The 132,319-nt window shown below is 48.9% G+C and overlaps 2 protein-coding genes across 3 annotated transcripts; one reads left to right on the forward strand and one right to left on the reverse strand.

The window, feature by feature from the left end:
* Positions 1 to 459: 459 nt before the first annotated feature.
* On the reverse strand, positions 460 to 26,268 carry SFXN2 (sideroflexin 2). Of its 2 annotated transcripts, XM_043518743.1 has the most exons (13): positions 25,819 to 26,268; positions 16,864 to 17,036; positions 16,075 to 16,245; positions 11,162 to 11,260; positions 9,923 to 9,998; positions 8,675 to 8,760; positions 6,832 to 6,892; positions 6,289 to 6,355; positions 5,450 to 5,499; positions 4,522 to 4,571; positions 3,789 to 3,941; positions 2,631 to 2,678; positions 460 to 2,064 (listed from the first exon to the last, which is right to left on the reverse strand). In XM_043518743.1, the coding sequence occupies exons 1-13, from the start codon at positions 25,927 to 25,929 to the stop codon at positions 1,965 to 1,967; spliced, it is 1,245 nt and encodes a 414-aa protein (XP_043374678.1). In that variant the 5' UTR covers positions 25,930 to 26,268; the 3' UTR covers positions 460 to 1,964. The 2 variants fall into 2 exon arrangements, with proteins under 2 accessions (XP_043374678.1, XP_043374680.1); XM_043518745.1 differs by lacking the exon at positions 3,789 to 3,941 and having other exon boundaries at positions 25,819 to 26,256.
* Positions 26,269 to 31,042: 4,774 nt separating this feature from the next.
* On the forward strand, positions 31,043 to 69,322 carry ARL3 (ADP ribosylation factor like GTPase 3). Its single transcript, XM_038411278.2, has 6 exons — positions 31,043 to 31,203; positions 46,712 to 46,855; positions 48,075 to 48,191; positions 54,286 to 54,336; positions 55,461 to 55,646; positions 65,476 to 69,322. Exons 1-6 carry the CDS (start codon positions 31,201 to 31,203, stop codon positions 65,521 to 65,523), a joined length of 549 nt encoding a protein of 182 aa, XP_038267206.1. The 5' UTR covers positions 31,043 to 31,200; the 3' UTR covers positions 65,524 to 69,322.
* The last annotated feature ends 62,997 nt before the right edge of the window (positions 69,323 to 132,319 follow it).

Here is a 132,319-nt window from a genome sequence, read left to right on the forward strand (position 1 = left end):
GCGTCTCTCCCCAAATTGCCCCTGCTGATGCATTTTGATATGGCATTATTTTTCAGTTCCTGTCCTAAAACAGAAGGCTGCTATTTGCTACAAAACAGCTGTCAAGTTCCACCTCAGAGGTGGTTGCATTTCAGTGCTGGGTGAAGTGAAACCTAAGGATAGGTTTTGTATATCCATTAGTAAAGTGCTTTGGGTGGGAAGCACCATCAAAATGTCACCCATTCAGTAATTCTATCGGCTTAGCAGGGATCAAATTGGAACCTGAGAATCATGCAGGGAGTAGTCTTGTATGCTCATGCGAGGGCAGAATTTGGACTTCCAACATTCAGGTTCTCAAAATGCTCCAAATCAAAAGGCACTTCAGGCTGAAAATGTCAGCAGCCATCACAAATACACAGAGACATCCCTTGGAGGCTCTTTAAAGCAAGTGTCCACATAAAACACAACAGCAGAGTCAGCGAGTTTTAAAAATCCTCAGATTTTATTTCTCCCCCTCTCCATTGTTTGTAACAACTTCTCCCTGTCGAAAGCTTACAATTAACATTTCCTTACCCAACAGGTTTCTTGTGAATCCTGAATTTTTCCTCCCTCACGTTAGAGGAGGTTGAAATTGACAGAGATCCCACCTTGTCCCCACTCTGTGCCCCAGTTGCACTGATGCCAGCACAGCTCCAAGAGTAGCTTGTGTTGAGTAGGACCACACAAACAGTGATGATCATTGGTTCTTCCAATTACAGGCAATGGTATGGTGGATTTAAGGAAAAGAGAGGATAAAAGCATCAGGCCATTTCACACTCCATTGTATGGACTGCAAAACAAGACAAATCTGGGACCTAAACACTTGAAGGTAAGGGACACGTTTTCAAAACATTCTGGTCCTTGTGCGTGCAAGTGCTCAATCTGCATGTGCAGTCTGTTTGCACTGCTCAAATGCCGAGAATCCAGCCCTACATGTTTACGGAAAGGCCATGGCTGTTTAAGACATCAAATGTGGTTGCATATTAATTAGTTATTTAGTCAGAAGAGGCTGGTGCCTTCTGAAGGCAGGTGAACAAAGACCAGGGCCAAATTTTGACCTTTCTTAATCTGGGGTGTAGCTGGAATAATGGCCCCTGTTTAACTGAGAGCAGAATTCAGTTCACAGCTGCAGGACATAAGTTGGCATCAATTGTACTGTATATGACCTGCAACATGGATGGCAGAGCCCATCCTGCCTCCCTGAACAGAAGAGAGATAGCACCATGTGTATAGTACCCAGCTACCCCCATCCTGCTAAGCAGGAGGAGCAAGGGCAGGGGAGGGAGCCGTCTAAACAGGGGAACAGAGCAGTAATCTGTCACAGAGAAAGGGGCACAGGACTGCAAGAGCCTTCAGCCATGTGCTTGGACCAGGGCACCTGGCTGGGATACCTACAGCAATCAGACCAGTTCTCAGGCACTTTGCAACAGGTGGCATCAGTCCAACAACTAAGCGAACAGGATCCTGGCACGCCAAGGTCGTTCCAGCCTCCCGCGGGTCAGACCCAATGGGAGGAGTTAAGGCAGCAGGAGGTGCTCTTTCCTGGATTAGCCAGCGACAAGGAGGAACTGCTGCTAAGGCCCAGGGGTCTGTTGACCTATGGTGCCCAGTGACGGCTTTGCTGAAGAGGGCACATTTCCGACTCTTTCCACTAGCGGGCCAACACCAGTGCAACAGATGTAATGCCCCCCACAGGTGTCAGTCACTCAGAGACAGGCCCCAAATCTGGTTGGGGGAGCAGAAGATACAGGGTTAAACCAAAGAGGAGCCAGAAGTCACCTCTAGATCTGCCTCTCCCCCGCCAACTCCTTTGGCAGCCAGGGTGGGGGAATCCAGGTCCGATTGGTATGTCCCGAGCCCATCTCCAGATTACAGCTCTGCAGCTGCAGGCGGCCCTACGGAGCGCGGTGCAGGCCCGTGGACGGCTCCTGAGGGAGATGCTCGATTTACAATCCCTTGTTAAAATAGACGTAAGGCACGCAGTCCCCGTGCGTGGCCTGGATGCAGGCTCGGAGCTCCGGCTCCAGGCTAGACAGCGCCAGAGAGCTGCAGGGAAAGGAGATGGACAGTCAGGCTTTGATTTGCTCTGCACTTCTCCCGGACCCTGTTGGAAGTGTCCTTGGTCTGGGAGTGGCCTTCTCTCAAGCTGGCTGGGGGGGGGGGGTGGGCTGGGCAGGAGGCAGACCTTCCTCAGCCAGATCTTAACAGTGGCCATGGAAGCAAGTCACCAGCTAATATGAGCTGCCCTCAGGGCAGGCAGCAGAGTGCACAGACCAGGGGAATCCAGCCCCATCCTACACCCTGATCCCAGCATAGGGTGCAGAGCGCAAAGACCTGGGGAATCCAGCCCCATCCTGTGCCCTGACTTCAGCACAAGAGGCAGAAATGGGGACTCATCTCCCCCCTTCCCCACTCGGGACAGAGTGCTCAGTGTGGGGATTAGCATCTGTGCACAGGTCAAACGCTTTGGAAGGGCAGCACTGGCTGCAAGCCCTCAAGATGACCAAGTTCCCTTTCCAGCAAAGCCTTTCCAGAAGATGCCTGCGCCCCCCGGGGTATGCAGAGGATAGGTCAGGAGAGGGGTTCTCAGGGAGAAGCAGCGCGGCTGGTACCATTTCTGTGGGAACAGCGAGCAGGCAACGGGCACCATGAATAGGAGGCTGCAGGGCAGAGAAAACCAAGCGTTACCAGTGACAACTCAACATCTACTCTCGGAGCAAGAGCCAACCCTCAGCGACACCGACAGCCCCCGCAAGAGTCACCTCTCCTGGAGGGTGCAAAGCCGAGAGCTGGACCAATTGCGGTCATTCAAGCTCCCACGAGGTGGGGCATTAGCCCTGGGGAATCCTTGTTCCGCTCCCCACTTCCTCTCTTCAAAGGCCCCAGCATGGCTTGTGGCACACCAGCTAAGTGGCCAGGTCACAGTGGCTGCCTAATTTCGGTGCTGGGTGGAGTGATCTAGCTACGCACCCTCATAGAGCACCGTGAGCATTGCTCTGGTGAATGTCACTTTGGTGCTGGGGCCAAGGTTCAGTTCCCAGCCAGGCTGATGAAGTCCAAGGCAGCTGATTGACACCAAGGTGTAGGTGAGCACGTTGCCCCGGACTCTCATACAAACACCAGCAAACTGGCTACCCACACTCAGCCCAGCAGAGCAGCTTCTCGCTCTGGAGCTTCTTTCCGTGCAGCTCTCTCCAGCAAGGTGGCTGAACGGTGAGTCCAGAGATCGGGGTTAAATTCCCAGCTCACACCCAGATGCCCAGCCTATGTGACCTTGGGCAAATCTGTCTCATGCCTCAGTCTCCCGCAGCTGTAAAATGGGGATAATGCTTCTCTTTTTCCAGGAGACCCAGGGCTGATTTCACAAGACACTCCCATGCTGCAGCGGTGGGGGTTGGAGAAGCCGAGGGATGGATGTGCTCAGTAGGATGAAGCCTGGGCCCCCAACCCCCGGTGCAGGGCAGGACCTCCCTTGTTGGGCCCCCTGTCCCAATGCCAGACTGCTCCCACTCCTGACTGTCACAACTGCTCCAGGCCTGATTCTCCAGAGTACTGGCAACCCCTGGATTCGCCTGAAGCTGGGGCAGCTCGGAGGATCAGAGAGCAAGCGCCTATGGGAATCTGGGGGATGGTCCCTGACAGGGCTCAGGAGAGCCCACAGCAGTTAGCATTGCTTGGATCCAGGGGATTTAGACACAGAGGAGAGGGAATACCACTGGGGAGGGGACGGTCCTTTGCAGTGTAGCAGGGACCCTGGGTTCAACCTTTACCAAGGGGGACCTTCTCCTTGGGTCCTTTCCCCTTCCTCTGATCCACAGCATGGCAGCAGGGCCCAGTATATTGCAGATCCTTGGTCTGCTCCTGATGCTTCTTTCTCCTCCACTTCTGGAGACCAGTCACCCAAGGATTCAGCAGGAGCCTGTCTACATTAGACATCATCACGTGCTGTGCTGGAGTGAAGTGGGGCACAGCCCCCCCATGTGTCTCAGCCAGGTTTCACTGCTGCCATTAAGGATGGGACAAGCACCCTACACCAGAGGAGCGAGCAGCTTCTCCTCCCCAGATGTAGGGGCTTGCGATACAGAGGAAAGTGGTTAGAGCAGGGAATGGCATCAGGATTCCTGGGTTCCATCGTCTAGTTCTGCCTCACTTTGTGGTGCTAGGCAAGTCGCAAACCCTGCCCCCACTACCTTTGTGTCCGTTTCACCAGCTCTGAAATGGGGATGTAATAATTATTACCTGCCTCAAAGGAGCACTGGGAGAATCCACGAATGATTTATTATTATTACTGAGGTTCTTATCTGTGGCAGGGAAGTCCTGGACTCTGAGCTTGACAGAAGGTGGGAAAAGAAAGATTTTCAGAGTCCCTGCCTGGAAAGAGCCAGCTGTCTGCTCCTGTTAAGGCCGCACACTGACTGGGTTCTTTTGACAACTCTTTTCTGAACCCGAAGCTGCAAGACTGGAGCTGAGGAAAGGTGGTGATTCGGGAAGGAAGATACTTACAAGCCCCCGGCCAGCATCACTTGTAAAGGTGCGTGGAGGACCTGAATTCTCTGCAAAGAAATCAGCCCAGGAGAAGGTGAGCCCAGAAGGTCATCCCTGAAGTTATCACAGCCAATGTCCAACCCAGCCTGGGGAGAAGGAAGCCTTCCCCCAAAGAGCTCAACGTGCTTGGTGGATCTGTGGCCAGATCTAGTCTGGCAAATCCTTTGTTCATATCCCGTATACCCACATACTTTCTGGGGCTCCCTTAGGGTCATCTGGAGCTCCAGTAGGCCCCCATTACTCAAAATGATAAGAGGGCTGCAGCACATGATTTACGAGGAGAGGCAGAGGGAACTGGGATTATTTAGTCTGCAGAAGTGAAGATGAGGGGGGATTTGATAGCGGCTTTCAACTACCTGAAAGGGGGTCCAAAGGGGATGGATCTAGACTGTTTGCAGTGGTAGCAGATGACAGAATGAGGAGTAATGGTCTCAAGTTGCAGTGGGGGAGGTTTAGGTTGGATGTTAGGAAAAAACTTTCATTAGGAGGGTGGTGAAGCACTGGAATGCATTACCTAGGGAGGTGGTGGAACTTCCTTCCTTTGAGGTTTTCAAGGTCAGGTTTGACAAAGCCCTGGCTGGGATGATTTAGTTGGGGATTCGTCCTGGGGGTTGGACTAGATGACCTCCTGAGGTCCCTTCCAACCTGGATATTCTAGGATTCTATGACAAGGGCCAGCAGGGGTGCGGGGGAAAACTGAGGAAAGAGCACAAGCGAGAGAACCCAACCCCTACAGATGGTCCAGGGGGAAAAGGGAGAAAAGAGGGGGCAACAGGGCCATGGGGAGGTCTGACCACCAGGAAGGGGGAGCTGGATATGGATGTGGACAGGATGCCACTGGATGGGGATGATGGAGGAGGAATTCAGAGCCTCCTGAACCACCCACCTTCATGAAGGGGAGCTTCTCCAGCCGCTCCATGAGAATCGGCAAAAGAACTAGCCAGAAAGAGAGAGATTTTATCAGCCCAGCCACTCCATTCTCTGCCAACAAAGCTCACTGAAGAGCCAGGGGCCAAGCAAGGTGAGATCCAACCACAAGGAAAAAGCCGTCAAGGGAGGTTCTCCCACTCCCAGTCACTTACACCCAGGAAGGCCAACATCCCTGCCCCAGCCTGCCTTCTGACTGGGGAACGGAGCAAGCACCCCTGCTCTGAGCCCAGGGCAGGGAAAGGAAGGGGGCATCTCCTACTGCTCTGCAGAGCCCCCTGGTAGTAGGTACCAGAAGGGCACCGAGACCAGGGGAAGATTTCCATCCAGCGGCTGAGTCATGGGGCCCGTCAAGGTGCGTGGGGGGGGGGGAGGATAAAGAACTAGGGTGGGGGAAATCCCCAGGGGTTGGAGTGGAAGGGAACTGTCCTTTAGACTAAACAGGCAATATTTGGACTGTCTATACATTGCCTTCCATCAGAGGGTCTCGGCACACTCTGCAGACACAAAATAAACCACCCCTAGAGGCAGGTACGCTGGCCATTGTACAGATTGGGAAACTGAGTCAGAAAGCGTGTCTGGGTGTTGGAGCCAGGACTAGGCCCCAGACATCAACAGTTCCCAACCTTCTGTTCTACTCATTGGCATATCCTAGGTACCAGCCTTTCTGCGCCCAAATGGCTCCCAGCCCTAGTCTTATCCCTCCCCTGCCTCCTGCCAGCCCCTGCACTGGTGGGCTTGCTGGCTGCCTCCTACGTCTCCTCCGCAGATTGCAGGGGAGCTGTCGCTGGTGCTCACCCATGCCAGGTGCTGCCATGACGATCCTGGAGACCACCACCTGGGTAATCCCCTTGGCCGCAGCGACCTGAAAGCAAGTACAACAGTCAGCCAAGTCCCTCCAAGGGCTACATCTGATAGGGCAGTAATGCAGCCAGCTGGGCCGGTCTGCGCTCGCTGTTCGAACGCCTCCGTGGGTCGCTGGGGGTGAGGGGGTGTCCAGGTCTGAAGCATCTGTGTCACCTACTCCAGTCCCATCCCCAGCCTGCCCCCCTCTCCCCCCCACCCAGGGAACGTGAGCGAACATGGCTAGATTGGTCTTACGATGGCAGAGTTAGGACCAGAAAGTCGGCAAGGCTGGGAGCTCAGACCTTTCTGCAGTTTGTCTCACGGGCCCTGCACACCACCCCCTTTCCCGCGCCAGCTGCAGCATCAGCTCCTGTGGAGACGTGATCCTGAAAAAGGATTCAACGTGTTTTCAGGCGTCTCGGCGCCGCACGAGCAAAGCAGCTAGGCCATCAGAATCCATCGGTAACAGCCGCCCCGCCCTGCTCCGCGACGTACCCTGGAATGGCCCAGCTCACAGTCCTTCTCATCTGTCACCATGATCCCGTTAATGAGTTCCCTAAACACAGACAGGGAACCATGAGTGCCTCAAACCCAGCCTCCTGGGTCACCCCTGTCCATACCCCCCATGAAAACAGGGTGGGCCCTCCTCTCCTTCCACCAACAGTGCCAAACGGTCCACACCTCCCCTCCCCCCTGGCTTAGCACAACAGCCTCCCCTCCCCCCAACTCTAGGCCATGCAGGCACCTCCAAAATTGGCTCCCCAGAGGTGTATAGGCTTTGGCCCTTGACCCTGGTGTCATCATGCAGCCTAGTGCATCGTGGCTGTAAAATGCTATCCAGCTGGAAGGGCAGTCATCTGATCTGAGTGGGGATAAGGCGGGGTGGCGATGGAGAATTGGGCCCTTTTCAAACCTTCTGCCACGTGGGTGAGAACCATGCGAAAAAGGGCCGATAAGGAGGGCGGAAGGATTGCAGTGTGTTTTTATTCTGTGTTGGTACAGCACGTACCACAGTGGGGTCCCGGCCCATGCCTGGGGTCCCTGGGTGCTACAATGTGCCCTCCCCTAAATCACCTGTGGCTCCCTCATTTATCATCTGTTTCCCTGGACTGGAGCAGCACTCCAGGCAGGCATTATCTGCAACAACCCCAGCTAAACAGAGCACGGCATGGACAGCTCCCACCCGGCTTGTCTGGCACAACTGGTGCCCCTTCCCTGCACCCTACTGAAAGGTGCTACCGTAATTCAAACAGGAATTATTTCGGGGAGGGTCCCTGGCCTGCATTACCCAGGAGGTCACACTTGTGGATCACAGGGGTCCCTCCTGGCCTTGGAATCTATGATCATTCAGAGGAAGTAGAGTTTTGCCATGGTGACTAAGACTCCCGGCCCATCAACTCCGGGCTTCTTCCTCAGACAGCGGCCGCCTGGTGCTTCCGTGTGACTCTTCCCCTATAGGGCGCCGGCCTGTTTCTACCCATATAGACCACTTTGTGTTGGTCTATATCCACTCCTGGCCCACCACTCTGCTGCCAAATTAATCAAAATAAAGCATTTGCCACCTCTGCTAGCAGGACTCGCCCGTCAGTGTTTTAATACACGATTCAGAAAATGTGTCCCACTAAATCTCTGGCAGGGAGATCAGGTAACCGGCTCTCCATCATCCCGATGCAGGATTTAATCGTTTTAATCGCTAAACACCAGGGCTGCCCTTCTCCGGCCGTGAAACAGGCGGGGGGGGGGGGGGGGAATGAACGGTTTGTGCAATGCTGCCACCTCTGGGAGGCTGCTGGAAATAGCACCTACCCATCTCACAGGAACACTGCGGGAGGGTGATGACCGCTCTGCTATACCCCGCGCCCACCAGCCACTCCAAATGCTGGAGGGCAACTGAAAAACCCTCCAGAGGAAAAGAGGGTTTTGCCACTGAAATTTTGTTGGTCCTGCTGAGAGTTTAGAACGTGGGGGCAGCTCTCTCAGGCACGTAGGCAGGTGCTGGCTTTTGGGAAGAATATCAAGCGTGTACATCAAGCTTTGTACAGTGTCAAGAGCTGTCCAAATATTAACAACCTAGCTCAGTACCATCACCCCCATCACACCGGCGGGGAAACAGGCTGAGAGAGGGGAAGCCACCTGCCCTCACAGCAAGCCAGTGACAGACAAGAACAGAGCGCAGGAGTCCTGGCTCTCAGATCTAGGCTCCAACCACTGGTTAACATGGCCTCTCTCCTCATTACAAGTCACCTCTGCCTGTGGTTCCAGATCCCCCATCCTTGTCTGGTTGTTGACAAGGTGCCACAGGCCGGAGCACATCCCTGGAGAACAGAGACAGACTTACTGTTGCCTCATCATGGGGATGTTCACACAGTTGGCGGCAGCTACGGCTGCGAATGGGACCCAGCGTGCCATGAGGGGCGGGGCTCTCTAGGAAGGAAAGAGACTGGAGGGGAGCACGGCCATCACAACAGTCCTGGAGCAGCTCTCAGCATCCCCTAGATGAGAGGAGTTGCTGGGCCAGCAGCCCAACATGCAGTGCGAGAACTGGCGCCCTCAGCAGGGAGGAGCAAATGACTCTTGGGGACTGAGCCCCGAGGGCAGGACGGACTCTCAGAAGCAGATGTGTAGGGAAAGCTTGCTCACTGCCGCATGGGCCAGGCCTTCAAATCAAACCCTCCAACCTGCACCTTTCACCCAAATCAGCCACTAAATAAGGCGGAAAAAAATCCTGAGACCCAGTTCCCTTATTCAACCCACTGCCCTGTGCGACAACAGCCTGGCCAGCTGGTATCTGTGTCCGGCTGCACCTGGGGCTCATGCTGGAGTACTGCCGAACACATTAGCAGGGCTGGGAAGATCAGCACCAAAAGCCTCGCAGGGAGCATGGGAGCCAGATCCTAATGATATGGGTTTAGGCACAAGGACCTAACCAGAAACCTGCTGGTATCTTCACAGGGAGGCAGAGATGGTCCCAGCGTGGCTGTATGCTAGGGCATAGTTGCAAGGGTGCTTCGGACAAGGAACTGGGGCGTGTGCATCACAACTAGGCATCAGGGTCGTGACCGCCGTGTTATTAAATGGGAGGGAGGAAGGGCCTAGTATGGGAAAGGAGTGGACAGGAAAAGTCCAGGTCCCCTGCTGTGTAGGTTGAATGCCAAATCTCTGGACCTTTAAAGGGTCTGTTGAGTCAGCAGCTTGTCCATGGAACGGACGCTCCTGCAGAAAGCCTTTGGGGAGAATGTGGAGCAGCTGCAGGTTTGCTTCTGTATTCAACCTGGGGCTGGCTTATGCTCAATTGCAACAGTCTTCAGTTGCCTGACACACCGGTGGTGTCCCCGTACACAGGAAAGCTACTCCGCTAAAGGATGGGGGGGAGCCACGGCTGAGCGGGCACTGGCGGGGACTTGTGTCTTAGTGGCACCATCGGAGAAGCGGATCTGACAAGCAATGGAGCCAGCAGCGCCCTTGAAGGCAAGTCCCCCTGTTTGCAAGCAGAGAGCCTCCCCCACTGCACCCATGCCCTCCTCAGATACCCCCACTCCACGGTGTTTTCCCCGCACATATGCACAGCAGAGCCCCCCCATGGTACCTTGGTGTACAGGTTGAGTCCCACTGCAGTCGCCAGGGCTGTGCTGGTGGCAGACACGTAAGCCACTCCGATTTGCCTAGACAGTAATTTACGGGGGGGTGGGGGGGGGAGATAACACGTAACTCAGCAATTCCCAGAGGTTGCCTGAACAAGCGCCTGGCCCCTGGGAGAAGCTGGGGGGCAAGAGGGGAACATCCTGAGCACTCCCCCAGACAGGTTCAGGACTGGATCCTGGAAGTCCCACATGGAGCTCCCAAAGGGCTGCAGTTCACACCCTTGGAATGTTTCCACTTGGGGGGAAGAGAACGCAGGAAGCGCGGCATTATGGGTAAGGCACAGGACTGTGAGGTGAGGAAACAGCGTTCTGTTCCCAGCTCAGATAATCTCCCCGTGCCTCAGTTTCCCAATCTGTGAAATGGGTTGATATTATGTCTCGATGTTGATAACGTGCTTTCTGACCCTCTATGGGAGGTCAGAATATTCTTCTTAAGGAGCTGAATCCGGTGGCTCATTACATGCTCTTGCTGGGATCTAACTCCCAAACTCTCCTCCTTTCCACATGCAGATTTAGGCAGCTCCTGCAGTTAGTAACTTTCCAAAGACATGCAGCCACCTCTGGGGTAGAGGGCAGCAGCCATCTGGCGCACATGATGCTGCTCTGTGATGCAAAGAGAGGACATGTTGGCCAAGGACACCGGGGTAGATTGCTGTCCACGCAGAGCGGAACGGACCTTGGTGACTGCAATTCCCGGTCCTCTCCTGCAACACAGCATAGCTACCCAGGTGGGATGAAGGCCCCAGGGCCTAGCGTTCCCCAGCTGGTCACCTCTGACAAACTTCTGCTAACACAGAGCCTGGGGAGGGGGACCTCTGCGTCCGTCTAGGGGCCCACGGGAGCGACAGCTCTTCAGTAAGGTCAAAAGACTCAGGTCCAGAAATCTAAGCCAGGCAGCCTCCAGCCTCATGTGCCTTTAGACTCTGCCCCGGGGTTGATCCTGGGCATGGCAGCAGCAGCGCTATGCCAAGTCACCAGTGCCACAGCCCCTCAGCCGCCGCCTATTCAGAGATAGCTTAGAGATGCCACGGACCAGTCAGGAGCCCATCTCACCCAGTGCCCGGGGAGGAATGGCAGGATTGCTCTCAACAGGGCATTTCCTCTCCTGGCGACAGGGCGGATACCTGGTTGCAAAGCACAGCAGGCCCTGGGATGGCAGCAGGAGGCACGGGGCAGATACTCACGTGAGCGAGATTGGGCAGGCCGCGTTCCTGTTGGTGTAGTTCACCAAGGCGTTGAACGATTGGTTCACCCATTGCCAGAAAACCACCGCCGGGACCGTCCTGTCGGGGAGAGACACCAGAGCTCAACCCATGTGTTCTGCCCTCCCACCGCCTGCCAAAGCACCGGAGTCGCAAGGCTGAGCTAGCCCCTTCCCAGGGCTGGGGAACTGCTGCAGGCTGCAGTCGGTGTCCACCTCTCGCAACAGCAATGTAGCCCCATCCCCCCAGCCGCCCTGCTGTCAGGGATTGGCAGGGATGCTCAGGAAGGATAAAAACTGGGGGCAATACATACAAGACACCCAGACCCACTGCAGCTGCAGGCACTGCCAGTCTGGAGTCAGATGGGGACAGTCTTTGGGGGACACAAGACAACACACACCCAACCCCTCCCCACCTGCCCCGAGAGGGCTTGAGAAAGAAAGAGTGAGAGAGAGAGAGCGTGTGTGTGCGCGTGCAAACATCATCCCTATTTTGCCAAGAAGGAAACCGAGGCACAGCTACCTGTCTGCGGTCCCACTGGAAAATGAACCCAGGAGTCCTGGTTACCACTCCACAGTGCCATGTTGCCTCCTACTAGAGCAGCAAGGTGGCCAAGCAGTAGGCCTGGGCTCTCAGCTAGGCAGGGAGGGCTCCTGGGGATTTGTTCATTCCTGCCGAGCTGTGCTGAGCCCAGGGGCGGGGCTGTGGTGGGCTCCTCCCCCGGCCACTCACTCCACCAGGTACCACATCAACCTGGCTGAGTTCTGCTCCACAGCCTGGCATGTCCCTACCCCTCTGAAGGGAAGGACAGTCTGTGGTGACAGCTTGTGGGTGGGACTAAGGATCCTGGCAAAGATCCCCAGCTCCGCCAGCTACTCATGGGCACTCCTCAGGCTTCCCCCTCCCTGCATCTCAATTTACCCATCTGTCAAATGGGGGCAGAGGGGATTCATTCCTTGTCTCACTCAGTTTGCCAGCGTGACTTCACTGTCTGAAAAGCACCTAGGAGATCTGTGGGCAGAGGGGGATAGAGATGAGAGGATCTTTCACAGACCAGTTGGGGACAGGAAGCTCAGCCCTTTAAAGGCCAGGAAGGGGATAAAGATAATGGCTGAGAGTATCCTGAGCCAAACAGTTTATTGCTCAGGCAAAGGGAGACTCCACCTTCATTAATCCGATTGGTCACTTCCTAGGCATTCGCAATCCAGGTAGCCAATGAGTTTAGAAAAGAGGCGGAGCTAAATGCCTTTTTGCTCCTCCCCCTGCTAGTGAGGGGGTCTTGTCAGGCTCCTCTCAGAGGACAGCAAACCAACCCGCCAGCATCTGACTCTACACTAGAGCTGGAAAAAATCCCAGCTTTGGTCCATCATCTGGAGTCAGGCCAGGATCAGTCCTTAGAGAGCATTCTCCTCGAACGGCATAGGAGGGACACAGAGGAAGGTAAACATGGGGGCACCTTTTAATTCCACTCACACACCAGAGCAGGAGAGGTTTTTCCGAGAGTGAGAAAGAAAACATTGTGATACAGATTAGGAACTGTCTCTTCAACAGTGGGACTTGTTGGGAGAGGTGGGATCCGAGATTTCAGAGGATACAAAGGAACCAGGAGAGGCAAGTTAAAAAAAAAAAAAAAAAAAAAAAAAAAAGAGAGCAGAGAGAGCCCAGGACTGGCTTTGGGTTAATAATTATTTGGGTTAATAATTAAAGGGTTTTTAATCAACAGCAGAATCGGTTAATAAGATAAAGAAGAAAAACATGCGAGTGAAGCAAAGGACAGATGAGGTTTCAATTGGGCAAAGGGCTCATTTTTTGCCCAATTACTTGGATGTATTAGAGGCTGATGCAGAGAGGAAGGATTTAAATCTAATGAAACAGAAATGTTAGCAGGCCTTTTTTAAAAAAAGGTGTCTTTGTGCTGGGTTTTAGCATTTCCCTGCCAGGTTGCAGACTCCAACCCAGCCATGTCCTGCTGGAACCTGACAGCAAAACTGATCAGAAGGCAGGACAGTGAAATTGACCAGTTTACCTTTCCCTCCCTTTTGAAACCAACAACCCCCCCCCCCCAATAAAGATGAATTAGCAGAAATGGTGACAAGTAATTTCACTTGCTGTATCCTGAGAGCAAGGACACGTTTCCTCCACGAGCTCAGGGTTTCTATGGTGACCATGTTTAAGCTCCTGTGGCTGGGTGGAAGGGCTGGAATTTCAAGACATGGCGGAGGAGGAAGCTGTGGGGGTTTGGCACAAGCCTGGACTGCATAGCTATCGATGCAGGTATTCAGGCATAGGCCTAAGTTAATGCAGTGAAGTAACAATCTTGCAGGCCTCAGTCCTGTAAGAAAATAGCTTAGCTAAACAAGGCATACAGCCCCAAAGACTTAGCATAATCAGTTAACTAGGAATAGGCCTAGATCATAAGATATATGACACCACAGAGGGCTGTCTGATCCCAAGAATGTCATGATAACTAATTGGCATCTACACTAATAAGCTTGAAATAAATGAACGGGTAACCTATGGGAGAAGCAGTACTTGTGGCACCTTAGAGACTAACAAATTTATTAGAGCATAAGCTTTCGTGAGCTACAGCTCACTTCATCGGATGCATTTGGTGGAAAAAACAGAGGAGAGATTTATATACACACACACACAGAGAACATGAAACAATGGGTTTATCATACACACTGTAAGGAGAGTGATCACTTAAGATAAGCCATCACCAACAGCAGGGGGGGGAAGGAGGAAAACCTTTCATGGTGACAAGCAGGTAGGCTAATTCCAGCAGTTAACAAGAATATCAGAGGAACAGTGGGGGGTGGGGTGGGAGGGAGAAATACCATGGGGAAATAGTTTTACTTTGTGTAATGACTCATCCATTCCCAGTCTCTATTCAAGCCTAAGTTAATTGTATCCAGTTTGCAAATTAATTCCAATTCAGCAGTCTCTCGTTGGAGTCTGTTTTTGAAGCTTTTTTGTTGAAGTATAGCCACTCTTAGGTCTGTGATCGAGTGACCAGAGAGATTGAAGTGTTCTCCAACTGGTTTTTGAATGTTATAATTCTTGACGTCTGATTTGTGTCCATTCATTCTTTTACGTAGAGACTGTCCAGTTTGGCCAATGTACATGGCAGAGGGGCATTGCTGGCACATGATGGCATATATCACATTGGTAGATGCGCAGGTGAACGAGCCTCTGATAGTGTGGCTGATGTGATTAGGCCCTATGATGGTATCCCCTGAATAGATATGTGGACAGAGTTGGCAACGGGCTTTGTTGCAAGGATAGGTTCCTGGGTTAGTGGTTCTGTTGTGTGGTGTGTGGTTGCTGGTGAGTATTTGCTTCAGATTGGGGGGCTGTCTGTAAGCAAGGACTGGTCTGTCTCCCAAGATCTGAGAGAGCGATGGCTCGTCCTTCAGGATAGGTTGTAGATCCTTGATGATGCGTTGGAGGGGTTTTAGTTGGGGGCTGAAGGTGATGGCTAGTGGCGTTCTGTTGTTTTCTTTGTTGGGCCTGTCCTGTAGTAGGTGACTTCTGGGTACTCTTCTGGCTCTGTCAATCTGTCAATCTTTCCCCCCCCCCTGCTGTTGGTGATGGCTTATCTTAAGTGATCACTCTCCTTACAGTGTGTATGATAAACCCATTGTTTCATGTTCTCTGTGTGTGTGTGTGTGTATATAAATCTCTCCTCTGTTTTTTCCACCAAATGCATCCGATGAAGTGAGCTGTAGCTCACGAAAGCTTATGCTCTAATAAATTTGTTAGTCTCTAAGGTGCCACAAGTACTCCTTTTCTTTTTGCGAATACAGACTAACACGGCTGCTACTCTGAAACCTATGGGAGAAGGGCACCCCCACATTAGTAGGGCAAGGAAATACAAAGAAAGCCCTCCTGAAGATGCATTAAGCACAACGGCGTCAGCATAACACATTATAAAAGTTGTGTGCCGGCCTGTACACCTTGGGGAGACATAATGCGTGGGAGATGCCAGGATGGCGACCACTGGTGACGTTGATGGTGAGGAGGACGAACACTAAGTCTTTCTGCAAAGGATGGTGGGAGTAAACAGATGCTCAGACACCCATTCTGTATTAACTCCATCCACTGCACTGGGATGGAGTGTTTGCAACTAGTAGAAATACAGAAGGTATTTCCCAAGAGTGAGTGTTGCAACCGCGCACATTGGGGTTCCCAACTGAATGGTAATTTTAGTACTACTGGGCTTGATCTCGGGAGGGCTGATAAGGAATTCTTAAGTAATCCATATAATTAATACACAGTCTCTAGATCAGGTGACAACTATATGGAGAGGAGAGGAGAGGAGGACTGAGAGGCTAGCCCCAAGGTTGAGGGCAGGCACATAGTGCAAGGAATACAACCTGTAAACAACATTCTAGCAGCCTATGAAGAGTTGGCCCATTCGTTTCCCTGCATGAAGATCACCAGTGTTTCAGGACAGGGGTCAGATCAAACATGGGACGGGACGGGACGGGACTGGACACCCTGAGGAAATTACCTTGCCCACATGGTTTGAAGGTCCCAGTCATGTTAATAGTCCAGGAGGATGCTGCACTGAGTGGTCAGAAAGGCTTAGAGATAGAAGATCAGGTTTCTTTTCACGTTTGTCACATCGCAGGCCCAGCCCTTGCATCTCTCTTCTAGCTAGGTGTTTATGCCATGCCCATTACCATGGCATCCATGCTGGTGGGATTGATATTAGAATCCATGGTGCTGCTGAGTCTGTCCCCCTGCCCTTTGTCACCAGGAGGGAGCTAATCCATCCGGTCTGACATGGCTTCCTGCAACTCACTGCAGTCAATTCCCTGCTTAGCCTAACAAGGACAGCTTTAAAGGGGGACTGGGAAAGGAGCTCTTGCTGCTCCCCTGCAGCCCCTGACCTGTAAAACTGCAGCATGAAGCCAGTGATGGCCATTCCCCCGGGCACCTGAAATGACATCCTCCCAATCAGGTTCATCTTCTCGCCAGAGTCTGGGTGGAATGCAGAGTCGTAGAGCTTCTTGGCGTAGAACAGCTGTTCCTGGCTGGTTCCCGGGGGTACCAGCCCAGCCCTGCAGGTAGCAGAAAGAGCAACATCCTGGGAGTTTGTCAGCTCACCATCCCCACCTAGTATCAGACTCCTGCCAATCGCCAGCCTTCACATACTGCCATACCTACAGAGTGCCTATAGAATGGGCTTAGGTGAGCACGGCTCATCTAAGGGCAAGGATGTTTGGGGTATATGCGCTGAAAAGGGAGCATCCATATTCTCCATAACCGCCTCAGTATCCCTGCACTCCAGCCCCACCACCTTTAGGATGCCCAGATACCATCACCACCTTACCTACCCGGAAGGGCTGCATGAGAACTCCTTATGGGGCCTGTTGGTGCAGATCCTTAAGAAGCCAAAGACTCTGCTGAGCAATGTGAGATGCCCCCCTGATCCCAACCCCTGGGGCTGAGCACATGCAATCTACTGGCTGGTGTGGGGTGGCTAACTGCTCTCTGCTGGACCAAATGTACTGTCCGCTCAAGTACATGCTATGTCATGCCCTTGTGATGAAGATGCCACTGCTGAACAGAGAGGGAAGCTTTCCTCACCACAGAGGTTTACCCCTCACATACAGCAAAGGCAGCCTGCAAACAGCCTTCTACCTTCATTCAGATCCAGTGGCCGCCTGGCCATTTACCTGCAGCTTTCCACCAGCGCCTTAGCCCTGTCCAGCTCATGTTCTGACACCAGCACCGTCCGCGGGTCTGTGATGTTGAAGAAATGTTTTAGGCGCCCCACAAAAGTGTTCTGGTCCCAGCGCGGGGCATCAATGCTAAAATTGGTCAGCCTGATCATCGTTTTAGCAGGGATCTGGAGGGGAAAGAGAAAGGGGAGAACTTTTAAGAGGAAACCTTCCCCTAACCTCCCCAAGGTTCCTGTACCAGAGTATTGCCATGTAATCAGCCTTCACAGTCAGCACTTCTCCCGCAATTGCTCATCAGGCCATTTGATGGAGAAGATCCTTCTTCCCAGGGCCAGGAAGAAAACCCAGTGAGTGAGAGTTAGGAGTAGGCCTCAGGAGTTGCTCAATCCACTAGCTCAAACTGCCTTTCTAAGCAAAGATAGTGGTGCAGGGCCTGACCACCACCTGGTTCTGGCTCAAACATCACTGAAGCCGCTAGCCATTCAGAAGCCAGCTTCATTCTTGGAGAGGTGCATGAGCTCACATGCTCATTGCCGGACATCCCTTATTTAGCCTTGGGCATGCAGAGCGCACGTGATACCACTGGGGGAGAACGGGATGCCAAGAAACATTTCTACCTCTAAACCATCTTCTTAGGGCATCAGCTCCTCAAGGCAGGGATGGTCTCTGTCCCGTGTATCTGCATAGCACCTACTAAGCACAGTGGGCTGGAGGTTTCTGGGTGCCACCACAATACAGATAATTATGCAGTCTAGTTTTCTACACCATAACATCAGCTCAGGTATCCCAGCGGCCTGAAGAGGTCAGAGGGGACAGTGACGCATGACATGGGCATAAGATGGTGGCTTACATCCTCAGGGCAGTCTTAGTCAGTCCCAGACTGGCAGCAACCTGAAGCTTTTATCCAGCCAACAGCTGTTCAGGGGCTCATGTGAAATGAACGAGCCAGGTGTACCTCACCCAAACCACAATCAAAACGGCAGCTTAAGTTAGTTGCCAATTTAGCTACTTTGTCACCAGATTTAGGGACTTTTTTGTTTCCCTAGCTAGAAAATAAGTATCAGTGACCAGTGACAAATTTAGCGACTTTTACTGCCAATTATGGTGACATTCAGAGAAAGAAGTCACCAATATGTATGGTCACAAAATCATTCACAAGCAGCTTGATAGCATTAATAAAATTAATTCCATGCTCTTCTTACTACCTTCTGTTGGACACCATGTCAACGTCATTGTGTCTCAACTGAGCACGTCCTTGGAAGGAATTGCATTCCAGGGCTGCTTGGGCTGAAATCAATATAATCTGCAGGCGAGAAAAAGACGTTCGTGGAGGCTAACTAAATACTTTGCTAAAGCCAGGGGCGCTTTGGAGAGAGCAGCACATTAGCCAGGGCTTGTTTTTACCCAAATGTTCTTTCTCACCGCTCCATAGTAGGCAGCACAGCCTGTGATGCAGGGGAAGACGGCTAATAAAGCAGGCTGTGTTTGGGAGGCAGGTTAGCCAGCTAGGAGAGCCGCACGGATGGAAGGTGGGGTGGGAGGAGACAGGGCTATGTGCCCCAATGGGGCAAGGGGCACCATGCCTCCAGGGAGGAAGCCCTTACTACAGGATCAAAGGTGGAGATAACTCGATTTCAGTTCCCCTTTACTTCTTCCTCTGGCTTGGCCTGGGGTTAGCTGCCCAGCTGTTTTCAGAAATTGAACCCTGGAAGCAGGGGGAAGGGGTCCAGCTAGTGGATTTTTGTTTTTAACCTACTTTCTTGGCTCCCTGCAGGGCCGAGCTCAGGTCAGGCGAATGCCCTCTTTCCCCTGGCTCTGGGCTCCCCCTTTCACTAACCTGTTGGCTCAAATCCAGGCCAGCAAGAAAGTGGGGCTCGGCTGAAATTCACCGACCTGGGCTGCAGCGTACAGAGCACTCTTCCCAATGAGCAGAGGCCCACTGGCTCATGTACAAACCTTAAGCCCTTTGCTGAATAGGCTCAGAGAGGGGGAGAACATTTAATCAGAGCCAGGGGAGGTTCTTCCCTTGCAGCCAGGCCCCCTCAAATGGGTGGAAATTGGACTCTCAATTAGGCAAACAGCAAAGTCTGTACAGTGGGGGTTTGTAAATCTTCCTCTTCCCCTCTGGATCAAATTGCTGCAATTAAAAGCACAACAAAAACAAAACCCCCCATAGTTGTGATAACATGGCATTGTTTTATAAATGAAACACACCAGATTAAGAAGGGAAAATATTCATTAGCCTCAATGCAGAGCATCCTTCCTATCTATCAGACACATTTGGCAATGCTTAATTTGTGCTGGAGCTTGCTGAGACTGAGGGTAGCTGAGCCCTGGCCCCTCTTTCATCACAAATTAAGCACTGGGCATATCTAAACCTGCAAAATATCCTCATCCCACTGCAGCCCAGGGCGGCTGGGATTGGTTAATTTCAGCTGAGCCCCACTTTCTTGCCAGCCTGGATTTGAACAGACAGGTTAGTGAAAGGGGCAGCCCAGAGCCAGGGGGAAGAGGGCATTTGTCCGACCTGAGCTTGGCCCTGCAGGGAGCCAAGAAAGTAGATTTAAAAATAAAAATCCGCTAGCTGGACCCCTTCCCCCTGCTTCCAGGGTTCAATTTCTGAAAACAGCTGGGCAATTAACCCCAGGGGAAGAAGTAAACGGGAACCAAAAATCAAGCTAGCTCCACCTTTGATCCTATAGTAAAGGCTTCCTCCCCGGAGGCCCGGTGCCCCCACTCCATTGGGGCACATGGCCCTCTCTCCTCCCACCCCACCTTCCACCTGTGGCTGGCTAACCTACCTCCCCCCCGCTCTGCCAGCTTCATTAGCCATCTTCCCCTGCATCACAGGGTGTGTTACCTACTGTGGAGCAGCGAGAAAGAACACACGTGGCTAAAAACAAGCTCTGGCTAATATGCTGCTCTCTGCAAAGTGCCCCTGGCTTTAGCAAAGTATTTAATTAGCCTCCACAAACTTCTTTTCCTCCCCTGCAGATTACAGTGATCTCAGCCCAAGAAGCCCTGCAATGTGATACCTTCCAAGGACATGCTCAATGGAGATATAATATTGACTTGGTGTCAACCAGAATGTAGTAAGAAGAGCATGGAATGGATTTTTACAACACTATTGAGCTGCTTGTGAATGATTTTGTGACTATACTCACCTGGGCGTGCACACGCGCGTGCACACACACACACACACACACACACACACACACACACTGTAATTGTGTATATATTTCTCTGTTGAATACTCTGGAAATTTTTAGTGCCATTTTTAACTCCTTTTGAGTGCTTCAACAGCTACATCTAGTGACTTTTCAAGATCTGTCTGGTGACTTTCTGCTATGTGGGGCTGGCAACATTGCCAGGCTCAGTGTCTGGGCTCCTCAATCCCAGCCCTCTCTGCTCTGACCTTCCAACTCTGACGGGCGGGGGGGGGGGGGAGAGGAGTGTTACAACTGACACCTGCTCCCTAGGAACTGTACTAGGATCCCATAGCTCATTGCATGGAGGCTACCACACAGTCATCATGACCTTTGCCTTCCCATCTGGACTGGAACTGAACCAGCAACCTACAATGAGAAGAGGTCCTTGCCCTATAACCGTTCCCCTGTGCCAACCTGGCCCAATGTCAGCCAAGCTCTGATGTTGCAGGATAGTGGAGGTTTCAGATGCTTTGCCCACTAGCACTTTATTTGGGATTTATTTATTTTTTTAAAAAACCCCACTGATAAACTCCTGGAGAAGTCCAAAGCCGCTGGAATTCTGGATTGGATCCCTCTGGAAGTTCACCTGAAAAATACATTCTGCCTTAAAGACAGATTTCTGTCCTGCTGCCAGGAACAGAGCCACCTAGCTACCCAGCAGGAGAGTGAATTCATAGCGCAGCCTTTACCAACACACTATTTCCTTACATCGCGCCATCAGATGCACCACTCTCCCCAACCCTACTTAGCACAGCTGCAATATTAAGGTTGATAACGCTTAGCCTTCATTTAAATAGGTCTGTCCACATTCCACATCCTTCATGGACACTATCTAATTAATCAAAGACTTTCAAACTTCAGGAGAAGTTAATGCTGCTCTTAGGACATTATCTTTGGCACATTGCACATCCTGCTCATTTCGCTAGGGAATTTAACAAGCAAGCAATATACTAAGTTTTATATTTAACAAAGAACACCGGAAGCTAAGACACTGAATTTCAGCAACATTGAGGAAGAAGCCGTAACCTGGCATTCCTAGTCATCTTTTTTCATAGATTCCCAAGGGCAGAAGGGACCATTGTGACCATCTAATCTGACCCCCTGTATAGCACAGGCCTTCTGAGCACTTGATACTGTAAGTTTAGTGTTGGGTCAAGACCACTTTTCCCCCCCCCCCAATGAACTTCCCTGTGTTTTTAAAGGGAAAGGAGATAGCTGAAGGTATTTTGCTTGGGCAATTTGCAGTCTGTGCTAACAGAGCTCGTAACTTCTTTGATCCCAGGCCTATGCCAGAGACTTTTAGCCCAGTGGTGCACTCCATTTATAAACAGCGAGGTGGCAAAGTTCGCAGATGATACTAAACTGCTCGAGATAGTTAAGACCAAAGCAGACAGAAGAACTTCAAGAAAGATCTCACAAAACTAAGTGAGCGGGCAACAAAATGGCAAATGAAATTTAAGGTGGATAAATGTAAAGTAATGCACATTGTATGTATAGTTGGGGTTATTTTTTCCCCCAATATGATGGGGGCTAATTTAGCTACAGCTAATCAGGAGAAAGATCTTGGAGTCATCGTGGATAGTTCTCTGAAGACATCCATGCAGTGTGCAGCGGCAGTCAAAAAAGCAAACTGGATGTTAGGAACCATTTAAAAAGGGATAGAGAATAAGACGGAGAACATCTTATTGCCCTTATATAAATCCATGGTACGCCCACATCTTGAATACTGCATACAGATGTGGTCCCCTCATCTCAGAAGAGATTACTGGCATTAGACAAGGTTCAGGGCAACTAAAATGCTTAGGGGTTTGGAACGGGTCCCATATGAGGAGAGATTCAAGAGGCTAGAACTTTTCAGTTTGGAAAAGAGGAGACTAAGGAGGGATATGATAGAGGACTATAAAATGAGTGGTGCGGAGAAAGTGAATAAGGAAAAGTTATTTACTTCTTCCCATAATATAAGAACTAGGGGCCACCAAATGAAATTAATGGGTAGCAGGTTTAAAACAAATAAAAGGATGTTCTTCTTCACTCAGCACACAGTCAACCTGAGGAACTCCTTGCCTGAGGAGGTTGTGAAGGCTAAGACTATATCAGGGTTTAAAAGAGAACTGGATAAATTCACATGGAGGTTAAGTCCATTAATGGCTATTATCCAGGATGGGTAAGGAATGGTGTCCCTAGCCTCCATTTGTCAGAGGGTGGAGATGGATGGCAAAAGAGATCACTAGATCATTACCTGTTAGGTTCATTCCCTCTGGGGCACCTGGCATTGGCCACTGTCAGTAGACAGGATACTGGGCTGGATGGACCTTTGGTCTGACCCAGCATGGCCATTCTTAAGTTCTTATGTAAATACTGCAAACTTCCTCCATTCCTGATGGACTTTATAACTTCCCTGGATACGGAATTATTTGGCCTGTAGAGCCTACAAGATCCTTCAGCTTGGTTAATGGACTCAGTAGGTTTGTTGTTATCACACCCCGCAAGAAGACAGAAGTTCTAAAGAAAAATCTGCAAGATGGGCAACTTCTGAGCTTGTTGGCTGATAAATGCCAAGTATTCTCATTGTTGTATTATAGAGAGCCAGCAATCTTTGCAATACTGGCCTAGGAGCTAGGAACACCAGAGTTCTAATCATAGTGACATAGGCCTGGAATGAACCTCCTGGATCTGGACCTGTTCAAAAAAAGAGGAATTTAAATTGGAATGTGGGTGAGCAGAATTGGATTGGTTTTTCAGCTGAGGCCTGCCCAGTGCAATGGTATTAATACTTTCCCATTGCTATGGGCATACCTCCTAGGATCGCATTTGCCTTTTTCACAGCCACATCACAATGGTAGCTCGTAGCCATCTTTTGATCAATGAATACACCCAGGTCTTTCTGTCACTTTCAACTGCAGAGCCCTCCGCTGATAGCAGAAGTTATTAGACCTTCAGTGCATGACCTTGCATTTTGTACTAGAAATGGGATAACATTTAATATTACTCCTGTCTTCGAGATCATCCAGTTCTTCCTCTACAATATTCCAATCTTCCTCTGTAGTGACGGTGCCTCCCAATTTTGGGTTTCCAGTAGATTTCACTAGCTCACTACTACTTTCCATACACGGGTCATGAATGAAAATATTAAAGATTAGATCAAAGAACGAACCTTGAGGAACTCCACTAGGAACCTCCCTCCAGCCCAACAGTCCTTCAGCACCGCCTATTGCCATCTCCCCTTCAGTGATTTCTTTACCCATTTTACAATTTTGTACTAATCCTCATCTTGTCCAGTTTAACTAATAATTTCCTGTGGCATTGTATCAAATGGTTCATTGACATCCAAATAGATTAGATCTACTGAATTTCCCCATCTAAAATAATCATTTACCTTATTCAAAGAATCAGGTTCATCAGGCACTATTTTTGGTAAACCTGTGTTGCATTTCATTGCATTTTCCATTGACCTCTATGTTGTTAATTTTTTGTTCCTTCAAAATTTGTTCCAAAGCCTTGCCTACTGCTGAGGTCAGACTAATATAGACACTATGTTTGCTATTCTCCATTCATATTCTACCACACCCAATTTAATAGATGTATTAAAAATCCTTGCTACTGGACTTCCAGTTTCAAGTATCCATTCTTTCAGTGTTCTGGAATGACAATTATCTGGGTCCCCAACCAGAACACGTTAAACTCCTTGAGCTTTGCTTCCTACCTCTGATGTGGTTATTTCCATCTCTAGATGCTCATTCACACTAGTCATCCTGCCTCTGTCACCCCATGTTCTCCATCCCCGGCCTTGTTAAAAACTGAGGCAAAATATTCATTTGTTTTTGGACCATACCTAGTGTACACTTAATTTCTACCCCATCATCACTGCATGGCAACCCCACTTCTTTTCTTGCTCTTTTTATTTATATAGCCAAAGCATCTTTTACTATTTGTTTTAATGTCATTTGCAAGGTCTCACTACTTTGGGCAAGTCCCACTTTCTCCCTACGCTTTCAACACCAACATGGAGCTTTTGTTTGCTGATCACTCTCTTTCTCTTGTTCTCGTAGGCTCTCTGTTTAGTCCTAATATCCTTTCTGAGCTGGTTCTTCAACTAGCTAGAACTGGAGAGCTTCTCCACAAGTTTCTCCCCCATGCTGTGATGCAAAAACAATGTGGAATTTGTATCTTAAGACTTAAAAATTCCAAGCCCATCCCGCACATTGAAATCCCTGAGCTTTTCAGGTCAGTTAACTTCACTTAATTCCTGCAAGATCTGCCCTTTTGAAATAAAAAAACCTTAGTTACCAACTAAAAATCTGCAAGCGATCACATCCAGAAATAACTGTCAGAAGCATTTGCTCTCCAGTCTATACTCAGGAAGTTAAAGTCTCCTACAATGAGAATTTCAGGTAATATTTCTCTTTCTAATATTAAGACTCCAACACAAACTTATGGGCCCTCTTAAACCTTCTGTACCTCACTGTTTCCCATCATCTTAACGAGGATCATTAAACTTACCAGCCTTGCCAGGTTGAATTGATGTTTGTGCAATGCTCTGAAGATGAGAAAAGCCATATGAAATAGCCAAGTATTGATATTCGGGGAAGGGGGTGACCCTGATGGCCCAATTCAGAAGAGGAGCAATACGAGGATCCTTTGGATTGGAAGGATTCTGCTGCCCCCTTATAATCACCAGTTACAAGACAAATTAAGCCCGCGGTACCACCTTCTCTACTGGCAAAGATGAAGTGATAGGAATGGGAGAACTTAAACACAACGGACCCCAAGCTCGTAGGTTTAAGAACGGATTAACCTTGAGCCCAATCCGAGCTGCTAGCTCTTACCTTGAGGATGCCACCTGGGCATATACTCATTTATTTTAGAATTAAGTTATTGCTTGGCTTTAAAGTAGCCAGTAACTGACTGCGACTGGCTGTGAGTTTCATGGCATGTTAAAGGGATCCCTACACATTAGCACTTGAACCTTGAAATGATGGACAAGGCTCACGAAAGGAACAGGTGATCTGCTCTCAGATTTTACAAAACAAATAGCCTGCTAAGACTTGGCACCAACATAGCTTTTCCCACCAGCAGGCCTCCCTGCAGTCGACAATGAGAAGCAAGTTTTGCTCTCCCCATTTTACAGACAAAGGTCACATAGCCAGACAGTGGCAGCGTTGGGGATCATCCATGGAGCAGTGTTATGTTTTAAATGAACATTTCTCCATAACCATTTCTGACACAGGCTGTGTCTAGTCTGAGCCCTCCTTTGAGCTATGCAATGGAACCCACACCTATGGGTGTTTGGCATCTAACAATCTACTACTTCCCAGTAACAGATGTTCCTAACACCACGCCTGGGAGAGCTGTCATACTGCAGGGCCTCAGGGAATCACAGGAATGAGAGAGAGAAAAGGATTCTCGGTTCCTCTTCTCCATCCTTGCTGGGGCAGTATCGGTGTGTGCAGTGCACTGTGCAGTCCAGTTTCGGACATCCCAGGAAGCATGTGTCCTGTTGCTGACTAATTCCAAAATCCTGTGGATAGATCCATTGTCACTGATAGGATTCCCGCTGCCACACTGGAACTAACTTACCATTTATCAGATGATCTCAAAACATGGCAACCTGGCTAACTTCAGTGGTCACTGGGGGTGGGGACGCCCCATGCCAAACCCATACCCGACCAATGCACTTGACAGCACTCATTTTACCACGTGCCGACATGGGTGCATTTTTAAAGGGACCATCAACACCCACTGTGGCTATGGGGGCTGCAGCATAAATTACTTCAGCAGCTGCCCAGCGCAGCTGTCCTGGACACACTGCTGACTGGTCTAGAGGTCTCAATGGAAGGAAGGGGTGTAGCATCAAAAGGGGAGGAGACAGCTGCCATGCTCTACTGGCTGGGGATGATGTTGGGGAGCAGGAAACAGACAAAGTCCTTTTCAGCTACCAGCCACATTCTCTTTGCTCCACTCCTGCAGTGGCTGCCATTCAGCCAGCCAGCTACAGAGCACCTCACCTATAGGTTGTCTCCCACCTCGTCTTCACAGCTCCTGTAAAGCCACCCCTGTACAGCCACCTCTGAGTGGCAGAGAGTGGTGAGCAGGAACTGGCCAAAGCAACGGCAGGAGAGAGACGCAATCAAGGGAGAGGGATGAAAGGCTGGGCAGTGTGCAAATCCAAAAGCAGTCCAGTCCAGTGACTAGAGCAGGGAGGCAGGAGCTGAGCAACTGGCCCTGCCAATATCATGTAGCTTCCTTGGGCGTTGTTGGGGAGGGATGGGAAGTCACCTGAAACACAGGTGCAGCTTCCGAGCTGGTTCTGGTGGTGAAAATATCGGGGGAGGGAAGGAAAAATTAAACAGACTGGAAAATTAAATAATCCCTTTGCTTGTCAGTTTGTCCCAAGTTAAAGCCCACAAAGGATACTAATTATTACTCAATACTTCATAGAAAGTCCAAGGACCCCATATTGTGCAGGGGAATGTGACTTGCCCTTGCAATGTTAGAAAACAGTCCATCAAGCTGACTCAAGCTTACAGGTCTTGGTGCGGTGCTTGACCTCTGAATAAATATTAAGCTTCTTTTATGAATGTGCATCATGCTCTCAACATGCACAGGGTATTCCATTCACCAGGGGCCTGATCCAAAGCCCACTGAAGTCAATGAGACCCATGCATTCATTTCAATGGGGTTTAATCAGGGGAAGAAGGAGGTGTTTGACACAGTACCATATGACACTCTCATAAGCAAGCCACAGAAATATGGTCTAGATGAAATTAATGTAAGATGAGTGCACATCTGGTTGGAAGACTGTACTCAGAGCAGTCAATGGTTTGCTGTCAAACCGGTAGGCCATAGCTTGTGGGATCCCACAGTGGTCAGTCCTGAGTCCAGTACTATTCAATATTTTCACTGATGACTTGGATAATGGAGTGGAGTGTATGCTTACAAAATGTGCAGATGACACTTGTGAGAAGGGCTGCCAGCAGTTTGGAGGACAGGATTCGAATTAAAAATGATCTTGTCAAATTGAAGAATTGGTCTGAATTCTACAACATGAAATTCAATAAAAGACAAGTGCAAAGTACTTCACTTAGGAAGGAAGGAAAAAAAAAAAATCAAATACACAACTACAAATGGGAAATAATTGGCTAAGTGGTACTACTGCTGAGAAGTATCTGGGGTTATAGTGGATTACAAATTGAATAAGAGTCACCAATATGATGCAGCTGCAAAAAAGGCTAATATTCTGGGCCACATTAAAAGAAGTGTTGAATGTGAAACATAGAAGGTAATTGTTTTGTCCCACTCTACTCAGCACTGGTGAGGCCCCAGCTGGAGTACTGTGTCCAGTTCTGGGTACCACACTGTAGGAAAGAAGGGGACAAACTGGACAGAGAGTCCATAGAAGAGCAACAACAAATGATAAAAGGTCTAAAAAACCTCACCTATGAGAAAAGGTTAAAAATATTGGGAAAAGAATACCAAGGAAAGACCTGGTAACAGTCTTCAAATACATTAAGGACGGTTATAAAGAGGATTGTGATCAATTGTTCTCCAAGTCCACTGAAGGCAGGGCAAGAAGTAATGGGCTTGATCTGCAACAAGGGAGATTTAGGGTTAGATTTTAGGAATAACTTTCTAACCATAGTAGTTAAGCTCTGGAATAGGCTTCCAAGGAGGGGATTCCACAACCTACCACTGGAGGTTTTAAAGACCAGATTGGGCAAACTCGTGTCTCAAGGGTGGTCTAGGTTAGCTTGGGCCCAGCTCAGCACAAGGGACTGGACTCTATGACTTTTTGAGTTCCTTCCACCCCTATAGTTCTAGGATTCTAAAAACTCTAAAGTCCATGGGGAAGGAGAAGCAGCTATGGAAGAGATTCTTTCCTCACTGCTAGGTGTAAGACAGAAAACACTGATGGTAAAAGCAGACCAGGGAGAAAAGCCAAATCAGAAAAGACAAAACATCTCGAAGAAAGAAGGGACTGACTGATGGTTTTGCAGTGAATGTGCAAAGCTTGCTGTCAGGCCTCCTGGGTTCTATCCCTAGCTCTGCCCTCTCTGTGCCGCCAGTTTCTTCATCTCTAAAAATGGGAATAACCTACCACATGGGAGAGTCATGAGTTACAAACATGAGTGATTTAAAGGTCTTTGAGATTCTTGGCTGGAGGGAACAACAGCAGGCAAAGAGTTAATTTAAGGAAGAGCTTTGAAAGAGGAGTCTGAGGGGAGGGGAACTATATAGGCTCCGAAAGAGAGAATGAAGGTGTAAACCAGACAGATGGAGATCAGGGCTGAGGGAAACTGATGTACTGAACCTCAACACCTCGCGGATGCAATGCCACTGATGCCATGGCACTAAGGATGTATTTAGCTCAGAACATTTTCATTGTAGAGCGTTTGCTTTGTCCAACATTGTGACCAAGTTTTAATGATGCTTTGGCTGATTTTATGCCTTCCCCCCCTCCTTTGGATGGGGTAGACGCAGTGAACCAGTCCCTCCCCCCCATGGAGGTTAGAGATTACCCCTTATTTTCTTTTCAGTGGGCCATGGAAGACAACATAATCTAATTCAACATCTCTCTTCCTGTGTAGAGAAAGCATCAGTAAGCAAGGAGAGAGGCAGGAGTGAGAGCAACAAGGTGAGGATTTCACTGTCTCTGTGGCTGTTGTCCAAAGCCTGGAAAGGACATTTCCTTTCAGTTCCACCAAAGGAGAACTGGCTCAAATCAACATTCAGCCACTTGGAAAGGTCCAGAAAAGTTACCATGGACACGGCAGAAACATTCCATCAAGCAACTGATGTGATCAAAATGCTGTTAACCTAACAGAGCTTGAAACAGTTACTGGGGCAGGGCGAGGGGGAACAGAGGGGGCTGCGTTTTTCAGAAAACTGGTTTAAATAAACACAGCAAACCGAGCTAGTCAGCGACTCGCTTTGAGAGATTTCAGATGATCCAGGAGGAGCTTGCTTCACACCCCTTCATTATGCCCAGAGTCTGTTTAGAGAGTCACCAGTTGCAATATTCCCAGGGCTGTCAACTCTTCCCGCTGGATTGGGTTTCAGAAGATTCTTTCTCTTGCAACAGAGGGTTTTGCTTGCATGGTTTCAATGAGCCACAGTTTCAAGTCTCAACCCTCCATCCCCTACAACGGTGACATGTGGCAGGTTCTCCCACACCCAGCTGGCTAGCCCAGGCCAACATAAACTCCCTCTTCCCCTATTTCCTCACATGAGGCTGCAGCTGGGCACCCATGGTTAGCCTGACATGACCCAGGTTACAGCAGGTACAAGGTGTCAGAGGAAATCTCTGCTTGCTCCCTGTCAATCACTTAGGCCCCACCCATCAACTCAGGCACTTAAACATTGTGGAAGAAAAAGCTATAGGGTTTGGACAAAGACCCTTGCGTGCGTCCTGATAGCAGAAACTCTGGCCCAGCCGCTGACCAGCTCCCATTGGGATTGCTCACTGCCATGGGTCCATCCAAAATACAGCAACCAAAGTTACCTTCCTAGGTCACAGCCTGTTGTTTTGCCCACACCACACCCAGACCCCTTTGGCTCTCCTCACTGGTCTCTTTCCAGGTTCTACAACTTCACTTCTTCCCACCTGTCTGAGCTTATCTAGTCCCCCCACTCTGCCAAGGCTGCACCTATTGCACAGCACTGCCCTAGCTCTCTCAGCTCCCCTGGGGGTTTTCACTGTAAGTCCACCCCCATGACACTGCACCACCCTCCCCACACCCGCCCTTGGATACCCTAGGCTTTGCACTGTACTCCCCTTCCTAGTCCCTCTCCGATAATATCCCTGTCTCCACACACAGCTTACGCTGCACCTGCCATCTCCTCTCAGATTCTCTGGGCTATATACTGCACCCTCCCCGCCACCAAAACCACTACACTCCTCTCTGACCATATGGTTTGTACCCAGCACTGCACTCCCTTCCCCTCCCCTCTCACATTCACCCCCCAAGAGGGTAAACACTGCACTCTCCTCCCCCAAAGCACTGTGCTTCCCTCTCAGGCCTCCTGGGGTTTACACTGCAATCCCCACAGCACTGCACTCTCCCCCCCCCTCAGGCCCCCGGGGGGCTTGCCCTGCCCCACCCCACCCCACCCCACACTGCCCCCCCTTCAGGCCCCGGGGGGCTTGCCCTGCCCCCCATTACACCACACTACTCCCCCCCTTTCAGGCCCCCACGGGGCTTGCCCTGCCCCCCCATTACACCGCACTACTTCCCCCCCTTTCAGGCCCCCGGGGGGCTTGCCCTGCCCCGCCCCGCACTGCCCCCCCTTCAGGCCCCCAGGGGGCTTGCCCTGCCCCCCCATTACACCGCACTACTCCCCCCCCTTCAGGCCCCCCAGGGGGCTTGCCCTGCCCCCCCATTACACCGCACTACTCCCCCCCCTTCAGGCCCCCGGGGGGCTTGCCCTGCCCCGCCCCGCACTGCCCCCCCTTCAGGCCCCCAGGGGGCTTGCCCTGCCCCCCATTACACCGCACTACTCCCCCCCCTTCAGGCCCCCCAGGGGGCTTGCCCTGCCCCCCCATTACACCGCACTACTCCCCCCCCTTCAGGCCCCCCAGGGGGCTTGCCCTGCCCCCCATTACACCGCACTACTCCCCCCCCTTCAGGCCCCCAGGGGGCTTGCCCGCACTCTGACCTCCTGGGGTTTACCCGCTGCCCCCCATTGCACTGCCATGCACCCCTCTGCCCCCCATCCCATTGCTCCGCACGCCCCAGCTCTCTGGGATTGCGTACCTCACGGCACCCCGAGCCCCCCGGCCCCTACCTGCCGCTGCCCCCAGGCAAGAGCCCCTCTCCCTCGCTCGGCCCCCGGGGTTTTCACCGCCCCGCCCCGCCCCCTCTACGCGTGGCCGACGTCAGCCAGTCCCAGCCGGCCGCCCCCACGTTGCCAGCACCAGCGCGGGACCTGGGACGGGAGCCAAGGAGGTTTAATACGCATGCGCCGAGGAGGGGCACGACGAGGCCGGCAGGGGGCGGGATTTGTGTCTGACCCCGCCCCGCTGCCGCTCGTGCGACGTGCGTGCCGCGGAGAGTGACGCTGTACGTAGGAGGCGGTGTGCATGACGCAGTTGCCCATGGTAACCCCGGAGCCGCGCAGATAGAGGATGGTGAGTGCGAGATATGAGGGGGGGGCCGGGCTGCCGGGGGGGGCAGCTAGGGGAGGGTCCTGCTGTCTGGGGGAGGGGCCGGGGCCAGTGCCAGTCTGGGTGGGGAGAGGGATTGGTGGGTGCTGGGGGGGGCCAGTCTGGATGGGGGGGCAGCCGGGGGGGGAGAGAGATTAGGGGGTGCTGGGGGGGGCCAGTCTGGGTGGGGGGGGCAGCCTGGGGGGGAGAGGGATTGGGAGGGGCCAGTCTGGGTGGGGGGGCAGCCTGGGGGGGAGAGGGATTGGGAGGGGCCAGTCTGGATGGGGGGGGCAGCCTGGGGGGGAGAGGGATTGGGAGGGGCCAGTCTGGATGGGGGGCAGCCTGAGGGGGAGAGGGATTGGGAGGGACCAGTCTGGGTGGGGAGAGGGATTGGTGGGTGCTGGGGGGGGGCCAGTCTGGATGGGGGGGCAGCCTGGGGGGGAGAGAGATTAGGGGGTGCTGGGGGGGGGCCAGTCTGGGTGGGGGGGCAGCCTGGGGGGGGAGAGGGATTGGGAGGGGCCAGTCTGGGTGGGGGGGCAGCCTGGGGGGGAGAGGGATTGGGAGGGGCCAGTCTGGATGGGGGGGCAGCCTGGGGGGGAGAGGGATTGGGAGGGGCCAGTCTGGATGGGGGGGCAGCCTGAGGGGGAGAGGGATTGGGAGGGACCAGTCTGGGTGGGGAGAGGGATTGAGGGGTGCTGGGGGGGCCAGTCTGGATGGGGGGCAGCCTGGGGGGGAGAGGAATTGGGGGGGCCAGTCTAGATGGGGGGCAACTGGGGGGGAGAGAGATTAGGGGCTGCTGGGGGGGGCCAGTCTGGGTGGGGAGAGGGATTGGGGGTGCTGGGGGGGGCCAGTCTGGATGGGGGGCAGCCTGGGGGGGAGAGGGATTGGGAGGGGCCAGTCTGGATGGGGGGGGCAGCCTGGGGGGGAGAGGGATTGGGAGGGGCCAGTCTGGGTGGGGAGAGGGATTGGGGGGCAGCCTGGGGGGGAGAGGGATTGGGAGGGACCAGTCTGGGTGGGGAGAGGGATTGGGGGGTGCTGGGAGGGACCAGTCTGGGTGGGGAGAGGGATTGGGGGGTGCTGGGAGGGGCCAGTCTGGGTGGGGAGAGGGATTGGGGGGCCAGCCTTGGTGGGGAGAGGGATTGGGGGTGCTGGGAGGGGCCAGCATGGGTGGGGAGAGGGATTGGGGGGTGCTGGGGGGGGCCAGCCTGGGTGGGGAGGGAGGGATGGGGCTAGGATGCTATGGAGAGGCAGGGATGGGGGTCCAGCCTGGGGGGAAGGGGTGGGGGCTGGGGACCAAGCTTGGGGGGGAGGGTGTGAAGGGGTGGGATGCCGGGGGGGCCCAGCCTGGCTGGGGAAGGATGGATGGAGCAGGGGCTAAGGTGCCATGGAGAGGGAGGGAGGGATGGGGGTCCAGCCTAAGTGAGGCAGGAGGAATGGACTGGAGGGGCTAGCCTGGGTGGGGAGGAAGAGGTGGGGGGCTGGGGATCTGTGAGCCAAGCCTGGATGGGAAGGGATGGATGGGTGCTGGGGGTACTATGAAGAGGGAGGGATGGGGGGCCAGCCTGGGGGTCTCATTGGAGGAGAAAGGACCAGCAGGTATTCAGAAGTTTCAGGCATGCAGTGCCAGGGTGAGGAGGGGTTTACACAGCTACTGCAGGGGAGCACCCCCATCCCTCCAAGAGGTGGGCTAGCCCAAGGGCAGGATTGTGCGGGGGGGGGTGTGTGTGCAGAAACTAAAGGATCAAGCTTATGACAGTGGGACAGAGGATGGGTGAAAGAGGTGAACAGCCTCCAATAGTCCCATGTATAAGGGCTGCATTCAGTCCTCAAATCCATATACATGGCCTGGTTTGCACACACTGGTTCAAGGCAACCACATTTTCCCTAATTGAGGAGCTACACGGACAGCATGCTAGGAGCATAGCATCTTCACTGTGATGGTTCTGCAAGCTACATTCCCCACCCATCCCAGCCTGCAGCATTCCATACTGCTCCATCATAAAAGGTGTGGAGACAAAGGCCAGGGCCCCTGTTCCCTTTTCGTTCAGTTGATGGTCAGTCATTACATACTAGACACAGCGATCATCGCAGGAATTACATCTGCTTTAAAGATGAGGGCAGTTACATAATGCAATGGAGCACTCCATCAACTACACTTGGGCAGCGGCTGCTGACAGATAAAGTTGCACTTTTGCTTTGTGAAGGTCTCAAACTGGTACAGTCTGGGATTTGCTGAAGTTTAGTCTTGAAATTAGACGAAGGTTTCTAACCATCAGATGAGTGAAGTTCTGGAATAGCCTTCCAAGGGAAGCAGTGGGGGCAAAAGATCTATCTGGCTTTAAGATTCTACTCGATAAGTTTATGGAGGAGATGGTATGATGGGATAATGTGATTTGGGTAATTAATTGATCTTTAAATATTCAGGGTAAATAGGCCTAATCCCCTGAGATGGGATATTAGATGGATGGGATCTCAGTTGCCCAGGAAAGAATTTTCTGTAGTATCTGGCTGGTGAATCTTGCCCACATGCTCAGGGTTTAGCTGATTGCCATATTTGGGGTCGGGAAGGAATTTTCCTCCAGGGCAGATTGGAGAGGCCCTGGAGGTTTTTCGCCTTCCTCTGTAGCATGGGGCACGGGTCACTTGAGAGAGGATTCTCTGCTCCTTGAAGTCTTTAAACCATGATTTGAGGACTTCAATAGCTCAGACATAGGTGAGGTTTTTCGTAGGAGTGGGTGGGTGAGATTCTGTGGCCTGTGATGTGCAGGAGGTCGGACTAGATGATCAGAATGGTCCCTTCTGACCTTAGTATCTATGAATGGATTCTGAGCATTTATTGTGTGTGTGAGATGGGGTGGGCGGGAGGGAAGTAGGTAGTTTCCAGTGCATGTTTTACTTAGCGTTAAACAGAAAGATACACAAATGTATTTCCCATATATGAAATCAGTGTTTCCCAGAGTGTGTGATATGGCCCCTGGGGGTTCATCAGAGACTAGCTGGAGTGGGGAGAGATGGGGGAGCACCCCAGCTAAAGACCCTGACAAATTGTTCTCCAGAATCTCAGGTTTCATTAAAAGAAACAAAACAACAAACTCTAAGTCTCTGGCTGTTATGGCTGTGAAAAAAACCTTGAAAATGTGAAGGGAGTGAAACCACTTCAGAGACCAGAGTTTGTAGAGAGCCTAGAACAACAGCCCTCAGGTGTGAATTGCCCATTCTTTTCAGTGGTTGCTTACTCTGATGCCAATAATGAGTTAACAATGTTGACATTTAAATTATTTCAATGCACATCAAAGCATCTTAGAAATGAGTGGAAGTTTAATATTATGAAGATCCATACCAGCAATTCCCAAAAGTGTGGAGCAGAGGGCATGAAGTACCAGCTGGGGAAAGGAAGTGAAGGCACAGCAGATGTATACATTGAGAGATGGGTAGATTGTTAAACTTCACATGGTGGGACTGCAATGAGAGCCAAGTCAGTTTTGTTGTCCTAAAAGAGGGCTCATCTTTTGAAAGTTTGGAAAATATTGTGTTAAATGGCACCTGTGGCTTACTTAAAAAGAAAAGGAGGACTTGTGGCACCTTAGAGACTAACAAATTTATTAGAGCATAAGCTTTCGTGAGCTACAGCTCACTTCATATATTTACATGTTTATGGCACTTTATTAACAGACATCAGGCAAAGAGTATAATAACTTTGTACTTATAGGGCCTTTTATTCAAGGACATCAGAGTGCTCTATCGTGATGTTCAAGTATTATTCCATTTTGCAGACTGGGAAACTGACTCATGGAGCGATTAGGTGACTTGCTCAAAATTATTATATGGAGACAGGGTAGTTTCTGCATAGTTAAAAGTGGAGTCAGGCACTTAAGGCTGATTGTGATCTATTCTTTCAAACAAAACCACAATCCTTTTATTGTCAGTACTATCCTTGATATCTAGAATTTGTTCCAGAAATTGAGAACTTTCTGAGATAAGACTTGGAAAGTGACTCCTTTTAGAAATGTTTCATATGGTCTAATAATTCGTTGGGGCTTTTATCTGCCCAATAAAATTACATTACATCATCAGGTTTTTTTTTAAAAGAGTACGTCTTAACATTGACTCATATACAGCAGTTAGTTATCAAAGACAGGTATACTGAAATATATACAAACATGTTCCAAAAGCTAGACACGAGTTTCAAACACCAAAACCAATAGAAGGAAGAAAAGCATGCAGGCATTGTCATCATTGACACCCTAGATACAAATTTTGTGCGTGAACCCTTTTCCTATGGAAATCTGCATGTGGCACATTAACAAATTTAAAGGAAGCAAAAGAGTTTGATTTTAATTATGCAAAGGCATGCACAGAAGGACCCATTCAAATATCTCCCAGTGGCCCAAAATAGAAAACTTTGTATGACCTCTTTTGATAGAAAACTGTGTCAGCGGGTTTGAGCAGGGAAAACTTTCTAGGTGATTTGACTCTAGCAAAAGGTAAACTTTAATGCAGAAAAAAAATGTATGCATTGAATGATACCATAGTCTGGAATTTGCACAGCAAGTAATTGATTTCGTTTTGACTGTGTTAGAAGTATTGAATAAGCTGTGCTAAATAGATTAAGGCTCTTTGGTTGTTTTGAAAAAGGCTTTTATGTAGCATCTGTAGTTAGGCAGGCTAGGAGAAAGTTAATCAAACATCATGCTTCAGGGCATCAGCTAATTAGCTGCAGTAAGGAAGGATTCCCCATCCTCACACACTGTGTACAGAATTGCACAATGGACTAGGAATGAAACATCAGCTACTAACCACTGCTGAAGGCATATTAGACTCGATAGACCATTTGTTTGATCCCGCTCTAGCAAATCCTATATAAATACACTGAAACCTTCACTAACCTTCCTCAAATAGGCATCCTCTGTCTTATGCAATGATTTTAGAAAAAAGAAAAGGAGTACTTGTGGCACCTTAGAGACTAACAAATTCATTAGAGCATAAGCTTTCGTGAGCTACAGCTCACTTCATTGTTGTTATTACTCTTTACTGTAGTGTGTAGGAACCCCAGTCTTGGACCAGAACCCCACTGTGCTAGGCACTGTACAAACACAGAACAAAAAGAGAGTTCCTTCCCCAGGAGCTTACAATCTAAGTGTAAAACAAGAGACAACAGGTGCCTACAGACAGACCAGTGGGAGAGTACAGGGAAACAATGAGACAATATTGGTCAGTGTGATAGGCAGTATTTTTGTAGGCATAATGGAAAAGGAGGGTTTTGAAGGAGGTTAATGAGGTAGCTCTGCAGATGTTTACCAGGAACTCTTCCTAAGCCTGACTAGCAGCATGAGAGAAAGCACAAAGGCGCCTGTTTCAGATTTAACAAATGGGTAATGGAGGCTTGTGCCATGGTCCAGTCAGAGGCAGGAGTCAGCATCTTGATAGAGAATAAGAGAGGTTATTAGTGAAGTTTTGGAATAGCCTTCCAAGGGAAGCGGTGGGGGCAAAAGATCTATCTGGCTTTAAGATTCTACTCGATAAGTTTATGGAGGAGATGGTATGATGGGATAATGTGATTTTAGTAATTAATTGATCTTTAAATATTCAGGGTAAATAGCCCTAATCCCCTGAGATGGGATATTAGATGGATGGGATCTCAGTTACCCAGGAAAGAATTTTCTGTAGTATCTGGCTGGTGAATCTTGCCCATATGCTCAGGGTTTAGCTGATTGCCATATTTGGGGTTGGGAAGGAATTTTCCTCCAGGGCAGATTGGAAGAGCCCCTGGAGGTTTTTCGCCTTCCTCTGTAGCATGGGGCATGGGTCACTTGAGGGAGGATTCTCTGCTCCTTGAAGTCTTTAAACCACGATTTGAGGACTTCAATAGCTCAGACATAGGTGAGGTTTTTCGTAGGAGTGGGTGGGTGAGATTCTGTGGCCTGTGATGTGCAGGAGGTCGGACTAGATGATCAGAATGGTCCCTTCTGAGCTTAGTATCTATGAATCTAGGATGGGGTTAGGCCATGAAGGGCCTTATAAGTGAAGACAAGTAGCTTATGTTTGATGTGATAGAGAAGGGGGAGGCAAAGGGTGGGATGACATGGTCAAACAGTGGGCTAGGAGAATGATCTTTATAGCAGCATTGTAGTTCAGTAGAATTTTATTTGATCTTTTGTTAAATGCTACACTTACTAAGTAAACATTTGCTGGTCACTGAGGGCATTGATATTCTAAATTCATCATCTGAGCTTTGTGGCTAATACAACAAAACAGAAGATATTTGCTTCTTCTCCCTAATCGAGACACAACTCCACGCCATAGTTACTGACAGGCCTTACATCGCCTTCTTTCTAGACCATAGCATAAAGTGAAATAGTTCTCTTCATTACATCCTTTATATTGTCAACTCTGATATGATATTTACACAGATAATTTCAATGCTCAGTTCCCCCCAGATCAGCTTCTAATTTGGCCTATAAATGTGACTCTTCCTCTCAAGAGCTTCTATGGCACAGGATGTGGTTGCATGCACCAACTAGTTCTAGAAATCCACACAACTTGGATTTAAAGCTGAATAAACCTGCCAAACCTTAGGACTGTAAATGCCATTGTATTTTTATATACATGTATTAAGAAAAGTTTAGCACACGTCGCTATAACAAAAAAACTTTGGATAGTTCAGTGAGTGTTTTCAACCTAGAAATTATATATTTTCATAAAACTACATATTTGTATTCTCAGAAGGATGCTAATGATATGATAATTTTCTTTCATATCCAATTTCCTTTTTGAATGTTGTATATCTCTGTTTTTGCCAACCAATAGTGTAGAACCCAGTATTAAATTTTATATAATTTCTTGGTAATTATCCAGTGGTTTTGTGTTTTGCTTTTTAGTATCTCCACTCACCTTCCAGAAAATGTAGCTATCTTAGTGGTGCTCTCAGGTGTCAATCTCTTGTTGGAGGAGGTCCTATGCTTCTCTGTATTTTCACTTACAACTTTATGAAGAATTCTTTTGAGTTGAAATTTTCCACTCTTGGTTTCAGACCAAAAAAAAAAAAAATGTTTTGTGGAAAACTCCTTCAGCTGTTGAGTTATCACAGCAGCAAAATTATATCTTTTTTCAATTTAAAAATGTTTTAAAGACTTAACAGTAACTCAACTGTGTCAGTAACAGTAACTCAAAAATGTCTGCCCAATAAAATGTTGCATTCTGTATGTGGCTAGACATGGGATGTTAGATGGGGTGGGATCTGAGTTACTACAGAGAATTCGTCCTGGGTATGTGGCTGGTGAATCTTGCCCATTTGCTCAGGGTTCAGCTGATCGCCATATTTGGGGTCGGGAAGGAATTTTCCTCCAGGGCAGATTGGAAGAGGCCCTGGGGGTTTTTCGCCTTCCTCTGTAGCATGGGGCATGGGTCACTTGCTTGAGGATTCTCTGCACATTGAAGTCTTTAAACCACGATTTGAGGACTTCAATAGCTTAGACATAGGTGAGAGGTTTATTGCAGGAGTGGGTGGGTGAGATGCTGTGGCCTGCATTGTGCAGGAGGTCAGACTAGATGATCATAATGGTCCCTTCTGACCTTAATATCTGTGAAAAATACTTTGGTCTCTCGTTCAAGTCAGTCATAGACTAAAACAGATTATTTGCTTAATACATGCCACCACTTCTGGAGTTGCCCAGTATGGCTACCCTCATCTAAAAGGTGTAGCTTGTTGAGACTGTACATCCTATCATACTGTGCTTCATCATCTAAGTGGCCTCCACAGTTCCCCCCTCCATATTAAAAATGCTGAAATCTGTTCAGTTTTATGCAGATTACATGTAGCCCTCACACTCCCTGACAAATTGCCAGTGCAGCTCTTCAGCTGGACAATGTGCTTAAACCTCAGTTGAAGACTTGTTCTGCTACTGAACCTGGGAACCCCCCACATCACCCATCTCGTCCCTCAAACTGCCAATACACAGCTGCCCTGCCACTAATCCAACCAATAGATTGCTTTTTTAGTATCCTTGTCTTGCCTGCTGGAACATCGATATCACCACTGCAATATCCATAACACTGCTGTTTACTGCCCACATTTATGGTTTTCCCATTCAAAAGTTAATTAAAATGTTTTGTTTGCAAATAAAAACCTGTCCATCAGCATGTGCGTAGTACAGTTTGCACGTGCCACATGCTGGAGTTATGCAGCAAGTAAATTCTTACTTTTTCTAGTCTGCTAAACCATCAAGGAGTACTTAACACCTTTTTAGTTCATGTATTTAGTAGGGCTCTCAAGTGATTGATTAATCGCGGAATCAAAAAATTTTATCACGATTAATTGCACTGTTAATAATAGAATACCATTTCTTTAAATATTTTTGGATGTTTTCTACATTTTCAAATATATCAATTTCAATTACAACACAGATACAAAGTGTACAGTGCTCACTTTATATTTATTTTTGATTACAAGTATTTTCACTGTAAGAAAACAAAAGAAACAGTGTTTTTCAATTCACCTAATACAAATACTATAATGCATTCTCTTTATCATGCATCCGATGAAGTGAGCTGTAGCTCACGAAAGCTTATGCTCAAATAAATTTGTTAGTCTTTAAGGTGCCACAAGTCCTCCTTTTCTTTTTTGCGAATACAGACTAACACGGCTGCTACTCTGAAATTTATCATGAATGTTGAACTTACAAATGTAGAATTATGTACCAAAAAACTGCATTCAAAAATAAAACAATGTAAAATTTTAGTGCCTGCAAGTTCACTCAGTCCTACTTCTTGTTCAGTCAGTCGCTCAGACAAACAAGTTTGTTTACATTTGCAGGAGATGATGCTGCCCATTTTTTGTTTACAATGTCACCTGACAGCGAAAACAGGCATTCTCATGGCACTGTTGTAGCTGGCGTCGCAAGATATTTATGTGCCTGATGCGCTAAAGATTCATATGTCCCTTCATGCATCAACCACCATTCCAGAAGATATGTGTCCATGCTGATGACAGGTTCTACTCGATAACAATCCAGAGCAGTGTGAACCGACGCATGTTCATTTTCATCATCTGAGTCAGATGCCACCAGCAGAAGGTTGATTTTCATTTTTGGTGATTCAGGTTCTGTAGATTCCGCATTGGAGTGTTGCTCTTTTAAGACTTCTGAAAGCATGCTCCACACCTCGTCCCTCTCAGATTTTGGAAGGCAGTATAGATTCTTAAACGTTGGGTCGAGTGCTGTGGCTATCTTTAGAAATCTTACATTGGTACTTTCTTTGCATTTTGTGAAATCTGCAGTGAAAGTGAAAACGAACAACATGTGCTGGGTCATCATCCGAGACTGCTATAACATGAAATATATGGCAGAATGTGGGTAAAACAGAGCAGGGGACATACAATTCTCTCCCCAGGAGTTCAGTCACAAATTTAATTAACGCATTGTTTTTTTAACGTTCGTCATCAGCATGGAAGTATGTCCTCTGGAATGGTGGCCGAAGCATGAAGGGGCATACGAATGTTTAGCATATCTGGCACGCAAGTACCTTGCAGTGCCAGCTACAAAAGTGCCATGCAAATGCTTGTTCTCATTTTCTAGTGATATTGTAAATAAGAAGAGGGCAGCATTATCTCCTGTAAATGTAAACTAGTTTGTTTGTTTTAGCAATTGGATGAACAAGAAGTAGGGCTGAGTGGATTTGTAGGCTCTGAAGTTTTACATAGTTTTGTTTTTGAGTGCAGTTATGTAACAACAACAAAAATCAATATTTGTAAATTGCACTTTCACAACAAAGAGATTGCACTACAGTGCTTGTATGAGGTGAATTGAAAAATGCTATTTCTTTTGTTTATCATTTTACAATGCAAATATTTGTAATAAAAATAATATACTTTGATTTCAATTACAATACAGAATACAATATATATGAAAATGTAGAAAAACATCAAAAATATTTAATAAATTTCAATTGTTATTCTATTGTATAACAGTGCAATTAAAACTGCAATTAATCTCAATTAATTTTTTAAATTGCTATTAATTTTTTTGAGTTAATCGCATGAGTTAACTGCAATTAATTGACAGCCCTAGTATTTAGGTATTTATAAGGCTGAATTTTTAAAAATCCCCACAGATTTTACTGAGTGATGCTTCTCCTGGATATTAAATATCTATTTACTAGAATCAGAATACATAGATGTAACTTTAGAACAGTAACATTTTTGAATGACTGCTAGCCCGAACTAGAGTTTGTGTCTTGATTTAAATTGGACAGCATTTTAACTGCACACATGAGCTATATAATATATATACAAACAGAGCTGCTAAAGCAGAGTCCACATCTATATATTGGTTTGCTTTTCTTCTAGCCTTCTAAATCAGCTTACTTTATACCTCAGAGAATACTTTTATTTCTATAAATAACCCTTTCTCTCTTGGCTAACCTAGATAATCCTGCGATCAACCACACAACAAGAAGTGTCACTTGAATAGAATATGGAACAACGCTGATCTTATTTCTTGTAGGCTGTTGTGTTAGTTTGGAAGTTCATCATTCGGCAATAGGAGAGGATCTATTAACATTTGTTTTTCATTCCTCCCCTGAGAAGTATTTAGTGGTAGATAAGTGATGCTTTGTAGCTTATTCTTTTGCATTTGGTTTCTTGTAGTTGCATTTAAAGTTAAAAAAGTTCCTAATCTTGACCTGCTCTGGGAATGTATTGCTTTACTCTTAGCAAGCAGTACTGTGAACAGGATTAATGTTTCATCAGCCCTTTTAGCTTGAGCAGTAAACTACAATAATAGGGCTTGATTCAAAGCCCCCTGAAATCAGTACTCCCATTGATTTCAATGTGCTTCGGATCAAGCCTATAAAGAATAAGCAAAATGGTGGGAAATTTGGGAGTGTCTCTATTTAGCAGTGTTACCCTTGTAAGGAAGTAGAACTTGTGCATATTAGGGGGTTGCTATTCATTTTTGGTATGTCTTATTAAGTTATGTATTAACACACTGACTTATAGAATTATAGAAATGTAGGACTGGAAGGGACCTTGAGAAGTCATAGAGTTCACTCCCCTATAATCAGGCAGGATCAAGTAAACATAAACCATCCCTGGTTTCAGAGTAGCAGCCGTGTTAGTCTGTATCCGCAAAAAGAACAGCAAAAAGAAAAGGAGTACTTGCGGCACCTTAGAGACTAACACATTTATTTGAGCATAAGTTTTCATGAGCTACAGCTCACTTCATTGGATGAAGTGAGCTGTAGCACACAAAAGCTTATGTTCAAATAAATTTGTTAGTCTCTAAGGTGCCGCAAATACTCCTTTTCTTTTTGCGGATAGAGACCAACACGGCTGCTACTCTGAAAAAGAACAGGAGTACTTGTGGCACCTTAGAGACTAACAGATTTATTAGAGCACAAGCTTTTGTGGTCTACAGCCCACTTCATCGGATGCATAGATTGGAACATATAGTAAGATATATACATACATACAGAGAAGGTGGAAGATGCCATACAAAATGTAAGAGGCTATTTAGTTAAGATGAGCTATTATCAGCAGGAGAAAAAAACTTTTGTAGTGATAATCAAGATGGCCTATTTAGACAGTTGACAAGAAGGTGTGAGGATACTTAACTTAGGGAAATAGATTCAATATGTGTAATGACCCAACCACTCCCAGTCTCTATTCAAACCCAAGTTAATGGTATCTAGTTTGCATATTAATTCAAGCTCAGCAGTTTCTCTTTGGAGTCTGTTTTTGAAACTTTTCTGTTGCAAAATTGCCACCCTTAAATCTTTACTGAGTGGCCAGAGAGGTTGAAGTGTTTTCCTACCGGTTTTTGAATGTTATGATTTCTGATGTCAGATTTGTGTCCATTTATTCTTTTGCATAGAGACTGTCTGGTTTGGCCAATGTACTTGGCATTGCTGGCACATGATGGCATATATCACATTGGTAGATGTGCAGGTGAATGAGCCCCTGATGGCGTGGCTAATGTGATTAGGTCCTATGATGGTGTCACTTGAATAAATATATGGACAGAATTGGCATCGGGCTTTGTTGCAAGGATAGGTTCCTGGGTTAGTGTTTTTTGTTGAGCGGTGTGTGGTTGCTGGTGAATATTTGCTTCAGGTTGGGGGGCTGTCTGTAAGCGAGGACTGGTCTGTCTCCCAAGATCTGTGAGAGTGAGGGATCATTTTTCAGGATAGGTTGTAAACCATCCCTGACAGGTGTTTGTCTAACCTGTTCCTAGAAACCTCCAATGATGGGGATTCCACAACATCCCTTGGAAGCCTACTCCAAAGCTTAACTGCCTTTATAATTTTTCCTAATATCCAACCTAAGTGTCCCTTGCTGCAAATTAAACCCATAACTTCTTATCTTGCCTTCAGTGGATGGGTCAGCTAAGAGCATGTCATGCACTTGTCACTTGGCATCAAGAAGATTCAATATTTCAGGATCATCATCATTGAACCAGTCTACATGATAGCATTTTGTATATCTATCGCAGCCCACAACAGCATTATAGATTGTATCATGCAGGGACAACCTTTCAGCAGATAAGTCATCACTAATTGTTGGAAGAGTTAGCTGTGTTGAGAATTGTTCAGCAGTTGATGGGTCTTTCAGCCAGGCAACATTTAGATACTTAACTGACTAGTTTTTACACATTTTTGGCTGAACAAAAAGGGAAAACTTTGATCAATAAAGACGGTTGTCAGTCCCCCAATCTGCTCCATGTAATACTCGGGTTATGTGCACATCTCATAGGTCTCGCTGTCAGGCCAACACATAGTCAGTGATGTCACCCTACCATTTTTTATTTGTTGGTACACCAGTAACTCTGTCACAGAAGGAAATTAGGTTGATTTGTTCTTGACAAATCCATGCTGGCTATGCCTTATAACCCTATTATCCTCTAGATGCTTTCAAATTAATTGTTTAATAATTTGTTCCAGTATCTTTCCAGGTATTGAAGTTAGTTTGACTGATCTATAATTCCCTGTCCTCTTTGTTGCCTGATAAAAGATGCACCACCACCACTCACAGTGCTGCCTAGTGGTCAGGCGGGAGTTGGCATGTCTCCTGCAAGACTAACCCTTGCTCTCCAGTGTGGGGTTTGTAAACCCCATCACCTGCCCTTTTTAAAGAGAAGTCCTATATTTGCCCCTCTTCAGTCCTTTGGGACCTCACCCATTCTGTGTGAGTACTTGAAGATAATTTCTAACAGATTTCTAACAGATTTCTCCAAGATTGTTTCAGCTAATTCCTTAAGTGCCCTAGGTTGAATTTCATGAGGTCCTGCTAACTTGAGTACATCTAACTTATCTAAATATTCTTTAACCTGTTCTTTCCCTATTTTGGCATCCATTCCTTCCCCTTGTTCTTAATATTAATTGCGTTGAGTATCTGGTCGCCACTAACCTTTTCAGTAAAGACTGATGCAAAACAGACATTAAACACCACAGCCTTCTTGATGTCATCAGTTATTAGCTCTCCCTCTCTGTTAAGTAGAGGACCTACGCTTTCCTCCATCGTTATTTTGCTCCTAATGTATTTAAAGAACATATTCTTATTGCCTTTTATATCCCTTGCTAGGTGTAGCTCATTTTGCGCCTTAGCCTTTGTTACTAGTTGTGTGGTTAAACTTGTATTTTTTAAATTGTCAGCATGTTGATGAATAATTCTGAAAGTCTATGTACTTGATTGACCTCCTAACCCACCGTTTGCCATTAGTCGTCTTAGATTGTAAATTCTTTGGGGTCAGAGTGTGTCTACCTTTATGTTTGTGCAGCACCTAATACAAAGCAGTCCTATCTGGGTGCTACCATCATATATATATTTAACAACATACAGTACCTTGGATAGTATACATTTCCAGTTTTATTAACTGACAACATATGATAGGCACAGACAGTATTAAGGCACAAAAAGGTAGCATTAAGGGTAAGATTTCAGTCTTACCATTGCATTTCCAGACTTGAGAGCTAGATGGCTTAGCCTTTGCATTATGCTATCACTTCTTAAAAGCATCGAGTTGGGATTGACATTTGTTGATTTTCTACTTGCATCCTACAAAAACCTTTTTTTAAATAACTCCTTCTCAGAAACTCCCCCTGTACAAGGGATGGGGTATGTTCATTTATTTATTGTCAGATAGTTTAGTTGATTGATATTCAATTAATGCCCATAGTACAGGCGGTCAGAGGTGGGGTCATATATAACTTTAGTTTTCCAGTGTTATCAAAAGCTTAGTTGGGATGATCTGTGTAGTGAGATCTTCCTTTGGAGCTTATTAATACCACCTTGTGCAGAACAGAGTATTGTAAGTGCTCAGAAGTGGTGTTTTAAAAGAGGTGGAAGCTGAGGCAGCTGGGAGCCAATACCCCTGCACTGGAATAGGAGTGCTATGTTAAAAGGCTGCTTTCTAAAGAAAAGTGCTGATAGTTAATTTCACTGGATCCTGAAGTCTTGCATCCACAGAATAGGATGGTAGTGCAGAGGCAGTAGCAGGACAGTTTCCCATTGCCCTTAGCCAATGTGTCTCAACCTTGATCTAGAGGGAGCCACCTTCAGGAGCAGTCTCCATGGCCCATTATGTCCTTGACCTCCAACAAAAATATTTAGAACTCGGAACTCTTCCCATCTACAGAGCACTTTACAACCTATAACTAATTCATCCTCATACCATCATCGTGAGATTGGAAAATAGCATTATCCCCATTTCCAAAACTAAGGTTCAGTGACGTGCCTGGAAGGCCTCTGGGTCTGAACTGGGATTTGAAGTGTGAGTTCCTGGCTGGGATTTGAAGTGTGAGTTCCTATTGGTCTCAGCACAGAGCACACATGGCTGCCAATCAGTGCCTCTTATGGTAGTTTTTTTATGGGAACACCTGACCAGTAGAGACTGGACTGAAAACCAAATGACCCAAAAGGGATGAAGAAGCTTTTCCTCCATAGATACATCCCAGAGAGGAGGATGATTATAATTAGGAGTGATAGCAAGATTCCCACTGGGGCTCTGTTGTCACAGGTGCACAAACACATGGTAAGAACTAGTCCCTGCCTGGAAGAGCTTACATTCTAAACAGGCAAGACGAAGAAAGGGTGTGTGAGGGGACAGAGAGGCACTGAGTGATTTAAGAGACTTGCCCGAGGTCATCTAGCAAATCAGTGGCAGAGCTCTTGACTCACTGTTTGTTGCCCCGTCTACTTGCCGCACTGTCTCTCTATTTATTAAAAAGAAAAGGAGTACTTGTGGCACCTTGGACACTAACAAATTTATTTGAGCATAAGCTTTTGTGAGCTACAGGTCACTTCATCGAATGCTGTAGCTCACGAAAGCTTATGCTCAAATAAATTTATTAGTCTCTAAGGTGCCACAAGTACTCCTTTTCTTTTTAATAAATAGAGAGACAGTGCGGCAAGTAGACGGGGCAACAAACAGTGAGTTTGTTTGTTTGGGGGAAAAGTTTCAGTATGGGAAATAACATCTCCTGGCTTTCCTGGCTGCTGCAGGGTTTACTGTCAATTCTGCGCAAACTGAAGAGTGCACCAGACCAGGAGGTGAGAATCCTCCTCCTGGGACTGGATAATGCAGGCAAGACCACACTCCTGAAACAGCTGGCATCTGAAGACATCAGCCACATCACACCGACACAGGTAAGGAAGGCTCTTCCTGGGCCTGCAGGCTGCTGTATGTTGTGTTTCCATCCCACAAGCCATGTTAACCATATTTCAGATACAAGCTATGCCTATGAAATGCTAAAGACTGCACACAAAACTAAATTAGAAGGGATATTATCATTATATTGGTGTGTTTTCAACTGCAGAAAGGGAGCCAGCCCCAAATGAGTGTATAGCTGGAGCGCATAAGTTTTGCACCCTTTGAACAAGATTCTGACTTCAGGCATGTTGGTGTGTATCTGGACTAGCTCCATGGAGTTCAATGGAATTACTTGGGATTTACCCGGGTGTAACAGAAATCAGATTTGTTTTAAGAAACAAAGAACAACTTGTACATTTCTCTCTATGCTCCTTACTTCTTTCCCCCTGGGCATTTCCAGAATCCCACAGATCATGTCATCCCTAGCTGTTGGTTTTTACTCCCCCGCTTCAAGGCTCCCCATTGGGGCAATTGTGTCCCTCCAGTCCAAAATGCCATCAACACCACTCCTGACTTAACCAGAGGAGGCTGCTAGAGAGCTACGCAAGGTGCTCTTCTCCCCCCCTCCCCTAGAAGCAGAGTGCCCTGCCTCACAGAATTCCCAGCCCCCAACACCCCAGAGCAAAAGCCCACGCTCAGATTCCAAGCTCTGATCCCCTGGGTCATGTGGCAGCACGTTGCCAGGCCACACCACATCCTGTTTTTCCAGTTGAACACCCTTTCAGTTGGAGCTTTAGTTGATGAAACAGACCCTTCAGATATGCAGCTGTTCTTTTAAGCTGAGCACTAGTGTTGTGTCGAATGAAGCTTAGTCCTCTGGCTTTGGGTTAGACTGTACTGTGTTCTCAGTTTTCACAGGGTCAAGCCTGCTTCTGACAGTGCCCTCTGTTTTTTTTCCTTATTGGCATCTCTCTCTCACCTCTTGCTGTATCCACCCTTCTGAGCACTCCAAAGACATTAACAGCAACATATGTCTCTGTAGCCATGACAGTGTCTGCCCTTGATCCAGGAACATATGGAAGCTGACATGCATGAGGCTGCTGTTCTCTTTCCTCTTCATCTCTCCCGCAGCTGATCCATCTGAACAGCAACGTAGCCCTATCTTGCCATGCTTTTCAGCAATGTGATATATAAGCTGCTAATGGTACGCTCTCATGAATATGATCCTGAGATTCAGGTTAACACAGTGTGTGGTTTTACTTATGCTCATTCCAGGGCTTTAACATTAAAAGTGTACAGTCTCAAGGTTTTAAGCTGAACGTGTGGGACATTGGTGGACAGAGGAAGATCAGGCCGTACTGGAGGAACTACTTTGAAAACACTGATGTTCTTGTAAGTATTGGCCACAGCTGAGTGCTTGTTAATGCATTGGCTTTCCAGGCAGAAAGACAGGCAGTGCTAAACACGCTATTCTGAGTAATGCCATTGCTGGTATAACATTAATCATTCTGAACCCATTGGCAAGACTGGATACATGGTGAAAAATGGTGGAATTGGCAGAAACATTTCACATTTATTTTTGACTTCTCCAGCACATTGTGCTAATCACTCCTATACATGCTCAATTACAAGTCTCTCTGGTATTAATGGCATAATGTTAACATGATACTTTGCACATCTGTAGCAATGTACATTGGAGAATCTTAAGTCATTCTACAGGTACTAATGAATTAAGCCACAAATAGTGAGGTAGGTTCAGTATTATCTTCCTTTTACAGATGGGGAAACTGAGGCACAAAACAGTTAAATGATTTGCCCAAGGCCAGCCAGGAAAGTCTGTGGAAGAGAGGCAGAAAAATAATCCTATCTTTAATTACAAGACTATCCTTCCATACCTATTTGAAAGTGAATGTTTGTAAAACTCTGAACATGAAAACCTTAACTAAATGCTTAATTATAATGTAGGGCCTTTACAGTTACAGGATGCAACACATTGCGTCTTAGAACACTGTACAGAATATATACAAAATGCAGCCACTTCTAAGGGCAGGGTGGCAGCCAGATGGCACCCACAAGCCTGCACAGTGTGGGAAGAGGAGGAATATTGGCCAGGGATATTGGGCAAATCTCCCACTCTTACCAAAAGTTCTACAGATTCTGTAAGAAAAAGAGTACTTGTGGCACCTTAGAGACTAACAAATTTATTAGAGCATAAGCTTTCGTGGGCTACATTCTGAAGAGTCTGTACAGATCAGCAAGGGCCTTTGATCTTGAGGTACATCTGACAGACATGGCTCAGCTGTATGTCACTCAAGTTAACCCCCATGGAAAATTTAAAAGCTGAATTGTCTTGGCCAACAACAGAACCTGTGTTGCCAGTAAGTTTAGGAAATCCAAACCCAGTGCTTAGATCGCTGAGGTTATGTCTACACCACACAATTTTCCAGGTGATTGGCACCCAGGTATGAGCACCTGGGTTAACCTTGCCTGCGTGTGAGCATCCCCATTGCAGAGCTCGAACTGCGTTACTGCATCCTCATTGTTTCTGCATTCATCTGTGTGTGCCTGGGAGCATGTGCCATGGTTTTGTGTTGAGATGCCCTAGGGATTCTTTCCCAGTCGGTTGCATCAATTGTGAGAGAACTTGTCTGCCCTCTGGGCTGGGGATTTGTGGAAAGGCACTGGAGAGCTGTCAGCACTTGAGTGACTTAGCCTGCATCCTCATTTGCAAAGTGGGTGAGTTCCAGCCTTAGTTAAAGCAGAGCCCAAGCTCTAAACCCACACTCCCAACCGGCTAAGCTCATCTGAACAGTAAGTCATTGCTATCACACTGTTTTACAGATGGGGGAAACTGAGGCACAGGTGGACTGTGACCTGACTGTGAACACAAGGAAGTCTTACATTACTTAGTCCCAAAGAGTTTACAGTCAATCTTCTTATATTTCAGAGTAGCAGCCATGTTAGTCTGTATTCGCAAAAAGAAAAGGAGTACTTGTGGCACCTTAGAGACTAACAAATTTATTAGAGCATAAGAAGTGAGCTGTAGCTCACGAAAGCTTATGCTCTAATAAATTTGTTAGTCTCTAAGGTGCCACAAGTACTCCTTTTCTTTTTGCGAATCTTCTTATATGTTTACACAGCAGCTAGCACAGTGAGGTCTTGGTCAATGACTGCGGCTCGTAGGAGTGGTGCTACCTCAGTACAAAATAATAATTAAAAGTCAATATCAGAGTCAAGAATTGGCTCTTAATCTCCTGCAGCGTGCCATGCTCTAATCACTAAACATGTTGCCTTTCACCAAGGCACTGCACAATAAAATACACAACAAATACCAAATAGCCGGGCTACTCAGTATCACTGTAACAGGGGTAGAGTATAGGCCTACAGAGAGGGGGCCAAGGTGAACATAAAAAGACATCTAGCACAAGGGTGAGACCTTACAAGGAGGGAGCTGTGAGAGAGTGACCGGCCAGCACAAGGCTGAAGAGGGGGAGGTCTCTTCTCCATTACGGGCTTTCAAATACAGCAGAGCCAGCTTAGTCAGCGAGCTCCTGTATAGGCAATCAAGGCACAAAACACAGGGCGGGCATAAAATGATCATGACTGCTCCGTCAGGGATTATCTATGGTACTGTGTATGGTGGGCAAGCACTATGCAAGTAGGCAAAAGTCAGCACTGCAAAGCTGCAGCCAGGGAGCCTTTGACTGCTACGGCAGACACTCGAAGTCTGTGCATGGTGAAGATATGTCTCCATGGGTATATTGAAGATATATGAAGATGCGTCTCCATGGGTATATTGCAGGCCACATGACTCCCAGTTCTCCCTTGCCAAGCTTGTAGCAGCAATTAAACCGCAACATTCCCATTACATTTACTGCAAGGGAAGGGAGATGGGAAAATAAAGGATAATTCTAAGCCCATAGGAGCGGAAAGTACCCCTCATCTCTCCCCTGGCCTACTCAATACAACAGGAAAACCCTGTTTTGTAGAAGGAGTAAGGAAATGGGCAGTGAGGAAAAGGACCGGTTTCAGCACTGGTGGATGGGAAGGTAGGAGTTGTACAATGGCTGGTAGCAGTCACTTCCTGACCCATTTCCACCACCGTTTGCATGGAAATTGCAACCCATTTACACCAGATTTGATATTGGCCCTTTTTTTTTTTTTTTAGAAAGCACCTGAAATGCAGATGAGTGTTTTTCTCATGCTCTGTCCATGCTGGCACAGCATTTACAAAGATAATTTAAACTCGAGTTGTGCCACAGAGCCCATGCTACCTCTCCAATAACCAGTTCAGATGGGCTTTGCAGTGCAGGGACTCTGGGGCCAAGATAAGGTACAATCCCAAGACTCCTGCCTCAGCTCCATTCAGATCTGCATTGCACAAAGGGAGAGGACCCTTCAAAAATGTTTGAAAACCATGAAGTGATTGCACATTCAAATCAGTGCAGGTGTGTGTGAATGGGAGCTACTCCAGCTCTACACACCTGTGATATTTGGAAGCTTAACCCAGTCAAATAAGGTGCGTCTGTTTGGATGATTGCATATTCAGACACACACCTGCAGCGATTTTGCATGTGGCTTTCTGCTTTGGAAGAAGGCACTCTACATGTGCTGTGCTGGTTGGCGCTGGGCTGTGCACTGGGGGATTGCCTGCAGCCCTGTCACTGCAAACTGTAATCTAGTTGGATCTCGTAAGTTAAGCGCTGATAGGAGACCCCCAAAGAAAAGCCAGTGGCTGCTGGAGAAAGGATTGGTGAGTGCTAGGGGGCACTCCTTGTGAGCGCTGAACTAATGCCCCCAGCAGTGTGAGCTGGGGACTCTGGTGCTGGAGAGGTCATCTTTCAGGTGAGATGTAAGGCTCAGTACCTGACCAGTCATCCTCACTGCACATCCCATGACACTTTCTTCAAGAGCAGGGGTGTCACCCCCAGTGCCCTGACCAAATTTCAGTTTGGAGAATTATGTTCTGTCCCATAACTACCTCACTTTTGGCTGGATATGGTGGTCCTCACTTCCTGTCCTAAACAGTTATGTAGTGTTCCTGTGTGCAGTAGCTAAACAGCTAGCATTTCACCCTAGAGGAGGCAGCTGTTGATATTCCTTCCTGTGTAATTTTAACAAGTTTTCCAACAGTAGATAAGATATGGCATCCCCACTGAGGAAAGCACTTAATGACATTTTAAATCGCTATTTACTATAGTTTATAATGTTTCATTTAGTGCTTAGGAAAGATGTTGAAATGACACCAGATCCCTCAGCTCATCTACTGAGCATGGACCAGTATAGTATGGGCAGCGGCACTGCAAGCTTCCTATGCATACGCTGTCCTCCACCAATGTGTGTCAGCTCTGACTTGTAAGGATCATGAAACCACAGTAAGTAGAGAAAAAATGCATGAGGTCACCAGTTACCTCTTCCCTGGCAAACATACGAGTTTTCCTCACAGCATATTAAGTCCCTACTAACTCCAGCCTTTCCCAGTCAAAAAAACAAACAGAATGTTGGGAATCATTAAGAAAGGGATAGATAATAAGACAGAAAATATCATATTGCCCTATATAAATCTCTGGTATGCCCACATCTTGAATACTGCATGCCGATGTGGTTGCCCCATCTCAAAAAAGATATATTGAAATTGGAAAAGGTTCAGAAAAGGGAAACAAAAATGATTAGGGGTCTGGAACACCTTTCATATGAGGAGAGATTAATAAGACTGGGGCTGTTCAGCTTGGAAAAGAGATGATTTAGGGAGGATATGATAGAGGTCTGTAAAATCATGACTGGTGTGGAGAAAGTGAACAAGGAAGTGTTATTTACTCCTTTTTGTAACACAAGAACTAGGGGTCACCCAATGAAATTAATAGGCAGTAGGTTTAAAACAACAAAACAACAAAAGGAAGTATTTCTTCACACAACATACCATCAACCTGTGGAACTCTTTGCCAGAGGCGATTGTGAAGGCCAAGACTATAACAGGGTTCAAAAAAGAACTAGATAAGTTCATGGAGGATAGATCCATCTATGGCTATTAGCCAAGATGGGCAGGGATGGTGTCCCTAGCCTCTGTTTGCTAGAAGCTGGGAATGGGCAACAGGGGATGGATCACTTGATGATTCCCTGTTCTGTTCATTCCCTCTTGGGCACCTGGCATTGGCCATGTCCAGAAGACAGCATACTGGGCTAGATAGACCTTTGGTCTGACCTAGTATGGCTGCTCTTATGTTTTTGTGTTCAGAGACTGTTCTACAGTTTAATCAATTTTGCTGTTAGGAATTTTTTTCCCCTGATATTCAGTACACATTGTCCTGGAAGCATGGAGTCTCTGTCTGAGATTTTATTCCTTTTCTTTTTGTCTAAGACTGCAAGCCAGGGTGCCATTTGTGGTGTGATGGGGGGAATTATGGACACTGATCCCCTAAGAACCAGACTGACACTCATTACACTGAACAGCAGTCAGCAGCTTTCAGTCATTCCTGGTCAGGGGTGGATTCATATCAATGACCTGGAAATGAAAGGCCCCATGTTTCGTTGCCGGGCACCTCAGTCAGCTGGGGATCCTGACTCTCATGTCGCACACACATCTATCAGTACCTGAACTATTGTGGAGTTTCTTTTCAACTTTTCTTAGCAAGTTACTGTTTGGGGAAGGTTGATTTTGGTCAGTGTAATCCTTCCTGTGTTACATTATATGCAAACACTAGGGCTCCACATTGATTTAGGCCTGTCTATTGTTTTAAACAATTGAACTGTTTCAATTACATTAGTGATGAACAGGGGCATAGTTCAGAGGGATGGGAACAGCTGGCTTTACTAAATGCATATCTAGCAAGAACTTCAAGGCTCCTGAAAGACTGTGTGGAGCTTAAACCTCTTCCACAGGTTATGCCACTTGCATTTACCCCCAAAGGGTTCAAAAACAAGTTCTTAGTCTGCCAAGGAAGGAAGGAAACTAATTCAGTGCTGGTGAAAGGTGCCGAACTGACCCACCTCTCCATAAAACAAACAGGCAGAGCATAAGCAGTAGAAGTGCAAGCTCCTCTCACGCTGCCCCATGTCCAATGGTCTTAGCCCTGCCATGGAAGGAAATTCAATCTCCGTGACCAATTCAGTCCATTTCTTCGCTGTCAAGACAGTTAGTAGTAGTTTATTTGGACACATTCCCACTGGGAGGCAGCCTGATTTACTGTACTGAGCACAGAGATGGGAGGGAGGAGACTCCTTAGTTCTGATCCCAGCCATGCTGGCAACCCCCTCTCTGACCTTGACCAGTCCACAACCCCTTTCTCCCCATCTGTAAAATAGGGATAGTTGCCTATCTTCTGGGGAGGGATAGTTAACGTTTGCACAGCACTTTACGTAAATGTTTATGCCTGTGTAAATGATAAGGATTGCTATTGGGAATTGGATTCAGTTCAGTTTTACACAGGCTACTACATCCCTCAATGTCTTCCAAATAAAGTAACTCCTTCGCCTGTTTCCTTTGTAGATCTATGTCATTGACAGCGCAGATAGAAAGAGGTTTGAAGAAACGGGTCAGGTAAGTAATTTATGTTCAACTCTCTCTGAAGTAAGGTTCATTAATGCCCTTTCCTTACAGAAGTTAGGAATATACTTGTTGTTTGTGGGTGGAAATTTGCATTTCAAGTGGGGCTTTCCTTTCAGCATCAGCATAAATTATTAGTTGTCTATTAATTTGATGAAGGGGCTACCCTTGGTTCACCTCTACCAGAAAAAATGGAACCAATGTTTAAAGCCTAAACCTTTTCAGGTCCTTCTGAATCTTGCCAAAATAAGACCATAAGGAATCATGTTCTTATGATTTCCACTTAAATTTGTAAATACTGACTTAAACGTTTCTTGGGTCTAATCAGAAACATTTAAAAAGTTTTGTAACTCAATTCTGTTTTATCCTGGTTTTCAAAATGCAAGCAAATTACTTTTTTGGCCTAGAATCTGATCTGTGATGCAACTCATTCTTGCACAGCAGTGCAAGATCTCTTCTCCCCTCCCCCCCCCCCCCCCCCCAAAGCAAGGACAGTCTCTAGCAGTTCTTGAGCCATCCACTCCCCAACAAGCACATGTTTTGCAAAATACCCTGCGACATGTCATGCAAGTGAAACTAAAGTCTGGCCAATAAAACCTATCGTCCAGCCTGGCTTTCAGCATTCCTTCAGTAGTTAACCCAGCTTCCTTGTGGGAGGGAGATTTTTGTTTCTGAAACAAGATTCTCTTTTACGAGTTACAGTTCATAAAACTTGGATCAAAAATCCAAGCTTGTTACTAGCATCATCGCAGAGGTTCAAATATATTGGAGATAGAATCACCTGATTTCAAGGATGAGTCAGGGCAATAACTCAATGTATTTTGTGTTGGTTTCCAGAGAGCAGGGATTGGCAAAATGCAGAGTTGTAGCCTTTAAAACAACTGTTAATTTCAAACTAAGCTAAAGACTCACATAACCTGTAATTGAAAAAACTTGCTTCTGAACCCTGAGCATAGATGATTGTATACTCTCTTGCTTTTTTGTAATAAGATCTAGGTTTCACTGGAACACTCACTTCCAACATTTGCCCTAAATATAACTCTAATTAGAGACATGATCAACCTCTGGTGGTTAAAGGCTTCTCTCCCCCCCCATCACCCGCTTTTTAAATGATATAGGAGCTGGCCGAGCTCTTGGATGAAGAAAAGCTCAGCGGAGTCCCTGTGCTTATATTTGCTAACAAGCAAGATTTACTTACGGCTGCCCCTGCTTCGGAGATTGCTGAGGGACTGAACCTACACACGATCCGTGACAGAATCTGGCAGATCCAGTCTTGTTCCGCCCTCACAGGAGAAGGCGTGCAGGTGAGGCAATAGAGAGGGCTTGTTGTGCCAACATACCTTACTGAATGAGGAGAGGCTGTGTGGTGTTATGAAGGAGGCCAGTATCACAAGGGCTCCTCAGAAAGCAGAATATCTTAATCAAGTGTTAGGAAGGCCTTTATTTATTTTAAAGAGATGATGTCAGGTTAATCATTTCATGAAACAAGTTGTCTTACCTGTGCTGTTAACTCCTTAGATTACTACTGCATAAAACTTACAAAATCAAATTTACTTCCACTGATGCTGGGTTTAGCTTCAGCTCAGACAATGGAGAGAGGCTGGTCAGTTTCACTTTGGTCCAGCCTACAGCACAAAAGAGCTACCCGATGGTGGGACCCACTTATGATGGTAGCACCTGACATGGCTAAAATGCTGTAGACTAGCTGAGCCACGTTCCTGAATCAAGACTGAAATGTGTTTTTAACTTTGTTGGGTGCTACCACATAATAGCATACCAGGTCCTACAATATGGTAATTTTTTGTAATGTAGATGGGACTTGAGTTTAGTCAGTTTCACGCTTTGTGCATTAGTATAATACTTGAATATTTGGGTTGCAAACACTGTGGGAGACTGTTTACATTCCAACCCAACTCTTTTCCTTAGAATTTAAAAAAAAACACCCTGTCTTTACAGAACCCAAAGTGTAGGCCTAAATATACCAAACAGTGGCCTTCTAAGAGCTTTTATTTATTTAGCCAAGATATAAACTTGGCTGCATTTGCAGCCAAGCTTATGAACCATTTCAGCCCTATCTCTATTTTGAAGTGGTGCTGTTACAGGATATTATAATATTATACTATCTCAGTAGGTGACTTGGACTTGCTGTTTCCTAATGAATTTTTGCCCCACAATGGCTATTATTCAAACATAAAATACTCTTGAAGAAATAAAGCAAAAAGGAACACAAGCTTATATTTCAAACGTGTACATGCATCCCCACGTCACCTCCTCCCTCACCTCACTCGCCTGCCTGCCCCAGGCTCTCACCCACTTTGTTGCTCCTACTCATTTCTCCAGGAGAGAGTTGTGTTGGCCCAACAGCTGTAAACATGATTGGGTTTGGAAGAATTAAATGCTGAAAAATGAGGATTATCAGCTTCACCTCTATTAGCTGAAAAATGCTTCTCTCCCCAGCTGATCCAAGTCTTTCTAGACCTACATGGCGGCTTTCCTATTGTCTGCTGCTTCTCGTTGTGCCTTCAGATGTGTGCAGTGCACCTGTGTGTATCTAGTAAAGTCTAATACAACCTAGTACGTGGAAGTAAAATCCACTCCTGTGCTTATGTCCAGATAGCAGAGGGCAGGGGCCAAGTCATTAAGTATCTGCAGACTTAAATATTTTGTTCATTACCCCAGCCTAAGTGAAATGCATTTAGATGTGAGCCAGATAATGTCTCACTTTGTCACCCCCATCTTCTGGTACTGTAAAAGATGGCAGCTTATTACAGCAATGATCATCCAGTGGGAAGGTGGGCAAGTCATAACCTGCCCTAGAGCTTGTAGAGTGAATAGTCAATCCTATTCCCAATGAGCTCAGAGAGGAAGGATGGTCCAATGTTTAGGACACTTGTCTAGGACTTGGGAGACCTAGATTAAAGTTTCTGCTCCACTCCAAATTTCCTGTGTGACATTGGCAAATCCCTATGCCTCAGTTTCCCCTCTGTACAATGGGAATAACAGCCCTGCCCTGCCTCAGAGGGGTGTTGTGAGGAGAAATCCATTAAACATCATGAGGTGCTCAAATGTTGCAATGATGGAGGCCACATAAGTACCTCAGATAGATATCTAGATAGGCAGACAGCACTTCACCTCCATGGCGCAATAAACACCATCAAACCAGACAGCAAGACGCTCTCGCTTTGACCAGGAAACATTTCTGGAAACACAACTAGAGCAAGGATTTTAGATCTCGGTTGGCTCAGACTAGGGAGGAGTCATTTATCCTGCCTTTTGGGTTTGTCCCATTAAACCACAGAGGTGGGCCACCCCCTCAAACTGTGGGGAAGGGAAAGAACAACACATTTAAGGAGTTGGGATTAAGACAAACACATGAGGTTCGTGTTACAACATCTCTGCACCGCGCTGTCATATGAGGAGCTATAGTTTAGATCCCTGTGCCTACTCTGAGAACTTCTCAGAGAATGTTGAGTTTAGTGACAGAAAAATAAATGAAGATACTGGAAGCCAAGAAGCATCAGGTATTTAGAATGAAACCAAGAGAACAAGCCTGCTGTCAGTGGAGCATAGCACCCAGTTAGACCTGAGAGATGGTACCAATGGATTTTGATAAAAGAGGTTTCTCTGGAATGAGTATGTGCAGGAACTGAGTTCATAGGGAAGGTTTGGTGAGGGCCCCAAGGAAGAACAATGAGCAAGGATAAATAATGACAATAGCCGAAGGGGAACCAATTTGAAGGTCATTTAATTAGTTTAGTTGATAGTGCCATAGTGTATAGAATTGGGTAGTTAAGACTGGGGATTTCAAGGTTAATGAGATTAGATTATGGTTAATAGAATGATATAAATTTAGAGAATTTAACTATTATTTGAAATAGGTTCGTTAATAAAAATGTTAATTAAGAAGGGAATCTGCGTTGTCATCTTGTCCTTTAACATTAACCTTTTGGGACTTGAGAAAGGTCACAGCAGCTTCCTTGGAAAGCCGTGAATAAAAGTGACTGGGTTAGAGGGAACCCCCACAGGTTAGCCCCTTGCACCAAACTGTCACCCACTGGGCTGTCAATAGCACCAGCTTGTTTCCGCTTCCAAAGAACAGAGTTTCATTACCTCCTCACTCTCCTTAGTGAAGCTGTGGACACATCATTCATTTTGTTCATGAGACTATGGCATTGTTCAAAGAAGAGAGACTTCGATTACGCTCTGAGTGCATTTGAAGCAGACCCTTACTTTGTCTGTAATTCAGAGTTTACAAAGGCAGAAGGATTGTCCCTCTGCAGTAGTGATTTGGTTTCTGCCTCATGATCTGGCATAAAGACTCACCCGATTTGCAAGTGAAAGCTCATGTTTATATACCATTGACAACGTAGCAGAATAACAGAGGCAGTGTAATAAGAGGGCTGTGTATGGTATATGGTATGAGCTGGTAATTGGTTCTGGTGACAAAACACATGAAGGACAGGGGAAGCAGTGCCTCATAACAGTGATTTGTTGGGATTTAGATGCTCTGGGGCAGGGGTGGCCAACCTGGGGCTCCGGAGCCACATGCGGCTCTTCAGAAGTTAATATGCGGCTCCTTGTACAGGCACCGACTCTGGGGCTGGAGCTACAGGCGCCAACTTTCCAATGTGCCGGGGGGGTGCTCGCTGCTCAACCCCTGGCTCTGCCACAGGCCCTGCTCCCACTCCACCCCTTCCTGTGCCCTCCCCTGAGCCTGCCGTGCTCTCGCTCCTTCCCCCCCCCAGCCTCCTGCACACCATGAAACAGCTGATTGGGAGGTGTGGAGAGACACAGATCGGCAGGGCTGGGTAGAAGGCACGGGGGGGGGGGGGGACGGGAGCTGATGTGGGGGCTGCTGCCGTATTATAGTGGCTCTTTGGCAATATACATTGGTAAATTCTGGCTCCTTCTCAGGCTCAGGCTGGCCACCCCGGCTCTGGGGGATGCACTGTGAGAACAAAGTATCTAACTGTACTCTGTGTGGGAGGGTAATGTACATTGTACCATGATCTTACAACATGGCAGGTAGACAGAGATGGGGTGGGAAGGAGCAGCCACATGTGTTTCATTTTGCTATCTACCCTCCTGTTGGGCATGCTTAATAAGAATCCTGAACGTTTGTTGGACGTGATTCATGCCTTTGGACCAGTCTGCATTGCACAGTTTGCTGCATCATGAGACCATTTTATAATATCACTGAGATGGGACCAGACTGTGCTACTGCCCTGTAAAGGCTAAAAACAAGTTCCTCAGAATGGTGCAGAGGGTCCTTAAAGCTGTCCTAAACGGGTAGAGGGGGGGAATCCTCCGTTGGCATAATGCTGGAACGCATTATGCTCTGCTCAGCCTCACACCAATAATGGCCCCTGTGAGGCCATTACAAGTCTGTGGAAGTTAGAGCAGCCTTTAAACTATTCTAATTTGTCAGGGCCAGTTTGGCCCCAGGATTATGGGAGGTAGAAAGGTGGCCTAGAACCACCTTTGCCTATCCCTCTTCAGCTGAGCCCTAGTATTGTAGTATGTTAATACCACAGTTTGGCCCATCCACCCAGGCAAGGGGTATTATAAAGTGGCCCCTGACAGTATAATGTGCTGCATTAATAGGCCCTGAGTTTGTTTTAAGGCCAGTATGCACAGGGACTTACCATATTTTAACCAAGTTAGACACACTTTTAAATTGCATTAAAAACCCATTTGAATAACAGTAGCTATACCAGGGTGGACAAAGACAGGGGTTGCAGGAGATAAGGAACAGTGGAGCTAGGAGGAGAGAGCTTAGTGATGTTTAATGAGGGAGCAGAGAGGGAATTGTCAGAACTGTGTCAGGAATACAAGATTACGAGAGTCTAAAAAGAAATTTACATCTAGGCAAAAAATGTGTAGCCACTTGTAGCATGATGATAGAAGCAGCAGCCTGGAAATCTTAGGTACCCGGGCAGGATATTAGCAGCGTGGACAGAGAAAAAAGTAACATTTGAAATAAGGAGTATGCTGAAAACATCCAAGATAGCGAATTTTGAACTCCCCTGACCCAAATGAGTGTGGCATACCCAGGTTTACCTGAAGGAATTAAGCCTCGTTGCCCTGAAGGTCATGGTTAGGGGTCAGAAGTTTGTGACTGTGCCTGATCCCTGGATTATCGCATGGGAGCAGACATGAGAAGGTTCATAAGGGGCAGGAGGGACTTGTTGACTTGTATCTGAGGTCTTATTACTTTGCTCTTGTAGCTAAATTGCTGATAGTATGGGGTTTAAAACAAGTCAAGTTATTGGAGCTAGCTATTTCAAGGTACGTCTACATGGGCTGCAGTCCCACCTCTGTATTAGAAATGGGAAAAATTCAGAGAAGGGCAACAGAAATGACGAGGGGGATAGAACAGCTTCCATAGGAGGAGAGATTCGAAGGACTGGGATTGTTCAGCTTGGGAAAGAGACGACTATGAGGGGATATGTCAGAGGTCTAATAATTTGTGAATGGTGTGGAGACCATGAATAAGGGAGTGTGGTTTACTCCTTCATGACAGCTGTCAGAGTAGCAGCCGTGTTAGTCTGTGGCCGCAAAAAGAACAGGAGGACTTGTGGCGTCTTAGAGACTCACAAATTTATTTGAGCATAAGCTTCCGTGAGCTACCTTCATGTAACACAAGAACCAGGGGTCACCCAATGAAATTAATAGGCATCAAGTTTAAAACAAACATAAGGAAGTACTTCCTCATACAATGCACAGTCAATCTGTGGAACGCCTTGCCAGGGGATGTCCTGAGGCCAAAACTATAGCAGGGTTCAAAAAAGAACCAGATAAGTTCCTGGAGGATCAATGGCTATTAGCCAAATTGGGCAGGGATGCAACCCCATGCTCTGGGTATCCCTAGTCTGATTGCCAGAAGCTGGGAGTGGACAACAGGATCACTCAATGATTGCCTGTTCTGTTCATTCCCTCTGAAGCACCTGGCACTGGCCACTGTCAAAAGACAGGATACTGGGTTAGATGGACCATTGGTCTGAGCCAGAATGGCCGTTCTTATGTTCACTGATTGCAGGGTAGACACACTCGCTGTGAGGGGCCATCAGTCTCATTCATTCTTGTGACCAAAATGCAGGATTTGAATCCAGCTCTTCAGAAAAGAAAAGCTAGAAGCATCTACTCACAATAATCCTCCTCATTGACTGCCATGCACAGGATTCATTGCCCATATGTGGAAAGTAGCCTCATCACTATCGTTCCATGAGATGCTTTGCAGTGTAGTTTCTCCAGTGTTTTAGCCGACATGAATTTGTAGCAAGGGCTCTGAGGGTTGAGGGGATTTATTCAATAAGGTGCATGGACTTTTCCCGCAGTTCAATGTTTAGCATCTTTTTTTATTGATGTTTACTGTTTGTAAATGAATAGAGACAGTAAAATCCAAAGAATTCTAACTCTCTCCCCATCTATGCTGTTAGATTTAATATCTGCTTGGGAAGGGAATATTACTACTGTATTCATGTTCATTCTTAGAATAACTGCTAATGCCGAAGCATACTGCTTCAAAAGTGTGCAAAGTTAGTTATTATTTGTACTTTATGTATTTTAGTCACAAGGGTTTAATTGTTATTGTAGGGGATGAGGTACTTTTCATAAAGAGTCAATTTCAAGTACGTACAGGCAAGAAAATATAAGGACAAGGGGGAGAAGAAAAATTGCTCTCATTTTAAATCATCAATGAACTTGGTCCTGTCTTTCATACCCACCATTTTTCTTCCCCCCCGCTCACTCCGTACCTGGTGCGAGAGCCTTCTCCAGTGCACCGCCTCCCATCTGAAACAGCCTCCCTGGGTTTCTCCACCATAGCAACTCTCCTTCCCATTTCAAACCTTCGCTGAAAGTTTGTTGTCCCATATCTATATTTTTCTCTTCCCTTCCATTGTATTTACCTCTCTGGAAAGCATACTGGGATACCCTCTGTAGGAAGGATGCCACACCCAATAAAGTTGCATTAAAAACATTTAAGTTATCTTTAGTGCTTGCAGATAAGATTATTTTATTCATGTCTCTGATATAGCAAACATATTTTCCTACTGGGTCATGTTAATCCCTCAGACCCTCCCCCGTGAACTAATTAGATATTAAAATTAACTCGTTCTATAAAATGTCTTTAAAAGCCATTCCTGCTTTAAAAGGTAGATGACCTAGGTTTGGATTTCAAACCACTTGGAGTTCATCTTTCGTCTCTCAGAGTGCTTTGTCATTCTTTTGCCCTCGTTATATGGTTGATGTAGTTTAGGCTCCCGGCCATGGTAAATCCCAGTATAAACTCGCTTTATGACCTGCGCCTCTCGGATGCTCCAGTGGGCTGATTTCCCCTCCCTGAGCTCCCTAATGGCACCAGGCCGAGTTTTAATCAATGTAAATTCAGGTTCTGGTCAGATTAGCTGGCAGATAGGATGCACGTTTGTTGTTTTGCAGTGATGTATTGTTTATGGGATTACTGTACTGAATAGCAAAGGGTGTCAGCTGATATTTATTACTTTAAGCTGTCTCAGCTGTTCTGGTTCAGCCAGTAAACCTATATTCAAAATGAATAAGGGGCACTGCTTGCCTGGATGCCATGATGTGTGCAAAAGTGATTATTGCTTCAGATGCTAGGGAAGCTGAAATCATTCTGGGAGCATTTTTTACCCTTTGCAAGCAATCATGCAGATTTCTAAAGAACGCAACTGAGAGGAGGGCTTCAACATATCTCTGTCTAGCTCCATTGTAAACCTATGGCCTCGTGTACCTTGAGAATCTCTCTCCAAAGTGATGCGCTTTAAACCACGCTATTGATTGCTTAAAGCATTACATGTTTTACACATAGGTTATACATTGTTACTGAAGAGAAAACACAAAACTCCTGGGCCTTAAAATGAATTTACTCTCAACTTTTCCCATTTGGTCCGAGGATTTCTGACAATTTGTTGTACACACTGATCTCTGCTGCAGTACTAAATAAAAATGAAGAAAGTGACCCTTCCTGAGGTTAGGCTTAGAGTCGTTATTAGAATTAGGCCTGTGTGTGTGTGTGTGTGTGTGTGTGTGTGTGTCTGTCCCATTGTAATTTGATGCACCACTGGGTTTGTTTTATAATTTAAAACTGCAACAAGGGTCAGTTTAGAAAACAACTGGACTTCTTCCGATAAGAACTGCCCAATGGGACAGCTACCAGGGTAAATTTCTATTTTCAAACTGAGATCCCTTGTGTGCTCCTGATTAAGCCCTGAGGATTCAGTGTCCTCTTTAACACCTTCTGTATGGCCACCATCTTTCTGGCTAAGAGCTAGACAGGACTCTATTCAGAACCAATCTATGCATTTCCTTTCTTAGCCAAAAGGGGTTGCTGTTGTGTGACAACAACACCCTTCCATTGTTATATGCAGCATAGTTGTCGCCATGTCAGTCCTAGGCTATTAGAGAGACAAGATGGTGAAGCAGTGAGTCAGTATGACATCGTGCATCAGCTATGGGAAAGGGACTGAGAGACTTTTTCCATTGGATCATATGAACTGGAACCATAAACTCACTGAACATTAAATCTCACCAAATGAGGGTAGATCCATCCTCATCACTGTATCCACTCATTATATTCCACACCTGAACATAGCCATTATATGAACAACCTACCCCCATATCTCAATGTCTGTACTTTGACCTGTTAAACTTTTACCCCCAGTTGGGGAGATTGCAGATTATGTATTTCTTACGCCACCCGTTCCTAAACCAAATTTTGCACCCCTTGATAATCTGTACCTTATTCCCTGATAACCAGAAACTTGTATGCTTAAACTCTGTACCGTTTTCTTTTTACTTCAACATTATCTTAATAAAATTATTAAATCTCTTATTGGATCAACTTCTGTTGGTAAGAGAGACAAGCTTTTGAGCTTATACAGCCCTGAAGAAGAGCTCTGTGTAAACTCAAAAGCTTTTCTCTGTTACCAACAGAAGTTGGTCCAGTAAATTAAAAGATATTCTCTCTCCCACCTGTTCTCTCTTAATGACGCTCTCGAGAGGATCAAGCTCTTAACCTATTTCTCCCACTCTGTGCTGGCCTGAGAAATAAGAGAGCAGGGAACGACATGTAGCCCTGCCACTGGACAATGCTGACAATTACTAGCAGGCTTCTCAAATATTTTTAAGGTCTAATGACTTTAAAGGTGTAGTGATAGTTAGCAAAGTGACTCTACGAATGACCCACTGGGGCTCCCTGTCCTCTCTCTGCTGCCCCCAATCTCATCTGCCCAGTTTACAAATCCAAAGATGGATTTTCAAACCTCGGACGTGAAAATCCAGCTGGCTTCCTCCTGCTTTGAACATCATATTTCATACTAACTAAAGACTCTGCACTTGGACTCTAGGGGGCAGTTTAGAGGGTGCACATACGTGACAAGAATCCAGCTCGTGCGCTCGGCAGGGCTTTAGGTCAGCCACATGAGCAGGTAAAATGATGCTTTCTTTGCTGGAGCATTCCCTTCAAGACAGATCCCAACTTGTTTTATGGACAATAAACTAGGACTCCCAGCAGCCCTGTGTGGTAGAGGAGTGTTATCATCATAGATGCGCCAGTCTATCTATTTAACGTACTTAGATGCATCTGTGATGGGGGCCATATGAGTGCCTTACAGTACTTACTATATTTCTCCTCCCAACACCCCTGTGAGGCAGAGCAGGGCTGTTATCCCCATTGTACTGATGGGATCTGAGGCACAAAGAGACAGGAAGTTTTGGACCTGAATACCAAGTTAGCACCCTAACTCTAGGACCAGCGTCCTCTAAAATTGACATATAGGAAGACTGAGTGACTTGCCATGGGCTGCAGGAGTCCATAGCAGAACCTGGAATTGAGCCTCGATCTTTTTAGAGGCAAGTCAGTCCTAACTCAGAGGCCTCGGACACAGCGGTGGAATGAGAAGACAACCCTTTTTTACTAAGTCCCTTTTCTGACCATAACGGCTCTGCGACAAGAGCCACTGAACAAAGGGGAATTTGCAATTTACATGTCGTATTGTGGGGGATTATGGAGAGAGTGGTACAAATATGTTTTCCAAATGACAGCTTGAGGATTCCTTATCCCCTTCCTTGACTAACCTGCCTTTCTCTGTGTCCACCTTTTGTCCGAAGGACGGCATGAACTGGGTCTGCAAAAATGTCAATGCAAAGAAGAAATAACCCTCCCCCCCCCCCCGAGCTGCATGGAAATGGAGGAGCTGTGGAAGCAGAATTCTATCCTGGAAGCACTAATTTGCTGCTTTCTGACCAAATGTTTTTTCCATTGTGCACAGCTACAGCTGTTTTAAACAAAGGGAACAACAGTTCAACCGGCTGCAATTGGACCTTTACCTGCTCTTTAGTACAGTTATTTTTCCCAATAAAGGAATTGTACTTGCCCCCCCCCCGTATAAATAGTATTAACTGTCTCCACACTCATCTGAGTAGAAAATGTGATTTTAAACAAGAGTAAGCTTGTGATTCAGGTTAGAGAATTCCAGTAAGCTGGGGGCTTGTGTTTTGGCTTCTGCAGAGCCAGTATAGTCACTGAGATGTTCACAGCATGCCCTGCCCCCCACTGGTTCCACAGTCATCCGGGCCATTCTCAGATGTCAGTCAAAGCTTTTCCCCAGTGACAAATCAGGTCTTGTTTCGGTAGCAAGTGTGGGTTGTTAAAAGACGCACATCATTTTGTGTAAGGTGGGTAGAATTCTCATGTCATCCCCTGCCCCCTGTAGCCCTAAAAAGGACCTTCATCTTAACCAGATACAGCAGTGATGCTGCACCCCTCCCTAGAATTGGGAGAGGAGCATATATGTATAACCTAAGCTTTTGAAAGTTTGAAGGTAAGGAAGGGGTAGCTTTTCCTCCAGCTAAAGTAAAACACAGGCCACCTCACAGTGGCAAATATGCGGTTACCCACGTTCAGTGCAAGGGTGGGCAGTTATATTTTTCAAGTTAGTCTTGGTATGCCACAAACCCTGGCCATCGAGGTAACTGTGCAGTGAAGCTCAGTTAATTCCATGTTTCAGTTCCTAGAACAAGGTAAAATTGCTCCCACTTTTCTCCTTTTTGAACACATAATGTATTTTCTGCCTTCTCTAAAATCTTTCACTTCAGGAAGTGCACTGGGACTTGTGGAGTGAAAAATCTACAATTGCTTTGCAGTGGGGATAGCTTTCTGCAGTTGATCCTAGGTATCATGAGGCTGGAGCCATGAAATGGCCATTGTTGGAAAGAATCTCCCAGTTTAGAATTAATCCCATGTATGGGTAAGGATTGGAATAATGGCAGATGGGAAGCAGGAAGGAAAAGCTTGCTCTAAGACGATGAGTCGTTTTCCCTTGGCTGACAAATTCCACAACTTCTTCAGTCCAAATAGATGTGTCAGAGGTGAGACGGAGGTGCTAACTGGTAGGATGGAAAGGGTGCTTGTCCCCTCTAGGTCCCCAGTTCAAATCCGGCCCAAGTTGACAGGGACTAAGAGTCACTGGCACCTGAAAGCAGTTGCATCCAGTGCAAAAAATCCACTGCTAGCTCTCAGTCCAGCTAGTTTCTAGCATATAGATTTACAGATTGTTTTAAAAAAAAAAATCCACCATCCTGATTGGCACTGTTACTTGCAGCCCAAGCATGAAGGCCAAAGAATGACCACAGCCGTGCCCTGCCCTCTCATTGCTAGGAGACAGCTTGGCGGGCAGTGTGGGAAAAGGTTGCCTTGCCTGTACCCTGGTGATCCTGCTTTCTGGAGAGCCAGAGTACATCTGTCTCCAGACCCAGAAGGAGAATGGTGTGGAGATTGAAGTGATCTAGCCCCAGTTTAAAATCCAAAAGACTGGGGAATAAAACAGGCTCAAGTGAATTCCTAAGCGATAGCTAAATATGCAAGGCGACACAGTTATAACTTTGTGCAGAATGAGCAAGGCAGCATGAGACATGCAGGCAGATCTGTTTAAAATCAGCTTGCTCAGTGACTCTCACCTCCAGCTGCAGTACCTTATCCGGAACCCAAGGAATCTCAGCACATGTTTCCAGGGGCTACTCGGAGTAACGCATCGCAGCATGTGTCTGCCTTTGCTTTATTGTTAGTGCATCCTCCTGCTGTAAACAATCGCAGCTCTCTTACAAAGAGCGAGGTTGTGCTGTTTAAGTGGCTAAATGCAAAGCTTCAGAATATGGGTTTCCAGCCTTGAAATACGTCACCTTTGCGGCATTGAAAGTGTAGAGTTTCTGAAATGCTTCCGCACCCCTAAACGTCAACAGTTTTAAAAAACCCCACACTACTGTGACCTTAGCTCCCTGCCACTTTAAAAGAGCCTTGAGTTAGGCTCTTCCCTTCTCTTTGATCACATCTTTAAGAAGCAGAAAACTACACTGGCTCGTTTCTTTTCAGCTAAGAAGAAATTGATAATGGGTGTTGCAATTATCTGTTTGCATTTGAAAAGATTTTCCTTTTTTTCCATAGTCAGACATATATATACTTGGAAATTGTATTTGTTTAATTTTTTCCTAGAGTCTCAATTTTGAGGGGGAAAATTGACTTTGTTGGTATTGAGTCCAGAAATGGCTTGCTGGATCAATAGATATATGCCTGCATGTAGAGAGGCATGCTTGCATCTTTGGTGCAGGCATCTACGCACATAATGCTCCCAGCTAAAATACACCAGACACAAGTAATCAGTCCATTCAGGCAATAATGGAGAGAATGTGATAGTGTGAGGGGCTACCAGAGTTTTATTTCCATGTGTGTAGCAGGACTTAAGTAGACCATCCCATACTGATGACGATAAACTTTCTCTTTGTGGTAAACAAGCCTCCATGCATCCACTGGATGGGAATTAAAAAGTACTTGAGACACAATTCACCTGCCATCTCTTATTTTAATATATTTACAGTCCATTCAACCCTGATCAGCTAAGCAAAGCTTCTCTCCTCCGTCAACACCACCTGTCTAAACACAAAGCATAAGACTGGTTACAACCATCCGGAACACCTGCCATCGTTGAAAAAAAATCTCCATTGCACCCGCCAGGGTCACATTCAATTTATGCCAATTATGGGGTTTAGGTTTTGTCCTTCTGACTCTGTCTGCTTTTTCCCCTTTAAAGGAAGTTTCTATGGAAACAAACTCGCTCATTGGCATGGGTGGAGTTTATTCATAGACTTTATAGCTTGATAGATTTCAAGGCCAGAAGGGACCATTACGATCATCTAGTCTGACCTCCTGTATAACACAGACCATTAAATCCCACCCAGTAATTTCTACATCAAGCTCAATGATTTGTGATTGAAGTAGAATCTCTCTTTTAGGAAGACATCAAGCCTTGATTTAAGGACTCCAGGTGACAGAGAATCCACCACATAGCATAGAAGGCTGTTTCAATGGTTAATTACCCTCACTTTTAAAAACGTACATCCGTATTTCCTGTTTGAATTTGTCCAGCTTCAACTTCCAGCCATTGGATCCTGCTAATGCCTTTGTCTGGTAGATTAGAGAGCCTTCTGCTAGCGCTGTCTGGGTTCTTAGAAGGGGAAAGACGTATGGATGGATGGAACATCAATAGTTCTGGGATAACACTGGGTGAGACATACTAAGTTCTCCTTTTACCCATTTTCCAACTATATTCTGTGCACATTAGGGATTTTTGTATTCTTTCTAATTGCAAGTGATCACTGCTTTCGTTATTAAATATATTTGTATGACAATAGCACCCACTAGCTTCATTCAGGATCACACCCCATTGGGCTAGGGCTCTGTACAAACCATATATGAAGATGCATTTTCTTCCCCTGGACAGCATACAGGCTAGGCTATCTAGTTCTGTCTTATTGCAGGATATAATCTGGCCCATACACGCTCTATAGTTTGTTCCTTTTTTGAATTTGCTCAAAGGGGGTATTCGCAATATTTGGTCATGTTGTAAAATTCAATGTATAATTTAGATGTCTTTGTCAAGAAATAAAAATTGAGTAGAAACAAGAAGCCAGTGTTTTGAGGTTATATTTTGTTTTCAGCCAAAGGTTTGGGGTTGTGTTGGCTCTTTATTTTTCAGACCATCCAAAAGAAAGACTTCACTTTTAAAGGATCCTATTCTCTATAGAATGTCTTCAATGTTTCAGTCCTGCCGCTTCTCATCAAAGAATTAGACATTAGTTATGAGTAGAATGCCTCACAATTTTTGAAACAAGTCGTCTTTTCCACCTGTAAAATGGCTTTTTATCCAAAACCAACATTTTTTGCAAAAAAAAAACCCTGGCATTGGACGTCGCTGGGTTGTTGGTTTTTTGGAAGGTTTTTGTGTGTGTCAAAGATGCACTTTTAAAAAAAAAAAAAAGCTTGATGCTTTTATTGAAAATATCAAAAAGATTAACAAGTTCAGCAACAGTTTGGATAACGTTTGATCAAAATGATTAAAAAGCAAACTTTTTTGTGTGTGGGAAACCAGAAAATGGTTGAGTTTCGAACACTTTGAAATGAAACCACGTTTGACATTTTGGGAAAAACTACTGGATTTTACCCTTCCTGCAACACTACCCCAGGCAAACGAGAGAGATTAGCAATCGGAGCTTTCTGAAAGGTTGAGTGTATGTACCCTCTACACTCAGGACAGCTAGCACACTGGCAAGCCATTGAAAAAAACATTATAGATGGTCACACCATTTTTTAGGCCTTTTTTTTTTTTTTTTGGACTGATCCTTGATATTTTTAAAGCAAACTAGGAAACACTTTCACATTTCATTTGCCTAACGGATTGGATGTGAAAAATATTTCTGTGGCAAGTGAACACGCCAGGAGTTTCGGAGCTGTCACAATGTTATATTCTGTTCCCCTCCCTCCCCAATTCTCTGCATTTCCCCTCTCCTGTTTCTATTTACAGTAGGCCTTGATGTAATTTATGACAGGTCTGCGTGTGACCTTGCATGTGTCTGGTATAGCGAACCACAGATACCCTACATGCAGAAGCCTTGCTGTGACATTTACATGATGAATTTAGTGCTCTAAAAGGAGTTGACTGTATTGGAGGGGAAAAATAAAAAACAACCCAGCAAGCCACAGGTTGAAGGAGAAATAAAAGAACGTTTTCCATTGCTGTTTAGCCAACACATCTCTCTTGTTCACACCATGCCTCTATCCTTGACTAAAACCTTTAGCAGAATGTGGGAGTCTTTTGGGACTGGAGTGCTGGAGATCTCACTCTCCCAGCTACATCCCCAACATCACTAAGCAGACACCCCGCTAGTGCATCTCATCTACAACTTGCGGCAAGCTACCCAGCCAGAATGTTTGTCTGTAACAAGCATCCAAGCTGCTTTCAAATAGGTCCCAGCAGCTTTGCCCACTGAGCTGCCGCGCTGCTACGCCAACCAAGTAATTGCAATTAAGATTTTTTTTTTTTTTGGTACATGGAATTGGGCTCATGTTGAAGGCTTTTGATTGGCTTGCAGCTAAATTGCCGTTTAGGGCTCAGTTGGCTGCATTTAGGGTTGTTGTGGTTTTTTTATTGCAATCTGTTCGCTTATTTCCCTTTCCAGCGCGGGTAGGAAACTAAACTCCGGTAAAATCTGCAGTCAGTGTGCACTGAAGCTGGAGTGTGGCTTTAAAGGGTTTCTGTGCTCAGAACAGTGTAAGTGTGTGTGTGTGCATGCATATTTCACATTTAATGTGGTGGGAGAGATGTCTGTCCCTGATTACCATAATGAAAGGAAATCTGACCCTACAGAGGACTTGCTGGTACTAGATCTTCTCTTTGTAAAGCACCATGACCCACCACATGACAGTCAGACACTACAACCATGCACAGAATATAAAAGGATAGCGAGATATGGCTCTGTATAAATACTCCAAAAAGAAAGGAAAACTGTCAAGTAACTTAGGGCCAAAATCTGATCTACATTAGAAGCTGTCAGGGAACGTTCTACAAATAACTCATTCATGGGAGAGATTTTTAAAGAGATTTTACCCTCGTGGCCTGACCTTACAATATTTTTTGTTGTGCTACTACCAGCCAGCAGACGGAGCACAATCTGAAGCCTCCTACAACTGGGTGGAAACTGACATCTCTCAATGGTGCTCTTGTCAACAAAGAATAGCCATTTTGGCTTGTGCTCCAGAAGAGTGTTCTTAACCAGGGAGCGGGAAAACCGTGCTTTCAGAATCCAGCAGCTGGCCTGCTCCCTAACACAGCCTACAAGGAATACGTCACCCCAATTTCTTTCTCCCTATGCTGGCTCCCCAGTGAACAGAGGCCTGCCCAAGATGGCGGTCCTTTGGTTTTGGTCCCAACTATCTGAGAAATCACCTCCGCAGCGAAGAGATCACATGATGGCTTCGCTGTGCTGGAAAAATCAAGCTGTTGGTAAATAGGGGAGGACTTATGTTGGCGAATACGGGCCAACCATCCTCCTTGTGTTCACAACTACGTGCAAACCCATTTCTTAGACTCATCCCTCTTCAGGTTTTCTACCACTGCTCATCACCACAGCAGCTGGGTGCCTTTCATGTAAAATCAATAGCAAAGTCCCTAGTGGATTTTCATGGGATCTCTGGTATGTCTCCCTTTTTGGGGATCAAAACTCTGCTTGGAGTACAGTTTTTTGGAGGGAGGAGAGTGACAGAGGCTGGGAATAGAAGGGGGCACATGAGCTTTCCTGCAATAACCCCAATGCATCAGCATTCTCAGACTTTAATAACTTTAAGCTTATTCCTTCCAACAAAACTGGAAGACAGAGCTTCGTACATTTTCTTCAGTATCAAGATGATGGGCCACCTTATGAAAACCTAGACAGATTTCAGGCTTCTGATAGTCTCCCAAATAAGAGCATTGTACAAACGATATTGGAAAATATGAATGCTCTTTTAACAGTAGCTGTTTGTAGCCCCAGGCTCCGCCCCATTAGCCTTCCTTCTGTACAAATGCTTGGGGATCCTTTCACACTTAAGTCATGAAACGTTATCAGTGAATATATTTGGGCAGAACAGACTCCACAGGGGGCAAAAGTTCTACTTGTTATTTCCTGGCACAGCCAAGTGCACATGCCAACATTTCAGGAGAAACCACAGATGCCTTTGTCTGCTCCAATGAAATCCTCTGGGCTGCAGGAACAGAGGCTTTAGAAGGAGAGAGATTTTGTTGTAAGATCAGGAGAGTGGTGGCTGAGTGAGCATAGCCATGTCCCCCTCTAGTGGCCAGCTGAGGGCCTGCTACTTCGTTGATGAGTTACTTATTTAGCTCAAGTGGCTAGACCAACTCCCATTGTGGGAAAACTCCCGCTGGCTTTAATGAGAGTTGGCTCACATGGTCAGTGCTGAAGGCCCAGGTCTCTGCTGACAGCCATCATGAGCCACCCCGGACACAAGCAGTGAGAGGAGAAGCAACGTACCCCTCATCACCACCAAGAGGCAGCAGCTCCCCTCTCCTCCCGTGATGGTCCCATACATCACGTATTTGGGATGCAGAGGCGGCACAAGTGGGGGAGATGGCAGCTAAGTAACAGTGCTGCTGTGAAAACCAGTCCCTCCCTTCAACAGGTGCTGCCCCAAGAGGGTTTCAGCTCCATCTCTACAATGGGGCTTCACAAAGCAGGGCTTCTCGTGGCGAATGCACTAGTCCAAGGCAGCTGTCCCGCTCCCAGCTCCCTCCTGACCCCCCAGATTTTATGTTATATTCTCAATCGCCTCCGCCCAGCACCTGTGAGGCCAGAGACAGCTCGGTGATATCCTAGAGGGCTCAGAGACTGAGGGGATTAGGCTGATCTGAGGGCTAGGGGGGGATGTGGATTAGAGGGCCCCTCAGGGCTTCTGCTGTTCATTTCACTCATTTTAAAGTGAATGTACTGCTGATGGGCGAGTGCCAGGCTGGCAGCCCCGAGCTCATGTCTGTGCCTGGGAGCACTAGGCCAAAGGCCCCGAGCCCGCAGCCCAGGGCCAGCGTGAAGACTGTCCTCGTGGCTGACGCATTGGGTTCAATCCCCAGTGTCGGCCAAGAGAGCAGCTATTGCACCTACAGAAGGGGAGACGCTGTCCCCACTTGGCTGAGTCTCTTCCTCCGGCACCATCCCCAGCAGCTGGAGCAGGAAGCCCCAGAAAGGCTGTTGTTTCAGGCTGAGAACTGCAAGCTGAACACTGGTGCTGGCATGTGCTTTGCCCTCCACGTCCCTGACCACTGCCTGCCCCCGCACCCCCCTGTGTGCTCTCCCTGCTGCTGCCCTGCCCTGGCCCTGCCACCCGGCTGGCCATAGGTCGGGTTGTAAGCCGGCCAGTCCTGGGTTTGTCCCCTGACCAGTCCAGATATAAAACTAGTTGTGGGTTCGTACTGAGCATAGGACGGAAGCCGCAGCTATTCCAAAGAGGACGCGGCTCCACGCCTGCCGGCCCAACCTTACACCATGTGGGCGGGGTCATGCCAGCAGGGGGCGGAGTCACACCATTCTCCGCAGTACCGGAATGTCCAGTGTTCTGGGGAGGTGTCTGTCGCCACCCTACCGACCACAGCGCTGGGCCCCACCTTGTGCCCCCTGATCATCTCATCATGCCCCACCCAATGATCTAGGCCACCCACCTGAATAGCAGAGGCCCCCAGCACCACCCAGGCCCTGCACACTAGACCCAACAACTGAACACAGGTTAAGTCAGGGGTGGGCAAACTTTTTGGCCTGAGCACCACATCGGGGTTGTGCAACTGTATGGAGGGCCGGGTAGGAAAGGCTGTGCCTCCCCAAACAGCTTGGTCCCCGCCCCCTCCCACTTTCCACCCCCTTCAGAACCCCTGACCAATCCAACCCCCCCTGCTCCTTGACCCTTGACCGCCCCCTCCCAGGACCCCTGCCCCAAACTGCCCCCTGAGACCCCACCCCCTATCCAACTCCCCCTGCTCCCCAACCTCTGACTGCCCCCTCCAGAACCTTCACTCCATCCAACCGCCCCGGCTCCCAGTCCCCTGATTGTCCCTTGGGACCCCCTGCCCCTTATCCAACCCCCACCCCAGCTCCCCACCCCCTTACCATGCCAGACCCAGCCGTGTCACTGCGCTGCCCAACAGGAGCGGTGGGCCAGAGCGCTGCCCGCACGGCGGTGTGGCTGCAGGGGAAGTGGGACAGCGGGGGAGAGGCCAGGGGTGAGCCTCCCCGGCCAGGAGCTCAGGGGCCAGGCAGGACGGTCCTGCAGGCTGCATGTGGGCCCACCCCTGGACTAAGTACTGCAGCCCACAGCAGCCTAGACTATTACGTACCACAGGCAGAGAACAGGGGGGCCTGAGGGGCACCTGAGCCTGAGATCCCCACAATGGCAGGGAAACAATTACATGCGATACACCTAGATAATCCTGCAATTGATCCATACCCACACGCTGCAGAGGAAGGCAACCCCTACCCTCCTCCGCAGCCCCAAGATCCCTGCCAGTCTGACCTGGGGGGAAATTCCTACCTAACCTCACACATGGAGTTGTGTTCGACCCTGAGTATGTGAACAAGAACCAGCCAGCCCTAAGCACCTGAGAGAGGGAATGCTCGGTGCCACCCCAGGTTCCTGCCCCCTCCCCGCCTTCTTCCATCTCCAGCCATGGCCAGCCCTGATGCTTCAGAGGAAGGAGACCAAAAACCAACCCCAAATACATTGGAGGAGATTTCTTCCTGACCCCTGCAGGCGATCGGCTGAAACCCTGAAGCATAAGCATTAGGAATAAAAGACAAACACCAAAAGTGAGTCCCAGGGCTGCTGAGCCATGCCCCCCAACTCCCCCGCACAAACAACCCTGTCATACAGTCACACTCATTGATTTATCCTGCTCTCTCTCAACACTAAATATGTTGTTTGCCCCCATGACTCCTGTTGGGAGGCTGTGCAAGAACCTCACCCCTCCTGATTTCCCACTTGAATTTGCTCCCGGGCCAGCCTTGTCCTTTAGCTTCATTAGCTTCCCCAATCTCCAGGCAACCCCCTGAAAATTGATGACCCATTGCACAGGTCTCTGTTCCGCATGGAATTTCCACTCTCTCCCTCCCTGGCTTGTGATCTTCCATGACTCATGCAGCCGCCTTCGTATGGGGCACCAGAGCCGGCTTTGCTATGGGAAGCAAAGTAGAGCAGATCCTTAGCTCTGAAACAAGGACCCCCTACCCCCAGGCAAGTGTCCAGGGATCGCTTTGGAGCCTCCCAGGGGGCTGCAGTGAAGCTGAGTTTGCTCGGTGGTTAACCACCACCTCTGCCAGGCACATGATTTTTTTTTTCAGCCCCTGGGTGCTTGGTGCACTGCCCATCACTCTTCCACTGCAGACACCTTCAGCACCTCTGTGAGGCAAGTCTTGGACCAATCCCTGGCCACACTTGTCCCTGCTGTCTGCCACAGGCACACAGACCCTCCCACTCCATAACGCCTTTGAGATAAGGGGGCGTCTCCAGCAGCAGAGGGGCTAGGACACACAGCCAAACAGCTCCAATGGCACCTAGGAGAGGGCCAAGTCATTCAAGGCCCAGGACCTGCCTCCCTTCACTCATCTCAAGCAGCACTTCGCTTGGCAAGGAACCCACTGATAGCACATGCAGCAGAGGCAGGACCAGAACCCATGTCTCCCGCAGCCCAGCCTGGCGCTTTAACCCCTAGGCCACACTCTCTTTCCCACACGCCAGTCCCCTTCCACGCTGGCTTGTCAGGATTAGCTTGGGCTTTGTCTATGGTGCCAGGAGAGAACCACCCCAGCCTGAGCAGCCACTTGCTGGCTCCTAGTTTGCGCCAGCTAACAGACTCTCAGCAGGGGCAGGGCCGGGGTTGATCTCCAGCTTCGGAGCCGGCGCGGAGCTGAAGCCGCCTTGGGGCCCAGCGAAAGCTGCTGACTCAGGAGCAATCAGCGAGGCACAGCTGCCCAGGGGGCGGGGCGGCAGCTCTCCACACTTTTGCCTATGAATGTCAGGATAAACTCCCTTTCCCCAGCAGTCCCCCTCCCGCTCACTCCTAAACAGTTGGCCCTAATGAACATACGGCCCAACAGCTGTACGCGGTTATACATATGCATGGCTCTCTCTATATTTATACCCCTCTCCATCGATACTGGAGATCACAGCTGTCGCTTTTCTTCCTGCCGAGCGCCGCGCCGACACTCGCGCACTTTGGAGTCTGACTTGACCTATTTTGCAGGCAGAAGTTTTTGTGCGATGATGATTTACTCAGTTGGGGCTTTTGATTCCGGCTGAAACATCTTGATTGAAGGCAAACAATGGCAGCTTCTCCAGCGAGCGGTGCCGCGCTTTGCTGACATCGCGCGACTGGGCCGGGCCAGCTGAGCGGGGCAGGTCCCCCGGGCCCGGCTGCTGGAGCAAACGAGGGTGGGCAGTGCCATGGGGAGATGCATCTCACCACCAGCTGCTTAGGGTGTTACGATCCGCTGAGAAATGCAGGCAGCCCGGCAGCTGCCTGATTGCTGCAAGGAGCTAGACTGCAGCCGGAACACACTAGGTGCTTTGCAATTACCCTGGTCTGTAGCCTCACCTGTCCTAATCAGCGTCCTCCATTTTCCTCTTCCAGATAAGGCCCAAGCTCTGCATATTGGTTTGTTATTGGAGGGCAGCCCGGCTAAGGCCCAAGCTGGGCACAGCGCTGGTCCGTTACTGGAGGGCGGCCCGGCTAAGGCCTGGGCTGGGCACAGCACTGGTCCGTTATTGGAGGGAGATCCCGGGCTGGGCACAGCGTTGGTCCATTATTGGAGGGCGGCCCGGCTAAGGCCCAGGCTGGGCACAGCGCTGGTCCGTTACTGGAGGACGGCCCGGCTAAGGCCCATTTTACAGCCTGGGATGGTGAGACACAGAACCAAAGCAACTTGCTCAAGGTCAGACGCGGAACCCGGGTCACCTGACCCCAGTCAGGACATTAACCACAAGCCCTGTCTTTCTCTCCTGGGGAGAAGGGCTTTGGGGCCTCATCCAAAGCCCATGAAAGTCAATGGGCCTCTCTCCAGGGGCTTTGGATCAGACTCTTGGCGGGCTGGCTTTGAACGTGTGACCTAAAGGTCTATGGGCATCCAGAGCCCCTTGCTGGTCCCATCAGCCACTGGAGAAAGCCCTGGCTGGCATTTGTCGGGGCCCAAGGCGCAGGGCTGGGTTGAATGGTTTCCTACTGCCGAGGTCAGCTGTGACCACAGAAGCAGCAAACAGGGGAGGTCCTGATGCTCAGAGCTACCAGCTGCGCTGTCCCTGGCTGGCTTCTCCTCTAACAAACCTTCTTTTTAAATCTAGTCACAGCAAAACAGTTCGAACATTGCCACAGCGTCCGTATCTGCTGAACGAGTTGTGCCATAGCTTCGGGAGCCGTGGATCGAGTCCCCTCCCCACACCCCGGGCTCAGCGAGATGGTCTGTGAGGCTCCCCCACCCCTACTCACTACTTCCAAAGTGAAAGGGAGTGTAAATCTCCTAGTCCCCCCTGGGCCACAGCACTAACCATTGCAGAGCTGGCAGAATCGCAGCTCAGCTGACACCCAAGACTACCCAAGTACACAACGGGGGGGGGTGTACATGGACACTGTGCATGGGTGTGCTTGCACAGACACCATGCAGGGGAGGCTGGGATTGCAGTCCGGATCGGAAGGTATTGGCAGAGGGCATTGGCAGCACACGGTGTTTAGAAGAGGAGGGATGGGGGGGCCTGGGGAACCATCCCCCCATGCTGCAAAGGAGCAAGACGGAGGCCTTCTCCACTGGGTTTCTCCATCTCCCTGGGGGACTCTCCTGGTGTGTTTGTCCCCACCTCCCACATGCCAGGTGCAGCGGGTCCCAGTGTTACTTGGCCCAAGTGGGCTTGGCCAGCCAGGAGACCATAAGAATGGCCATAACGGGTCAGACCAAAGGTCCATCCAGCCCAGTATCCTGTCTGCCGACCGTGGCCGATGCCAGGTGCCCGAGAGGGAATGAACAGAACAGGGAATCATCAAATGATCCATTCTCTGTCGCTCATTCCCAGCTTCTGGCAAACAGAGGCTAGAGACACCATCCCTGCCCATCCTGCCTAATAGCCATTGATGGACCTGTCCTCCATGAACTTATCTAGTTTTTTTTCAAACCCTGTTATAGTCTTGGCCTTCACAACCTCCACTGGCAAGGAGTTCCACAGGTTGACCGTGAGTTGTGTGAAGAAATACTTCCTTTTGTTTGTTTTAAACCTGCTGCGTATTAATTTAATCTCCCCCTCGCCCCCAGTGATCCGCTACCTTATGAAAGGGGCAGGCTGGGAGCCGCACAAAGGGGGAATTAAACCCATTGGCACCTCCATTCCTCTCCTGTAGCCCTGCAGCAAGGCGTTGGCAGCATCCGGAACTGAGCCCAGGTCAAACGGCCCAGGAGCCCCCTTTGCTCTGACCACTAAGCCACGCTGCCTGCCCAACGGAGTGAGGGGGAGGGGACCCAGGAAGTGTGGACAGGGCACCCCATGCCTTGGGCTCCACTCAAAGTACCCCAGCCTCTTAGTCTACTTCCTGGAGGAGCAGGTCACCACAGGCCCAGCCCTTGCTGGCTGTACAGGCCTGGGCCAGGCAGTGCGAGGACCCCCTGGATTTGTTGCTTTGTCCTGCCTTTCCTCGACTGATGTTTTTATGAGCCCCACTGAGTCCCTGGAGCAGCGGTAAAAGCGCCTAAAGCCCCTGGCCAGCATACAGCCACTGGGCAGCTGCTTAGGCGGCGGGGAGCAAACCCCTAAATCCTTGGGTCCCGAAGCAGAAAAGCCTTGAGCCAGAATCAGATAAAGTCGGTTTCTTTTGGTTTTGTTTGAAGTGTGTCCTTCATCTCTGTTTCTACGGCAACCAGGCCATTCACCTCCTGGCCCAGATGTAGCAAAGGAAGTAGCCAGGGGGAGGAGAGATACAAAAAAAGGGAATGAAAAGAAAAAAGGAGGAGGACAGGGGAAAAAAAATCAGTGTCTGGCTTCTCTGTGCGCCTTCCTTGGTCTGGAGCAGCCAGCTCGGGGTCCTGGTGGAGATGATGGTCCCTCGCTAGGGGACCCGTCTCCCTGCAGCTCCAGCGCTAAAGGATTCAACTGAGTTTGTGCCTTGAGATTTATTTTTAAAATCATGTTCACGCTTCAAAATCTTGGCGTGCTCGCAGCTCGCCCACCCCCAGCTTTCCCTGGGCTCAGATCTTCTCGGGAAGTTGACTGGCCTCCTCTCCCACCCCCCAAAATATCCCTCCACATCATGTTCTACGGCAAACAAAGGAAGCTTTTGTTCGACTGAGCTCCATTTGTTCAGGGGATTGCTCTAAAGAAAGGAGGTGCTGGCCCTTTAAATGAGTATCTTTCCCCAGAGCCTTGACAGTCAAGTCATCCCCTCCCCCAACTTGCCCGTGTAGATAATCTGGAAACTGAGGCTGGAATGTGCTGAGCAGGATCTGATCAGACAGAGGGAACTGGATCAAAGGCAGGGGCACGGCAGAAGGGCTCGGGCACAGGAACAATGACCCAGTGAGCAGCACTTTCTGGCACGAGCCACAACAGCAGCAGAGCCTTTGAACATGAGCTCAGAGCTCAAATGTAAATTGCCCTGGCCCAGCAGAGTTCAGCCTCTGGAGAATGACACTTCCAAGTACTGCAACCCAGGGACAAGGGAGCCTGGGGATTGGGTGTGATTGTGCTCCTGGACCATTCCAAATGTGCACCAAACCCAACATCCACAAAGCCAAGGAGTGGAGCTAGGCAAACAAATTATTCAGTCCCACTTCCCCCACCAAGCGTTTCAATGACTCCACTTAACGTTCCTCTCTACACCTGGCCCTCCACAATTTCAGTATTTCAATCAATTTGCAAACATCTAGAAGATAATAAAGTGACAAGTAGCAGTCGGCATGGATTTGTCAAAAATAAATCATGTCAAACCAACCTGATTGCTTTCTTTGACAGGGTAACAAGCCTTGTGGATAGGGAGTAAGCGGTAGATGTGGTATAGCTTGACATTAGTAAAGCTTCTGATATTGTCTCACATAACCTTCTCATAAACAAACCAGGGAAATACAACCTCGATAGAGCTACTATAAGGTGGGTGCAGAACTGGTTGGAAAACCGTTCTCAGAGAGTAGTTATCAGTGGATCACAATCATGCTGGAAGGGCATAATGAGTGGAGTCCCACAGGGATCGGTTCTGGGTCCAGTTCTGTTCAATATCTTCAATTATTTAGATAATGGCGTGCAGAGTACCCATATAAAGTTTGCAAAAAGAAAAGCAGTACTTGTGGCACCTTAGAGACTAACAAATTTATTAGAGCATAAGCTTTTGTGAGCTACAGCTCACTTCATCGGTTGTGGACGATACCAATCTGGGAGGGGTGCAAGTGCTTTGGAGGATAGGATTAAAATTCAAAATGATCTGGACAAACTGGAGAAATGGTCTGAAGTAAATAGGATGAAATTCAATACGGACAAATGCAAAGTACTCCGCTTAGGAAGGAACAATCAGTTGCACACATACAAAATGGGAAATGACTGCCTAGGAAGGAGTGCTGTGGAAAGGGATCTGGGGGTGATAGTGAATCACAAGCTAAATATGAGTCAACAGTGTAACACTTGCAAAAAAAGCAAACATCATTCTGGACTGTACTAGCAGGAGCGTTGTAAGCAAGACACGAGAAGTAATTCTTCTGCTCTACTCCACGCTGATTAGGCCTCAACTGGAGTATTGTGTCCACTTCTGGGCACCACATTTCAGGAAGGATGTGGACAAATTGGTGAAGTCCAGAAAAGAGCAACAAAAATGATTAAAGGTCTAGAACATATGACCTGTGAGGGAAGATTGAAAAAATTGGGTTTGTTTAGAGAAGAGAAGAGACGACTGAGAGGGGACATGATCACAGTTTTCAAGTATGTAAAAGGTTGTTACAAGGAGGAGGAAGAAAAACTTTTTTTTCTTAATCTCTGAGGCTAGGACAAGAAGCAATGGGCTTAAATTGCAGCCAGGGCAGTTCAGGTTGGACATTAGGAAAAACTTCCTAACTGTCATGGGGGTGAAGCACTGGAATAAATTGCCTATGGAGGTTGTGGCATCTCCATCTTTGGGGATTTTTAAGAGCAGGTTGGACAAACACTTGTCAGGGCTGGTCTAGATAATACTGAGTCCTGCCATGAGTGCAGGGGACTGGACTAGATGCGAGGTCCCTTCCAGTCCTATGCTTCTACAATCAGGGCCAGCTCTAGGGTTTTTGCCGCCCCAAGCAAAAGCATTTTTGGCCGCCCCCGCTTTTTTTTGTATCGCTCTCCCCTCCTCCAGGCTCTGCCCCAACTCTGCCCTTTCCAACCGCTGGCCCCGCCTCCTCCCCCAGGCATGCCGCATTCCCCCCCCCCATTGCTTCCTGCGGCTCCTGAACACACCGCCACTCGGCTTCTCCCCCCTCCCTCTCAGGCGAGGGAGAGGCAGCGCGTTCAGGGGAGCAGGCGGAGCGGAGGTGAGCAAGGGTGGGGGGGAGCACAGGAAGTAACGGGGGGGTAGAGGAACCACTCCCCGCCCCAGCTCACCTCCGCTCCACCCCTGCCGCCTCCCCCGAGTACGCCGCTGCTCGGCTTCTCCCCCCTCCCTCTCAGGCTTGCTGCGCGAAACAGCTGTTTTGGGCGTGGCAAGCCTGGGAGGGAGGGGGGTGAAGCCGAGCAGCAGCGGCGCACTCAGGGGAGCAGGCGGAGGTGGAGTGGAGGCCAGCTGGGTCGGTGGGGGCACATTTCCAGGGGCAGCATGGCCGGAATGCCGCCCCTAGAAATGTGCCTCCCCGAGCACCTGCTTGTTTTGCTGGTGCCTAGAGTTGGCCCTGTCTACGATTCACTAATGGCCAGTTGCAATGCTGCAGTGCATGGACAGGTGATGCCAGCTGCTCCTGGAAGAGCAATGGGGTGCTGGTGAAACTGGGGTGCGATGAGTCCAGAACGATCAACACTCTGTGTGTTAGAGTGGGAGACCACAGACCCCATAAGGGCGAGAGCTCCATTTAAAGGGCTATGCACAATTTACCATACACAATCGCAGCTATAGTGGACAGACAGACTTAAGAACAATACAGGATTCCCTAAACTCATTGCCAACAGATCGTGCTCTTTAGAGACACCCATCACCTACATATATACAGATGCCACCTCTATTACGGACAGCGTTGGTAGCACCTTTTGTTAAGGTTGCCTGACATGTTCCATTACAAGTCCCTGTTTCCAGTTGCTTATAACTTTCCCAAAGTTGAACCATTTGGGCTGAAATTTTCCATGCTATTTGTCTTCCCCACACTGAATATATATTTTAAGTTCAGCCAAAATGGTTCCACCATTTCTGAAAACCAAGCTAGGGGAAAATTCAGTGTTTCGCCCATGTTAATATAATTCTTGAGAACTTTTCTTTACAAAGCTCTAGCGCACCATGCTTGGGAGCTGCAGGGACTTGAAATTTGGAAGGGGGTGGCCTTTGGGTCAGGGATGTGCCTTTTGCCATTCCCACAAACATCCACCGAAATGTAGCCAAGTTATAGTAGGCTTGGAAGTATTCGATTTTTATCAGTAAATGTAGGTAAACGTTGATTTCACTGTACATGCACAGACCAACGAAAGGAATATTTCCATTGATAATAATTAAGGATACATTTTAGTCACAGGTATTTTTAGTAAAAGTCATGGACAGGTCACTGGCAGGAAAGAAAAATTCATGGCCTGTGACCTGTCCATGACTTGTAGTATATATATATCTCTGACTAAAACTTGGGGGGACAGCTGGAGGAGGGGTGATCCTGGGGGCACCACAGGTGCTGGGGGGGAACCCAGGGGGGGCACAGGTGCTTGGGGGGAGGCAGAGCCCTGGGGGGGGCGCCATGGGAGTTCGGGGGGAGGGGGTTTGGCAGGGCTGGGGCAGGTTCCCTACCCAGCTCCTGGGAAGTGGCAACCTCCAGCTCCTACTCTATGTGCTGCCTCCACTCTGACCCAAGCCCTGGTTCAGCAGCTCCCATAGGCTGGTAATGCAGCCAATGGGAGCTGCGGGGGCGGTGCCTGTGGGCGGAGGCAGCACATGGAGTTAGGAGCTGAGGAAGTGGAGTTCCTGGATCCCTTCCGGGGAGCCCCACCACAGGTAAGCACCGCCCCATACCCTACTCCCCAGCTCTGAGCTTTCCCACCACCAAACTCCTGCTGCTGGGGTGTGGGGAGGCTGGAGACTGCTCCAGCAGCGGCCAATGCACCTGGCCCAGGGGCAGCCCGAGCTGCTCAGGCGGCTCCTGGGCTAGCCACACGGGCCGCTGCAGAAGTCACGGAGGTCACGGAAAGTCACGGAATCTGTGACTTCCGTGACAAACACGGAGCCTTAATAATAAAAGAAATTCACTGATGGGCAAAGTAAGAAAAATGCTGATTGAGAACTTAGTAGGGCTTGATTTGAGGATATTTACTTTGGATATTTTGCCATGCGATGCTGACAATTAGTGTTTTAATGCTTAGAAAGCTTTCACTCTGTGAATCGCAACGCTTACTGTCGTTAAGTAATTATTGTCCGCCCCTCTGCAACTTTGAAAATGTACATCGATAAATATAAAAATAAAAATGCTTCAAAACCATCACTTTGAGCAACTGTGAACATTTAGATCAATCAAAATGGGGGGAAATGCTTAAAAATATTCATATTATCCACTGAAATGATCAAAACTGAATTCTGCCAAGGCTACTTATCAGCCACCGAAAATACTGCATTTTGCACATGCTCAGTAGACCTGAGATTTTAGCAGCTCGGATCCCTGAAGATTTTGCCCAGCTGGTCACACTCCAGCCTGTGGCTGTATCAGCTTTGCCCTGCAATTGCAGCTCCGGGCTGCTGCAGGCCATGCTTGGGCTGGGCACCTAAACTGAGAGGAGGGAGCCTGCTGCGCCCAGGCTGTAAGGAGGAGGAGGTGGCCTGATTTGAATGCAGATGGGGTAGGGGAGGGACCTGTGGAGGGTAGGTGGGGGGAGTAGATGGGGAGAAGGAGCCTGCAGGGGAGGGCACGAAGGACTGGGAGTGGGGTCTGGGGGAGGGACTGGGGCTGGCTGGGCTAGGAGACTGGGAAGGGGAGCTAGGGAGGAAAATGTCGGGGGACAGACTTGGAGCCAGTAGGTTGGGGGAGACTGAGATTGGCTCGGTGGGGTAGAAGGGGTCAAGTTTAGGGGAAAGGGGCAGAAAAGTCTGTGTCCACTACAGCACACTCCCCTCGAGAGCCTGGAATGGAACTCAACCATGGAGTCTCACCATGTCTCTGCTGTCAGCAAATAGGTATGAATCACTCTAGCAAAGTTCCACACAGAGGATGACAACCTACTACTGCTATTGTTACTCCAATAACTCAAGTGACAGCAGTTTGTACAGTAGATCTAAACCTGTAGTAGTTCCAACCCTGCTGTTAACCTATGTGGGTGTCAATATAGCGATGGAATTCCTAGTTTTTTCACTTTGTTTTTTTTTTTTTTTTAAATCTGGAAAATCACACAGAAAACCCCCTGCCTTGTTCTTATCCCTTATGATCCAGCCTTTAATTACATGATCACATACTGGTTTTCCACAGGATGACTCTGCTCCAGGGATGAGCCAGGGTTGTGAAATGGAGACGGTTGTTAGTAGGGGCCCCGCCATTGCGGACGTTGGAAGGTGTGCAGCGAACGAGGCAGGGGCTTGCAGGCAGAGAGAGAGGATGGTCTCATGGTGAACAGAAGTTGAATGCTGCTCTGGAGATTTGGATCCTGTCCCTGGGTGATTCTGGGCAAGTCACTTAAACCCAACTTTTCACAGGTTGTCGCTGATGGTGTCTCTCTCATTTTTGGGTGCCTGGCTCAAGATCCTGGGGTCTGATTTGCAGAAGTGTGGAGCACTCACAGCTGTGACTGAAGTCAGTGCGTCCCTGGCTTTGAACATAGGAAGCACTTTAAGAGTACTCTGAAAAATCAGCTTCCAGGGCTCAGATTAGGCACCCAAAATGAGTGGGTACCTGGGCCTTAATCTCAGTGCCTCAGTTCCCGCCTGTACAATGGGGATAATAGCACAATGCTCACCTTACAGGGGAGGTTGAAAATAAATCCTTTAATGTCTTTGAAGCACTCGGGTACGTAGTGATATGTCCAGTAGAAAAGCGCACGAGAAAACGAACCTTCAGAGCAAGGGTTGACCAGTGCGCGGTGAGGCTGGGGCCACACACATTGCATGGGGAGAAGCCCAAATATTGAATAGCTGCTCATTAAGGGAGCACTGGCCATCCTGGGCACTGAATGAAGCAGAGGTCCTGTGGAAAACACAGTGTGATTGTGCAATTAACGACTACGTCATAATGCACATGCACAAGGGGGCTGAATTAAGGTTGCCCAGGCGACCTTAATTCGGGCATTTCCAAACTTTCGAGTGCTCAGCTTTGCAACCTGACTAATGTTCTTTTAATGTCGGTTTGGGTGCGTAGCAAGAATTCTAGATAATGCCACCCAGCTCTTCCCTGTATGCTGCTTTGGATCTTACAGAGACTCAAAAGAGGCCTCTTAAATCTCACATGTGAACGTCACTTATTCTCCAGGATTTGACCAAAGTCTGCAGCCATCGCATGTGATCGAAGGGCTTGAGACCCACCCACAGGTGCCATCACTCTCTGGCTGTGGGGGGGGTCTGGCTGGCATTGAGACGGGGTAGATGCTAATCTGTCAGCCTCCGGAGTCTGGGCCAAGTTCAGAGCAGTATGCCGAATGCCGAGTCGATGCAGTAGTGACCTGGGGCCATTCTGTTTCACAGCCACACCTTGGAGATGTGCTTAGCCAGATCTAACTCCCTTGGGACATTTACTCAGACCACAACATCAACGAGTATCTTGGCACAATGGGCAGCATTTGCTCTGGTGAGACTGAAATGCCAGGGGCTACAGGGCAGCACCAAGCTATATTGTCAGAGCTCAGGGGTGCTGGGGTCCCAAGACTGGAACCGCAGGGGAGCTGCAGGGCAAGACTGAGGGGCAGTGGCAGAGCAGTGGGGGAGGCCAGGGCTGGAATTGGGGGAGGAGGGGCTGGGATTGAAGTGCATTGGCATTGCTGGGGGGGCGGGGGAAAGGGGAGCCAGTGCTGTAATAGCAGGGGGGGCTGCAGGTCAGGGCTGAGGGACATTGGCAGAGCTGTGAATGGGGGAGGAGCTGGGATAACAGGGAGGCTGGGATCACAGGGAGGCTGCAGATCAGAATTCATAGATTACAAGGCCAGCAGGGACCACTGTGATCATCTAGTCTGCCTCCCGTATACAACGGGCTATATAAACTCCTAGAGCAGATCTCTTGGAAAAACATCCCAGCTTGATTTAAAAATGGCCAGTGATGGAGAATCCACCACGACCCTTGGTACATTGCTCCAGTGGTTAATTACATTCACTGTTAAATATCCACACCTTATTTCCAGTCTGCATGGATCCAGGTCTTGTCCTGCAGGTTCCCTGTCCCTAAAAGGGGATTGTGTTCTACCTTTCTGTGCTAGCTTGAAGAGCCCGGTATTAAATATTTGTTCCCCATGTAAGCACTTATAGATTGACCAAGTTACCCCTTAACCTGCTCTGTGTTAAACTGCATGGGTATCCACATAGCAGAGACTAACCTCCCGAAGTCCTCTGCCAGCACAAACTGGGATCAGCGGAAAACCCGAGAGGGATTCCTTGCGGGGAGGGGGGCAGGATTTTCTTTGGTTGTTCCAAACTCCTGGTCAGGGATCTGGAGGGTGCATGTCCCTGACATTCCATCTGCAAAGCTGCTGAAAGCCCCAGCACTGCTGCAGTTAACGGCAATTCCCCTTCAGCAGCGATGGGGCAGGGCCTGGGAGCCTGTGATGCCGATGTGATCGCTGCAGTCCCGGCACAGCACGTGGGAGCTAGCGATGCTGGGTAGCCGAGCCCAGCTTCTCCAAGGAGCAGGGCTCAGGAGCTGAGGTTATTGGGCTGAGCGGTGCTGTCATCTGCACAGAGAAGGGAAAGGGGTGGAAATCTGGGGAACATAAGAGCTTGTAGATCCTTGTTGAGCTTGGAGGATGAGGTTAGTCCATGCATCTCAGAGCTGTTGAGCCCCCAAGAGAGGTCAAGGGTTTGAATACTTGCCAAGGGCTTGGAGATGCCTGGATGAAAGGAGATGGAGAAGCCATGGCATCATGGCCCACTCCACTCTGCTCTAGCTGCTGCTTGTGGTCCTGGCTCCCTTAGGAATGCTAAGAATCCCCATCGCTTTCTGCTGCTTCTCCTGGACTTGTCCCACTGACCTCTACACCCCCAAAGGGGGTAGGATGGGGCTCTGCGCTGAGACTCAGGGGACCTGGGTCCCATTCTCAGCTCTGCCATAGACTCCCAATCTGGCCTTGGCCACATCACTTAATCTCTCTCAGCCTCAGTTCTCCAGCTGTAGAATGGGGGACAACAATCCGCTCTCTTGCCTGCACCCCATGTCTGTCTTGTCTATTCAGATGGCATTGGGGCAGGGCCTGTCTCTTCCTCTGTGTCCATGCAGCACCGAGCACGAGGAGGCTCTGATCTCTGTCGGGTCTTCTAGGCACTAGAAATAACTAATAAGGAGGGGACCTAGGACTGACCAGATCAAAACACCAGCCCGCGACATTGCGTCTAACAGCAGACAGTACAAGGAGAGATGGAGGCTTGAGGCAGAAAAAGCAATTGCAATGAGCAATGTATAGACCAATGCTTCCACACAGGAACCCCACTGTGCATCCAGCCAATGCAAGAAGGGATAAAATTCCTCCCCGTGATCCATCCGTCCCTGGGCTCCGTCAGCGGCCTGGCTCAGTTCTATTTGAAAACCAGGCCTTCGAGGTTTGGGCCTTTTTTTTTTTTTTTTTTAACTGTGTTAAAACAACAAACTCGAGTGCTAAGTCCATTATGGGTACATTATGCAAAGCGATGCAAATTGCAACATAAATCAAGCTGACAGTCAAACTAAAAGTTGCCAAGAAAAGCCCTCACATTCCCTCTGGACAGCGCTTCGTGAGCAACTGAGTGTATCTGCTGATGTCAATTGCATAATGGTCTTTGGATCAGCAGCCGGGCTTTTTTCCTCGCTTATTACCGCATTCCCTTCTCCCCAGAACCTCGCTCCGCCTGCCCAGTGCAGAGACGCTCGGCAGAACATAGCTGCCTTTCCTTTCCCCTTGGCTATCAGGGGGTGCAAATGCCACAGGCAGATGGAGCGACTGATACCTAGAGCAGCGGGGGAGTTCCTGCACTGTTATGATGCGGAGCGGTGCAGTGAGACCAGTACCGTTAACCTCGCACGGGGCTTTATTTTCTATGATTTGTTGCAGAGGGGAGTTAAGGACTGGTTATAAGCAAAGCCCTGTGGATTAACTGGGTAGCTTTAGAACTCACCCCACCCAGCAGAACTGTGAACCAGAGTCTAACCCAGGGGTCTCCAACACGCGGCCCGCGGAGCTATTTTCTGCAGCCTGCCAAGTTCCCCATGCCCTCCCCAACCCCCCCAGTTATTTCCTGCAGCCGCCAAGCTCCCCTCCCGCCCCACAGTGCGCCGCGTCCCCACTCCTCTACCTACCTCCAGGCGCTTCCCGCCACCAAACAGCTGTTTGGTGGTATTTAGCGCTTTCCAGGAGGGAGGGGGGAGGAGTGGGGAGCCATGTGCTCAGGGGAGGAGGCGGAGAAGAGGCAGGGCAGGGGTGGGGATTTGGGGAAGGGGTTGGAATAGGGGAAGGGAGGGGGCAGAGTTGGGGTGGGGACTTTGGAGAAGGGGTTGGAAGGGGGGGAAAGGCAGGGCAGGGGCAGGGCCTCATGGAAGGGGTGGAGTGGGGGCGGGGCCAGGCGCAGGGGGGAACGGTGTCAGTGATGCAGCCCTCTGGCCAATGTACTAGTCTTCATGTGGCCCTCCTGGTAATTTGAGTTTGAGATCCCTGGTTTAACCTTTTCTGGGGTGAGGTGAGGGGAAGTAAATGACCGGCCCCAAGAGAGTTTTCCAAGCAGAAAGTCATTCATAGAGTTCAAGGCCAGAAGCGGCCATTAAATCACCTGGCTGACCACCTGTATAGCACACTGGCTCCATTTCCCTCCGTACTGAGCCCACTCACTTGTGTCTGGCTGAAACCCGTCTTTCAGAAAGGCATCCAGGCTGTATCTGAAGTCATCAAGCGACAGGGAACCCACCATTTCACTTCCCGGTTTTCTAACTGGAATTTGCCTGCCTTCAGCTTCCAGCCACTGGGTCTTGTTCTGTCTTTCTCCACTAGATTACAAAACACTTTAGTTCCTGGTATTTCCCCTCTGCAAAGGGACTTATCCACTGTAATCAAGTCACCTCTCCGTCTTCTTGTTGATAAGCTAAACAGATTGAACTCTTTAAGTCTCACTCGGAGGTATATTTTTCCACCCCTTAACATAATTTTTCTGACTCTTTTCTGCATCTTTTTCAATTTTTCAACATCTTTTTGAAAGTGGGGACACCAGAACTGGGTGCCCCTGTCGCAGAGCTAGAGCTCTTGGGCATGTGCCAGACTGAACCCCCCATGCACTGTCCCTAGTTTGAGGGCTCTAGGCACACTCTTGGGGTGCAGATCTCCCTGCTGAGAGCTGAGATCTCCACAGACCAACTGCCTCACCCCAGGACCAGAACTGGTCCCCAAACTCCCCCATAGCTTCAACACACCCACACCCAGAACTCAGCCCTCCATGCATTTTTGAATCCACAGGTTATATCTTCGATGGGCACATGATCGGTGTAGCACATAACAGGTGCACATGCACGCACAGAGACTTTGCACAGGATTCTAAAGCACCATTCTCTCTTTTAAGTAAAGAGCAAAGGGCAGAGAGTACAGATTATTTAGAAAACAACACACACCCATAACACAATGCCCCTCGCTAGCTCACCCTTCCCTGGGAAGTCCCTGGGGGATGGGCTGAGTTCGGGTAGGGTTCCCCCTTGTCTTATCAGGCTCCTGCTGCAGCTCCCCTCTGCTTGGGCTGATGAAAATGGCCAAAGACACCATGCAGAGCAACTCCTTCCTTCTTACAACCTCCCAGTCCCTCTCTCAGGTATATAGTATATATAGGTATATAATATATATAATATATATATATTATAAACTGTTCAGGAAGGACAGGCAGGGCAGAAAAGGTGGGGGAGTAGCACTGTATGTAAGGGAGCAGTATGACTGCTCAGAGCTCCGGTACGAAACTGTGGAAAAACCTGAGTGTCTCTGGATTAAGTTTAGAAGTGTGTGCAACAAGAGTGATGTCATGGTGGGAGTCTGCTATAGACCACCGGACCAGGGGGATGAGGTGGATGAGGCTTTCTTCCGGCAACTCACGGAAGCTACTAGATCGCATGCCCTGATTCTCATGGGTGACTTTAATTTTCCTGATATCTGCTGGGAGAGCAATACAGCGGTGCATAGACAATCCAGGAAGTTTTTGGAAAGCGTAGGGGACAATTTCCTGGTGCAAGTGCTAGGGGAGCCAACTAGGGGGAGCGCTTTTCTTGACCTGCTGCTCACAAACCGGGTAGAATTAGTGGGGGAAGCAAAAGTGGATGGGAATCTGGGAGGCAGTGACCATGAGTTGGTTGAGTTCAGGATCCTGACGCAGGGAAGAAAGGTAAGCAGCAGGATACGGACCCTGGACTTCAGGAAAGCAGACTTTGACTCCCTCAGGGAACAGATGGCCAGGATCCCCTGGGGGACTAACATGAAAGGGAAGGGAGTCCAGGAGAGCTGGCTGTATTTCAAGGAATCCCTGTTGAGGTTACAGGGACAAACCATCCCGATGAGTCGAAAGAATAGTAAATATGGCAGGCGACCAGCTTGGCTTAATGGTGAAATCCTAGCGGATCTTAAACATAAAAAAGAAGCTTACAAGAAGTGGAAGGTTGGACATATGACCAGGGAAGAGTATAAAAATATTGCTCGGGCATGTAGGAAAGATATCAGGAGGGCCAAATCGCACCTGGAGCTGCAGCTAGCAAGAGATGTCAAGAGTAACAAGAAGGGTTTCTTCAGGTATGTTGGCAACAAGAAGAAAGCCAAGGAAAGTGTGGGCCCCTTACTGAATGAGGGAGGCAAGCTAGTGACAGAGGATGTGGAAAAAGCTAATGTACTCAATGCTTTTTTTGCCTCTGTTTTCACTAACAAGGTCAGCTCCCAGACTGCTGTGCTGGGCATCACAAAATGGGGAAGAGATGGCCAGCCCTCTGTAGAGATAGAGGTGGTTAGGGACTATTTAGAAAAGCTGGACGTGCACAAGTCCATGGGGCCAGACGAATTGCATCCGAGAGTGCTGAAGGAATTGGCGGCTGTGATTGCAGAGCCCTTGGCCATTATCTTTGAAAACTCGTGGCGAACGGGGGAAGTCCCGGATGACTGGAAAAAGGCTAATGTAGTGCCCATCTTTAAAAAAGGGAAGAAGGAGGATCCTGGGAACTACAGGCCAGTCAGCCTCACCTCAGTCCCTGGAAAAATCATGGAGCAGGTCCTCAAAGAATCAATCCTGAAGCACTTAGAGGAGAGGAAAGTGATCAGGAACAGTCAGCATGGATTCACCAAGGGAAGGTCATGCCTGACTAATCTAATCGCCTTTTATGATGAGATTACTGGTTCTGTGGATGAAGGGAAAGCAGTGGATGTATTGTTTCTTGACTTTAGCAAAGCTTTTGACACGGTCTCCCACAGCATTCTTGTCAGCAAGTTAAGGAAGTATGGGCTGGATGAATGCACTATAGGGTGGGTAGAAAGCTGGCTAGATTGTCGGGCTCAACGGGTAGTGATCAATGGCTCCATGTCTAGTTGGCAGCCGGTGTCAAGTGGAGTGCCCCAGGGGTCGGTCCTGGGACCCGTTTTGTTCAATATCTTCATAAATGATCTGGAGGATGGTGTGGATTGCACTCTCAGCAAATTTGCGGATGATACTAAACTGGGAGGAGTGGTAGATACGCTGGAGGGGAGGGATAGGATACAGAAGGACCTAGACAAATTGGAGGATTGGGCCAAAAGAAATCTAATGAGGTTCAATAAGGATAAGTGCAGGGTCCTGCACTTAGGATGGAAGAATCCAATGCACCGCTACAGACTAGGGACCGAATGGCTCGGCAGCAGTTCTGCGGAAAAGGACCTAGGGGTGACAGTGGACGAGAAGCTGGATATGAGTCAGCAGTGTGCCCTTGTTGCCATGAAGGCCAATGGCATTTTGGGATGTATAAGTAGGGGCATAGCGAGCAGATCGAGGGACGTGATCGTTCCCCTCTATTCGACACTGGTGAGGCCTCATCTGGAGTACTGTGTCCAGTTTTGGGCCCCACACTACAAGAAGGATGTGGATAAATTGGAAAGAGTACAGCGAAGGGCAACAAAAATGATTAGGGGTCTAGAGCACATGACTTATGAGGAGAGGCTGAGGGAGCTGGGATTGTTTAGTCTGCAGAAGAGAAGAATGAGGGGGGATTTGATAGCTGCTTTCAACTACCTGAAAGGGGGTTTCAAAGAGGATGGCTCTAGACTGTTCTCAATGGTAGCAGATGACAGAACGAGGAGTAATGGTCTCAAGTTGCAATGGGGGAGGTTTAGATTGGATATTAGGAAAACTTTTTCACTAAGAGGGTGGTGAAACACTGGAATGCGTTACCTAGGGAGGTGGTAGAATCTCCTTCCTTAGAGGTTTTTAAGGTCAGGCTTGACAAAGCCCTGGCTAGGATGATTTAACTGGGACTTGGTCCTGCTTTGAGCAGGGGGTTGGACTAGATGACCTTCTGGGGTCCCTTCCAACCCTGATATTCTATGATTCTATGATTCTATGATTCAGGTGACTCCCAGAGCAGCTTCTTAGGTGAACACAGACCCTACTGGGTGACTTCTCCTCAACAACCCTGTTCTGGGTGACACCCAGCCTGTTGTCTAGGATGTTTGTATTTGAATAGCAGACCACCCTGATTTAATGATCCTGTATTATATTACTGCTCCTTGGGACTTCAGTCCACCGTGGGGATGAAAGGACAGAGAAGGCAAAGGGCTGCACATTCAAAATGAAGTTTGCAGTTTGGTCAGGATACACACAGAAAGTTCATAATCCCACACAGAACTCAAACTGTAGAGACATTACAAAATCACCACAACTGCATTCCAGTATCAGGTCTCACCAATGAATTAAAATCACCTCCCTGCGCCTACTCACCACTCCCTTGTTTATGCACCCAAGGATCACATCTTCTTTTGGCCACAGTATCACTCTGGCAGCTCGGGTCAAGTTGCTTGCCCACCACAAGCCTTAAATACTTTTCAGAGTCTTTGCTTTCCAGGACAGAGTCCCGCTGTTCTGTAGGGCTGGCCTGTGTTCCTTGTTCCTAGGTGTATAGGTGGAAGAGGTGTGAACTTCTCCCATTCACTCAATGGGGTATTAACTTGGAAACAATTGTCTGATTGTTTTAGAGTAGCAGCCGTGTTAATCTGTATCCGTAAAAAGAAAAGGAGGACTTGTGGCACCTTAGAGACTAACAAATTTATTTGAGCATAAGTTTTCGTGAGCTACAGCTCACTTCATCAGTTCACTTAAAAGTCAGTTTGTTAACTATTCCAGTGCTGATCCTTTCAGCTCATTGGCATGAAGTGTCCAGTCCTGCTGATGTATGCATGTGGCACATTCAGATTACACAGAATCTCAGTTTGCCTTCTAACAGGTATGTTTCTAGGCATTGTGGTTGGGAAGTAAACCTGGAACATGTGAACGGAGCATAACCAATGCAGTGACGTCTGCCTGAGTCTGCAGACAGCCTGAAAGAATAATTCAGAGAGGTGTGAACAGGCCAACCCCCATTAATCCTATTGGAACATTAACACTGAAGTCTAATGAAGACACATAAAATGTCAGCATTAACTATTTCATTGCTCTTCTTTTTAGCAGATGGAATGGTGAAGGGAAGACGGCCACAGGGAAGGAAATGCAGGAGGAAGAAAGGAGTGACACACACACAGGGAAGTGGAAGAGAAACAAAGGGCAGGAACAGCACTGGCCCTGAAGGGGAGCAGATGTCCCATTAAGTGGTGCTGAATGTGAGAGCAAAGCATTGAACAAACGGGAGATGGAAGTTTAGGGACTTTATGGAGTCCCTAGTCTGCCCTTGATCTTTGTGCAAACCTCCCATTGAGGTCTGGGGCGAAGTCCTAAATTACACTCCAGGCCATGCGACATACCTTGGAGCTCCAGATGCCTCAGTTTCCCCTCTGTACAATGTCCTACCTTGCAGGGGGGTTGTGAGAGTAGATATACTAAAGATTGTGTAATGGGGACCAATAAGTTCCATACACTAAGCCAACTGGTAGTGGCATCATACCATTGTAGCTCCAGCAGGTATGTCTGCCACCAACACCCTCTGAAGAGAGGATGATGGAGCATGGGAAGCGAAGGCTTCCCCTTGAGTTCATATCATTGTCTGGTTAAGTAACAGACTGCCTGGCACCCGCCAAGCCAGGCAGTGGATCAGAGGGAGTGCCACATGGTTGGGAATGCTGCAGTCTCTTTCTCGAATCTAACTCAGCCCACAGACAGGAGACAGAACAGCACGTCCTCAGGATGCTGCTGAAAGCAGCGCTGATGACTCAGTAAGGAGGCAGGCACGCTTCCCTCTTAGCTCGTAACACACAAATGCCCGACAAACCAGGGCAGGGGATGCTGTGCTGTCAAACCAAGGACCTGGGCAACTAAGTTCAGGGAAGATCCCAGGGCTTGCACCCCGCAGCGCAAAGGTGCTCCATGCAGCATCTTAGTCAAATTCGAGCTCGAGCTGTTGCAGCACATTCTGAAATTCCTCAGCCATGTTAGTGAGGGAGAGGGCCACTTCAGGAAGAGGGAGCATGGCCTAGTGGCTCAAGGCACTGGACTAGAAATCGGGAGACCCGAATGTCACAAAGTCACTGGACGATGCTCTGGAACGACTCCATACGAAGCCAGGCAGGAGGACTCTGGGGAACCCTCCTCTCCCAGGGCAAGAAGCTTACACAACTTTGACCTTCCTGGGGCTGACCTTGGTGCATTCAGCATCCCCATCCACACCGGGCAGGACCGCACATGCAGGGCTGCTGGGGAAGCCAGTGGGTCCTGCACCCCCAGTCCACAGTCAGACATGACTCTCAGCCAGCCAGTAAAACAGAAGGTTTATTAGACAACAGGAACATGGTCTAAAACAGAGCTTGTAGGTACAGGGAACAGAACCCCTCAGTCAGGTCCGTCTTGGGGGGCAGGGAGGCCAGAGTCCCATCTAAGCCTCCCCCCATTTCCCCAGCCAGCTCCAAACTGAAACTCTCCAGCCCCTCCTCTCCTTTGTGTCTTTCCCAGGAGGCCACCTGATCTCTTTTTCTCCAACACCTTCAGTTGGCACCTTTGCAGAGGAGGGACCCTGGCCACCAGTTGCCAGGAGACAGGGTGTCAGCCATTCTTTCTGCAGCACCATCACACTGACCCCCTAGGGCTCTGCCACAATCACATACCCTTATCCCACCACCTGGATACTTAAGAACTGCATAGGGGAAACTGAGGCACCCACACATTATTCAGAGAAAACATTAAGAACATACCCATTTCGTCACACCGCATTCTAAACCTGACTCTGCCACTGATCTGCTGTCTGTGACACACCTTGGGCTATTCTCGGTTTCCCATCCAACCCTTTGTACCCCTGTCTATTAAACTAAGCTCTTTGGAGCAGGGACTGATGACCCCAGTTTGTAGTGTAGACATGTCCTGTGTGTTTGTACGCTCCTAGCAAAATGGAGCCCTGATCCCCATTGGGGCCTCTAGCTACTGTCTCAAATCTAAATAACAACATACTGTTGTGTTGTGGAGCTATCAGCTGTTAAGCAGCTGTAGTGCCCACCCCCAGAGACAGCTGCAGTGATCTTTATATTGCTGCAAAGTACTCTGAGCCTTTAAGAAGGTGCTGTATAAAACAATAATCAATCTTGGGAACTTACTCCCCCCATGACAGTGATTTATGTTATACAGCGAGGCTATTGATTTATTCTTTGTGATATACTACCCGGATCCTGGCTAATTAATATTCCTTCATAATTTCCAAGAGCTGATGATGTTATCTTAAACAGCTCCCCAAGACGGGCTTCCATATTGATGAGGTTGATGTATGTGTTTAAGCTGATGACATCTAAATATGCTTCCCATCATATTTAAGCTCTGTGTTTAACTTCTAATGGACTAGGAAGATTTCCTCTGAAATAGAATTTTAAATTAAACGAATTTTAGGAGCCAAGTGAGCAGGGCCTGTTGGGGAACTAGTTAGGAGCTCCCTTCGGTTCCTGGATATTCATAGACCAAGTCCAGAAGGGTCCATCATGAGCCCCAGATCTAATCTCTTGCATAACACAGGCCAGAGAATTTCACCCAGTAATGCCTGCATCCAACCCAATAACTTGTGATAAATTATACTGACAAGCAGAATTGCATCTGGCTTTCCAAAATCATGAGATGGGCCTGCCAAAATTATGAGATTGGCTTAAAAATCATGAGATTTACACAGTAATACCTTGGGGGGGGTCTCTTTCTTTGCCTTCTGCTGTTGCAGCTGTTAGGGATTACATTTCTCTCTGCTAGGCATTTCCTTCTCTTTGTTAACAAAAGCGGAGTCCTCAGCCCATCACCTGACTCCAGCAGTTGAGGCTTTAAGAAAACCACCAACTCTTTTCAGACTCATAGATTCATAGATACTAAGGTCAGAAGGGATCATTCTGATCATCTAGTCCGACCTCCTGCACAACGCAGGCCACAGAATCTCACCCACCCACTCCTACGAAAAACCTCACCTATGTCTGAGCTATTGAAGTCCTCAAATCATGGTTTAAAGACTTCAAGGAGCAGAGAAGCCTCCCTCAAGTCACCCATGCCCCATGCTGCAGAGGAAGGCGAAAAACCTCCAGGGCCTCTCCAATCTGCCCTGGAGGAAAATTCCTTCCCGACCCCAAATATGGCGATCAGCTAAACCCTGAGCATATGGGCAAGATTCACCAGCCAGATACTACGGAAAATTCTTTCCTGGGTAACTCAGATCCCATCCATCTAATATCCCATCTCAGGGGATTAGTCCTATTTACCCTGAATATTTAAAGATCAATTAATTACCAAAATCACATTATCCCATCATACCATCTCCTCCATAAACTTATTGAGTAGAATCTTAAAGCCAGATAGATCTTTTGCCCCCACTGCTTCCCTTGGAAGGCTATTCCAAAACTTCACTCCTCTGATGGTTAGAAACCTTCGTCTAATTTCAAGTCTAAACTTCCTGGTGACCAGTTTATACCCATTTGTTCTTGTGTCCACATTGGTGCTGAGCTGAAATAATTCCTCTCCCTCTCCTGTATTTATCCCTCTGATATATTTATAGAGAGCAATCATATCTCCCCTCAACCTTCTTTTAGTTAGGCTAAACAAGCCAAGCTCCTTAAGTCTCCTTTCATAAGACAAGTTTTCTATTCCTCGGATCATCCTAGTAGCCATTCTCTGTACCTGCTCCAGCTTGAATTCATCCTTTTTAAACATGGGAGACCAGAACTGCACACAGTATTCTAGGTGAGGTCTCACCAGTGCCTTGTATAATGGTACTAAAACCTCCTTATCCCTACTGGAAATGCCTCTCCCGATGCATCCCAAAACCGCATTAGCTTTTTTCACAGCCATATCACATTGGCAGCTCATAATCATCCTATGATCAACCAATACTCCAAGGTCCTTCTCCTCTTCTGTTACTTCTAATTGATGCATCCCCAATTTATAACTAAATTGTTATTAATCCCTAAATGCATAACCTTACACTTCTCACTATTAAATTTCATCCTATTACTATTACTCCAGTTTACAAGGTCATCCAGATCCTCCTGTATAATATCCCGATCCTTCTCTGAATTGGCAATACCTCCCAGCTTTGTATCATCTGCAAACTTTATTAGCACACTCCCACTTTTTGTGCCAAGGTCAGTAATAAAAAGATTAAATAAGATTGGTCCCAAAACCGATCCCTGAGGAACTCCACTGGTAACCTACCTCCAACCTGACAGTTCGCTTTTCAGTAGGACCCGTTGCAGTCTCCCCTTTAACCAATTCCTTATCCACCTTTTGATGTTCATATTGATCCCCATCTTCTCCAATTTAACTAATAATTCCCCATGTGGCACGGTATCAAATGCCTTACTGAAATCTAGGTAAATTAGATCCACTGCATTTCCTTTATCTAAAAAGGACTCAATAAAACGGCAGGGGTTGGCAACATTGGAAAAGGGACAAGAAATTAATTTAAAGATTCCTTAGGTTAACAACATTATCCTCTAGATTCACACTAAAATCAGATTTACAATCAAACTTATTTTTTCCATCCTTACCCTGATTGTTTATTTAGATTTATGCAAATGATACAAAAGGGCTCCTATCCATATGCCCTGGGAGCCCTTGACATAGCTTAAAAGTACAGCTAAGTGCAGCTATACCGTGAATTATAACTTAAATGCCAGTGAGCCAGGCAACTTAAAACCCTGAAAGTCATCTCCCTTTCCAACAATTCCCCCCCCTTCTGATACTTCCCCCCAACCCAACCCCATTTTCAAACACCTGAGAAAAATGAAAAGACCTGGAGGTGATCAGACTTTGGTTGTTTCAGACTAGGAGGAAGGAGTGAATTCTGAAGTCCGGAGATGCTCAGAGAAAATGCCCTTCCTAAGAGTAGCTCCTCTTCTTTATATCAGCTTGGGCTTCGGAACGAGACTGGACTGCCCAGGCCCATGTCAATTGCACCCCCCCCAATCCCACCGCACTTGCGCTGTTTCTCAGGCACTAGCCCAAGGAATTGCATTTGACCTCAATGTTCCAAAGTTTTACACCTAAGCTAAATTTGTGGGGGTGGGAGGCCCTGTATCAAAAGCTACACTTCCATCCCCTCTCACCAGAGAGGTGACTGCTCCTATCCTGCCTGCACACAAATAAATTGCAACCTTTTAATTAAACTCCTGGTGATGAGTTATCGAGGCCACAAAGTAAAACACCGAGAAGTAGCTTCTGGAGCCACTGTAGTTATTAGATTTCGCCCTCACACCAGACCTGGTTCCCCAGATGTTTACAACCAGATCCAGCTGTTCTTCATCAGTCTTTCTCGATCAGTGTCACCAGGCCCTGGTGTCGTGCTTCCACCAGGTCCTGCGTCCTTCACCAGACACCAATTTTGCTCAGCCGGCTGCTCATTTTTCTTTCTGCACTCTGACACGTTTTCACCCAGCTCCTAATCCGTCTCTCTCCATTCACAACTCAAGCCGTTTATTGATGCTCTGTTTCTAACCCGCCCTCCCCCCAACCCCCATCAGGACAAAGTAGCCTATCAATTAAATAACATGCCATGTCCGGTTTCCCATGCACTCTCCCTTCCCCCATCAGCATCCTGGGAAATTTATAGACGAGGCTCAGTGCAAAGCAGACAAGGAGTGCTTACATGTGAAAGGTCTCGCTAACCAGTGTGGTGGAAATGTTCTCCAGCCAGGATGCAAGCCCCATAGAGAATGCCATGCTGCTAAATGCTTATTTTGCCTCCATGTAAAACAGTGAGTCAAATTGATGGGCAGCATGATCTAGGGGCTAGAGCAGTGAGACCTGGCAGCCCAACTCCCCCACTGATTATTTATTATTCGTATCGTGGTAGCTCCTAGGAGCTGCAGTCAGGGACCAGAAACCCATTGCTTAGGCGCGGTGCAAACACAGAATAAAAAGACAGGTTTCAGAGTAGCAGCCGTGTTAGTCTGTATTCGCAAAAATAAAAGGAGTACTTGTGGCACCTTAGAGATTAACAAATTTATTAGAGCATAAGCTTTCGTGAGCTACAGCTCACTTCATCGGATGCATTTTTGCATCCGATGAAGTGAGCTGTAGCTCACGAAAGCTTATGCTCTAATAAATTTGTTAGTCTCTAAGGTGCCACAAGTACTCCTTTTCTTTTTAATAAAAAGACAGTCCCTGTCCCAAGCTGTTTACAATCTAAGTAAACTCAGTGTGTGATCTTAGACAAATGATTCTACCTTTGTTTCAATTTCTCTTTGTAAGGTATGTGTGTGTGTGTGTGTGTGTGTGTGTGTGTGTGACAATTCTCACCTCCAAACAAATTGTGGGACTTAATTGTTTGCTCTTAGCTTTGTGATACTTGGCTCAAAAGGGTGGGACAAATACAAAGTATAATTAGGCTTAGAAGGGATTAGATTTTTATGCATGTGTCAGCAAACATCAATTTCACCATACACACTCAAACCCACAAAAAAAAACATTTTCATTGATAATCTTTGAAATGTACAGCTGGGCAAAGTAAGAAAAATACTGCTTGAGAACCTATTAGAGTTTGCTTTAAGGACATTTACTTTGTAGATGCTGTCATGTGATGTGAACAATTTGTGTTTTAATGGTTATAAAGCTTTCACTTTTTGAATTTCCATATCTACTGTCATTAGATAATTATTGGCTGACCCGCCCATCATTTCCTGTAACGTCGAAATAGATATAAATAACAATAAATGCCTTCAGAGTAGCAGCCGTGTTAGTCTGTATTCGCAAAAAGAAAAGGAGTACTTGTGGCACCTTAGAGACTAATAAATTTATTAGAGCATAAGCTTTCGTGAGCTACAGCTCACGATGAAGTGAGCTGTAGCTCACGAAAGCTTATGCTCAAATAAATTTGTTAGTCTCTAAGGTGCCACAGGTACTCCTTTTCTTTTTAATAAATGCCTTAACACCCAGAATTTTGCACAACTGTGAAAACTGAAATTGATAAAATAGAAAATATGCTTACAAATATAAACATTGATATTATCTGTTGAAATTATCAAAAAATAGAGCTGGAATTCTACCAAGCCAAAGTATAATGATAAAACAACTTCAAGGCACATTTTAATGACTATACCAGAATGGATCTTCCCTCTGCTCTTACAATATCCCCAGACCTTTTAATCCAGTCCTAAGTCATTTCTACTTCCAAATGGCATACTATAATACCATATACTACTGTAAGGCAAACCAAACTAATTAATGTCTGCCACACACATGAACAGACATCCGCTCAGCTGCACTTCCTCCATGTAGCACACAGGAAGAGAAATCTCAACTTTCAACCCCAAATGCATAGGCCTCTATCGCACCAGGTACAGAGAGATCCCCCCACTCGCTGCAGCCCCTAGAGAGAGACATTGTACACCCGATTAGCTCTGAGTGTGAGCCTCTGGGAGGAAGGGAATGGCACACTTATAATACTGTCACATCGTCAAAGCACTGTACTTGCAATGATTGACACATTAATTCTCAACACGCCACCCCCCACCCCTCAGTGAAGTAGGAGTGTCTCACCCCACAGAGGAGGCAGCTGGGTGAAATGACTTGACTTGCCCAAGATCATAGAGGCAGTCGCATGCAAAACTCTTAACCATTGTGTCACGGTATGGATACGGAAAGGAAAAGCCTTAGAGACCTGCTGACTAGAAAATCCTCAAGACTTACCCTTGGCAGAGATGCTCCTTACTCAGCCAACTCACCGGCCTGGAAGATGCAGCTGGTCACGCACAAGGCAGACCTGAAAGAGATTTGTTTAAGAGCTAAATTAAAAGCACTTTTGCTCAGAGTTGGTCATTCACTATTTTCACAGATCCCGAGGCCAGGAAGGACATTGTGACCACCTAGTCTGACCTGCATAACACAAAGGAGTTGGTGTTTTTTCTAGTCAACCAGCAAAGGAGCAGCTCCCAAGTCAGACAAAAGGAGAGGTTGGAAAGTGCTCAGAAATTCCCAGCAGCCACAAAATACTTGAGAATCAGCGTCCCTGTTTTATGTCTCTTTATGGTTAAAAAGCTGTGTTTTCTCCCCTGCTTTGGCCCATCATATCTGAAGCGAGTGAGACTGACGAATACGACAAGCTCAGAATCCTATGCTTGGGTTGTGGCAGGATTTTAAATTCTAGGCGGAAGAAGTGGAGTAGAGACCAAGACATAATGGACTGAATTCCAGGTGGGTTTGGGCTGTGGCAGGGGAGAAGATGGGTGTGTGTCTCTCGCTTACACACTTTATTTTAGGGCACAGAGACTTCCACTTTAAAATGATTGACTTACTTTGAACCCCTGGCCTCTCGAGCTAAGAACTGTCTTGAGGATAGCCATTTTGAAAGGAAAGGACCTACTTGGCCTCAATTTATAGGTTACTTGGGGAGTGTAACGATTGGCTGTTCCCCACCCATCCACCCAATGAGCTAGATCCTAGGGCGCTGCTGGGATACTAGAGAATCTGGAAACCACACGATGCCCTGTAGTGTTTGTGTGCACTTCAGCTCTCTGGAATGGCAACCAGTGTGTGTGGGAGAGTGACAGAGTGATCGTGTTGTCCTAGAGTTTTTTACAGCCCCTGAAGCATGAAAGCCCTACCACTGCGAGAGCAGGCAGAGATTCCCCTTTGGTTCCAGTGGCAGGAGTCTTTGCTTTATAGAACACAAGGTACTGAGTTCTGTTCCTGGGTTTGACTGAAAGTCTCTCTGAGTTAGGCCTGGTCTATGCTTAAAACTTAGGTCTACCTAGCTCTGTCACTCGGGGATGTAAATTTTACACAGAGATATAGTTAAGCTGACTTAAGCCCTCATGTAGACACCACCAGGCCAACAGAGTCTTTCCACTGTATCCTCAGTCTTCCATGTCCTTGCTTGTTTTCCTCTTCATCCCTGGTTTTCTTTGCTGGTTGTTCTTCTCCCATTCTTATCAGATGTCCAGCCCACCTCAAACATGCCTTCTCCAGCCCATCTATCACTGAGGGTCCCAGGTTCATCTTACCCCTCATTTCTGCCATGCACACTCTGCCTACCCTGCACTTGCCTGCATTCTCCTCAGTATATTATTTTCTACTACTTGTATCTTCTTACTTCCATCTTGGTAACATCCACTGTTTCCAAACCCTAGAGCCAGCAGGGACAAACACATGCCTCATACACTGTTCCTCTCAGTTTGTTCCTTATTTGCTAGTCCAATAGCATTCCTTGCACCTTTTTCACTGCCGCCGCCAACGCACAGTGAAAGGGTTCTTCGTTTCAGTTCTCCTCATCTTTCTCCAATGACACTAAGTTTATTTCCCAAAGGCTAGGGTGACCAGACAGCAAATGTGAAAAATCGGGAGAGGGGGTGGAGGGTAATAGGAGCCTATATAAGAAAAAGATCCAAAAATCGGGACTGTCCCTATAAAATCGGGATACTTGATCACCCTACCACGGGCACAAATTCTTTCTTCTGAATCAGCTTCTCTCCTGAAATGTCAATCACCAGCTCTTCTTGCACCTTCCCAATTTGCATAACTCCAGCTTTCTTTGTGTTCTTCAAACCATGATCTTCCAACACAGATGCCCAGTCTGATCCCACATTTAGCAATTCCTCTTTGCTGTCAGCCATAAGGGCCAGGTCATCAGCATACATTGGTTCTCTGAGGCTTGGTTCTTCTACTGATTCACTTCATAACTCAGATGGAGAGAAATGGACTCAGCACTCTGCCTTGTCTCCATTGCACCGTCCCCTCAGAACTCTCGGAAATTCCATGTATTGTTACCTTAGGTTCTGACCCTCGATACTGCTTCTCTATCCTCTCCACTTCTTGAAGTGCCCCTTCCATCCATCTCACTACTCCAAACACTGGTGGAATCAAGCCATACGCTTTCTCAAGCCCAACAAATGCTCCAGGGCAGCAATGCCCTCCGTTGATCATTTTTTCAAACATCTGTCTCACTGCAAATAGCGGGTCTAGAGTTCTCCTTCCCTTCCAAAAGGCATGTTGCTCCTCTCCTATATTTGCCTCCACCTTGCCTCCAAAACTCTCACAAAGACTTTGAGAGGCTGATATAACAGGGCGATCCCCTGATAAGCGTTTGGATCATTTGCATCACCCTGACCCTTCCAAAGAGGCACCATCGATCCTGCTCTCCAGATACCCAAGCTTGATCCCAGCAAACACCTAGTAATGTATGAAGCCGCTTGACTCCAGTCCTCCAACTGCCTTGATCATATCAACAGTTATCGCCACCAGAGGCCTTACCATTCTTCACTTCATCCAGTGCTTCTTCTGCCTTGGCTCCAGAGCTTGACACCTTCTGTGGCTTCCCCATAACTGTCATCAGCTCACTTTTCATTTAATATTTTTTCCATATCGCTACCACCACTCATGGGCTGGTTCCCATGCTTCACACAAAAAGGTTGGGTTTCATTGTTCCTCTTTTTTTGCCAACCCAAACCCCAATTTCCTGCAGCCATCTTCCTCCAGCCTTCTGTACAATTCCTCGTCAGCCTCCAATCTTGCCTTAGCAACGACCTTTCCAGCACTGTGATGTGTGCAGATCTCCCAGGATGGCAATGGCATGGCAGGGCAATGAGTTAGTACAGCTGCTACAGCTGTTGGCCTCCCATTTATATAACAGCAGCTGCCGGCAGCAAAGGGAGGGACACTGCCCATGGGGTCCAGTCTTGCTCAGTGAGAGAAGACACCAGTGAGTTAACCCTTCACGGTGCAGGGTGTGTGAGAGATTCACTGCCCTGTCCCCCCCCTCAGCAGGAGGCAATAGCTGCTTTAATCCTCACTCCCACTCCCACTCCCCATCCCATCCCATCCTTCCGCCTCTGATCCCCAGTGTTGCTACAGACACCTCCGTGGGGGTGACAGCTGCTGCAAAGGCCCTAGTGGGGCGGCTGCCAGCAGTGGCTGTGATGGAACGAGGCAGCTGCGGGAGAGCAGGTGGGTGAGCCTGCCAGCTGGCAGTCTCCAGAGCCGCAGAGTCTCCATGCACTGGCCAGGGGCTGCACTGGGTCCCATCCATCCCCACAGCTGAGACCCAGCCCGAGGGCCGGGGGAGCAATGTTCTCAGGAGAAGCAAGAGGGAACCTGCCCCTGGGGGAGCTAGTGGGAGTAGCCTCCTCGTAGGCTGAGCCAGTTGGAGCTGAGAAGCGCCGGTCTCCACTCAAAGCCATCTCCTCTTCTTTCTGGGAGATCCACCGAGCTGGTCTCAGATGGGGTTCTATGTCCTGGCAGAGCTATTGGGAATCCCAGTGAGCAGCGTAGGGCCTCCGTGGGGTTGGCCCATCCCCAACTGTGCTGGGAGTCTCTTCGCTGGGGCTGGGCCAGGCTGAGCCTGTCTCTCTGGGAGTCACCTCGCTGATCGTTCTTCACCCAGCTCTGTGCTGGCCCGCGAAGTGTGCTGCTAACGCTCTCTTAGCAGGGCAGGTGTTCCTGTGCTAAGGAGCATTGCACCTGGGACCACCACTAGAGGGCATCATGATGCGCCGCATGAAGCCTTAGCCCCGCCCACAGCCTGGCACACCGGGCCGCGGCCGTTCAGCCTCTGCCCTTGGAGCCTCCCCGGTGGCAGGGAAGAACCAGGACTCGGCCAGAATGAAAGCAAAGGGGATTCTTCACTGAGGCCTCTGGGCACAGACTGGGACCCCGGGCACAGGAGCTAAGTCCTGGGCTGGACTTAGCCGCCATAGAAGACCCTGCTGACTCCAGAGCATCCCCCAGGGACAACGCTGCTGCCTCCTAGTGGGACAATACCCCCTGAGTCCCACAGCAGCCCCATCAAAATCAAGCCTGGCCTTTGCACTCTATCCAAGCCGGGGAGCGGAGGGGGCGGAGGGGGTCCTGCCCAGCCCCTGGATGATGGCCTAAAAACGCCCCCTCGGGTCCCTTATTGGGGGACTGTGCCTCCAAGGCCCGTCCCTGGCATCTGAACAAGGGCTGCTGGCTGCCCGCGGAATGGGTTTCCTTGGCTCTCCCTTCCCTGCACTGACCCCACGGCTGTGGGGGGAGGCGAGGTGCCGGGGCAGTGAAAGACCCCTGCCCCTTCTCGCTGGGGGGATATTTTGCTGAGGGGGCAGCATTTGGCAGCTGGGGTCCTGTCCCCTGCAGGGACTGCCCCTCGCCACTTGAAAGGAATCGTTCACAGTCACAGCTCGGAGGCTGATAGGGGATTGCTCCAGCCATGTTCCCATGTTCCCCTCGCACGGGCTCTCTGTCCCTCCACTCAGGTCCAGTTCCAGATGGCAGCCCCTCCTGCTTTTGTCTCACGCTCCCCACCTCGGTGTGCCGGCCAGCCTGCCTCCCTTTCGCTACTCTACAGCCCCTCCTGGCCTGAGCTGCCCGAGCCTCCTCCAGTATAAACAGTGACAGGAGATGAGGGACCGAGTGACGATCCCAACAGCCTGAGCCAGGTTCCTGAGGCCAGACCATACTCCCCATGGCCAGCACATGAAGCAAGGCTGGGCCAGCGCCTCTCAGAGACAGGCCCAGCATGGAATCAGAGGCTAGCTTTGGGGAGACATGCTTTCCCACCCCCCAGGAGGCCGGGAGATCGAAGGTCAAGGAAGGGGAGGCTGGATCAGCAAAAGAGAAATCCCCTTCTCCTAGTGAAGCTTAGTGACAAACTGGTCTCTTTTGCAGAGGCGAAGGCCCCTGTGAGCCAGGGAAGTGGGGTAGTCTATGGAGTTTGTACAGGGCCGGATAATGGCTCCGTGAGATGTTCTGGCTGGAGTGCAAATCACTTAGCTCTTCTGGGACCTTGGTTTGCCTGTCTGTGACATGGGGATAATGATCCCGACTGTCTGCCTGGGCGGTTGGGAGGGTTAACCCATTCAAGGGTGCGAGGCACTTGGCCATGCACAGATGGCAGGGGCTGTAGACAGGCGGGGGCACGCTGGAGCCAGAATGTAATCACACGCTAGCTCTGAGCGAGCGAGCAAGCGCACTAAGAACACTCAGTGGGGCTGGGGCTGCACAGTAGCTGACCGTGTAAGCTCCTGGCCGAGACCCTGGGCACGTACTCAGGGGAGGGAGGGGGCTAGCCCCTCCTGGGCAGCTGCAGCTACATGGCTATTTTTTAGCACTTTCACTTGCTCAGTGCTAGGGCTACGTGTGCTGGAAATTACCTCTCTAGCTCCAGGGTGGCTGTACCCTCAGGGGTGGCAATAGTGACCCCATACACCTTCCCCGAAAAGCCAGACGGCAGCAAAGGGAGGGGCTGCGGTGAGATTTAACGAGGGGAAGACTCATGATCGCGCTGCTCATCGCCTTCAGCCAAATGACACTTTCAGCCATTCAGTATTTAATCAAATATTTCATTAGACCCCCCCTAACTAGACCCCTGGCTGGCTGGACGCACGCAAACCCATCTAGCTAATTTCTAGCTATGCGTAACCCTTTTACCAGGTGGCATCTCCAAAAAGAACCAGCTCAAGCCCCTACCCAGCAATCGGGGCAAACTTACCCCCACCCCTCGGCACCTCTAAGAGGCAACCGCGCACTGAGTCTGTGTATAACAAAAGAAAACTTTTACTAACAGGGAAGGGGATCCGAGCACTAGCCCTGTCTAGCTGATCTATCTATGCCCATGTTAAGCTCGCACCTGGCTGATGCGTCAAACTGAAATACTCTCTGGCGCCATCCCCAAGTAAATCCAAGCTCCATGGCAGGCCATATTCATGTGTATCTGGTGCAGCGTGAATGGTGGAGAAGGCAGCCAGGGGCGTTCTCCGTACATGAGTCTGGTGCCATTCCGTCAGTACACCCCCATCGACAGGGGGCCCGGCTCTGCTGTCGGTGACAACCTTCAAGGGCTAAATCCTACTCCCATGGGGATCAAGAGCAAAACTCCCACTGGGGTCAATGGAGGCAGGACTGGCCCTAGCTCTGCAGTAACTTCCTTGGAGTCAGTGGGAACTCCGGCAGATTTATGCTCAGATTTATACACCAGGCCGCCAGCGTAATAAAACAGGCTGAGCAGAAACAATACTTCTTGCTGCTCTAGCAGCATCCAGCTGGAAACATGCTTTCCAGACACCCCTGAGCTAAGCTGCCCATTGCCCATCTGAGGCGGGTCAGTATCATAGCCCCCATTTTACAGATGGGGAAACAGAGGCACAGAGTGGGGGTGGGGGCGGGACCTGCCTAAGACTAAACAACAGAGTGGGGAATAGGATGCAGTCATCCTGCTCCCCTGTCCTGTGCCTGAGCCAGGAGCCCCTCCATCCCCATTATAAAGCCATTGAGATTGTCAAAGTGATGGGAGCGCACAGCTGGCTGAATGGTCCCACGTTGGAATGGAGGACAATGCTGGCAGGCCCAATGGACGAGGTTGTGGCAGTGGGGGCAGGGGAGGCTGATGTCTGTTTTCTGCTAAAAGTGACTTAGTGAGAGAAGAAACTTGCTCCTAAAATAGGGGCCATTAATCCTGATCCCTTCAGGTGGTGACCCAATGGTCAGTGACACCAGGGGAAGCAGGCTCTGGCCCAGGAGCATGATGAGTGCCCATGATAATGCTGCTGTCACTCCTGGGATCCCACCAAGCTTTGCAAGCACTGCTGAAATGCAGCCACCTCTGGGGCAGCCAAGTGGCCCCCCAGCAGACATTGAAAACAGCATTTTTGACCAGGGGCACCATGCAGCATGTTGGTTTTAAAGATCTCATCTGACACTGTGTTTCATTAGACATGGTTCTCTACCTTGGAAGGAGCAAGGGCTGAACTGACCCTTTGGGGATTTGAACCTGGGATCATAAGGAGTTTAGGTATTTCAGGCCTCCGGCTTAGCTCACTAAAGCCCTCCCCTCCAGCATAACCACTATAGTATCACTACCTTCAACTGGAGAGCTTGCAGCGTACTGAGTAGCTGCTGTACCATGTTTACATGGATCAGATCGGCCCCAGGCCCGAGTATTTTCATCACAAATTTTCAAGTGTAGGGAAAGAAGAGATACAAATGGGGACATGGACCAGTCAGGTTTGGCTCAAATAAACCTTCCCCTGCAGTGCTTACAGTCCCAGCATTGCAGGCCTGTGCTAGTGCATGAGACCAGAGATGAACTAGACAAGGTGAAACTGGCTGGCCTACGTTCATTCATTGGCCAAACTGGGAGAAATGCAGAAAGTGAACAAAGAGCGTAAATAGTGAAAAGCAGCCTGGAGTTTATACATCCTTTCAGCTGTCATAAGCTGCCACGTTATGCGTGATGTGGAGAAGGAACCTGGTATATGATTTTTAAAGCGTCAGCATAGCTAGAAACATACGCTCCCTTACAAGATTAAGCCGCCCTTGGGCATCATTTGTTTTAAAGGTTTAAATAGAACAGGGCGGTGTGGAAGAAGCAGGGAACCAGAGATGTTTGATTTGTTGCCTGGTTCCGCACAAGACTTTTGCCTATTTGGTGGCTTGGGTGCATCAAAATCAAAGATGGAAATGGGGAAGGAAGAGTCCATTTTATTGGCCGGCTGGGGAGCGTTGCAAAAAATCACAGTCGTTAATCAAAACTAGGACTAAACCACTTTGGCAACATGTGGGCTGCAGGAGGCAGAATGACAGAGGCCCTAAATGAATTATCTCTGGTTTAGGCATGGCTGGCTTAGGTCAGATTTTAGGGGCTGCTAGCAGCCCACTCGGTTCTGTCTTCCTGCCTCTGAACGGTCTCCTTTCAGAGAGCTCTTTCCCTTGAATTAGAAACAGAAAGCGTTAGGGTTTTTGTTCCTGTCCTTTCAAGCTACGTCTATTTTGTGGCAGAGTCTGGGAGGTGAGTGTGTGTCAGTGTATTTGGGGAGGTGCAGTGCTAGGTCCAGGCTGTCTATGCAACAGGGCATGCCGCACTGGGACAATACAAGGCTTCAGCTTTCACAGGCAGCTGGCAATTGCACTCTTTGCCCTCAGATGATCAGCCAGCGAGATGGTGCAAAGGATGAGAGGCTATCAAGCTGGGCAGGTGGAGATTCCCTGCAATGGGGCAGAGCGGAAGCGGCTCTGTCTCCAGCCTGCTCATGCAGCTTGGACTGAGCAGAATTCATCGCATAGGAGGCACGTGGTGGTGGGTTTTCAGGATGCTGATGACACGCCCGCTGTAAATTAAAAATTACTTAGACCAGTTAGATGTCCTCAAGTCACCAGGGCCTGATGAAATGGACCCTAGAATACTCAAGGAGCTGACTGAGGAGATCTGAGCCATTAGCAATTATCTTTGAAAAGTCATGGAAGACAGGAAAGATTCCAGAAGACTGGAAAAGGGCAAATCTACTGCCCAGCTATAAAAAGGGAAATAAGGGCAACCCGGGGAATTACTGGCCAGTCAGCTTAACTTCTGTACCAGGAAAGATAATGGAGCAAATAATTAAGCAATCAATTTGCAAATATCTAGAACGGGTTCTCAGCCGTTTTCTTTCTGAGGCCCCCCACCAACATACTATAAAAACTCCACGGCCCACCTGTGCCACAATTACTGGTTTTCTGCATATAAAAGCCAGGGCCAGCGTTAGGGGTTAGCAAGCAGGGCCCCACACCACAGGGGGCACTGTGAAGCTAAGTTGCTCAGGCTTCTGCTTCAGCCCCAGGTTGCTCAGGACCCTGGGCTTCAGCCCCATGCAGTGTGACTTTGGCTTTCTGCCCTGGGCCCCAGCAAGTCTAATGCTGGTCCTGCTTGGTGGCCCCCCTGAAACCTGCTTGCAGGCCCCCAGGAGGCCCCAGACCCCTGGTTGAGAACCACTGATCTAGAAGATAACAAGGTGATCAGTAACAGTCAGCATGGATTTGTGAAGAACAAAAGAGGCTGTTCTCAGTGGTAGCAAATGACAGAACAAGGAGTAATGGTCTCAAGTTGCAGTGGGGAAGGTTTAGGTTGGATATTAGGAAAAACTTTTTCACTAGCAGGGTGGTGAAGCACTGGAATGCGTTATCTAGGGAGGTGGTGGAATCTCCTTGGTTTGAGGTTTTTAAGGTCAGGCTTGACAAAGCCCTGGCTGGGATGATTTAGTGGGGGATTGGTCCTGCTTTGAGCAGGGGGTTGGACTAGATGACCTCCTGAGGTCCCTTCCAACCCTGATAGTCTATGATTCTATGTCAAACCAACCTGATAGCTTTCTTTGACAGGGTAACAAGCATTATGGATAGGGAGGAAATGGTAGATGTGGTATAGCTTGAGTTTAGTAAAGCTTCTGATATTGTCTCCCGTGACCTTCTCATACACAAATTTGGGAAATGCAACCTAGATGGAGTTACTATAAGGTGGGTGCAGAACTGGTTGGAAAGCCCTTCCCAGAGAGTGGTTCACAGTCATGCTGGAAGGGCATAACGAGTGGGGTCCCGCAGGGATCAGTTCTGGGTCCAGTTCTGTTCAATATCTTCATCAATTATTTAGATCAAGGGTCAGCAACCTTTCAGAAGTAGTGTGCTGAGTCTTCATTTCATTCACTCTAATTTAAGGTTTCACGTGCCAGTCATACATTTTAATGCTTTTAGAAGGTATCTTTCTATAAGGCCAAATTATATAACTAAACTATTGCTGAATGTAAAAGTAAAAAAGGTTTTTAAAATGTTTAAGACGCTTCATTTAAAATTAAACTAAAATACAGATCTTATCAGTTTAGTATGATCCTTGCCCTTGCTTTTCCTTGCTGAGTTTTCCAGTGTCTGCCATGTATTTGGATACTTTAAGCTGTGAGCTGTAGCTCACGAAAGCTTATGCTCTAATAAATTTGTTAGTCTCTAAGGTGCCACAAGTACTCCTTTTCTTTTTGCGAATACAGACTAACACGGCTGCTACTCTGAAACCTGTGATTAAGCTGCACAGGGGCTTCTGAGTGATAAGTTATTAACCAGCTCCGAGAGGGACAGAGGACAGATTTCATGTGTGAAAATACCTGCTCACACAGGTATGTAGATCCAAATGCTGAAAGCATTGCAAATGCAATGTTCTTCAAACAGTTAAATTTCACTGGCAGGGACGTCCATCAGGTCAGAATAGAGGGCCCATGATCTCTCTCGGTAGCTTCAAGTGCACTCCGCAGATCTCCAAACTTTGATGCCCACAGTTCTGAGCTTTTTAACTGAATGAGCTGCATTTTGAAATCTTCAACCCCCATCCACCGAAATACTGACAAATCCAAATCGCTTTTGTTGAACTTTTCAGGTTTAATTAGAAAAGAAAGCATGGGGCCAAATCACTGGAAATCTTGAAATCTGTTAGAAAATACTGATTCCAGGTCTTGCATGTACATTCTAATCTCAACGTCCAATGCAGTGCGCTGTTCCACGTGGCGTGATAGTGATGTAAGCAGCAAATCAGGACATAAAAATATCCCAGTACAGTGGCACTGGAACAATTTTTAAGGTGGGGGTGCTGAGCTGTGCCCCTTCTTGCCCGTGTGCACCCCTCACTGCCCCAGGCTGGGGCCAGTGGGCCACAGCCGAGGGTGTCTGCAGAGCTCTGGGCTGGTGGCCAGGACCCCAAGCCAGCAGCAGAGCCCCCCAGACCAGTGGCTGGGACCCGGGGCTGACGGCCAGAACTCTGAGGGGGCCAGCGGCCGATACCTCAGCTGGCAGGGGGCCGGCAGCCGGTACCCCAGGCCAGCAGCAGAGCCCCCCGGACAAGTGGCCGGGACCCAGGGCCAGCAGTGGGCTGAGCGGAGCCAGCGGACGGAACCCCAGCTGGCAGGGGGCTGGTGGCCGATACCCCAGGCCAGCAGCGGAGCCCCTGGGACCAGTGGCCGGGACCTGGGCAGTGTGAGTACCACTGAAAATCAGCTTGCTTGCCGCCCTTGGCATGTGTGCCATAGGTTGCCTATCCCTGATTTAGATAATGGCATAGAGAGTCCACTTATCAAGTTTGCGGATGATACCAAGCCGAGAGGGTTGCAAGTGCTTTGGAGGATAGGATTAAAATTCAAAATGATCGGGACAAACTGGAGAAATGGTCTGAAGTAAATAGGATGAAATTCAATAAGGACAAATGCAAAGTACTGCACTTAGGAAGGAACAATCAGTTGCACACATACAAAACGGGAAATGACTGCCTAGGAAGGAGTGCTGCAGAAAGGGATCTGGGGGTCATAGTGGATCACAAGCTAAATATGAGCAGGTTAGACAAACACCTGTCAGGGCTGGTCTAGATAATACTTAATCCTGCCATGAGTGCAGGGGACTGGACTAGATGACCTCTCAAGGTCCCTTCCAGGCCTACGATTCTATGTCTGTGTCTCATCCGATGCAGTTCAGCCTCTCAGCCAGCGTCCAGTCGAGACTGGGGCCCAGCTGAGAGTGAGCTAGTGAAGACAGAGGGGATGAGTGTGTGGGAAGCTGCTGGAGGAGATGGCAGAGGTAATCTCGGCCCCTTTGACTGAGGGAGTGCAGCCTCCATTAGTTACCAAGGTTGGCAACCTCAGGGCGATTCTAGAACCCCCCCCCCGCTGTGTAACGCTCTGTGTGTGGCTGCACCTTAGAACTGTTTGGAGGTTGAAGCTGGTGCAGGATGCAGTGGCTCGCTTACTGAGTGGGGCATTTTGCTGGGCGTGCCCGAGCCCCGTGCTCTGGGATCTGCACTGGCTGCCTATTGGGCTCTGGGTGGAGGTTAAGGGGCTGGTTATGGTCTGGGCCTGACCTTTCTCCTTGGACCACACTGCCACAGCTGCAGCCAGTGGAGATGCCTGAGCCGGTTCCCACACATTCAAAGAGAGAGATGGGGCAGCCGACAGGCCAGCTCGGGGCAACTTGCTGCCCTGCTTGATCCAAAATAGCCCGGATTTGGTGACCTGGGCACTCTGCAAAAGATCCCTGCCCATGGTGGGACTTGCAGAGTGCTGAGCGGGTGCTCCCAGAGTGATGAAGCAGTGGAAAGGAGTCGTTTTTGGAGCCGGCTGGCCAGCCAAGTGCCTCCTTGATGGATTGTTTCATGCGACTGGCGTTACACCAGTGGTGGGCAACCTGTGGCGTAATCTGAATGTGGGCCGCAAGACATTTCGCCGACATTGACCATCTGCAAGCACGGCCCCCCATAGCTCCCAGTGGCCGCAGTTCACCGTTCCCAGCCAATGGGAGCTGCGGGAAGCGGCGGGCCGCACGTTGCCCACCACTGGGTTACACAGTCATGTTGGCAGTAGGGCACCTTGAGCCTGGTCACAGTGTCTATTTGTTATTATTTGATGCAAATGAAACACAGTCAGTTATAGACCCTGGTTCACCTCTGGGTGCCTGGCAACTAGCACTGGGCACTGCGATTAAATGAACCAGAGGCCTCTGCCCCAGCTTTGCTGATGTGCCGGGCGACGGTTAAAGTGCAAGATGCCATCCGCAGAAGCCTGCAGCTGGCTCATTGCAACTTGGGCCCAGGTTGCAATTTCCAGTGCAAACAGGAATGCGGCCAGCCAGGGACACATTCTCCTCAAAGCGCACGTATGCAGACGGCAGCTGCAGACACAAGGTCTAAAAGACAGAGGGGGCGTTGCAGGAGGCATATTGTATTGTCACTGGCTGGCAGAGATTAGGAACAGGTCAGTTATACTGAAATTAAGACAATATCCAGCATCACTTGCAAAACTGTGCCTCAGGGGCTGTCTGGTCCCCCAGTGCAGGACAACCGGGACTAGGCGTGACCCCAACACAGTGAGAATGGTTGGCACACATTTAAAAACTTGTTCATTTTCTCAACCTTTTTTCTGAAAAGCTTGGAAAATTTTACAATGCTCCTCCCCCCCCCCCCCCAAGAAAAGCTGACTTTTTATAGTATTGGAAAACTAAATAAACGCAAACATTATTTGGTTTTCAAATTTTTGAGTTTTCTTCCCCTTTCTTTTTATTTCTCCTGCCCACCCCTTTATTTTCCAAATTTATCTCTGGAAAAGGGGCCAGGGAAGACCCAATCACTGGTGTGTGTGTGTGGGAGGGGGGCGGACAACAAACAAACCACAAAAGTCTTTCCCCATAAAAAATGAAAAAAAATATAAAAATGAAAGTTTTCCACTAAAAAAAGTTGCTTTAAAAAGGTCATTTTTCACTTTAAAACATTTCAAAAGGCAAATCTCCAGCAGCTGTCCTTGGCTCCTTGTTAGACTCGCTCCTGCAATTCATCATTTATCACTGATCAGACCCCAGTACTCCTTCTGAGCCAGCTGGCCCAACACAGCCAAATCCAGAGACCATTCCACACGCCAGGGATACACCGGGACTTGTCGGGACTGTTAGATCGTTATAGAATCATAGGACTGGGAGGGCCCTCGAGAGATCTTCTAGTCCAATTGCCTGCATGAAAGGCAGGACTGCACATTATCTAGACCATCCCTGACAGGTGTCTGTCCAACCTGGTCTTAAAAGTCTCCAATGACCGAGATTCCACAACTTCCCTGGGCAATTTATTCCAGTGCTTAACCACCCCAACAGGAAGTTTTTCCTAACGTCCAACCTAAATTGTTGCAATTTAAGCCCATTGCTTCTTGTCCTACCCTCAGAGGTTAACAATAACTTTTCTCTTTCCTTCTTGTAACAAACATTTTATGTAATTGAAAACGGTTAGCGTGTTTATTATGCAGCACGTCCATCATGGAAAGCGATAGGTAAGGGCAGTATCGTGATTCAGGTCTCAAAAAAACCCCCAAAAAACAGATTTCTTTTTAAAAAAATGTGGGTGCTTTTAATTTGCCTTCTGCATTTTGAGCCTTTAGGTCGCACTTGGGGCTCATTTTCAAGCTTTTCTCTGAAACGCTGAGGCCCAGAAACTTGTATTTTTTAAAATGAAAGCTGAGTGTTGCACCTAATCACACACTGGGGCTCTGTGAAAAACACCAAATAGCACCAGGCTCGTGACAAACCGGAAGAGCTGGAACATGGGGCAGGGCTAAGTTAACAGGACCAGGAGATCTTTCTTATCTGGCTCCCTGAACACAGTCTGAATTGGCCTCTTAGCTGAGACATCTGCGTGGGAGCGGGGCGGGAGTGGAAGAGGGGATCTTATAGCTGCGTTATTATAGATCGGTGGGCAAGCTGTGCATGCCAGAAGGGATGGGAATGAACAGCCAGCACACATGGCTGTCCTTCCTCCTGAGCCGGCGGGCTGGGGTAAAGCAGGAACAGTCATGTCTCTCTGGTTGCTCGTTGGGCCTGGTTAGTCAGCATGTGATTCACTCTTCAGCTGGCACACATTCACATTGATTCACCCTCGTGCCACCGAGCAGCCGCTTTGCCAGAAGAGCGCTTGGTCTGAAAACAAGCAGGCGCTGGGGCCAGCCTTTGGGCAGCACAACGTGAACCCCTCGGGCCTGGTTTTTGGAGGTGCCAAGCACTCCCCAGGGTGTCCCAGTCACCAAGTTCAGCATGATGGACTGGACTCTTGTATGGACAAGAAGGGATAGAAACTCAGTCTTTCAGCCGATCTTTATCCATCAGGGTTAGGATGTGATCTTCATTGCGGGCAGCTCATCCCAAATCGTCCTACTGTGGGGTCCTTCCTCCAAAGCGCCGGAGACGGGATCCACTCCTCCGAACGCAGGGCCGTCCTGTCGCACCCAGCCCGGGGCCTCTCCTCCTGTTCCAGGGCTGTTGGTGCTGAATTATTTTTATTTTAAATACAGCTGCAGCCTTGCGTGTGTACAGCTGGCGATAAACAATGGGACAAAGGCTTTGTGTGCATGTGTGTGTCCCAGCGATGGAGGCCAGGCAAAGCCCCGGGCAGGAAACCCCCAGCCCTCTGCAGATCCTGTCTGCAACTGACCCACCACAACACGCACTCAGAGGCGGCAGGACATGGCGTTCTTAAAGGGACCCCACCCTTGCTAGCTACCTTGACCAAAAAAAATGGCTGTCTCCTGCCCTCAGTGCAAGGGAAAGGAAGAGCTGCCAGGGGCTCAGAAGGGTCTGTGTGTAATTGGGGGATGGAGAGCAGCTTGATTGATATACTCGGGTTTTCAGAGGATGGGGAGCAGGGGAGTATTGAGGGGAGGGGTGAAATCTCTCTCCCTGCTGCATCTGGGGCTTTGATGACCCCCTAAAGGCCACAACAACCCATCTCAGGCCCCATGGCTGGGGAGGGAAATTGTATTTGCCGCTTCGATGCATCCAAGGCCCCCCATCTGCTGCTTTCCTTGGTCTTCTACCCTGCAACCTTCCCCTGACCTGTATCCAGTCCTTCTCCCTTCTGCGCCCCTCAGACCCCATCTCTCCATAGCTACCCCACCCTACTCTCCCCTGAAATACTTTTATCCGAGGGCCCCCCATTCTTCTCACCCCTGGGCCTCCTTTTCCCCAGATCCCCCTTCCCCCATGCTGGGCCCCCCGACCCGAGCACTCTGCCCTGCCATACAGCCTCCATTTCCCCACCCCAGGTGGCCTTGCCACACTGCCTTGTGCCAGCTGGCACCCTGGGTCCCCCTATCCCAAAGGGGCCATATTTGCCTCACCTCCTGTCTCTGCCCCCCACAGCAGAGGGTGGGTTCTAAGAGGGAAGGCTGGTGGTGGGGGTGGGGGTGATTCCTCTCCGCTGAGCCAGCCACTGGGAGCCGTAGGGGGAAGAAATGGGCCAGGGGTGGGTTATCCTCCCCCACCCCCGCCCCCACCCCGTTAAGCCCCTTGCAAAAACTCTTGGTGACTCAGAGCTGGAGCAGGGGGGCGGTTTCCAGGAAGGTTTTCGGGGGATTATTATGAGCCATGCAGCTGTTCAGAAACTGTTCGGGGAATACAGAATAGCCACTGATTGCTCACGTTCCTAGGTGTCTGCACAGCACTGGAGCAGAGCGCATGGAACGAGATCAGAGCCAGGCTCGGCTGGGGCCTGTCCTTCACTCCCCCTCCCTCCCATGAGGGCAGCACAAAGGTTCTGCTCCTGAGGCTGGAGATACACTCGGCCAGGAGCCACAGACGGGAGCTGGGCTTTGCTTTAGACCCGGCTCCCACCAGAACCAGTGTCAGGTGACCTGCAGGGCTGTGTCGGTGTCTGGGGCATAGGCCATCATGCCCAGTGGTTGGCGCTGGAGTCAGTAGCCAGGAATCGGAGCACAGAAGCCAGAGCTGGAGGCAGTAGCCAGATGCCAGAGCCAAAGATCTGAATCAAAGGTTCCTGGAGCAGGGCAAGGCAGGGATAATGCTGATGTCCAGGCAGCAGCAAGGCTGGGAACAAGCAGGTGCAGGAGCCACCACTGCTGCTAGCCTATGAGCTGGGCTGTAGCCAGCCAGGCAGCTTTCTCCTTTTTTTCCGGAGGCTGGCACGGGGGAGGTGTCTCAGCACTGGGGGCCGCTTTGCTATAGTTGGTTGCTGTTCCCAGGGCCTGTGGGGACTGGACCTCCCAGACACTACTTCAATGATCAGACCAGGCCAGCCAGGGGAAGGGGCCGGGACGGCTTGCTGCTTGTTTCTTGGCTGGGCTCCTCTTTTCTTTCTCCTCAGCCTTAGGCAAACGCAGACCCGGCCTGAGGCAAGAATTGCAGCCTGGGTGGAAAGGCCCTAGAAACGCCCCTGCCCTCTCAGCGCTGCACCTGTATCGGGATCAAAGTGCTGCAGCTGGGCAGTATGGGGGAGCTCCCCAGCCACCACCTGGGCTGCATCCGGACTTCAGCCCCCAGGGCTGCTGAGCCAGCACCTTGCTCCACAGCAATCCCTTCGATGTAGCAGCCAACAAGGCCCAGCATGGGCACCTGGGCACCAGGTGGACGGACAAACCACCTTTGCCTTGCAGAAGGCATTCGAGGCCTGGACCTGGAGGAGAACCACCTTGAGAATGCAAACCCTACCAGGCCCAATACTAGGGTGAGGGGCACACTATCAACACCCAGGGCCAGATCCGCTGGTGGGGTAAGCACCATGGAGCCATGCACACTTACACCAGCCAAGGCTCTGGCCATAAGGATGTGCAGCATCAATACGCAGGATGGTTGCATTAGCCGGGAGTGCCCCAGCCAGCCGTGAAAGCAACCCCCTGCTGTGGGCTATGGAGGTGCCAAAATTTGAACCTTTTCTCTGCAGGGACATTGACTGGAATAGCTCCCCATGGGGATTCTATTATAGATTTAGTGACTTTGATTCAAGAACTTTGGATTAGTCACTTTGATTCCAGCATATCCCCCCCAGGAAGTGATTCTAGTCAACTTCCCCATGTAGACAACCCACCAGTCCGGCTTCAGTTTCCACAACTGAGGGGGCCAAAGCCAGCTGTAACATGAGAGGCATCACCCCTTCTTCACCCACTGTTGCTTTTCCAGTCACTCTTCTCTTTTCCTTCTGCCTCTTAGTTTTTCTCCCCGTGATCATAACAATGTATAAGCTACAGCACGCGCACGCATGCAAAACAACCCAAAGCTTCCTTACTTTCCTAATACAGCCAGGCCAGCAGGAGCTGCAGCCACTGTCCTCCCCTCTCCAAGCACTCCTGAGCTTGTAGCCTCTCTTTTAAAGCAGCAGAGATCCTACTGAGCATGCCCAGTGGATTCCCTGCTGCTGGGAGGTGGGGCTTTGAAGGAGGCGGAGCTGGAGCCCTATAAGTACAGCTCTCCTCCAGCAGAGGCAAGGTGGGGGCTCATCCTGAGAGGTGATAATGGGCAGTGTTTTAGTTGCAATGAAAGATGGGCTGGAGCTCAAGCAATTTTTTTTATTTTCGTAACTGACATGGCAAGCCCAGAGGTGCCGCAGCTATGAATGGCCAGGCCTAAAGATCCTGGGGCTATGAACGGCCAGGCCTAGAGGTACCAGGCTTAGCCCTGACAAGGCCCCACGCAAATTAAGCACCGGTGATAAGTATTGCTGGGAGTTCAGCACCTTTCAGGATTTGGCTCTATGTACAGAGCTCAGATGCTTTAGTGATAAAGTTGGTCAAAAAATGCACGTTTATTTTTTTTCCTATTGAAAATTTAGACTTTTTAGTGAAAAACTGAAATATTTCTGCTGGAAACTGAAATGTCTCCCTCCCGCTGGGGAACCTCATGGGCTCCCTGCTCAGACTACATCTCCTATGATGCACCACAGTCTCCCCTCCTGATGGAGTTCTGGGCTGTGGTGCATCATGGGAGATGTAGTCCAGCTGAGGCACCGGGCTCATAGAGGAGAAGAGGGACGTGAAACCATCCTGGCAGGAAATATTTTGGCTATTGGGGCTTGTTGATGAAAAATTGAAGTTTTTGACAGAATGCAGGCACTTTTCACATAAGGTTTCACTTAGTTGAAAAGCCAGGTCTCCCTTGGGAAACAGTTGAGACAGAAAAATCCTGTGATAAGGACTGAATAGGGCAGGCCTCATTTGGGATTGTTAATTCTGAACACTTGCTCCCTCTACACCCAGGAAATTCCCCCAGCCAGCCACACCGGCAGAAGCAACAAGTCCTCCTTGTAATGGCTGAGCTGGCCCAACCTGGGAGGCGAATAGGATTGCCAATTTCAGTTGGACATATTCCCAGAGATTTTTGTCGCATGACAATCTTTAATTCAAGATGAATCTTTAATTCCTGGAGACTCCAGGACAATTGTGGAGGGTTTGCAATGCAGTGCCCTGGGAAGGCTGTGAAATTCTTCTCTGCCTCTAAAATGGTAGCCCTGCCTCGGCGGTGTGGCTTTTCCCAGACCCAGCGTGCCCTTCTCTCACTCTGTGATGGCACCGCTTGGGGAGGAAGGCCATAGCCTTCTCCACATTCATGATCTTGTGCCCACGCTGGAGCCTCCAGCTGGCGCCGCCTCCCTCAAGGAGAGGGTTCGGATTTGCCTCAGCTAACAGCGCTGAGATCCAGCGTGGGGCATATGAACTGAAAGGGCAGCAGCTGCACAGAAATCAAGAGGAAATAATAAAACAAAGGTGTCCAGCTGCCTCTGTGGTGCTATGGAAAAGCAGGCTGTCATAAATATAAAGGGAAGGGTAACAACCTTTATGTATGCAGTAATATAAAATCCCTCCTGGCCCGAGGTACAGAATCCCCTTACCTGTAATGGGTTAATCAGTTCAATTAACCTAGTTGGCACCTGACCAGAAGGACTAATGGGGAAAGAAGATACTTTCAAATCTGCGGGGGGGGGAGGCTTTGATTTTGTGCTCTGTGTTTGTTCTCTCGAGAGACAAAGAGAGAGACCAAGCAAGTAATCCAGTTCCTATTGAATGATGCATCTAAATTAACAGGAAGAGTAAGTAATAGCAAGGAAATGCATTAGAGTATCTCTTGTTTTAGCTTGTGAATTTCTCTATGCTTAGAGGGAGATTTATCCCTGTTTTTTTGTAACGTTAAAGTTTTGCCTAGAGGGGGGAATCCTCTGTGTTTTGAATCTGATTACCCTGTAAAATTACCTTCCATCCTGATTTTACAGTGGTGCTTCTTTTACTTTTTTTTTTTTTTTTTAAATAATAAAGTTCTGGTTTTTTAAAGAATTTGATTGGTTTTAGTGTCCTAAAAACCAGGGATTTGGTCTGGGCTCACCTGTACCAATTGGTTAGTATATTATTCTCAAGCCTCCTCAGGAAAGGGGGTGAAGGGACTTGGGGGGAATATGTTGGGGAACAGGAACTCCAAGTGGTTCTTTTCCTTGAATCTGTGTCTAACTCACTTGGTGGTAGCAGCGAATACTGTCCAAGGAGAAGAAGGGATGTGTGCCTTGGGGAAGTTTTAACCCAAGCAGGTAGAAATAAGTCTAAGGGGATGTTGCCACCTTACTAACAGGCAGTGGGGGTGTTTTGGTTGGCTAGCTCCCAGTTCTAAAAGGGGAAGGGTCGATGGGGAATCAGGACCCTGAGATTGATAGTCCCCAGGAACAATGGGGAGAGGCCAATGCTCCAGGTCAGCCTGCATGACAGGGCGAGCAGGCTAATCGGGGAGTCAGGAGGCCAGGGAGGTCTCGTCCTCCGTGTGAGCTGGAATTGCCTGGGTCAGACAGAGTGGGGCCGAGCTAAGGAGAAAGCAGGGGCCCAAGCTGAGCTGGGGAGCAGAGCTGGACCAGATACAGAGGGACCAGAAAAGCAGCCCAGAGAGAGCAGAGTGCTGGGAGCAGAGCTGCAGCCCCAAAGCCAGAGGGGCCAGAAAAGCAGCCCACGAAGCAGGTCAGTGCTGGGAGCAGAGTCACAGAAGCAGCCTGCAGAGCAGACCTGTCCTGGGAGCAGAGCTGCAGTAACCAGAGCCAGAGGGGCCAAAGAAGCAGCCCAGGGAGCTGGAGGCAGAGCAGCAGCCGTTCTGAGGCAGAGTGGAGCTGGAGCTGGGTGTCGTGAGCAGTTGGGGAGAGTGAGGGGGATCTTGGGCAATGGGCCCAGCATAGGGAGACGCCTCAGCCAAGAGGCTCTGCAGGCCAGGCTTGGATCATAACCCCGACAGGGTGGGGGTGAGACTGGGAAGAAGGGTCCTACCACTTAGAGCCTGAGAGTGTGTGGCCACCACCAGAGCAAGTGTCCAACCCCCAGCACCCCTGCAGCACAGCGGGGGCCTGAGAAGACGACCTGGGACTTACACGGAACAGACTGTGAACTGCCCTGACATCCCAGAGACACTGTCTGTGATGTTCCCTGCCACAGAGCGGGGTGATGTGTTTCCTTTAACCTTTCCCATTTCCCCTTATTCTTTTTAAAATTGTTGATTAAATAACTTGCATTTGCTTTAGCTTGTATGTAATGATCAGTGGGTCAGACAAGTGCAGAGAGAGTACCCCGGAGTGGGGATACCCTAGCCCTGTCCTAGGTGACCACAGCAGGGTTGGGGGTCGAGCCCCCCAAGAATCCTGGGCCCAGCCTTGTTGGGGTTACGAGGACTCTGCCAGACAGGAGAGTGGAAGGGGAGTCCTCAAGGGCAGGGAGGCCACTGGGTAAAGGAAGTGGGAGTGAGGATTCAGATCCTTTTGCTAGCCCACTTCACTGAGGTAGTGCAGAAGCCAGGAAAGTTCCCCACAATAGCGCTTACATAAGCTTAGGGGGGTCTTTCATGCAGGTCCCCACATCTGTACCCCAGAGTTCAGAGTGGGGAGGGAACCCTGACACAGGCTCTGAACTCGAGTTACAAAGGGAGAGTTTACTGTGCAGAAGGCCTTTGTCTTACCTCTCTGATGCTGTCTTGTTTCCACCCCAGCAAGGCTTGTGTTTTCGGGGCATGAGCCAAACCCCACTGCAGTTACTGGGAGTTTTTCTATTGACTTCAATGGACTCTGGCTCTGGCCTTTTGTGCTCAAGGTCCCCAGCTCGATCCCAGCTGATAACCGATGTGGGGTTGCTTACAGAGCATCATTGTGACCTCATAATCCCGGTGTCTGGCAGCCTTGCTGAACCGTAGCTGCCCTGTCCGCTGTCATTCTCTCCTGTGGGAGGGAGTGGCTTAAGCAGACCGTTGTTGAATGTTGGAGTAGGGGTGCAAAAAGCATGGCCCAAGAACCAGACAAGGCCCCTCTGATGTATTGATCCAACCCCCACACCGCTCTCCTGCAACCTAGGGTTACCATACATCCATATTTTCCCAGACGTGTCAGGCTTTTTGGTTCTTAAATCGCCATCCGGGAGGAATTTTTAAATATCTAAAAATGTCCGGGATTTTGCCATTATTATTTTTCCCCAAAGAAGAGTTGATCATTCAAGAAAGAAAGTGAATGTTGATCACCTGAGAGAGTGCCCGCTTTTTCCCCCTAGCTTCCAGCACTTGTGCCGTGAAACAGCTGTTTCGCCGGGCTGGGAGGGAGGGGGGAGGAGGAGGAATGCGGCGCCGATAGGGGAGGAGGTGGGGAAGGGGTTGAAATGGGGGGCAGGGCAGGGGTGGAGTTGGGGCGGGGCCGGGGCGGCATGAGCAAATACCCCCCCCCCCGGAGTGTCCTCTTTATTGAATGTTCAAATATGGTAACTCTTCTGCAAGTTAGTCAGTCCAGGGGCCAGCTTCAAGCACCAAGACGGAGCAGCTCTCTGTGCACCGAGCTGGCTGCACAGTGAAACTGACCAAGCTCACAGTCCGATTCTCTTTGCAGGTGCAGCTGCTTGGGTGACAGGGCTTGATGCAGGAGGCTTTGCAGGCAGTGAGGAAAGGAAAGGAAATGAACTAGGATTGCCTAGGGAACAAGAGCAGGGTTCCTGGTGCTCAGCGTTCGAGCATCAAACAGGAGCGAGCCACAAAACAACAGGCCCGAGTTACACACACACCCACTTCTGCCAGCTAAGCAGGACAGGCTCCTCCCTGCCCATGACCTTGGGCCTCAGGCCCCTTCCCACCCCTCCAGCAGTCTCCTGGTGCCCACCTGCCTCCCCTGCAACCCCTGTACGTTCCCCGTTTGTTCACGTGCAGCCAGAGCAGAAGCCCAAGGTGGCCGGCAGGCAGATGGACAGACAGGCGGACGCACCAGCCAGATCCGTGCTCCCAAGTGGCTTCGTTTCCTGGGTTGTGGTTTGACGCTGCAGGGCCCGGTGCTGTGGAATTTCCTTCCTCCCCCCCCCTCGAGTCGCTACCAACATCCCTCTGCCTGAGACAGATCCCTCGTTGTCGGACGCTGTGACGGCAGCATTGCCATCTGCTCCTTGAGACCCTCCTGTGTCCTGGTGTGCACGTGCGTGGGTTGTGCTGAAATGAGAGGCGGGCTGGGCCCTGGGCCCACATGCCAGTGGGGGTGTAGCTCTCCTGGGCTGACCCAGGGACAGAAATCAGTATGTCCTGGCAGGTCTGGGCTAATCCCCACTGTGCTAAAGGGTTGGGAGCTCCCCAGGCTTCCTGGCAGAAGAGCACATGGTGGGGATGGAAGTAGGTTGGTCCTCGGATGAGGCTCACAGCAGTAGGAGAGGATCTGGCTTAAAGGATCTAGAGCAACGAGGGACCCAGTGGCGGGGTCAGATTCTTCCCAGCTCTCACAAGGACAGGGAGTCTCATAAAGGCACCAAATACCCTGACTGCAGTCCATGACTCCAGGAATGTCACTGACCCCAAGTTTTCCAACGCTTCCTGCTTTGGGGTAGGTAGGAAATATCCAAACGAACAGCCCTGCGCTGCGCATTTTGGGGCCTCTGCTTCCAATTCTCCAGCGATATCCTACCACTGTGGCTGCCCAAGCTGGTTCCTTTTGTTGACAACCTCCCAGCAGAGCGGCTGGGCCTGAACTGATCCTGGGGCTTGCACACCAGTCCTGAGAGCCGGCTCCCAGCTGAGCGCAGCCCATGCGAGGAAGCTGGCTCTGCCACGGCCTGTGCTGGGTCTGCTACGTGGCTAAACAGGGGCTCCCCTCTCCTGGGTCAGCCCAGCACCTTCCATGACATCCGAGGGAGTTAGAGGTTTAGGATCTAGCTACGGTGCAATCGGGGTGCCCCGAGGGCAACTGCAGCTCTAGCTGGGCTAAAGACAGCGAAAATGCAGTTGCAGCTTTAGCAGAAGCTGTACCAGCCTGCCCAGAACCATGGGTACCTACCTGAGGTCCTCCTAGGCTCCATGCCACAGCATCTTCACTGCTCTATTGAACCACTGCGCTGCAGTCACCCCTCCGGCTGCAATGTAGAAATGCCCCGAGACACATTCTCTGCTCCCTTCACGCAGCTTTTACCCTGCCTTGGCCTAGAGATGGCTCCAAAGCAGAATGCCCCTTTGAACTTGCAAGCCATCCAGCTCAGGGTCCAAGCTGGACCTTGGGCTTTTTGCACTTTCTAGCAATGCAATAGCTCCGCCTAGATTTCTGAGCAGCTTGTCTTTCCTCCCCTGAGCTGTGCTCATCCGGGCCCTTTGCTCTGCCTGAGAAGGAAAAGGCCGTGGGGGCTGGGGAGGAAGGCTAGCAGCCAGGAGTCAGCACATCAGAACTGCTGACGGAGCCAGTTCACGGGCCATGCTTAGCAGGTGAGGCTGGCTCATTCCGCAGCATGCAGTGAGGATAATGCAGCACAATAACCTTGCAACAGTGACGCAGAGGACTTAAGCCGCAGGAGCAGCAGCAACCTTGGGGATGTGAAACAGCTCTGAGAGCCAGCGATGGGTAGAAGAGAGAGGAAGGGCTTGAGTGCAGGAATGACTGTCCCACTCCACTCCAGAACTAGCTGCATTTCCATGGTGATCACTGTACACAAAGGGCCAGATTCTGATCCGATTCACACCAGCAGCTCCCTTGCCCTGAGTGGAGTTGCTCCTGATTTACACCATTATGAACGAGAGCAGAAGTGGGCTCGGGGGCTGCAAAGCAATGGGATTCTTCTGTGCTCTATCAATGTGGTGTTAATAACTGGCCATATTTATAGACACCCCAGAAGTGGTTCCATTTCAGCCGTGGGTGAGCGATCTCCCTATATATAGACTGTAAAGCAATGATCTGCTTCTGTGCTAGATACATGTGTTAATAACAACAGAACAGGCTTAAAAAAATCCTCTCTCGAGATGCTGCGTAATGGGCTGTCGGATTCTCTGAGGCAGGCCAGTACAACCCAGCGTGCATCCATCTGCAAAGGGACTGACAGATTTTCCATTTTAAAACAAACCTCAGCCTATCTGGGCTTCAACCCCTGTGTTAAAATACCCTGTGTGGTGCCTGGTCTGACATGCAGTGAATTCTATTCTTGGGGGGATGGGGGGGCGTTCATTGCAAGCCACTGTTGTGGCCTCCCCTTCCTCTGGCCCCAAGAGCCTGACTGCATAGGAGCAGTATGATGATGTCAGGCTTCAAGGCAGCTTGGAGTTGCGTGGGCGTAGCTGCGTGGTAAGAGATGCCAGGCCGCTTGCTGGGAAGGGAGGGGGCAAGGTAGGAAGGAAGGTCCCGTCAGCCTCCGTCCCAGCCCCAAGGCAGATTGCTCTGAGCGCGTAGGCAGGATATAGCATGGCCAACCCCACACGTGAGTCACATCCTACCACACCAGGTTTGCTTCATTCCTGCTGCAGATGAGGTCACTGGGGCAATGACTACACCATGCAACCTCTGCCATCCTAGGCCCCTAGTGCCAACGCAGCGTATGTGGACAGAGGGCATTTTCTGCTGCCGGTGTAGGAGCACCAACTCCCCAAACAACCTTAGCTCTGCCCACCAAAGCCCTCTTCTGGCTGCACAGCCGTGTCTGCACTGGGGTGTGATAGCTATGGGAGTCAGGGCATAGGCACTGACTCTGTGGGTGCTCCAGGGCTGGAGCACCCATGGAGAACAATTAGCACCCACCGGCAGCCAGCTCCTCCCTCTCCCCCAGTGCCTCCCATCCGCTGGCGGCCCCTGCTGATCAACTCCTGCCCCTCCCTCCCAGTGCCTCCTGAACGCTGCAGAACAGCTGTTTCACAGTGTGCAGGAGGCACTGGGAGGGAGGGGGAGGAGCAGGGGTGGTGTGCACTTGTGGGAGGGGTGGCAAGCGGCAGGGAAGAGGCAGGCGGGGTGGAGTGGGGGCGGGAAGAGGCAGGGAGGGGGGGTTTGGGGGAAGGGGTGGAGTGGGGGCAGAGCCTGGGGCTGACCGGGGTGTTGAGCAATCCCAGGGAAAATTAGAAGCTAGCGCCTGTGGGTCAGGGGAGTGGTTTTATCACACCCCCCCACCCCGACAAGCCATGACAGTGTCACTTCAGACCAAGCTTAAATCACTAACCAGCTTCTGTCCCGCTGTTTCTGTTCTTTCCAGGCGTAGCTGTGTGATCAGCCGAGTCTTTCCTCCCAGAACCGGAGGATGGCCCTGAAAGCGTCGCGGCAGGCGAGAGGCACCTATAACCTCACCGCCCCCAGCAGCGACGGCAGGATGGGACAGGAGAGCACGGCCAGCACTGATGGGACCATGGCTGTGGGTGGAGCAGATCAGCACTGCGGGCACCCTGTGGTGAGGGGATAAATACGGTCGCATAGACGCACTGAACTGGGGTAGTGGAGCCGATCAGACGAACGCGCAAGTCAGTCCCTATGTAGCCCGGAGAGGCGCCTCGAAGACGGCTGATGTGAAGAATGCCCCCAGATCAGCCTCACACCCAGTTTTGATTTCCACTCCTTCCCACCACTCCAGCTTTTCACCAGGTCTGTGATCCCTTGGGAGACAAGGGTGGCTCTAACCACACTTTGCTTCCCACCAGGGCTAATATGAACCAGCAGCTGGCTGTGCCCATGATGGTCTTCCTGGAGTCTGGCTCCAGCCCTCATTCCGCAGTAAAGAGGTGAACCCCAACCACCTGTCTCTGACAGGGAGGCAGGTGTCCTTCCACCCAGCTCTCTGTGAGCTAAGGTGTCCCGGAGGGCACTGCCTCATGCAGCAATGCACGCCCCCGTGGCATTCTGTGCCTTGCAGTCTGGGAGAGCTGCCCAGCTGTTCCCAGACTGTGCCAGTACAAACCCAGTTAGGCAGCATGGCTGATGGCAAAAGCAGCTGTGGTAATCGGGGCAGATGAATTGGTCACATGTAGTTACCAAAATATGATTGCTCGTGCAGTGCAAAGAGAACCAAAGTGGGACCATCTTTACCCAGTCTGCTAGGCAGAAGGGTAAAGAAACCATCTCGAATGAAACATTGCCTGGCATAAAAATACAGATTTTGGATCTTTTTGAAAGAAAGAAATTGTACAAAAATCTAATACTAAACTGACCTGCCTAGGCTAGGTCTGGCTAAGTCACTTTTTAGCTGTGTATTAACACACATTAGCATGCCAATAAATTCTAGTGTAGATAGGACACAACCCTTTGTTACTAGACATGCTTAACCCCAGGCTGTCCTCACAGCGGGGCAGAAATGTTTGGTTCATAGATTTTAAAGGCCAGAAGGATCCATTATAACCATCTCATCTGACACCTTATTTCCAGTTTGAATTGATCTAGCTTCAACTTCCCACCGTTGGAGCTTGTTTGTACACTAGCATATTCAATCATGTTAATGAACACACGACAAAACAGGACTCAAGGGTATTCAAGGGAGACAGACCCGCAGTCCAAGTGCGAAAGGGAACGTAAACAGCAGTGCTGCCGGGATTCGATTTTGACATTTACCGGTGTCATTGTTGGCGAAGGGAAGGAGTGATGGACAATATCATTTTTAACTGGCTAGGTCTGTTTAACCGGTTAGCAGGGTTCCCCACTGCTCCTTTTCCCACTTCAAAAAATGACTCTCTCCAAGACAGATCTCTAGACTATTGTCCCTTCTGGATGCCTGAGGTCACCTTTGTATAGAACCGTCACAGAGCAACCACCTCCCCTCCCTGAAAACCCCCCCACCTCTCTATAGTTCTCTGCATAGTGACTTTAAAGAAACACATGGAAACTTGTGATCTGCTGCAAAAAAGAGAGAGAGGAAAAAAACAGATATTTTATCAAAAGAGAAACTGAGGCAGAGAGGTGAAATTCCTTGGCTGAGGTCACCTAGGGAGTCAAAGGCCAGGGCAGGTCACAGTTTCTGTGCCTCAGTTTCTTCAACTGTAAAATGGGAAGAATGCGCCTGTAGCAACTCCACAGTGGCTTAGAACGTCCTGGGGGGGTCTCCGTGCTGTACCTCACGATCACCAAGAATGTCAGGGAAAAATCTCTCCTTCAAAAGCACAGGACTGTACAGGTTGTGCTAAAAGAGAACTCCCATGAGCTGTTTTCAGTACAGGGTCTATGACACAGAGCTCAGCAGTGCTGATTGCAGCCAGCAGAGGGCAGCAGAGCCCAGACACACTGGGCAATGCACTGCAATACAAACGCTCATTTGAGTTTCTTGGCATTAGCTATTCAGTTAGCGACGGCTGCGAGGCTGCTCCTTCCATGCCCTGTTCAGCCTGGCTGGTGAGGCTTCCAAGAGGTAACATTACACGTCCCTAACCCACAGGCTGGCAATAAACGCTTGCCGAGGACACCAGCCCTGTGGAGCAGGTTGCATGACAAACACTTTGCAGCTGCCAGAGGCAAACTGCCTGCAGCCGGGAGCCTTCTGGTCCATGTGACAGGGCCATTGCACGGGCATCAGCCCAGAGCAGAGACGCACTCAACACACGAGGGACAGATGTTGGAGGAAAGGAAGGTGGGGGAGGACAAACCACTGACATAATGGGGGGTGGAGGGGGGAAATCTAGGGCTAGGCCCTGCTGCCATCAAAGCCAAAATCTCAACTCCCAGCTGACTTCAAACAGCAACAAGGTGCCTTCCCTGAACCATAGGACTAACTCCTGCTCCAACCTGCTCTGAACGAAACAGCAATTGATGTGTCCTCCCCTCCCTCTTCCCAGTAGAGCAGCCCCCTCTCATGGGAACACCATGGTGGGGGAAAGTAAAGGCTTCTCTTTCAGTGCCGCCCTCCCACTTGCCCCTCCAGTGTAAACAGATATGCTGACCTGAGTAAAGCGAGGAGGACTGGACTCTCTGTAGCTGATTCAGCCAACCCCTTAAGTGCCTGCTTCACTGTATTCCCTGTTGAGCAAAGCCCTGGGGATCTCTTTGGGGGGCAGAGATGGCCGCTTTGTTCCATTTGCACAGCACCTAAGTTTGGCTAGATTGGGGCTGAAATGAGGAACCCCAGCACTTCGCACTGCGTGAGAGAGAGGAATTACTTCGGTTCACAAACCCCACTCTGAGGAGCGGGGAGCTCCACGAGGGCCTGCTGGTACATCCCGGGAGATGGCAGAGGGAGCACGATCAGTCTCTCGTCAAAGCCAACGAGGGTACATCTACACTGCCATAACCCCGCCACGGCACTGGGTCTCAGGGCCTGGGTCAACTGACTCGGCTGGATCCCAGGCTCCAAGACTCAGCCCTCTGGGTCCTTTATTGCAGCGGAGACAGACACAGAGTTCAGCCATGGGGGCCAGTGGATAAGGCAATGGGCTGGGACTCAGGAGACCTGGGTTCCATCCCTGGCTCTGCCAGTGCCCTTGGGCAAATCGGTTCCCTTCCCACCCAGCCTCCCTCTGCCTTGTGTATTTGGGTTATGAACTCTTCCGGGCAGGGGCTGATTCTCACTAGGGGTTTGTACAGTGCCTAGCACAACCAGGCCTGGTCTTGCCAGGGGCCCTCTAGGTGCTGATGTAATAGACATAATTCTGTAGGGTCATGGGAGCAGGCCGCAGCTCTCTGTGAGCCCCAGTCCTCCACTAGGCCACACCAGCCTGCGAACCTTGGCCTCTTGGGAACCGGAGGAAGAGGAGAAAGGGTTGGGGGAGGAAGGAGCCAGAGGAGGGGACACGCTGAACAAGGGAGGACAGAAAATACCTTTATTCCATGTCTACATGTTCAAATGCAACAGGAAAGAGAACGCAAGACCAGTGGGATCTGATCCCTTTGTACAATGTCTTGCCCTGGCCCCCTCCTCTGTTGGTACACTCAAGCCTAAGCAGCCCCTGCTTGAGGGTCTTTCTGCACCCTATGCACCTGTCAGTAGCCCGGGGGGAGAAGCAGCAGTGTGTCACATTTGCACATGGCAGGTCAGGGAAAAAAGACTGCAGCCGCAGTTCCTGTCCAGATACCGTTTGTGACCAGCTGGGAGACGGCGCGGATTGATGGCCACGCACAGGCAGGATGGATCAAAGAAGGGCCCAAATGGGAACTTCAGGGCCAAACAGAGGCAGGCATTGACCTCCACGCAGCCCTCCACCTGCTACCAGGGAGGGCACATGGGAAGCGGTCACCAGTTCAGGAACCACAAATGTTCCTGGACCTCACAGCCTCCCTCCCACTCGCCGGTGTCTGAAGCCAAAACATCAGTCGAGCTCAATGAAAATGTTCCTCCAGGAAGGAGTCTGGTGTCCCAACAGGGCCAGGCCAGGCCAGACACCACTAATGCCTGTGTAAGTCAGGAGCAAAGTCAACGGCGCTAAACCCGCAGTCACCATCTCAGAGCCAAGCCAGATTTCACAGGCTGCACCTCCCAACTTGCTTCTGCAGCGAAAAGGGGGAGTTTGGTGGTTTGTGGAAGTCAACTAGAATTAGAGCTTGTCTGAACGGCTACCTCTGATGTGCCCCCACAGCTTCCAGGTCAGCTGGTCTCAGTACGGGCTACACTATAAAAAGTGGAGACATGAAACGCCCACTCATCCATGGGACCTAAATCTCTTGGTCCAGACCAGCTCTGGGACAATTAGTTGGCCACAACCGGGTGTGCAATCCAGCTCTGGATGTGCCAGGGCTGCGCTGAACTGTATCCATACTGGGTTCACTGCTACTTGATAAAGGCAGGCAGATCCTTACACTGTAGTCAGCAAGATTTCACTCTAGTCCATGGGGACAGCAATCTCCATCCTGTCCACATCCCCCAATAAACCTTGCTTGGTCACAGCTTTTAGAACGTTACATCCACACTTATGGCTCTGATACAGAGCCCCGGGGACTGATTTATATTGACAAGAAAATGGGTCTGATTCAGATCTCACGCTCTATCAGCGAGAATCAGGAG

This window comes from Dermochelys coriacea, chromosome 7 (genome assembly GCF_009764565.3).
Source record: "Dermochelys coriacea isolate rDerCor1 chromosome 7, rDerCor1.pri.v4, whole genome shotgun sequence".
Classification (NCBI taxonomy): Eukaryota; Metazoa; Chordata; order Testudines; family Dermochelyidae; genus Dermochelys; species Dermochelys coriacea.

Excerpts from the sequence above, each read along its gene's own strand:
- SFXN2 (XM_043518743.1), bottom strand. The coding sequence starts at position 25,929 with ATGCTACACCCCTTCCTTCCATTGAGACCTCTAGACCAGTCAGCAGTG. Across the intron at positions 16,246-16,863 it reads GCGCTGGTGGAAAGCTGCAG|GGCTGGGCTGGTACCCCCGG; the intron begins GTAAATGGCCAG and ends TGCTACCTGCAG. Across the intron at positions 4,572-5,449 it reads AGAAGCTCCCCTTCATGAAG|AGAATTCAGGTCCTCCACGC; the intron begins GTGGGTGGTTCA and ends ATTTCTTTGCAG.
- ARL3 (XM_038411278.2), top strand. Across the intron at positions 46,856-48,074 it reads GCCACATCACACCGACACAG|GGCTTTAACATTAAAAGTGT; the intron begins GTAAGGAAGGCT and ends TGCTCATTCCAG. Across the intron at positions 54,337-55,460 it reads GGTTTGAAGAAACGGGTCAG|GAGCTGGCCGAGCTCTTGGA; the intron begins GTAAGTAATTTA and ends TAAATGATATAG.